Raw genomic sequence first — 144179 nt, 5'->3', positions numbered from 1 at the left:
AATGGTCCCCAGGACAATATGCAACTGAAAACTCACACCCCAGAAGTGACTCGAACCCATACTTCCAGGAGCAATGCAACTGGTATGTACAAGACGCCTTAATCCACTTGACCATCACGACCGGACATAATGAGGTGATAGCCGAGGCTATTTGAACCACCCCACCGCCGGCACTCTGATAGTAATATTGGGCATAGCATTTTACCAAATCACCTCATTCTTTGGGGCACACGTGAGGAACACAAATGCGAACAAGCCTGAATGGTCCCCAGGACAATATGCAACTGAAAACTCACACCCCAGAAGTGACTCGAACCCATACTTCCAGGAGCAACGCAACTGGTATGTACAAGACGCCCTAATCCACTTGACCATCACGACCGGACATAATGAGGTGATAGCCGAGGCTATTTGAACCACCCCACCGCCGGCACTCGGATAGTAATCTTGGGCATAGCATTTTGCCAAATCACCTCATTCTTTGGGGCACACGTGAGGAACACAAATGCGAACAAGCCTGAATGGTCCCCAGGACAATATGCAACTGAAAACTCACACCCCAGAAGTGACTCGAACCCATACTTCGAGGAGCAACGCAACTGGTATGTACAAGACGCCTTAATCCACTTGACCATCACGACCGGACATAATGAGGTGATAGCCGAGGCTATTTGAACCACCCCACCGCCGGCACTCGGATAGTAATCTTGGGCATAGCATTTTACCAAATCACCTCATTCTTTGGGGCACACGTGAGGAACACAAATGCGAACAAGCCTGAATGGTCCCCAGGACAATATGCAACTGAAAACTCACACCCCAGAAGTGACTCGAACCCATACTTCCAGGAGCAACGCAACTGGTATGTACAAGACGCCTTAATCCACTGGACCATCACGACCGGACATAATGAGGTGATAGCCGAGGCTATTTGAACCACCCCACCGCCGGCACTCGGATAGTAATCTTGGGCATAGCATTTTACCAAATCACCTCATTCTTTGGGGCACACGTGAGGAACACAAATGCGAACAAGCCTGAATGGTCCCCAGGACAATATGCAACTGAAAACTCACACCCCAGAAGTGACTCGAACCCATACTTCCAGGAGCAACGCAACTGGTATGTACAAGACGCCTTAATCCACTTGACCATCACGACCGGACATAATGAGGTGATAGCCGAGGCTATTTGAACCACCCCACCGCCGGCACTCGGATAGTAATCTTGGGCATAGCATTTTACCAAATCACCTCATTCTTTGGGGCACACGTGAGGAACACAAATGCGAACAAGCCTGAATGGTCCCCAGGACAATATGCAACTGAAAACTCACCCCAGAAGTGACTCGAACCCATACTTCCAGGAGCAACGCAACTGGTATGTACAAGACGCCTTAATCCACTTGACCATCACGACCGGACATAATGAGGTGATAGCCGAGGCTATTTGAACCACCCCACCGCCGGCACTCGGATAGTAATCTTGGGCATAGCATTTTACCAAATCACCTCATTCTTTGGGGCACATGTGAGGAACACAAATGCGAACAAGCCTGAATGGTCCCCAGGACAATATGCAACTGAAAACTCGCACCCCAGAAGTGACTCGAACCCATACTTCCAGGAGCAACGCAACTGGTATGTACAAGACGCCTTAATCCACTTGACCATCACGACCGGACATAATGAGGTGATAGCCGAGACTATTTGAACCACCCCACCGCCGGCACTCGGATAGTAATCTTGGGCATAGCATTTTACCAAATCACCTCATTCTTTGTGGCACACGTGAGGAACACAAATGCGAACAAGCCTGAATGGTCCCCAGGACAATATGCAACTGAAAACTCACACCCCAGAAGTGACTCGAACCCATACTTCCAGGAGCAACGCAACTGGTATGTACAAGACGCCTTAATCCACTTGACCATCACGACCGGACATAATGAGGTGATAGCCGAGGCTATTTGAACCACCCCACCGCCGGCACTCGTATAGTAATCTTGGGCATAGCATTTTACCAAATCACCTCATTCTTTGGGGCACACGTGAGGAACACAAATGCGAACAAGCCTGAATGGTCCCCAGGACAATATGCAACTGAAAACTCACACCCCAGAAGTGACTCGAACCCATACTTCCAGGAGCAACGCAACTGGTATGTACAAGACACCTTAATCCACTTGACCATCACGACCGGACATAATGAGGTGATAGCCGAGGCTATTTGAACCACCCCACCGCCGGCACTCGGATAGTAATCTTGGGCATAGCATTTTACCAAATCACCTCATTCTTTGGGGCACACGTGAGGAACACAAATGCGAACAAGCCTGAATGGTCCCCAGGACAATATGCAACTGAAAACTCACACCCCAGAAGTGACTCGAACCCATACTTCCAGGAGCAACGCAACTGGTATGTACAAGACGCCTTAATCCACTTGACCTTCACGACCGGACATAATGAGGTGATAGCCGAGGCTATTTGAACCACCCCACCGCCGGCACTCGGATAGTAATCTTGGGCATAGCATTTTACCAAATCACCTCATTCTTTGGGGCACACGTGAGGAACACAAATGCGAACAAGCCTGAATGGTCCCCAGGACAATATGCAACTGAAAACTCACACCCCAGAAGTGACTCGAACCCATACTTCGAGGAGCAACGCAACTGGTATGTACAAGACGCCTTAATCCACTTGACCATCACGACCGGACATAATGAGGTGATAGCCGAGGCTATTTGAACCACCCCACCGCCGGCACTCGGATAGTAATCTTGGGCATAGCATTTTGCCAAATCACCTCATTCTTTGGGGCACACGTGAGGAACACAAATGCGAACAAGCCTGAATGGTCCCCAGGACAATATGCAACTGAAAACTCACACCCCAGAAGTGACTCGAACCCATACTTCCAGGAGCAACGCAACTGGTATGTACAAGACGCCTTAATCCACTTGACCATCACGACCGGACATAATGAGGTGATAGCCGAGGCTATTTGAACCACCCCACCGCCGGCACTCTGATAGTAATCTTGGGCATAGCATTTTACCAAATCACCTCATTCTTTGGGGCACACGTGAGGAACACAAATGCGAACAAGCCTGAATGGTCCCCAGGACAATATGCAACTGAAAACTCACACCCCAGAAGTGACTCGAACCCATACTTCCAGGAGCAACGCAACTGGTATGTACAAGACGCCTTAATCCACTTGACCATCACGACCGGACATAATGAGGTGATAGCCGAGGCTATTTGAACCAGCTATATTCACAATGTAGATTCTTCTCACTCACTTTGTTACCGCAGGAACATGATTAAACTGAAGCCCTTGCTAAGGTTCCAATAGATAAAGACAGTGTTGAACGGAATCTTGAGTTATCAATTAGGTCCCTTAAAAGTGTTTAATAGTGCCAGCGGTCAAGACATTCAACATGTACTGTATAATTTACCCGGTAATGACATCATTTAAACATCTACCGCAGAAAATTACACAACACAGGAAGAACTTCAAACATTATTTACCAGGCAAGACAGGAGGAGGCCCCATCCAGACTTCTTAAATACTGAACAAATTCGAAGATCAACAGATTCAAGTTCCACAAGCCACTATGTAGGATAGAAAACAGGAAATGTTTTCACCCATAGGCTATTGATATCATAAACCCATTGATAACCCTCTTCCTTTACACTCAACAAGCAAATTAAAGTTGATTACACGCTTCGTTTGGGAAAAACATCAACGACTTTGACTATACTGATTACCTGTCCACAGGCCAACCACACTTCCCTACACCGCTCCACGGGTGAGATGGAAGTACAGTTGTCTTGACGATCATGATAACTTATATTGTGAGTAGTGAGTCCGTATAAACAACTCGACCTCTACCTGTCAACTCAAACCATTTGCCCTACTTCTTACACTAATATTTCAAAACTTGACACATTAATTGAAAGTAATTCCCTACAATTAATGTGTCATTTATAACTACGTTCTGCTCTTTAAGACAATTCTAACATGATCGTGTCTGAAGTCAAACACATATACAACAAAATTATTATCCAACATAAGCCAGCACCTCCTATACCGTCAACATTTAATTTGCTAATTATTTTTCCAAGTTAAAAAGTATAAAAAACTGTTAAGGAACACAACGCCACAATACAATAAGTTTTCCCAGTAGAGTTAGACAGAGTTAGTCCAGGTGAATCTTACCCAGTGACTCATCCAATACACAAGTCAACTGTGGCAACATTCACCTGAACCTCAGCGTCACATAAAAACGTATGAAGTGGGAGCCACCGAAGTGACCTGTTGTCCGCATCCTTTCCTTGAAGCTAATATTACATTTGTGAATATTTATTGTAAAAACAAGCATTGTTCTGCAAATGTTTTGCAAGATACTAGCGTCTTTAATTTCTATACTTATTTGACCTGCTTACTTTGGAGCAGAAGTGTATATGATAAATATCTTTTTCGACAACAATATTTTACCAAAAATAATGCATTCATTGTTAACAATGTCTCTGGAAAAAATCGCATCTGCATTGTTTTGTTATTAAAAAGTAAAAAAAAAATGCATATATAAATATTTTCTTCTAGATGATTATTCCTATGCAAACGATTCATAATATACTTCCGCATATAATTTCGATGTCTAGTTCCCTAATTACTTTGCAGGCTGCCTGCGTATCTAATGTAGGCGACTCAGCCAGTTGCTGACACTAAACGTCACTTGAAATATATTTCTTTCTATGGTTGTAAAAGTCTGCAGCGAAGATGTTCAACTATACGGTATAATTTACCCGGTGATGACGTCATGTAAACATCTACCAGAGAAAATTACACTGGACAGGTGAACACTGTATATATTTATTTTTTAAACTCAAAACTCTTTAAATAAAATATCAGCGACATTTTAAATAAGACTGCTTTTACTCCTTATCATTAATTTTATTTTCTGGAGAGACACTTTGAATTTCATGAAGTAAATTGTTCAAATGTTCAGTTCTGAGTCTAAAAATTTATTGGGAAATACCAACAATAAACAATTACCGTGGTTAAATACACTGCTTACCTGGGAAGACACTGACTGCTAGGCTGTGATATTTAAAGCAGGAAAGCTTGGAGGTGACCAACAACAGTCACTAGTCAAAATACAGACCAACCTATACCACAGTCTACCTCGGCCTACTCGGGTGAGAGCCGACCGCACTCCTTCCATACACAACTGTATCGGAACCCATACTGACTACATTCGCCGCAAACCGTTCCTTATGAAGTCCCTGAGAGGTGAGGTGCACTTCACCCACCCTCCGGTGATTAGTCACCTGGGGATATAAGAAGTGGGGAAGAATAGCGATTAAGCCACCACTTGGTCCGGGAGACATCTCCCGTCACGCAGGGTGCAGTCGCGCCTCCACAGATCTCCAGTATCATCAATTGATACTGGTGATGGCTCAAAAGGGCTACCACTTACGAGCTAATCATGCCCGTGCCACCGTTTGGGTGGCTTCATCTTCATCTTAACACATTCACAAGGGAGACATCTCCCGTCACGCAGGGTGCAGTCGCGCCTCCACAGATCTCCAGTATCATCTATTGATACTGGTAATGGCTCAAAAGGGCCACCACTTACGAGCTATTCATGCCCGTGCCACCTTTTGGGTGGCTTCATCTTCATCTTAACACATTCACAAGGGAGACATCTCCCGTCACGCAGGGTGCAGTCGCGCCTCCACAGATCTCCAGTATCATCTATTGATACTGGTAATGGCTCAAAAGGGCCACCACTTACGGGCTATTCATGCCCGTGCCACCTTTTGGGTGGCTTAATCTTTATCAATCAATCATCAGCGATTAAGCCACCATCTGGTCACCACTTGGTCCGGGAGACATCTCCCGTCACGCAGGGTGCAGTCGCGCCTCCACAGATCTCCAGTATCAGCTCTTGATACTGGTAATGGCTCAAAAGGGCCACCACTTACGAGCTATTCATGCCCGTGCCACCTTTTAGGTGGCTTCATCTTCATCAATCAATTCAATCTGTTTAAATCACGGAAGACATCTTCCGTCACGCAGGGTGCAGTCGCGCCTCCACAGATCTCCAGTATCAGCTCTTGATACTGGTAATTGCTTAAAAGGGCCACCACTTACGGGCTATTTATGCCCGTGCCACCTTTTGGGTTGCTTCATCTTCATCTTAAACACATTCATAAGGGAGACATCTCCCGTCATGCAGGGTGCATTCGCACCTCCACAGATCTCCAGTATCAGCTCATGATGCTGGTAATGGCTTAAAAGGGCCACCACTTACGGGCTATTCATGCCCGTGCCACCTTTTGGGTGGCTTAATCTTCATCAATCAATCAGCGATTAAGCACACACGGGAGACACCTCAAGTCACGCAGAGTGCAGTCGCACCTCCACAGATCTCCAGTATCATCTATTGATACTGGTGATGGCTCAAAAGGGCCACCACTTACGAGCTATTCATGCCTGTGCCACCTTTTGGGTGGCTTCATCTTCATCTTAACACATTCACAAGGGAGACATCTCCCGTCATGCAGGGTGCATTCGCACCTCCACAGATCTCCAGTATCAGCTCCTGATACTGGTAATGGCTTAAAATGGCCACCACTTACGGGCTATTTATGCCCGTGCCACCTTTTGGGTGGCATCATCTACATCTTAACACATTCACAAGGGAGACATCTCCCGTCATGCAGGGTGCATTCGCACCTCCACAGATCTCCAGTACCAGCTCTTGATACTGGTAATGGCTTAAAATGGCCACCACTTACGGGCTATTTATGCCCGTGCCACCTTTTGGGTTGCTTCATCTTCATCTTAACACATTCATAAGGGAGACATCTCCCGTCATGCAGGGTGCATTCGCACCTCCACAGATCTCCAGTATCAGCTCTTGATACTGGTAATGGCTTAAAAGGGCCACCACTTACGGGCTATTCATGCCCGTGCCATCTTTTGGGTGGCTTAATCTTCATCAATCAATCAATCAGTTCTATTCACAAACACACACGGAAGACATCTTCCGTAACGCAGGGTGCAGTCGCACCTCCACAGATCTCCAGTATCATCTATTGATACTGGTGATGGCTCAAAATGGCCACCACCTACGAGCTATTCATGCCCGTGCCATCTTTTCGGTGGCTTCATCTTCATCTTAACACATTAACAAGGGAGACATCTCCCGTCATGCAGGGTGCATTTGCACCTCCACAGATCTCCAGTATCAGCTCTTGATACTGGTAATGGCACAAAAGGGCCACCACTTACGGGCTATTCATGCCCGTGCCACCTTTTGGGTGGCTTAATCTTCATCAATCAATCAGCGATTAAGCTGTCCATCTGGTCACCATTTGGTCCGGGAGACATCTCCCGTCTCGCTGGGTGCAGCCGCACCTCCACAGGTCTCCAGTATCATCTATTGATACTGGTGATGGCTCAAAAGGGCCACCACTTACGAGCTATTCATGCCTATGCCACCTTTTGGGTGGCTTCATCTTCATCTTAACAAATTCACAAGGGAGACATCTCCCGTCATGCAGGGTGCATTCGCACCTCCACAGATCTCCAGTATCAGCTCTTGATACTGGTAATGGCTTAAAATGGCCACCACTTACGGGCTATTTATGCCCGTGCCACCTTTTGGGTTGCTTCATCTTCATCTTAACACATTCATAAGGGAAACATCTCCCGTCACGCAGGGTGCATTCGCACCTCCACAGATCTCCAGTATCAGCTCTTGATACTGGTAATGGCTTAAAAGGGCCACCACTTACGGGCTATTTATACCCGTGCCACCTTTTGGGTTGCTTCATCTTCATCTTAACACATTCATAAGGGAGACATCTCCCGTCATGCAGGTTGCATTCGCACCTCCACAGATCTCCAGTATCAGCTCTTGATACTGGTAATGGCTTAAAAGGGCCACCACTTACGGGCTATTCATGCCCGTGCCACCTTTTGGGTGGCTTAATCTTCATCAATCATCAATCAATCAGCGATTAAGTCACCATTTGGTCACCACTTGGTCCGGGAGACATCTCCCGTCACGCAGGGTGCAGTTGCGCCTCCACAGATCTCCAGTATCATCTTTTGATACTGGTAATGGCTCGAAAGGGCCACCACTTACGGGCTATTCATGCCCGTGCCACCTCTTGGGTGGCTTAATCTTCATCAATCAATTAATCAGCGATTAAGGGGAAACATTTTAGTACGAGGGAAGAGTCGGGGGCTTGACACAGCTTGCATGACCACTGTAATGCCCCAAGGATCAGTCCTGGGACACCTCTTGTTTACCTAATATACAAACTTAGGCCAATGCACGACTTGATAATGGTCCAGGGTGGATCAATCTGTCGTCGTTCCTTCTTTTTAATGATGTTGAGCATTAAGGTATTACTAAGCCGATTAGAACGAAACGCGATATGATGAATATAAATTATATTAATTTATATTTAAAAAAGACCTGGGTAAATACTGGTTTGGAAAGCTAGTTTCCAAAGACACAGTTGATTTGTGAAACTGATTAGCGGGTAACATACGAGACGTTGGATCATTAGATTGTTTCATGCGTATGTTAGACATAAGAACAGGAAGTAAATACAAGAAGAATTAAGGAAATTACAGAAGGCCTATTAGCCCACATGTGGCACAAAATTAAAGCTTCATACCATAGATGAAGCGTTGTAGATATTCCAAGAAATGCGTTCATTATTCCTTTACTGGCGAATTTGTACACCCATTAGGCAATCACAGATAGATTAATTCAACTTCATTTTTTACTTTAGTGCCAACGAGGCTTCACTTTAACAAACTACGCAGCACTGAACGACACCTCGTACATTATCTGCTATGTACGATTGCTAGGTACATGCAAGTAACTAAGCTATAAATAGTTGTAATTAATAATAATAATTGTAATTAATAACAATTGTCATTATCAGTTATCAGACCTGTCTCACTTTTCATTAGCCAAGACTTTTCCCCTGATCTTTTGAAACCGAAATTTAAATAAGTTTATTGATATTTAATTTCACGCAAAAAAATTAGGTATTTCAGGCTATTCTGACACTGTTCAGGACAACGAGTTCATTTACGCACATCATAAACAATCATTCAGGACAACGTGTTCGTTTACACACATCATAAACAATAATTCAGGACAACGTGTTCATTTACAGACATCACAAACAATCATTCAGGACAACTTGTTCGTTTCACACATCATAAACATTCATGCAGGACAACGTTTTCATGGATATATTTACACACATGAGTCCATATGAATATAACATTGTCCCTTTATGCAGGCGATGAGATTGACTTGAGAATGATCCAGGACGGACCGAAACGTCGTCGTCCCTTCACTTTCTAGTGTGTGGTCAGGTCAACATTGTCCCTTTACCTTGATTTTACTCATGTTTTTCTTTACAATCCTCAACTATGAACATGAAGATTGGTTTTCGACTGTTTAATGAATCAAGTGCTGACAAATACGCAAACATGTTTTTTGTCTTGAGCTACTACATCCAAACCAGTCAGAATGACCTGCAATTCAGCTTGTTTGGACTGAATATAAATGTTAGTACGAAACTGAATTTTTCTGTCTTCAGTTCCATACTCAGTGTATTTATTTCCTTATCAGGCCCTGGCACAGATCGGTTACAATATCATGTCAACTATTGTCTCCTGGTAAGGTAGATATCTTGTCAACTATTGTCTCCTGGTAAGGTAGATATCTTGTCAACTATTGTCTCCTGGTAAGGTAGATATCATGCTTCCATGCCCCTAGTCCTCCCGGGTCATGATGAGGCATTTTCATATGAGGCCCATGGTGGTGGTAATTATTTCTTATACAATTGAATACATTTTTGGAAACCATCATATTTTTGTACGTTTTATAAAATAAATTCTCATATCTCCTCCCTCGTTAAACCTTAGAGTACAGTTTTAATTTCTTTCCAACTTTTAAGCTGAGAGGATTAATTCGTTAGCTGCCCCGACCGTCATTACTCTTATCGCCGAAGCTACATTTATCTCTGAAATTCTACCCCCAACACTCTGTAAGTTTAATTCCATCCCAATTTCTGTTGCCGCCGAAGGCAGCTAGTTTATTGTGCACCATTCAAGTTCAGGTACGATTATTCAGACAAAAAACTACATCACAAAGGAATTGAGTAGTATAGGCTATTTCTACCCTCCTGTATTTCAAGTCCTTCAAGGGGCACGCAAATCAAGTGAGATCAAATCCACATATAACAGTACAAGAATCCCATTTAACATTGCAGGTTAATATAGTAAGCACAGCATGTAAGTGTTACACTATTGGGACAAAGTGATAGTAGCTCCTAAGTATTCGGTCTATCATACCATTATCACACATCCAAACAAATTGATGTTGTACACTACTTATATCTTTATGTCTGTTTTTTTAAACAACGCTGTTTGTCGACCTAATTGTATTTGTGCTGCTTTTTCAGCCATGTTCCCCCCCCCCTTTCTTATTTTTTTTTTTAGGGGGATATATATCAAAATATGGTAGATTCTTTCTCACAATGTAGATTCTTCTCACTCACTTTTTACCGCAGGAACATGATAAAACTGAAGCCCTTGCTAAGGTTCCAATAGATAAAGACAGTGTTGAACGGAATCTTGAGTTATCAATTAGGTGCCTTAAAAGTGTCCCTAGACAAGATCTCTTGAATGAATTTGAAGAAAGCACAACAGTGCAAATTGAACCTAGCAAGTCCATTTTTTCATCACAATGGTTATCTTATCTTGAGATAATTTCGGGGCTTTTGAGTGTCCCTGCGGCCCGGTCCTCGACCAGGCCTCCACCCCCAGGAAGCAGCCCGTGACGGCTGGCTAACACCCAGGTACCTATTTTACTGCTAGGTAACAGGGGCATAGGGTGAAAGAAACTCTGCCCATTGTTTCTCGCCGGCGCCTGGGATCGAACCCAGGACCGCAAGATCACAAGTCCAGCGTGCTGTCCGCTCGGCTCCCCAAATGGTTGCCTAATTACTCTGGCCCTAAGCTAGTAAATCATAAGAACATACGAATAAAGGTAACTGCAGAAGGCCTATTGGCCCATACGAGGGAGCTCCAATCTATAACCACTCAATCCCACTCATAAACATGTCCAACCCACGCTTGAAACAATCGAGGAACCCCACCTCTACCACGTTACGCGGAAATTGGTTTCACAAATCAACAACCCTGTTACCGAACTAGAATTTACCCAAGTCTTTCCTAAATCTAAACTTATCCAATGTCTTTCTCACAATGTTGTGTAAATCTTATGCAATAATTTGCCTATAATTTCGATGTCTTCTTATTGATTACTCAGACGGCTGTGGGATTTTCTGCAATAAGAATTTGCCTGCTTGTCCAGAAAAGGTGATTTTCTCAGCTTGTTGCTAATGCTGAAAGTTATACTTAAAATATATTTCTTACTAAGATGTTTAATAATGCCAGCGGTGAAGACATTCAACATGTGCTGTATAATTTTCCCGGTAATGACATCATATAAACATCTACCGCAGAAAATTACACAACACAGGAAGAACTTCAAACATTATTTACCAGGCATGACAAGGGGGAGGCCTCATCCAGACTTCTAAAATATTGAACAAATTCGAAGATCAACAAATGACAGATTCAAGTTCCACAAGCCACTATGTAGGATAGAAAACAGGAAATGTTTTCCCCATAGGCTATAGTTAATACTTCAATGAAATCAGCGACCCTTTGATAACCCTCTACCTTCACACACAACAAGCAAATTAAAGTTGATTCCAAGCTTAGTTTTGGGATAAGCATCAGCGCCTTAGCCTACACTGATAATCTGTCCACAGGCCATTCTCTCTCCCGCAGATCACACTTCCCTTCACCGCTCCACGGGTGAGATGGAAGTACAGTTGTCTTGACGATGATGATGACTTATATTGTGAGTAGTGAGTCCGTATAAACAACTGGGCCTGTACCCGTCAGCTCAAACTATTTGCCTACTTCTTACAATAATATTTCCAAACTTGACACATTAAGTGAAAGTAATTCCCTACAATTAATGAGTCATTTATAACTACGTTCTGCTCTTTAAGGCAATTCTAACATGATCGTGTCTGAAGTCAAACACATATACAACAAAATTATTATCCAACATAAGCCAGCACCTCCTATACCATCAACATCTAATTTGCTAATCATTTTTCCAAGTTAAAAAGTATACAAAAATTGTTAAGGAACACAACGCAACAATACAATAAGTTTTCCCAGTAGAGTTAGACAGAGTTAGTCCAGATGAATCATACCCAGTGACTCATCCAATACACAAGTCAACTGTGGCAACATTCACCTGAACCTCAGCATCACATAAAAACGTATGAAGTGGGAGCCACCGAAGTGACCTGTTGTCCGCATCCTTTCCTTGAAGCTAATATTACATATGTGAATATTTATTGTGAAAACAAGCATTGTTCTGCAAATGTTTTGCAAGATACTAACGTCTTTAATTTCTGTACCTACTTAACCTGCTTACTTGGGAGCAGAGGTGTATATCATAAATATCTTTTTGGACGACAACAATTTTTACTAAAAATATTAGCATTTTCTTTACATTCATTGTTAACAATGTTTCTAGAAAAAATCGCGTCTGCATTGCTTTATTATTAAAAAATAAAAAAAAAATTGCATATATATATATATATATATATATATATATATTTTTTTTTTTCTTCAAGATGATTATTGCTATGCAAATGATTCTTAATATATTTGCATATACAATTTCGATGACTAGTTCCCTAATTACTTGGGAGGCTGCCTGCGTATTTAATGAAGGCGACTCACTCAGCCAGTTGCTGACACTAAACGTCACTTGGAATTTCTTTCTTTTATGGCGTTTTTTATTGTCTGCAGTGAAGACGTTCAGCTATACGATGTAATTTACCCGGTGATGACGTCATGTAAACATCTACCAGAGAAAATTACACAGGACAGGTGAACACTGAATGTATTTATTTTATAAACTCAAGAAGTGTTTAAATAAAAATACCAGCGACATTTTAAATAAGACTGCTTTTACTCCTTATAATTAATTTTAAACATTAACTCATCACACTAAATGTTATTTTATTGTTATTGTTAACTATTTTTCTTGAAAAAAAGCTTCTTCATTTTTTTGTCAATAAAAAGCAACAAGTTTCTTCCACGAGAGTTAGACACAAATAGTCCAAGTGAATCTTACCCCGTGACTCATCCAGTACACAAGTCAATCGTGGCAACATTCACCTGAACCTTAGCATCACTTAAAAACTTAAAGATGAGTCACCGAAGCGGCCATACATGTTGTCCACTTCGAACAATGTTGTCTGTTGTCCATGTTGTAACACGTCATGTAAAACATCTACCAGATAAAATTACACGAGACAGGTCGAACACTAAATATATTTATTTTATCAACTCGAAAACTATATTAAAATAAAAATATATCACATTATTATCCAGTCATATTTTAAAATATGAGGCTGTGTTTCTACTATTTTTACTTGTTTAACAATTTCACTCTCTTGTTTACAGTTAGTAATTAATTTTAAATATTCTTTCAGCAAACTTAGTACACATAACTACCGCAAACTTCGAGCACAGAAGAAACTCCTAAAAGAACCAAACCTAAAGAGATAGGATGGTTATAACAACATTTACATATCCCCAAACCTCACATTACAACGGCCAGAAAAGGTTAACAATTGAGAAACAAATAAAAGGCGTTAAAAAACAGACATCAAAACAATAGTTTAAAGTTAAGGGTAAAGAGATGGCAAGTGATCAATACAGTAGAAGGAGGAGAGGTGAAGTAGAACTAACCTAGTACTTTTCTTTCGCACATCTCTAACGATAAGCAGTCACAAAACCTAAGAGGACGACAAAGCATTCTAAGCACTGGAACAGTCCAACCCTCAGTCAAGGAAGGAAATGCAGAGGTAAAAAAAAATCGGCTGAACTTTTTTCTTCCACACTTCTACAAGCCATTCCTGAAGGAGTCGACGAAGTAGAGTTCGGAGGAGACGAAAGTAAATTATTTCAGCACCCAATGGCAGTCTCCACTCTAGCAAAGAAGACACATGCCGTCGGGGGAAATCAGCATACTAGAAACCACCACAGACTCAATGGATTCAACTACCTTGCGATAGTTTCAGGGTTCAACGTCCCCACGGCCCGGTCCTCGGCCTAGCCTCAGGGTTGCTGGACTGGTCGACCAGTCTGGCAACCAGTCCAGAACTATAACAGAATAATGGCCAGTAACGACACTCTCAAGATTATGCAATGGAAAATCCTAGGATTCAAAAACAAAACATGAACACTCAGTGCCGTACTTCTCAATAAAACATTGATATTGGTTTACTTCAAGAAATCCTTACCGGAACTGAAATAAGCATCAATATTCCTTGATACCTGCCTAAAGATATCAAGGTTACCAGTGCCCAATTGTACAAGGTAGTGTGAGAGTTGAGGCATCAGAGGCATTTAAATACTAGTAAGAAATGTTATCAATTACAGACCTACGTAAATGTGGTGAGGACGTCGAAATTTTTGAAGTTGATCTCACCATGAGAAACTCAATGCTGTCCATCTTCAATGTATACAGGAGCCATAGAAAACACGTTATGGATATATCTGCAATCTTTGAAACAGCAGTCAACAAACCTACTATCATCTCGGGTGAATTACTACTTGAATCTCCAAGAACCGAAGCCAACGGAAGATATACTAAACACCTTATGGATGAAGGTTCTGAAGTCCGTCTGCTTAACTTGAAGGAACCAACCCATATTAGTAGGGAAAGCTGGACCTTACGTTTGTCTCCGCCATTATTTAGGAGTTGTGTCATTGGTCAGTTGACCATGCACTGACAAGTGACCACTTTACTACAAGAACAGTTATTAATATAGCACTGCCCCAGATGGGATTTTATCAAAGAAGACTGTACGAAGTTTCAGTAATCTCTCGAAACTTGGCACCAAAACTACACTCCTGACAACACTGAAGAAATGGAAACAAATTTAGTAAATACAATACATAGAGAAGCAAATCACGCCATCCCCAAGAAGAAAACGATTACCCGACATCATAAGAACCTTTGGAATTACTGTGATACGATAAAAGAACATCATAAAATACTAAATTGTGCACGAAATAGTTTCAGGAGACAGAATCGAACTAATCTAAGACATATTAGACCTGTCCGAGATCACGTGCATGAAGAAACAGCAAAAATCAAAGAAGGAAAAATGGCTCGAGTTATGTGCAAAGCTGAATCAGCATTCATCTTTGGGTGACATCTGGAGGCAGAATAACAGGGCCAAAGGAAAATCGCCTCCTGCTCCGCCCCATTATGTACATCCAGATCAAGAAGCAGAAAGATTATCAAATCTATTTGCTTCAAGAGCCAGCTCCACTAAACTTCCACAAGCAGCTATGAGTCACCAACAAAGATTTATAGCAGCATGATGGAAAAAAGAGACGATGCTTGAGCCTTACCTGACGAAATAGACCAACCTTTCTATATGAAAGAACTCAGAAGAACTACAAAGAAAATTAAAAACACATCTCCAGGTGAGGACAAAATCACTTACAACATGCTGGCCAAGGTAGGAGAAAAGGGCGAAGAAGCCTTGAATATCATCAACTAAGTTTGGGTGACAAGAACTCGATCATTCTCTTGGAATAGTGCAATTACAGTTCCCATTTCAGAACCCAAAGACCCATCTCATTAACAAGCAGTTTTCTGACCAAAACTGCAAAAAGAGTGGCTCTTAATCGAATTGTGTAAAAACAGTAGGAGGCCTAACCCCTATACCCAAATACGTTTGCTTACAGAAAAGATGTGGAAACCACAGAATGCCCTCCTGGATCAAATCAATGAAAAACCAGGAATCCTTATTTTCCTGGACCTTGAAAAAGCCTTCGAGCTAGCCAATGCTCCAGCTACACTGTGCTGCCTGGTGGAGAAAGAAATCATAGAAAATGCCTTTGCCAAAGGAGTTCTGGCCAACAGAGAAGCTAAAGTCAAATTTCAAGGAAAAAATCCTCCTCATAAAAGCTGGAAAATGGGACACCGCAGGGAGGAATACTTAGCCCCTTCCTCTTCAATTGTCTCATGGAACAATTCATGGAGCTCAAGTTATCAAAAGCCAAATTGATTAACTATGCGGACGACTTTGTGGTCATTATCAATGGAAAAGACGCTAGGAATCATTCACAAAAATGCCATGACATCATCAACATGGAAGCGGAATGCATAGCAGTGAAAAAAAAAACCAAAGCAATAGCCGTTAAAACGAGAACTCAAATAATCAGACTCGCAATACAAGGACACGAAATTGAGTGAGTTACCTCTTTTCAATACCTTAAAGTCATAATAGATGGTCATTTATAGTTAACTAAATAAATTGAATATCTTCGGCAATGTTGCAATGCCAGAAACTCAGCTGTGCGCTCCCTGACAAGTCTTAGAGATTGTAAAACTCTACCAGTACTCAAAATGTACTACATTCAAGCAGTTAGGTTCATTCAAACTACATTCCATCTACCAGGACACTATCCACCTTTCAGAAATGACAGAACAACAAAAGCAGATAGTGTGATACTATATTAAGGACTGCAACAACATTTATCAAATAAATATCACAGGGTCCTCAAACCTCCATCAAGCAATATACTAGCTCAAAATGATTGCAAATATAAGTAATGTTCCCGAGGATTACGTCTTAATTGGGTCCCCCAAGAAGCAAATAAAGTTCAGCCCAAGCTTAGTCTTCAGACAAAACTGAACGCCTTAAGCCAGACAGAACATTTTCTCTCACTCAAAACACACACTCTGATATTTCCCTACACCGCCCCAAGAGTGCAGCAAAGGACGCGGTTCCAGGTCTGGTTACCTGGAAGTAACCTGCCTGCTTATCCTGTCATGGTGACCCGCTTGGCCGCCTGGTGAAGATGAACGTCACTTAAAATATATTTCTTTCTATGGTGTTTTTTAACGTCAGGGGTGAAGACGTTAAACATATACGGTATATTTTACCCGGTGATGACGTCATGTAAACATCTACCACAGAAAGTATCACAGGACAGGTAAACACTGAATATATTATTTCAGATGATACTCAGAAATGCACAAAATCTAAAAGTCCTGGATGATAAGCAACATTTACATATCCCCAGACCTCACAGTACAACAGCCAGTACAAAAGGCCCGGAGGGTAAACAACATCCTACATCCCCAGACCTCACAGTACAAAAGGCCTGGATGGTAAACACTATTTACATATCTACAGACCTCACAATACAACCACCAGAAAAGGTTTATACCTGAGAGACATTATCACGCAACGCGTCTTTACCGGATCACTTGGGAGGAGGCTGTCTGGTTGACAGAAGCTATGCCTGCTAGTCCTGGAAATGTGACTTGCGCGGCCTGCTGATGAAGATATGCTTTACCCATATAATATATTTGTTCCTATTGTGTTTTATATTGTCAGCGATGAAGACATTCGACATATACGGTGTAATTTACCCAGTGATGACGTCATATAAACATCTACCAGATGAAATTACACATGACACGTCGAACTGAGAATAATTATCTTTTTATCATCTCGAAAAACATTAATAAATAAGTCATTGATACATATGATGAAGATGAACAACAGAACCTCCCATATGAAAGAAGATGACCTGGTACTTTATGGAGAGTGCTCCTGAAGAGTAGTTAACGCCCTGTGGACGCTGCTGAAGGAGACTTTCCAGGAGCATCAAGTGAGGAAATTCTTCCATACAGAACCTCCAATGCTGGCATGGAAGAAGGGAAAACCCCTGAGTGACACGCCGCTGAGGGCCACGTTTCCCGAAAATCAGCTGGACTCTTAATGTACTGATTTCAGTGTTGTGAACAAAATATTTGCCTGATACAGATTGATGAAGATTAAACCGCCCAAGAGGTGGCACGGGCATGAGTAGCCCGTAGTAGAAGTACAGGCTTCTTACAGATGAATGATTGATGAAGATTAAGCCACCCATAAGGTGGCACGGGCATGAATAGCCCGTAAGTGGTTTTAAGCCATCCCCAGTATCAAGAGCTGATACTGGAGATCTGTGGAGGTGCGAATGCACCCTGCATGATGGGAGATGTCTCCCTTGTGAATGTGTTAAGATGAAGATGAAGCCACCCAAAAGGCGGCACGGGCATGAATTGGTAAGTGGTGGCCCTTTTGAGCCATCACCAGTATCAATAGATGATACTGGAGATCTGTGGAGGTGCGACTGCACCCAGCGTGACGGGAGATGTCTCCCGTGTTTTAAACAGAAGATGAAGATGAAGCCACCCAAAAGGTGGCTCGGGCATGAATAGCCCGTAAGAGGTGGCCCTTTTGAGCCATCACCAGTATCAATAGATGATACTGGAGATCTGTGGAGGTGCGACTGCACCCAGCGTGACGGGAGATGTCTCCCGTGTGAATGTGTTAAAATGAAGATGAAGCCACCCAAAAGGTGGCACGGGCATGAATAGCCCGTAAGTGGTGGCCCTTTTGAGCCATCACCAGTATCAAGAGCTGATACTGGAGATCTGTGGAGGTGCAAGTGCACTCTGCGTGACGGGAGATGTCTCCCATGAATGTGTCCAAGATGACGATTAAGCCATCCAAAAGGTGGCACGGGCATGAATAGCCCGTAAGTGGTGGCCCTTTTGAGCCATCACCAGTATCAATAGATGATACTGGAGATCTGTGGAGGTGCGACTGCACCCAGCGTGACGGGAGATGTCTCCCGTGTTTTAAACAGAAGATGAAGATGAAGCCACCCAAAAGGTGGCTCGGGCATGAATAGCCCGTAAGAGGTGGCCCTTTTGAGCCATCACCAGTATCAATAGATGATACTACAGATCTGTGGAGATGCGACTGCACCCTGCGTGACGGGAGATGTCTCCCGTGTGAATGTGTTAAAATGAAGATGAAGCCACCCAAAAGGTGGCACGGGCATGAATAGCCCGTAAGTGGTGGCCCTTTTGAGCCATCACCAGTATCAAGAGCTGATACTGGAGATCTGTGGAGGTGCAAGTGCACTCTGCGTGACGGGAGATGTCTCCCATGAATGTGTCCAAGATGACGATTAAGCCATCCAAAAGGTGGCACGGGCATGAATAGCCCGTAAGTGGTGGCCCTTTTGAGCCATCACCAGTATCAATAGATGATACTGGAGATCTGTGGACGTGCGACTGCACCCTGCGTGACGGGAGATGTCTCCCGGACCAAATGGTGTGATGAGTAGAGAGAGAGAGAAGATTAAGCCACCCAAAAGGTGGCTCGGGCATGAATAGCCCGTAAGAGGTGGCCCTTTTGAGCCATCACCAGTATCAATAGATGATACTACAGATCTGTGGAGATGCGACTGCACCCTGCGTGACGGGAGATGTCTCCCGTGTGAATGTGTTAAAATGAAGATGAAGCCACCCAAAAGGTGGCACGGGCATGAATAGCCCGTAAGTGGTGGCCCTTTTGAGCCATCACCAGTATCAAGAGCTGATACTGGAGATCTGTGGAGGTGCAAGTGCACTCTGCGTGACGGGAGATGTCTCCCATGAATGTGTCCAAGATGACGATTAAGCCATCCAAAAGGTGGCACGGGCATGAATAGCCCGTAAGTGGTGGCCCTTTTGAGCCATCACCAGTATCAATAGATGATACTGGAGATCTGTGGACGTGCGACTGCACCCTGCGTGACGGGAGATGTCTCCCGGACCAAATGGTGTGATGAGTAGAGAGAGAGAGAAGATTAAGCCACCCAAAAGGTGGCTTGGGCATGAATAGCCCATAAGTGGTGGCCCTTTTGAGCCATTTCCAGTATCAATAGATGATACTGGAGATCTGTGGAGGTGCGACTGCACCCTGCGTGACGGGAAATGTCTCCCGTGGATGAGTAGATTGATGATTGATGAAGATTAAGCCACCCAAGAGGTGGCACGGGCATGAATAGCCTGTAAGTGGTGGCCCCTTCGAGCCATTACCAGTATCAAAAGATGATACTGGAGATCTGTTGAGGCGCAACTGCACCCTGCGTGACGGGAGATGTCTCCCGGACCAAGTGGTGACCAAATGGATGCTTCTTACATTGATTGATGATTGATTGATAAAGATTAAGCCACCCAAGAGGTGGCACGGGCATGAATAGCCCGTAAGTGGTACAATTTTCTTTTTCTCAGTATTCTGAGGTTACATTTAACCATCAATCTGTTATCGCGGGGGAGGATACTGCTTCACAGTCTTTATGAGGGTGTCCAGCTGCTGGACACCTTTGTTGACCAGGAGAGTGGCTGTGTTGATGGCTTCAGGGTGGCCACTGCATGATTCAGGAACTCTTAAAGCTCTTCTAAGGTCATTGGTTGCTTCACATTCCAGTAGATAGTGAAGTAATGGCTTTTCTGTGACAGTTTGGCAGAAGATGCACTCTCTCTGTCGGGGTTCACCAATCTCCCAGTTGCATCTGTAACCTAGAGGTAGTCTATATAACCTAACTGCTATTTCCCTGAGTCCTGATGTTGATTGATGATGAAGATTAAGCCACCCAAAAGGTGGCACGGGCATGAATAGCCCGTAAGTGGTTTCCCTGTTGAGCCATTACCAGTATCAATAGATAATACTGGAGATCTGAGGTGTGACTGCACCCTGCGTGACGGGAGATGTCTCCCGTGCCTTGTATGTCACCTTGATTGATGAAGATTGATGAAGATTAAGCCACCCAAGAGGTGGCACGGGCATGAATAGCCCGTAAGTGGTGGCCCTTTCGAGCCATTACCAGTATCAAAAGATGATACTGGAGATCTGTGGAGGCGAAACTGCACCCTGCGTGACGGGAGATGTCTCCCGGACCAAGTGTGGCAACCGTCTGTTCTTACATTGATGATGATGATGAAGATTAAGCCACCCAAAAGGTGGCACGGGCATGAATAGCCCGTAAGTGGTGGCCATTTTAAGCCATTACCAGTATCAAGAGCTGATACTGGAGATCTGTGGAGGTGCGAATGCACCCTGCATGATGGGAGATGTCTCCCATGTGAATGTGTTAAGATGAAGATGAAGCCACCCAATAGGAGGCACGGGTGTGAATTGGTAAGTGGTGGCCCTTTTGAGCCATCACCAGTATCAATAGATGATACTGGAGATCTGTGGAGGTGCGACTGCACCCAGCGTGACGGGAGATGTCTCCCGTGTTTTAAACAGATGAAGAAGATGAAGATGAAGCCACCCAAAAGATGGCACGGGCATGAATAGCTCGTAAGTGGTGGCCCTTTCGAGCCATCACCAGTATCAAGAGCTGATACTGGAGATCTGTGGAGGTGCAAGTGCACTCAGCGTGACGGGAGATGTCTCCCATGAATGTGTCCAAGATGACGATTAAACCATCGAAAAGGTGGCACGGGCATGAATAGCCCGTAAGTGGTGGCCCTTTTGAGCCATCACCAGTATCAATAGATGATACTGGAGATCTGTGGACGTGCGACTGCACCCTGCGTGACGGGAGATGTCTCCCGGACCAAATGGTGTGATGAGTAGAGAGAGAGAGAAGATTAAGCCACCCAAAAGGTGGCTCGGGCATGAATAGCCCGTAAGAGGTGGCCCTTTTGAGCCATCACCAGTATCAATAGATGATACTACAGATCTGTGGAGATGCGACTGCACCCTGCGTGACGGGAGATGTCTCCCGTGTGAATGTGTTAAAATGAAGATGAAGCCACCCAAAAGGTGGCACGGGCATGAATAGCCCGTAAGTGGTGGCCCTTTTGAGCCATCACCAGTATCAAGAGCTGATACTGGAGATCTGTGGAGGTGCAAGTGCACTCTGCGTGACGGGAGATGTCTCCCATGAATGTGTCCAAGATGACGATTAAGCCATCCAAAAGGTGGCACGGGCATGAATAGCCCGTAAGTGGTGGCCCTTTTGAGCCATCACCAGTATCAATAGATGATACTGGAGATCTGTGGACGTGCGACTGCACCCTGCGTGACGGGAGATGTCTCCCGGACCAAATGGTGTGATGAGTAGAGAGAGAGAGAAGATTAAGCCACCCAAAAGGTGGCTTGGGCATGAATAGCCCATAAGTGGTGGCCCTTTTGAGCCATTTCCAGTATCAATAGATGATACTGGAGATCTGTGGAGGTGCGACTGCACCCTGCGTGACGGGAAATGTCTCCCGTGGATGAGTAGATTGATGATTGATGAAGATTAAGCCACCCAAGAGGTGGCACGGGCATGAATAGCCTGTAAGTGGTGGCCCCTTCGAGCCATTACCAGTATCAAAAGATGATACTGGAGATCTGTTGAGGCGCAACTGCACCCTGCGTGACGGGAGATGTCTCCCGGACCAAGTGGTGACCAAATGGATGCTTCTTACATTGATTGATGATTGATTGATAAAGATTAAGCCACCCAAGAGGTGGCACGGGCATGAATAGCCCGTAAGTGGTACAATTTTCTTTTTCTCAGTATTCTGAGGTTACATTTAACCATCAATCTGTTATCGCGGGGGAGGATACTGCTTCACAGTCTTTATGAGGGTGTCCAGCTGCTGGACACCTTTGTTGACCAGGAGAGTGGCTGTGTTGATGGCTTCAGGGTGGCCACTGCATGATTCAGGAACTCTTAAAGCTCTTCTAAGGTCATTGGTTGCTTCACATTCCAGTAGATAGTGAAGTAATGGCTTTTCTGTGACAGTTTGGCAGAAGATGCACTCTCTCTGTCGGGGTTCACCAATCTCCCAGTTGCATCTGTAACCTAGAGGTAGTCTATATAACCTAACTGCTATTTCCCTGAGTCCTGATGTTGATTGATGATGAAGATTAAGCCACCCAAAAGGTGGCACGGGCATGAATAGCCCGTAAGTGGTTTCCCTGTTGAGCCATTACCAGTATCAATAGATAATACTGGAGATCTGAGGTGTGACTGCACCCTGCGTGACGGGAGATGTCTCCCGTGCCTTGTATGTCACCTTGATTGATGAAGATTGATGAAGATTAAGCCACCCAAGAGGTGGCACGGGCATGAATAGCCCGTAAGTGGTGGCCCTTTCGAGCCATTACCAGTATCAAAAGATGATACTGGAGATCTGTGGAGGCGAAACTGCACCCTGCGTGACGGGAGATGTCTCCCGGACCAAGTGTGGCAACCGTCTGTTCTTACATTGATGATGATGATGAAGATTAAGCCACCCAAAAGGTGGCACGGGCATGAATAGCCCGTAAGTGGTGGCCATTTTAAGCCATTACCAGTATCAAGAGCTGATACTGGAGATCTGTGGAGGTGCGAATGCACCCTGCATGATGGGAGATGTCTCCCATGTGAATGTGTTAAGATGAAGATGAAGCCACCCAATAGGAGGCACGGGTGTGAATTGGTAAGTGGTGGCCCTTTTGAGCCATCACCAGTATCAATAGATGATACTGGAGATCTGTGGAGGTGCGACTGCACCCAGCGTGACGGGAGATGTCTCCCGTGTTTTAAACAGATGAAGAAGATGAAGATGAAGCCACCCAAAAGATGGCACGGGCATGAATAGCTCGTAAGTGGTGGCCCTTTCGAGCCATCACCAGTATCAAGAGCTGATACTGGAGATCTGTGGAGGTGCAAGTGCACTCAGCGTGACGGGAGATGTCTCCCATGAATGTGTCCAAGATGACGATTAAACCATCGAAAAGGTGGCACGGGCATGAATAGCCCGTAAGTGGTGGCCCTTTTGAGCCATTACCAGTATCAAGAGCTGATACTGGAGATCTGTGGAGGTGCAACTGCACCCTGCGTAACGGGAGATGTCTCCCGGACCAAGTGGTGACCAAATGGAGACTCTTACATTTGGAAGCCTGTACTTATATAGGGTTCCCCAACCTGCCATAGTAGAATTACCGTCCTTCCCAGGGATGCATTCCAGAACAGTTGCAACTACATCCATCAAAGACCTCACCCATACGAACCAAAATTACCTATTTCTGCAGACTATTAATAGGCAATTAACTGAAAATAATACAATTATCAGTTACATCAGAGTTACTCTCAAAATATTCCACTCCAGCTGCACCAACGCCAGCATCCTCTGTAAACTGGGATCAGCGAAACATGGAGACGAGAAGATGTAACTGAAGTAGAATTCCATCTAGTCAGGATACCACACACCTTTCAGTAATGACAGAACAAGAGCAGGTGGTGTGATACTATGAAATACGACTTGACTGCAACCAGCATTTAGAGGTTAAATGGAGCAACATTCTAGGAGAAATTGCTTACTATAGCTTTTGCATGATAACAAATTCATCATTGTGTCATTTGATATGTAAGAACACATATGTAATGGAACTAGGGAGTCTAAATGGATTCAGTGAGCACTTACTTATTAAAATGATGAGACTGCACGATGTATGTAAAGATGAATGAGTATAGCACTTCCTTCCACCCTGGCAAATAATACCTTTTGATATAAGTTAAGGTTAAGGGTTTGCTATCCCGGAGCTGGCATTGGTGATATTATAAACAACATGAAAGATATTATGGCTGGTAATGGGAACAATCCCATTATTTGCATTAGCGTGGGAGGAAATGATGTTGGTCGAGTCAGGAGTGAGGAACTGATTCAGAGGTATAAAACAGCCATAGAGTTAGTTAGGAGCAAGGGAGGAATCCCGATCATATGTGGCATTCTTCCAAGAAAGGGAGTGGGAAATGAATGGATATCGAGGGCACTTGGTGTCAATTGCCGGCTGGAAAGATATTGCAAATCAAATGCAATATCTTTCATAGACAACTGGGAACACTTCTATGGAAGAAATGAAATGTATGCTCGTGATGGGGTGCATCTATCGAGAGCTGGGGTTGTTGCTGTTGCGAACTCGCTAGAAGAAGTGGCTAGAGGTGTTTGTTTGGGTTTAAACTGTTAGTAGATAGAGGTATGGGAATTGATTTGGAGGAAGGAGGTAATAAAAGTATGTGTTTGTGGGAGAAAGGAATTGGCAAAACGATCAGGGAAAGAGAAGGTCCGCAAAATAACAATTCACTTAGGGTATATTACACTAACAGTAGAAGTCTAAGAAATAAAATTAACGAATTAAATGCTCTTGTCTGCACAGAAAAAATAGATATTATTGCACTTACCGAAACGTGGATGAATGTAGAAAATAGAGAACTATTAGCTGAATATCAAATATATGGATTTAAACTATTTCACACAGATAGATATATTAGACGAGGAGGTGGAGTAGCCATATATGTTAGGGACAATTTGAAATGTAGTCTCAAAGAGGGAATCAAAACAGAGCCACACACAGAAACTATTTGGATTGAATTAAACGAAAAAGCTAATAATATTATAATAGGAGTAATATATAGGCCACCAAATTTAGACAGAATGGAAGCAAAGCATCTATGGGATGAAATATCTAGAGCATCTAGATCTAACAGTATTTATGTCATGGGTGACTTTAATTTTAGCGGAATAAACTGGTTGAACAAAACAGGGAATAGTGAAGCAGAAGATTTTCTAGAATTAATTGACGATTGCTTTCTTACGCAACACATTAAGGAACCAACACGGGAAAATAATATTTTAGATTTAGTGTTAACTAACAGGGAAACGCAAATTAATGACATCGAAATAGGGAGTGAGCTAGGGAGCAGTTATCACAAAGAAATCAGATTTAGCATAGAATGGAATAGACCAGTAGGAGAAAATTCTGTTAAAGTGCCAGATTTTCGAAAAGCTGATTTTAATAGCCTAAGAAATTTTTTGGGTCAAATTGATTGGAAAGGCTTGGGTATGGGGTGTGGGCCGGTCTTGGAGCGAGACATGAACCCAGCGATAGGTGACTTAAATGGGGATTTCGATGTGGATTCAATATATAACTTATTTAAGAATATTCTAAACAAAGCACAGGAACGTAGTATACCATACAAATTGAATAGATCGTATACTAATGACCCAAAGTGGATAACAAAGAATTTGAAGAACCTTATAGGTAAAAAGAGAGCTTGGTACAAAAGGATTAAAAATGGGGAGGTCACTTTAGAACAGGAATTCGTACAACTGGTTAGAAATGTTAAAAAAGAGATAAGGAAAGCAAAAAGAAACTATGAAGTTCGCATAGCAGGGCAAGCAAAGACAAATCCTAAAGGGTTTTTTCAGTTATATCGTACTAAGACTAGGGAAAGGATAGGTCCATTAAAAACTGAGAAAGGTCAAATAACAGATAGTGATGAAGAGATGAGTAGTATTTTTAATAAATATTTTGTATCTGTATTTACTAAAGAGGAACTTAACAATATGCCTTCAGCCGAACAAGTCTATGTGGGTGGGGACGAGGACAGGTTGACGAGTTTAGCAGTTACCAGGGAGGATGTTCTTAAACAAATAGTAAAACTCAAACCAAACAAATCCCCAGGGCCGGATGAAGTGTTTGCTAGGGTGCTTAAAGAATGCAAAGAGGAGCTTTGTGACCCACTGTCAACCATATTTAATAAATCAATAGAGTCAGGCAGAGTGCCAGAGTTTTGGAAAGTTGCTAATGTGATACCAGTTTTTAAGAAAGGAGATAGATCACTTGCGTCTAACTATCGACCAATTAGCCTAACGTCTATTGTGGGAAAGTTACTCGAATCTATAATAGCAAATAAAATTCGTCTTCATCTTGAAAAACATAAATTAATAATTGAGTCGCAACATGGTTTTATAAATGGCCGTTCATGTTTAACAAATTTGTTATCTTTTTATTCTAGCATTGTTGAGGCAGTTGATAGTGGTAAGGATTGCGATGTTGTATACCTTGACTTTAGCAAAGCTTTTGATACAGTGCCACATGAAAGACTGATTAAAAAAATAGAGTCTCATGGTATTGGGGGTGCTATATTAAGCTGGATTAGGGCATGGCTATACCAAAGGAAACAGAGAGTTAGTATAAATGGAATCAAGTCAGAGTGGGAAAATGTTGTAAGTGGAGTGCCTCAAGGCTCTGTCCTGGGACCTCTGTTGTTTATAATATATATAAATGATTTAGATTCAGGTTTGAGTAGCAACATTTGCAAATTTGCCGATGATACGAAAATCGGTAGGGAAATTAATTCGGAGGAGGACTCACTATCACTTCAAGTTGATCTAGATAGGGTTTTGAAATGGTCAAAGGATTGGCAGATGCAGTTTAATGCTGATAAATGTAAAGTTCTGAGGTTAGGTAATGATGATAGAGTTACAAGATACGAGCTAGATGGTGTTGTGATTGCGAAGTCGGATTGCGAAAGGGATCTGGGAGTTATGATTAGTAAGAATTTAAAACAAAAGGATCAATGCATAAATGTTCGTAATAAGGCAAATCGGACACTTGGATTTATTAATCGCAGCGTTAGTAACAAGACACCTGGTGTGGTTCTCAAGCTATATCTTGCTCTAGTTAGGCCCCATTTAGATTATGCAGTTCAGTTTTGGTCGCCATATTATAGAATGGATATAAATTCACTTGAACGTGTCCAGCGTAGGATGACTAAGTTAATTCCCCAAATTAGAAATCTTTCATATGAAGAAAGATTAACAAAGCTTAAGTTGCATTCACTGGAAAGGCGAAGAGTTAGGGGTGACATGATAGAGGTTTACAAGTGGATGAATGGACATAACCGGGGGGATATTAATAGGGTATTAAAAGTATCAACACAGGACAGAACACGAAACAATGGATATAAATTGGATAAGTTTAGATTTAGGAAAGACTTGGGTAAATACTGGTTCAGTAACAGGGTTGTTGATTTGTGGAACCAATTGCCGCGTAACATTGTGGAGGTGGGGTCCCTCGATTGTTTCAAGCACGGGTTGGACAAGTATATGAGTGGGATTGGGTGGTTATAGAATAGGAGCTGCCTCGTATGGGCCAATAGGCCTTCTGCAGTTACCTTTGTTCTTATGTTCTTATGTTCTTATATCCTGATGCCTTCAAACCCCACCAAGAAACTAATCACAAACAACCCTCGTGCTGTATACGTTGTGTATACACACCATATACACCATATACACTGACTGTATACACACCATATACACTGACGGATCACTCAATACGGCTAAAAGGAGTGCTGTTATTGTTCATCAGCCCGATAGAAGCACAATACAAAGGAATAAAGGAGCTAGTAACTGGGCATCCAAAATGCAAGCTGAATTGGTAGCAATACTGTTGGCACTCGAAATTTTTGTCAACATTGAAGTAGATAGCTTAACTGTTAATGACTCTTTCCTCACTACTAGCAATAAAAAGTTTGCATTCAAGAAATAACGTGCTTGTCTCCGAATCCAAATATATATATAAGCATACTTAATAGGGGGATATATATCAAAATATGGTAGATTGTTTCTCACAATGTAGATTCTTCTCACTCACTTTGTTACCGCAGGAACATGATTAAACTGAAGCCCTTGCTAAGGTTCCAATAGATAAAGACAGTGTTGAACGGAATCTTGAGTTATCAATTAGGTCCCTTAAAAGTGTTTAATAGTGCCAGCGGTGAAGACATTCAACATGTACTGTATAATTTACCCGGTAATGACATCATTTAAACATCTACCGCAGAAAATTACACAACACAGGAAGAACTTCAAACATTATTTACCAGGCAAGACAGGAGGAGGCCCCATCCAGACTTCTTAAATACTGAACAAATTCGAAGATCAACAGATTCAAGTTCCACAAGCCACTATGTAGGATAGAAAACAGGAAATGTTTTCACCCATAGGCTATTGATATCATAAACCCATTGATAACCCTCTTCCTTTACACTCAACAATCAAATTAAAGTTGATTACACGCTTCGTTTGGGAAAAACATCAACGACTTAGACTATACTGATAACCTGTCCACAGGCCAACCACACTTCCCTACACCGCTCCACGGGTGAGATGGAAGTACAGTTGTCTTGACGATCATGATAACTTATATTGTGAGTAGTGAGTCCGTATAAACAACTCGACCTCTACCTGTCAACTCAAACCATTTGCCCTACTTCTTACACTAATATTTCAAAACTTGACACATTAATTGAAAGTAATTCCCTACAATTAATGTGTTATTTATAACTACGTTCTGCTCTTTAAGACAATTCTAACATGATCGTGTCTGAAGTCAAACACATATACAACAAAATTATTATCCAACATAAGCCAGCACCTCCTATACCGTCAACATCTAATTTGCTAATTATTTTTCCATGTTAAAAAGTATAAAAAACTGTTAAGGAACACAACGGCACAATACAATAAGTTTTCCCAGGAGAGTTAGACAGAGTTAGTCCAGGTGAATCTTACCCAGTGACTCATCCAATACACAAGTCAACTGTGGCAACATTCACCTGAACCTCAGCGTCACATAAAAACGTATGAAGTGGGAGCCACTTCACTCCCCCTCCTCGTCTAGTATATCTATCTGTGTGAAATAGTTTAAATCCATTTATTTGATATTCAGCTAATAGTTCTCTACTTTCTACATTCAGAAGAAAATAGACAGATTGGGTTATCTTGAGATGATTTCGGGGCTTTAGTGTCCCCGCGGCCCGGTCCTCGACCAGGCCTCCATCCCCAGGAAGCAGCCCGTGACAGCTGACTAACACCCAGGTACATATTTTACTGTTAGGTAACAGGGGCATAGGGTGAAAGAAACTCTGCCCATTGTTTCTCGCCGGCGCCTGGGATCGAACCCGGGACCACAGGATCACAAGTCCAGTGTGCTGTCCGCTCGGCCGACCGGCTCCCTCTTGGTGCATATAAATTGGGTGGGTGGATATAAATTGAAGCTGCCTCGTGTGGGCCAATAGGCCTTCTGCAGTTACCTTCATTCTAATGTTCTTAAGGAAATTACAGAAGGCCTATTAGCCCATATGTGGCACAAAATTAAAGCTTCATACCATAGATGAAGCGTTGTAGATATTCCAAGAAATGCGTTCATTATTCCTTTACTGGCGAATTTGTACACCCATTAGGCAATCACAGAGAGATTAATTCAACTTCATTTTTTACTTTAGTGCCAACGAGGCTTCACTTTAACAAACTACGCAGCACTGAACGACACCTCGTACATTATCTGCTATGTACGATTGCTAGGTACATGCAAGTAACTAAGCTATAAATAGTTGTAATTAATAATAATAATTGTAATTAATAACAATTGTCATTATCAGTTATCAGACCTGTCTCACTTTTCATTAGCCAAGACTTTTCCCCTGATCTTTTGAAACCGAAATTTAAATAAGTTTATTGATATTTAATTTCACGCAAAAAAATTAGGTATTTCAGGCTATTCTGACACTGTTCAGGACAACGAGTTCATTTACGCACATCATAAACAATCATTCAGGACAACGTGTTCGTTTACACACATCATAAACAATAATTCAGGACAACGTGTTCATTTACAGACATCACAAACAATCATTCAGGACAACTTGTTCGTTTCACACATCATAAACATTCATGCAGGACAACGTGTTCATGGATATATTTACACACATGAGTCCATATGAATATAACATTGTCCCTTTATGCAGGCGATGAGATTGACTTGAGAATGATCCAGGACGGACCGAAACGTCGTCGTCCCTTCACTTTCTAGTGTGTGGTCAGGTCAACATTGTCCCTTTACCTTGATTTTACTCATGTTTTTCTTTACAATCCTCAACTATGAACATGAAGATTGGTTTTCGACTGTTTAATGAATCAAGTGCTGACAAATACGCAAACATGTTTTTTGTCTTGAGCTACTACATCCAAACCAGTTAGAATGACCTGCAATTCAGCTTGTTTGGACTGAATATAAATGTTAGTACGAAACTGAATTTTTCTGTCTTCAGTTCCATACTCAGTGTATTTATTTCCTTATCAGGCCCTGGCACAGATCGGTTACAATATCATGTCAACTGCTGTCTCCTGGTAAGGTAGATATCTTGTCAACTATTGTCTCCTGGTAAGGTAGATATCTTGTCAACTATTGTCTCCTGGTAGGGTAGATATCATGCTTCCATGCCCCTAGTCCTCCCGGGTCATGATGAGGCATTTTCATATGAGGCCCATGGTGGTGGTAATTATTTCTTAGTCAATTGAATACATTTTTGGAAACCATCATATTTTTGTACGTTTTATAAAATAAATTCTCATATCTCCTCCCTCGTTAAACCTTAGAGTACAGTTTTAATTTCTTTCCAACTTTTAAGCTGAGAGGATTAATTCGTTAGCTGCCCCGACCGTCATTACTCTTATCGCCGAAGCTACATTTATCTCTGAAATTCTACCCCCAACACTCTGTAAGTTTAATTCCATCCCAATTTCTGTTGCCGCCGAAGGCAGCTAGTTTATTGTGCACCATTCAAGTTCAAGTACGATTATTCAGACAAAAAACTACATCTCAAAGGAATAGAGTAGTATAGGCTATTTCTACTCTCCTGTATTTCAAGTCCTTCAAGGGGCACGCAAATCAAGTGAGATCAAATCCACATATAACAGTACAAGAATCCCATTTAACATTGCAGGTTAATATAGTAAGCACAGCATGTAAGTGTTACACTATTGGGACAAAGTGATAGTAGCTCCTAAGTATTCGGTGTATCATACCATTATCACACATCCAAACAAATTGATGTTGTACACTACTTATTTCTTTATGTCTGTTTTTTTAAACAACGCTGTTTGTCGACCTAATTGTATTTGTGCTGCTTTTTCAGCCATGTTCCCCCCCTTTCTTATTTTTATTTTAATTTGTTCTCAACACATTTTATACTTTAAACTCAATTAGTATTAAGTTTTAGTCTTCAATGTTTTTCCTGTCTAAAACACTTTGCGTAATAGTGGCTTTAGGCATTGTATGTACTAGCTCTATCTATAAATCCATCAACACACACAGAGATCACACTAACGAGATGCATCAAATGAACAAATCCACAAGGGCCGTGACGAGGATCCGAACCTGCGTCCGGGAGCATCCCAGACACTACCTTAATCGACTGAGCTACGACAGGGTTAAAAGGGTTGAAACCGAAGTTCTACTGAACTTACTGGATCCCGTAGCCTCTCCGAAGCACAAACCAGGGTTTTACACAACCCCCCCCCCCCCCCTGCACCCGAGCTATGTCAATAGGCCGTTCTCCCTCTTCGCCCTTACATCAACACACACAGAGATCACACTAACGTGATGCATCAAATGAACAAATCAATCAACTTTGTATCTTACCTTGTTTGTATGTACCTTACCTGAATAAAAAATTTAATTTAATTTATTTCTATAGTTATCAATAAGTTGACACTAATACATAACGATCTAAGGTGTGGGCCCTGAGGTATACTACATAATTTACACTCCTTATCTTTTTAAGAACTTAAGAACATTAGAATGAAGGTAACTGCAGAAGGCCTATTGGCCCACACGAGGCAGCTTCAATTTATATCCACCCACCCAATTTATATCCACCCAGGTGCACCACACACTTGGTCCGGGAGACATCTCCCGTCACGCAGGGTGCAGTTGCACCTCCACAGATCTCCAGTATCAGCTCTTGATACTGGTAATGGCTCAAAAGGGCCACCACTTACGGGCTATTCATGCCCGTGCCACCTTTTGGATGGTTTAATCGTCATCTTGGACACATTCATGGGAGACACCTCCCGTCACGCAGAGTGCACTTGCACCTCCACAGATCTCCAGTATCAGCTCTTGATACTGGTGATGGCTCGAAAGGGCCACCACTTACGAGCTATTCATGCCCGTGCCACCTTTTGGGTGGCTTCATCTTCATCTTCTTCATCTGTTTAAAACACGGGAGACATCTCCCGTCACAGTCCATCTGGTCACCATTTGGTCCGGGAGACATCTCCCGTCACGCAGGGTGCAGTCGCACCTCCACAGATCTCCAGTATCATCTATTGATACTGGTGATGGCTCAAAAGGGCCACCACTTACGAGCTATTCATGCCTGTGCCACCTTTTGGGTGGCTTCATCTTCATTTTAACACATTCACAAGGGAGACATCTCCCGTCATGCAGGGTGCATTCGCACCTCCATAGATCTCCAGTATCAGCTCTTGATACTGGTGATGGCTCGAAAGGGCCACCACTTACGAGCTATTCATGCCCGTGCCACCTTTTGGGTGGCTTCATCTTCATCTTCTTCATCTGTTTAAAACACGGGAGACATCTCCCGTCACAGTCCATCTGGTCACCATTTGGTCCGGGAGACATCTCCCGTCACGCAGGGTGCAGTCGCATCTCCACAGATCTCCAGTATCATCTATTGATACTGGTAATGGCTTAAAATGGCCACCACTTACGGGCTATTTATGCCCGTGCCACCTTTTGGGTGGCTTCATCTTCATTTTAACACATTCACAAGGGAGACATCTCCCGTCATGCAGGGTGCATTCGCACCTCCATAGATCTCCAGTATCAGCTCTTGATACTGGTAATGGCTTAAAAGGGCCACCACTTACGGGCTATTCATGCCCGTGCCACCTTTTGGGTGGCTTAATCTTCATCAATCAATCATCTCCCGTCACGCTGGGTGCAGTCGCACCTCCACAGATATCCAGTATCATCTATTGATACTGGTGATGGCTCAAAAGGGCCACCACTTACCAATTCATGCCCGTGCCACCTATTGGGTGGCTTCATCTTCATCTTAACACATTCACAAGGGAGACATCTCCCATCATGCAGGGTGCATTCGCACCTCCACAGATCTCCAGTATCAGCTCTTGATACTGGTAATGGCTTAAAAAGGCCACCACTTACGGGCTATTTATTGCCCGTGCCACCTTTTGGGTGGCTTAATCTTCATCAATCAATCATCTCCCGTCACGCTGGGTGCAGTCGCACCTCCACAGATCTCTAGTATCATCTATTGATACTGGTAATGGCTCAAAAGGGCCACCACTTACGAGCTATTCATGCCCGTGCCACGTTTTGGGTGGCTTTCTCTTCATCTTAACACATTCATAAGGGAGACATCTCCCGTCATGCAGGGTGCATTCGCACCTCCACAGATCTCCAGTATCAGCTTTTTGATACTGGTAATGGCTTAAAAGGGCCACCACTTACGGGCTATTCATGCCCGTGCCACCTTTTGGGTGGCTTAATCTTCATCAATCAATCATATCCACCCAGAGGGAACCGGTCGGCCTAGCGGACAGCATACTGGACTTGTGATCCTGTGGTCCCGGGTTCGATCCCGGGTGCCGGCGAGAAACAATGGGCAGAGTTTCTTTCACCCTATGCCCCTGTTACCTAACAGAAAAATAGGTACCTGGGTGTTAGTCAGCTGTCACGGGCTGCTTCCTGGGGGTGGAGGCCTGGTCGAGGACCGATCCCCGAAATCATCTCAATCTGTCTATTTTCTTCTGAATGTAGAAAATAGAGAACTATTAGCTGAATATCAAATAAATGGATTTAAACTATTTCACACAGATAGATATACTAGACGAGGAGGGGGAGTAGCTATATATGTTAGGGAATAGGGAAAATTTGAAATGTAGTTTCAAAGAGGGAATCAAAACTGAGCCACACACAGAAACTATTTGGATAGCTAGATAGATAGAATTAAACGAAAAAGCCATTAATCTTATAATAGGATTTATATACAGGCCAACAAACTTAGACAGGATGGATGCAAAGCACCTATGGGATGAAATCCTCTTATCCTCTTGTCCACTATCTATGACAATCATCACTTTAATTATCAAAATTGCAGATATTTTACAGCTCATGATGTAAACAATGTATTAACACATAATCACAATATCTCTGTACTTAACTTGAATGTAAGATCACTAAGCAAACACTTCGATGATGTTAGTGCCTTGATTGAAACTGTTGACAACAAATTCTCTTTTATCAACTTCAAGTTCAAGTATGTTTATTGAGATAAGCAATAAATACATCTCAAAGGGATAGAGTAGCTTAAGCTATTTCTACCCCCCTCTGCTTCAAGACCCTCAAGTGGCGCACAAATGCAGTGAGTACAAATAGACAAATAACATTACAAGAATCCCATTTAACATTGCAGGTTAATATAGTAAGTACAGCATATAATTATTACACTCTCGGGGCAAAATTCTTGTAGCTCCTAAGTATACTGTCTATCATACCATTATCACACATCCAAACAATTTGATGTGGTACACTATTCATTTCCTTATTTCTATAGTTTTGAATAAGTTGACACTCTAATACATAATGTTCTAAGGTGTGGGCGTGCGGCATACTACATAATTTACACTCCTTATCTTTTTCACTGACATCAACACCGTATTGCCAGATATATTTGTAACCTAATCTTAATCTCATGTAAATTGAATCCTTCCAAGTAGACTTTCCTTTACTATAAGTGAAGGACGAATTTGTATTTATTATTGAATAATTCTTAAGTGTGTTACTACTGTCCACCATTGCCATTCTCTTTATCATTTCTTCACCCTCTTGGATCATCTTGATTCTTGTTTTTATTTGTTTCAAGGTTAACTGACATACAACATCAACAAGAGTTTTTTCAGTGGCTCTCTTCGCTATGTCATCAACTACCTCATTCAACAGTATTCCCACATGTGAAGGGATCCACATGAATCTTACTTTATACCCAGTTTTTTCTAGTCTCTTAACATTCTCTCTACACTCTATCACAATATTCTGATATACTGGGCGTCTGCTATTTAAAGACTCTAACGCTCCTCTGCTGTTAATAAAGAAGCAAGCATTTTTACCACATTTGACTATTTCCTGTAATCCTGCTAATACTCCTTGGAGTTCAGCCTGCGTTGAAGAGACATTGTCAGTTAAGCGGCGTCCAATAACAGTATCTACAGTGCCGATGTCAGTGTACTCCCTGATCAAGACTCCACATCCTGCTTTCCCATCCCTAGCTACTGACCCATCACAATATACATGTAGAGTGTTTTCCGTAGGCAGTTTTCTAATTATACAATCATATGTTGCCCTCAGCTCTCCTATTTCATACATACTTTTTTTCTTATGCAAGGGAGTAATTACTACATCTACATTACAATCCTCCCATGGTGGTGTAAATTTTCTATTGAGCACAGCAATACACTCTGTAATAACATCATACTTTATAACATTATAACATAATTTATTCATATATACTCTCTTCTTCATCATACACTGTTCACTACTTCCCACCTTTTGAACCGAGAGGATTAATTCATTAGCTCCCCCACCTCTCATTAATTTAATGGCAGAGGCTACATTTATCTCTGAAATTCTATCCCCAATACTCTGCAGATTCAACTCCATCCTCATTATCTCAATCATAGCATTTCTTGGGCATCCTAAGATAATCCTCATGGCTTCATTTTGTACCTTCTCCAACTTGCCCATCCTACCTTTACCAAAACAAGAAATGACAGGTGCAGCATAATCAATAAGAGATCTTACAGTACTCATGTATATCATTCGTAGCACAGGGACTCCCACTCCACGGGAGACACCTCCCGTCACGCAGGGTGCAGTCGCACCTCCACAGATCTCCAGTATCATCTATTGATACTGGTGATGGCTCAAAAGGGCCACCACTTACGAGCTGTTCATGCCTGTGCCACCTTTTGGGTGGCTTCATCTTCATCTTAACACATTCACAAGGGAGACATCTCCCGTCATGCAGGGTGCAGTCGCACCTCCACAGATCTCCAGTATCAGCTCCTGATACTGGTAATGGCTTAAAATGGCCACCACTTACGGGCTATTTATGCCCGTGCCACCTTTTGGGTGGCTTCATCTTCATCTTAACACATTCACAAGGAAGACATCTCCCGTCATGCAGGGTGCATTCGCACCTCCACAGATCTCCAGTATCAGCTCTTGATACTGGTAATGGCTTAAAATGGCCACCACTTACGGGCTATTTATGCCCGTGCCACCTTTTGGGTTGCTTCATCTTCATCTTAACACATTCACAAGGGAGACATCTCCCGTCATGCAGGGTGCATTCGCACCTCCACAGATCTCCAGTATCAGCTCTTGATACTGGCTTAAAATGGCCACCACTTACAGGCTATTTATGCCCGTGCCACCTTTTGGGTTGCTTCATCTTCATCTTAAGACATTCATAAGGGAGACATCTCCCGTCATGCAGGGTGCCTTCGCACCTCCACAGATCTCCAGTATCTTACCACTTACGGGTTATTTATGCCCGTGCCACCTTTTGGGTTGCTTCATCATCTTAACACATTCACAAGGGAGACATCTCCCGTCATGCAGGGTGCTTCATCTTCATCTTAAGACATTCATAAGGGAGACATCTCCCGTCATGCAGGGAGCCTTCGCACCTCCACAGATCTCCAGTATCTTACCACTTACGGGCTATTTATGCCCGTGCCACCTTTTGGGTTGCTTCATCTTCATCTTAACACATTCACAAGGGAGACATCTCCCGTCATGCAGGGTGCATTCGCACCTCCACAGATCTCCAGTATCAGCTCTTGGTAATGGCTTAAAATGGCCACCACTTACGGGCTATTTATGCCCGTGCCACCTTTTGGGTTGCTTCATCTTCATCTTAAGACATTCATAAGGGAGACATCTCTCGTCATGCAGGGTGCCTTCGCACCTCCACAGATCTCCAGTATCAGCTCTTGATACTGGTAATGGCTTAAAAGGGCTACCACTTACGGGCTATTCATGCCCGTGCCACCTTTTGGGTGGCTTAATCTTCATCAATCAATCGACTCCCACTCCCTTTCCACAGCATGCCAAGGCCTTCAGAGGTTGTAATCTCTTCCGACATTGACCCAACAGTCTGTTCATCTCAGTTTCCAAACTCTCATGGGTATATCCAACATATATGCCTAAATATTTATATATATTAACTCTCTCTATATTTTTACCGTTTATTTTCAACACAATGGGGCTCCGACTTCTACATTCAAACTTAGTTTTGTTTTCATTAACCACCAATCCCATATGGTGACACAGGTTTCCGAAATTGTCCAACACTGTTTGCACCTTTGAAATATCTTTGCCCTGAAACAAAATATCATCAGCATATATGATCGGAGTTACCCCATTTGAGTATCTCTCAGATACTATCTTATTCATTAGTACATTAAACAGGGTGGGGCTCAACACTCCTCCCTGAGGTGTGCCGAGTTCAAAAGACCTCACACCTGACATACAACCTTGATACCACACCTGTGCCTTCCTTTCGTAAAGATAATCCCCTATCCAGCGCAATAATTTCCCTTTAACAACAAGACTAGCTAATTCATATAAAATAACCTCTTTGTTGGCTTTATCAAAAGCTCCTTGTAAATCAATGAAAATTCTATAATAATCATTTTCATTAGCTAGACATTTGATAATACAAGCAGAGGTCTACTGTCTAAACTTGGTGGCCTATATATAACTCCTATTATAATATTATTTGCTTTTTCGTTTAATTCTATCCAAATAGTTTCTGTGTGTGGCTCAGTTTTGATTCCCTCTTTGAGACAACTTTTTAAATTGTCCCTAACATATATGGCTACTCCCCCTCCTCGTCTAATATATCTATCTGTGTGAAATAGTTTAAATCCATTTATTTGATATTCAGCTAATAGTTCTCTATTTTCTACATTCATCCACGTTTCGGTAAGTGCAATAATATCTATTTTTTCTGTGCAGAAAAGAGCATTTAATTCGTTAATTTTATTTCTTAGACTTCTACTGTTAGTGTAATATACCCTAAGTGAATTGTTATTTTGAGGCCCTTTTCTTTCCCTGATCATTTTGCCAATTCTTTTCTCCCACGAACACATATTTATTACCTCCTTCCTCCAAATCAATTCCCATACCACTATCTACTAACAGTTTAAACCCAAAAAACCCCTCTAACCACTGGTTCCAACGAGTTCGCAACAGCAACAACCCCAGCCCTGGATAGATGCACCCCATCACGAGCATACATTTCATTTCTTCCATAGAAGTGTTCCCAGTTGTCTATGAAAGATATTGCATTTGATTTGCAATATCTTTCCAGCCGGCAATTGACACCAATGGCCCTCGACAGCCATTCATTTCCCACTCCCTTTCTTGGAAGAATGCCACATATGATCGGGATTCCTCCCTTGCTCCTAACTAATTCAATGGCTGTCCTGAATCTCTGTATTAGTTCCTCACTCTTAACTCGCCCAACATCATTACCCCCTGCACTAATACAAATAATGGGTTTGTTCCCATTTCCTGTCATAATATCATTCATGTTTCCAACAATATCACCAATTCCAGCTCCCGGATAGCAAACCCTTAATCTGTTCCCCTATCTCTGGCACAAAACGTTCTGTCTAAATACCTCACCTGGGAATCTCCCACAACCAAAATTCGCTTCGGTATCTCCTTAACTTTCTGAGCAGCTTCTCTCTCAGAGTACCTGTTGCACCTCCGCTTTTCAACGGGGGTATTCTGCACATCCTGCCATGTCTTCTGGTCTCATGTGATGTTATTTCTCTGTGCAGGCTTGGGACCAGCCCCTCTAACATTTTCCACGTGTAAATTATTATATATCTCTCCCGCCTGCGCTCAAGGGAGTACAGATTTAGGCTCTTTAGTCGGTCCCAATAGTTTAGGTGTTTTACTGAGTGAATTCTAGCAGTATAAGATCTCTGCACGCTCTCCAGGTCGGAAATTTCTCCAGCTTTGAAAGGGGCTGTCATTGTGCAGTAGTACTCCACTCTAGAGAGCACAAGCGTTTTGAAAAGTGTCATCATGGGTATAGCATCTCTAGTGTGAAAAGTTCTTGTTATCCAACCTGTCATTTTTCTTGCAGTTGTGACGGCTACTTTATTGTGTTCTTTAAAGGTAAGGTCTTCCGACATGAGTACACCCAGATCCTTTACATTGCCTTTTCGTTCTATGTTATGATTTGCCTGAGTTTTGTACGTGGTTTCCGTTTTTATATTTTCATTTTTTCCGTAGCGCATGAGCTGGAACTTATCTTCGTTAAACACCATATTATTTTCTGTAGCCCATAGAAAGACCTGATCTACATCTGACTGGAGGTTTGCCATGTCCTCTATGTTGCCAACTCTCATCAAAATCCTAGTGTCATCTGCAAAGGATGATACAGTGCTATAGGTTGTGTTCTGGTCTATGTCCGATATGAGGATGAGAAAAAGTATTGGAGCAAGCACAGTACCCTGGGGGACTGAGCTCTTCACGGTTGATGGGCTGGATTTTATTTTGTTGACTATTACACATTGGGTTCTGTTGGTCAGGAAATTGTAGATCCATCTGCCTATTTTTCCGGTAATTCCTTTTGAACGCATTTTATGTGCAATAACGCCATGGTCACATTTATCAAAAGCTTTTGCGAAATCTGTGTAAATTACATCAGCATTATGTTTGTCTTCCAAAGCATCTAATGCCATATCATAGTGGTCCAGCAACTGCGACAGGCAAGAGCGCCCTGTTCTGAAACCATGTTGTCCGGGGTTATGGAGATGCTGTGATTCCATGTATTTTGTGATCTTACTTCTTAGCACTCTCTCAAATTTTTTTATAATGTGCGATGTTAGTGCTATCGGTCTGTAATTTTTTGCCTCTGCCTTATTTCCTCCTTTATGAAGTGGTGCTATCTCTGCTGTTTTTAGTGTATCAGGAATAACGCCAGTATCTAGGCTTTGTCTCCACAGAATGTGGAGGGCCTGCGATAGTGGTTTTTTACAGTTCTTGATGAATATGGAGTTCCAAGAATCCGGGCCTGGTGCAGAGGCATACTGTTTATGGCTTCTTCAAAATCCAGTGGGGATAGGGTGACGTCTGATATATGATTTGATGTTGGTATCATATCCATGAAAAATTCATTTGGGTTATAATCCCAATTATTATTATTGTATGATTCTTGTAGCTTGAGTTCAATTGTTTCTATTTCTCTACCTAACCTTCTTCGCCGTTCTTGAGATAAGGTACGACTCTCAAGTTGTTCCGCGATTCGTTTTCTTCGCCTATATAGGGAACGACGTTCCCGTTCCAATCTGCATCTCTTTCTCTTTTTTCTTAGTGGTATGCGGTTTGAATATATTTCTAGTGCTACTGAGCTTATTTTTTCCAGGCACTGGTTCAGGTTTGCATTTTCTAGCTGTTCTTCCCAGTTTATTTCTGTGAAGTCCTGGTTTATTTGCTCCCAGTTTATCTGTTTATTATTGAAGTTGAATTTGCTGAAATCTCCTCCACCGGGAATCTGGACTGGTTTTGAAGGTCTACTCCCCATGGTTGTCATAACTTCAATTAAGTTGTGATCTGAGTAACAGGTATTTGTAATCATTATGTTCCTGATCAATTCATCATTATTAGTGAAAATGAGGTCCAGCGTGTTCTCCTTCCTAGTTGGTTCTACTATTTGCTGGTTTAAGGCAAACCTGTCTCACATCCGTAGCAGGTCATTTGCATGTGCATGTTCATTTAGGCTACTTCCTGGTATTCTTTCTGATATTACTGTATTAGCAAGGTGCTTCCATTTCAGGTGCCGTAGGTTAAAGTCCCCAAGCAGGATGATGTTCGGAGCTGGATTAGTGAGGTTTTCCAAGCAGTGTTCTATTTTCATTAGTTGGTCTTTAAACTGCTGAGAGTTTGCCTTCGGTGACTTATATACAAGGACAATAACTATATTTAGAATCTCTATTTTGATTATCAGCACTTCCACCATATCATTTACTTCCACCATACCTCAAACCAATTCTATTTGCTGACGACACAACCTTCATCTACTCCAGTCCTGACCCCCTTGCTCTAAATGCCACAGTAAATACTGAGCTAAATAAAGTCCATCTTTGGCTAACTGCCAACAAACTCACCCTTAACATTGACAAAACTTTCTATATTCTGTTTGGCAATAAATCCTCTAATCAAATAAATCTCAAAATAAACAATACCCAAATTTGTAACAAATTAGATGGCAAATTCCTTGGCATTCTCATTGACCACAAGCTGAATTTCCAGGGACACATTCTAAATATATCAAAAAAAGTTTCAAAAACTGTTGGTATTCTTTCTAAGATCAGATATTATGTACCCCACCCTGCCCTGGTGACTCTCTATTACTCCCTCATCTATCCATATCTCAACTATGGTATTTGTGCTTGGGGTTCTACTACCCAAAATCATTTACGTCCTCTAATTACTCAACACAAAGCTGCTATTAGGAAAATATCCAACTCTGGCCCCAGACATCACTCGGTACCCCTACTCAAATCTCTGAATATGTTAGATATTAAGTCACTGCACATTCTCTCATGTGTATTATACATATATAAAACGCTGAACTGTAATGCCAATCCTGACCTCCTGACCTCAAAAGCTTCATAGAAGGTTGTAACAGAACCCATTAGCACCACACCAGAAATAAATACAGTTTTGATATTTCTAGAGTACGACTTAATCAAACTAGAAATGCTCTACAAATCAAGGGACTCAGAATGTGGAATGACCTTCCCAACCATGTTAAAGACTGTACCTCTCTCAAACAGTTTAAGATAAAAACGAAGCTATACCTAATAAATTCCCTGTAACCTACCTTACCCCTCTATTGTCAACCAATGTCTGTTTGTTTTTTTAAATGACGCTGTTTGTTGATCGAATTGTATTTGTGCTGCTTTTTCAGCCATGTTCCCCCTTCTTATCTCTTTTTTTTATTTGTTCTCAACTCATTTTATTCTTTATGCTCAATTAGTATTAAGCTTTAGTCATTTAAGTTTTTCATGCCCGAAACGCTTTGCGTAATAGTGGCTTTAGGCATTGTATGTACTAGCCCTATCTATAAATCCATCACTCTTTGTAAAATCTCTTGTATGTATGTACCTTACCTAAATAAACATTTGATTTGTTGCAGGCGGTAGTGGACGCCATACACATCCTGTGTGTAATAGTGGACCATATACCCATCCAGTAGGCGGTACTGGACCCCATACCTATCCTATGGGCAGTTGTTTGGCCTGGACCCATCCTACAAGTGGTATGGACCCTTTTCCCACCTAACAGGTGGTAGTGGACCCTATACCCATCCTACAGTAGGTAAAAGACGCTATACCATCCTGTTTGCAGTAGTTTATCCCATAGATATTCCAACGTAACATCGTTTTTTGTTAACGTTCTTACAATGCATTCTTTACAGATTTTAATAGCACAAACTAGTGTATATAATGTTGATTGGTGAAGCACTATTATTTTATGTAATAATTTATAGTGCTTATTATAATTTACTAAGAACAACTAATATTTCTCAAAACAAAACTACGAGCCTTCAATAGGATGTAGCTGATCTGTAATATTCTAAGAGCACGGACAACAGTAGGTAAATTTCACAACCCATGTGTTACCTGAAAACTACAATTTTCATTATAATTGAACCAATCACGACTATTCTGCTATCTACGTTGATGGACGGGTACTGTGAGACGTAAATTGGTACGTGAGGAAGAGTTTGGGCCATAAAAAAAAATGTAACTTGGAATATACCACATATGTACTAATTCTTATTAAACATATTGACTTTAAGCATTAAGTCATATATGTGCTGTCTTGTGTGAGAGCGGGTTGTATCAAGAGGATAACATCAGCGGCATATGCCAGGCAGGCCAACATAAGAACGGTCTTTAGAAACTTGTGTAAGGAATCATTCAGAACTTTAAATACCACATATGTCAGACCAATCCTGGAGTATTTGGCTCCAGCATGGAGTCCATATCTAGTCAAGCATAACACTAAGCTGGAAAAGGTTCAAAGGTTTGACATCAGACTAGTACCCGAACTGAGGGGTACGAGCTACGAGGAAAGACTACGGGAATTAAACCTCACGTCACTGGAAGATAGAAGAGTTAGGGGGGACATGATCACCACATACAAGATTCTCAGAGGAATTGATAGGGATAGATAAAGACAGACTATTTAACACCAGGAGCACACGCACTAGGGGGACATAGGTGGAAATTGAGTGCCCAGTTGAACCATAGAGACATTAGAAAGAATTTTTTCAGTGTCAGAGTAGTAAACAAATGCAATGCATTAGGAAGTGATGTGGTGGAGGCTGACTCCATACACAGTTTCAAGCGTCGATATGATAGAGCCCAGTAGGCTCAGGACCCTGTACACCCGTTGATTGACAGTTGATAGCCGGGACCAAAGAGCCAGAGTTCAAGTTGCAAGCATAACTAGGTAAGTACTTAAGAAGAAAGACATGGAGCTTCCTGAATCTAGGTCCTGGTTGTCAGTATTTCGGCTTCCTGTTGAGAATCCTTGGGGTGTGGGGCTTTAAGTGTTTAATTTCCTTTGGTCCGGTTGATTTGCTGCCACATCTCTCCAAGAGAGGTGTGTTCATTCAGATGTGAGCACCATTCCAGCCACTTTTGTTCTTTTGTTAGCCTGGTCTCTTGATGCACATGTTCCTTGACCTCACAAAGTAAGGTCCTGTTGCGGTCAATTGGCTGCTTTTTGTATAGCTTCCTTGTGTTGTTGAATCTGTGATTGAGTTCTTTAACATATTTGCAATAGTACCAGTGATCGTTGTGGTGTCTGGTGGACTGTTTTTTTCTGTGGGATTGAGTGGTTGGCTGCACTTTGAATCGCTTCGACAAAATCTTGTTCTGCCTGATTATTGTCTTAGGGCACATTATGGTTTCTATGCCAATCTGAAATGATGTTTTGAAATCGGTCCCAGTTTGCTAAAGCAAAGTTCCAGGCTTCTGGTGGAGGTGGAGGTGGGGAAGATAGATCTAACTTAAGATCAATTTGGACCCCATAGTGGTCGCTTTTGATTGTGGGCTCAACTGACCATGTTGCTGCATCTCTTAGGGAGGCTGAAACGAAGGTAAGGTCTAATCTACCTCCTTGGTTGTCGGTGGGTTCATTCTTGTTTAGGAATTGGATTTCTGGAAGCTGGTTTAGTTGATGTGCAATGTGAGTCCCGGTTTTATTTGTTATGTTCGAGCCCAGTCCCAACCGATGATGGACATTAAAATCACCACAAATGATTGTGTTTCGTGTAGTCGCGAGTCCAAATAACGCAGAGAGATCCATTTCAACACGTGGAGACCTGTAAACATTAAACACTTCAAGTTTGTCGTGTCTTAGTCAATGGTTACTCCCATTACCTCTGTCCCTGCTCCACAATCGGGTGGGCTGGTTATGGACTTAGAGATCAGGTCACATTTTACAAAGACTGCACATCTCCTGGATTCCCCGTTGACCCATGGAAGGAAGAGGCCTCGATATCCTGAGAATTTAGGTTCTAATCCGGCTCGAAGCAAGCTCTCCTGTAGTATCAGAATGTATATGCCCTTGGTTGCTGATATGCATTGCAAGTGTTTTAATTTTGTGTGCAAACCTTGCGCAATCCATTGCAGGATCTTTAGTCCTCTAGGTCATTGGAACTTGCTGATATTACCGTGGTATCCATGGAGTCTGATGAACTCACCATGGAAGTTGAAACTGGAGTTGAGGATCTTGGTGTACTTGAAATTGACTAAACAAGGTCGTTTTCAGAAATAGTGGATTCTACCTATTTTTTAGGAGAGTGTCTTCTGCTCTGCGTTCTTGAAGGTGAGGATATTGTTTTTTAAATTTTCTTGAGCTTGTGCTCAATTGTCTTTCGAGTCTGTGGTTTGCTTGATACCGTGTATCGACAGCAAACTTTCGACCAAATCCGTTACTGTTAGGATTAAGGTATTTTGTAGGATTAGGTACTACAGACGTTAAGTGTAGCATGCTTTGAGCAGATGCTCTTTTGTTTATACCATTGTAAATAGTAAGTTATGTTACGTATACCTGTGACGTCATTGTATTGTTGTTGTTGAGGATAAACCATGAGTGGACAAAGATTGTTTCTCTTCCGGTCTAAATGTAACAATAGCGACGAGGATTATTAAACACCTAAGGCAGAGAGCCCGGGTACAAGACGAGGTGTGAGGATCAGGAGTGGACGGGTGGAGGAATTGTAAACAACAGTGAGTTGAGCAACCCACCGTGTGACCATGGCTACCCCACTCATCTCAATGGAGCCGTTTAATGCTACCAAGATCTCGTTGGACCAGTTGCTCTTAGGTGAGCTGTGCTCTTAGTTTCACTGGGTACAGAAGTATATAGTGGCTACATGGACATTTCGTCCTGAGTAGCTAAATCTTTAACAACAACCCAGCGACCTCTTGCTCGCCTCCGCCTCGCCAGTTACACTACAAAACGAAACGCTCCGCCGCCATCCGTTACACGTGGACTACGACGCCGGTACCTCAGACGACTATTCACCACCTGAGGGCCTCCTGCAGGTGGCGAACGGGACCGGGGGCCACGTGGGGTGCACGTGCAGGGCTCCCCCTATGTCCCGTCCCGGCTGCTGATGTTCCGGCGGAAGTGGTTCCCGCCGATGTTCCAGCAGCCGAAGGTTCAGCTGGCGATGTCCCAGCAGAGCATGCCCTTCCCGCCCTCAGTGCCGTGCCCAGGAGTGCGTGTCGTGCTATGCACGTGTGGGTCTCCCTGCACGAGGGCGGGCGGCGCCACACCTGGTGGTGCTGCCCACGTGGCCTGGCTCAGTTTATTTATTTCGTTATTTATTTATTTTTTTACTTAATTATACATATACAAGAAGGTACATTGGGAGTGCGAGGATACGTAGCGTAATAGTCACTTCCTTGTAAAGCCTCTGGCATGCGCAGCGTAGCTGGATCTGGTGGTGACGCCCACGTGGCCAGGCTTGCTTGCCCTAGGCGTGGTCCTTGGGGGCTCTGCTTCGCCCCTTGACCCGGTGGGCGCCCGGGCACGAGGCGCGCATGTGCGGGCTCTTAACGCCCGGGGGGCGGGCGTCGCCCATCTGGCCGCCACTCCAGTTACTAAGATTCTTTCCTTCGAGAAAAATTAAGTTTCTTGATGAATATATCCTACTTTATTAAATTCGAGATTTCCTCAGTTCCGAAGAATCGATTCAGTCGAATCCAGCCAATTATTCTTTATTAGTGTTATCCTTTATAGTTATTATTATTTATTATTATCCCTTATTATAATCGTCATTAATCTATTCTTATTTGTTGGATAGAGGACAACTGCTGTATCACATTACTAGCGGTCGTATACCTGAGCAGTGCACGAGCGATTGTTAATTACTGGCTGGTTCGTCGCCCTTACTATTGTATTCTTCATTGTTATTATTCTTTATTTATTCTTTATAATTAATTATTCACCCAGCTGCTGAAGTTCCGTCTGGCGCGGCCCAGCCGATGATCCAGCAGCTGAGACTTCAGTTACTAAGAATCTTTACTTTAAGAAAAGTTTAAGTTTTTTTTTATGCTTATATATCTTTATTAAGATCAAGATTTCCTTCGGTTCCAAGGGTGCGATTCGGAACAATGATATCATTTATTCCTTTATTATTGTCTCTAAGGTTATTATTCTTTATTATTATTACTCTCTATTATAATTATTATTAACCCAGCTGCCACCCGTTGGTCCAGCAGCTGAGGCTTCAGTTACTATGAATCATAATTAAGAAGCGAATACCTTTTCTCTATGCCTATATTATACTTTAATAAGAACATGAATTGCTTCAGTTACGAAGAGTCGGTCCAGATGTATCCTATCAATTATTCCTCGTTTGTTATTCTTTATTGTTATTTCATTATTAGTGCTGGGCCTCGCAGCTGAATGGACAGCGCTCGGGGGTCGTAGCCCTAAGGGCCCGGGTTCGACTCCCGGCGGAGGCGGAAACAATTGGGAAGTTTTTATTTATTGATTTTTTTTTATCTTTAGTATAACAATTATTAACCCAGCTGTTGAAGTTCCGGCTGGCGAGGTCCCAGCTGATGTTACAGCAGCTAATGTCCCCAGCTGCTGAAGTTCCGGCTGACGAGGTCCCAGCCGAAGATCCAGCAGCTGGCGCTCCAGTTATTAAGAATCTTTACTTTAAGAAAGATCAGCTTTCTTTATGCTTATTATCTTTAGTAAGTCAAGAATTACTTCAGGGCCCGAAGATTCGATTCAGCCGATTCCTGTCAATTATTCCTTAGTATCGTTATCCATTAGTGGTATTATTCTTTATTATTATTCTTATTATATTCGTTCTCCCCCGGTGCTTATTATTTTGGGATAAGGAACAATGAATGTACCACATTACTCGTAATTATGTACATAAATACTCGTACATAATAATTATTATGCCGTATAAACTAACTGAGCAGTGCGCCAGTGCTGCAATGGATACAACTAGGGAGATTGTGACATGGCACATTGCTGTCCCGGCTGACGAGTTTCCAGCCGATGACCCAGCAGCTGAGGCTCCGGAAGGAGGTATCCAGCCGACGATGTCCCAGCTGCTGAAGTTGACATCTAGCGGCGTCCAACCGAAGATGCCGCAGCTGCAATGGTCCAACTGCCAAGGCTACAGATGGCGTGTCCCAGCCGAGGAATTTCACGAAAGAAGAAGGGAAGAACGCATTTTCTCTCCATTCTTAATAATAATTTCGTTACAGTTCTAATTCGTATTGTTGAGCGTAAGTGGTCCCGCAGTTCAACGCCACTTAACACCCTCTTCCCTTGGCCGGTTGGCGTTCCTTAGTATCTACCCGCTGCATAGTGATATGGATTTCGCTGCACTCTACGCAGTCTTCGGGGCCACCTGCAGTCCAATGTCTGCACTGTGTTTTAACATTGACTTATAATTTATATTATTTAATATAATTTATACTTATAAAAATATATATTATAATAATTTATAATTTATTATAAATTTTATTATATTTTATTTGTATATTTATTTTATATATTATTATTAATTTTATTTTGTTAATTTATAATTTATATAAAAATATTTATATAAATATTATTATATATAATTTATTATTGATAATTGCCGTGCCGGTGCCTACTAACTACTTGACGCTGACATTAACTACTTCTATTAGTTTCCCACTGAGGAGGCGTCCGATTGTTCCAGGAGTTAGCACTTATTGTATCTGGCAGTACCATCACTAGGCTACTCGGTTACTCCCCACTCAGTTATGCTTGGGGCTTCATTCAATTCTACCCATTCCTGCCTTACGCAACAGGTGTCGCATCCAGTTATCCCCACTCTCGCAGCCTAGTTGCCAGCAGTACACTTTGATGCGGGTCCCACGCACCCGTGCCTTTGCTTTTCACGTTACCTCTGCACACCAGCTCCTGCCCACCCTTACTGCTTTAATACTTCCAGATCCACAATAGAACGAGGACGAGGAAAACCTGTGATGATGGACCACGGCTCTCATGCCCAACGTGCGAGGTATCCTGGGAGGCTACCGACACGCTTCTAAGCTGACACCTTGTTATAAATATATATGTGGGGCTTCTATGGGGTACTGGTACTATTAAGGGGCAAGGGTAGTTAGAAGACAAGATTATCAAATATGGGAGAGCTAAAAGGCCCGGCCCCCAAAATAAACTATCCACAGTAGTAATAACTTGCTACTAGACCATATATGTTAGTCTAAGGGTTGATCAATGCGCTCCCACACTGGAAGAAGGGATACTCTGTAATTCATGTACTTATTTATTAACCCCTTAACAACCCCCCATATACACTCACACCAATAACAATAATAATAACTTTACCACACTATCTTACGTTAAAAGCCTTGGTCCACCTAGGCAGGATACAAGGTTTACACTAATAACAAGCTAGGGTAAAGTACTACTGGAAAAGCACTGAAGCTGGATGCAGCTTAGGGTAGTGAGACCATGTGGTACCCTAATACAAAACACAACACTTAGGGGTACCCAAAACACTGGCAAATACTATCCCCAGGTCTCACCAATATTTACTACCAGAGTAGGCACACTTAACACCATATAATATTTAACTTAAGGGTACAGGAACTTAGGGTAAGGGAAATAAGTAAGAGGAGAAGGGAGGAGATTAGGGGTGCAGCCACAGAGTAGGTCTCGTCCGCACGAACACCAGCCAGAGAAGAGAGAGCTCCTAGCGACCAGCTGGCCTCCCTCATGTCGTGGTGCCGGAAGGAGCCTAATTGATCGTGCAGCTAAGCACATTAAAGATCTTCCCCTATGCAACGTATTGTTACTTTATGAATGATTAGAAAGTATTAGTAAGCAAAGTTGGTGCCTATGTTATTATTTAATAATCAACCCCCAGCTCAGTCTTTAAATGCTCTTTGAGAAACAATAATAGTCTTACGTCTGGCAGGGAAGATACAAACAATTGCCGTTCGAGTTGCACTCAACTGTACTACTAGAAAGTTTAATAGCTCAATTTTGACCTCTGGTTTCCACTGGAGAACCCAGGGTCGTAACACTCCTCCCCCCTTCAGAGAAAAAAAAATGTGACTACTAGAATAGTAGTCATATTTTTTTGTAAGAGTATACAGAGAATAAAAAGAAAAAACATATGACAAAAACAAAAAATCAACCAAAAACAATTTCTCTGCAAAAAAAAAATACAAAGGAGTTCTCTGAAAGAAAAAAAAAACATACACAAAAAAAATAAAAGAACAGGGAAGTAAATAAATTGGACACGGAATATTTAATGTCACAGGAGAACCTAAAAAAATTAACTAAAGCATGACAGTTGGTAAATGGCTTTCTGTGGCTCAGATGAATGTTATTCAGGCAACCGGGACAGAGCGTCGGCTATCACATTGAGTCTGCCCGGTAGGTGGGTAATGGAAAGATTGAAGTCCTGTAGGTACAACGCCCACCTGAGGATGCGTTTATTCTTACCCTTCATCTGAGTCAGGAAGACTAGTGGATTATGGTCCGTGTACACTTCCACTATATTACCTGTGAGGTAAACTTCGAACTTTTTACATGTTAACACTAGCGCCAATGCCTCTTTTTCTACCACTGAATAATTGCGTTGCGCCTTGTCGAATTTCACAGAGTAATAATATACTGGGTGTTCCACCTGATCATCCCCAGTTTGCAACAACACTGCACCAGCACCCGAGTCAGACGCGTCAACATGAATTTTAAACGGTCGGTCGAACCTTGGACTAGCAAGCACTGGGGCGGAAGCTAAGATCAATTTCAAATTTTTAAATGCCTCTGCACAGTCTGATGACCACTTAAATTTAACGGCTTTCCGCAACAAGTCTGTGAGAGGAGTGGCAACACTGGAAAAGTTCTGACAAAACGTCGATAGTACGCACACATACCGATAAATCTTTGAACATCCTTTTTAGACTTTAGTACTGGATACTCCAGAATGGCACTGATTTTATCTTGCTGAGGTAACACTTTTCCTTGGCCCACTTCATAACCGAGGTACGTCACTGTGCCTTGGCCAAAATGACACTTTTTAGCATTTAAGGTAAGATTTGCCCTTTTCAAGATGGCAAACAACTGGCGTAACCTAGCTATGTGGTCAGCCCAATTACTGTCAAACAGCACGATATCATCTAAATACGCCCGACAATTTGGCACCTTAGCGAGTAGAGAGTTCATGAGAGTCTGGAACGTGGCAGGAGCATTACGCAAGCCGAACGGTAACACTTGATACTCAAAAACACAATCGGGTGTCACGAACGCGGTTAGCTGTTTAGCACGTTCAGTGAGTGGGATTTGATAATACCCCCTCGAGAGGTCGAATTTCAAAACGTACTTGGCATTTCCCAACTCGTCGATGCAGTCCTCGAGGAGGGGCAGCGGATAGGCATCCACAATGGTCACCTTGTTGAGCTGCCGATAGTCGGTGCATAATCGCCAGGAGCCGTCTGGTTTGGGGACCAAAAGGCAGGGCGAGCACCAAGAGCCCTGGCTCGGCCGGATGAGGCCGTGCTGGAGCAAGAAGTCGACCTCCTTCCGTACGATGGCCTTCTTTTCTGGACTCATCCGATAGGGTTGAAGGCGAATGGGAGAGTAGTCCGTCAACTCGACATCATGGCAAATAGCATCAGTCTGGGTCGGGACCTCCCCGAACAGACTGGAGAATTCATCAACCAACGACTGCACCTCTTCACGTTGGGTCATCTGCAAATGGGACAGTCCTTCCTCCACAGCATTCACAGAACTAGAATTATTGAAAATGAGATTAGTTGGGTCCCCAGAACAATCATCCCCTCTCTCACTGGAAATGGAAACATTGGTTAGTGCAATGGGCCTGGGGCCCTGGAACTTCTTCATCCGATTTACATGTATGAGCATTACCTGGTTACGTTTGTCAGAGTGCCTCACTTTGTACGTGAGGTCCCCAGTCTTTTCTGTCACAATGTAGGGGCCTTCATACTTGTGGGACATAGTGTTCCCTAGTCGAGGCTTTAATACCAGGACAGGGTCGCCAGGCTGAAATACCCGTAACTTAGATTTAGCATCGTTACGTTCTTTCATCTTTTCTTGGGCCTTGCCAAGATACTTTAATGCAGCCGCCTTGCAGTCCTTGAGTCTCTGGTGGTGTTGCGCAAAGAAAGCCGAACCTTCGGTTAACGTTACGTACCCTAACAGATTCTCCTGTAACATTTGCAAGGGTCCACGAACTTTATGGCCAAAGACTAACTCAAAAGGAGAACAGCCCAGTGAACTTTGTAATCCCTCTCTAGCCGCAAACAAAACATACGGTAAATTCTCATCCCAGAAGGTGTGGGAACTCTCGCACGATGTCTTCAACATCTGCTTCAGTGTTAGATGGAAACGTTCAATTACCCCCTGACTCTGTGGATGGTATGGGCTGGAAACCTTATGAGTTATTCCATGTTCCTTACAAAATTGCTCGAAAACATCAGACTTAAAATTAGTACCATTGTCAGTTTGCACGACCCGAGGCAGTCCAAAAGTGGAAAAAAAATGCAACATACAAGCAACAACAGTTTTTTCTCGGATGTTCCTTACAGCAAAAGCCTCTGGGTAACGAGTAGTGATACACATCATTGTGATTAGGTAAATATTACCAGACTTAGTTCTAGGTAATGGTCCAACACAGTCCATTACCACATGAGAAAATGGTTCCTCTGGCACGACAATAGGCCTTAGAGGAGCTTTAGGTGGAGTCTGGTTTGGTTTCCCAACCAGTTGACAAACAATACACGCATTACAAAATTTTGCCACATCGCTTTTCAGCTTGGGCCAGAAAAAATACTTTAAAATTTTGTGATACGTAATATTAATACCTTGATGTCCCCCCATAGGATCATCATGAGCAGCTGCCAAAACTCTTTCTCTATAGCAGGTCGGCAACATAACCTGGTGGACTACCTCCCACTCATTTGACAAGGGAGCACTCTGTGGTCTCCATTTTCTCATCAAAATCCAATCATTGTAGTAGTACCCAGTTGCTGCGTCTACAATTTCCTCCATAGAGACAGCTGTCTCATGACAATCTGCAAGAGTGGGGTCAGCTTTCTGTAACTCACTCAAGGAGGCATCTAGGCCTTGGTCAGATGCCATTGGCCGAGGCTCAACAGTGTTCTCCTCCACCTCCCCACTACTCTTGGTAGACGGCGGTGGCAGGCTCTCCACAATGTCCTCGGCCACGTCATCGAGTCGGGCCATGAATGTGTCCGCGAGGTCCACTTGGTTTTCACCACTCGGAAAGCTCCTCGTGACCTCGGGATTTACCACCTTGGCAAGCACAGGGCTGCCCTTACATTTAAGTCCCATAGACCTGGTCACCGCGCACGCAGAGTACACAACATTATCCTCTGCGGCGGGTGGATCCAGGCAAACCTTAGGGGTAGGCAACATAATAGGCAGTCTGGAGTCCCCTACCTTATCCCCTGCTAAATCATTACCAACTATTACATCAACATTAGGGAAAGGTAGGTATGAAGTGACTCCGACTGTACAAACACCCTTGTGGAAATCAGATTCCAGGGTAACCTTATGGAGGGGTACTGCTCGAGTATCACTAGTGACACCCTCGACCAGTACCACCTCTCCAGTGTCGAGAGTGTTGGCACCTTGCAATGCACTCTCTAACATTAAAGTCTGGATGGCACCGGTGTCTCGGAAGATCACCACGTCCTTCCAGGAAGAACCCTCAGACAAAAGTAGTCTCCCTTTCGATAAGAATGGGGTAAGCAAGTCCAACCACTGTGGGTTGGAGGTCTTACTCCCTAACCCTTCCGAAGGCCTCAAGCCCTGTGTCACAACTAGAGCATTGGGTCTTTTTTCTGGGTACAGTTGCCAACAACGGCTAATATTGTGGTTTGAACGATTACAGTGACCACAAAAACGTCGGGGAGAAGAGACATTACTAACAGAATTACCCTTCGGTTCACCTTTAGGTGCCGTTGGGCTAGACACTTTAACAGGGTTAGTTATGTCTGAAACAGAAGGTGCATTAGGTAAAGGGTTAGAATGAGCTGGTCTGGACTGGCTATGGGTATAAGTTTTGCTACTCTGTGAGGTATAATTATTTTTATTGGGCCTTTTGCCCGCCAATTGGTAGTTTTCTGCCAACTTGGCCAAATCCCCTATTTTAGAATTTACCTCTACCCTTCCTCTAATGTAATGTGATACGTTCTCTGGCATAATATCTATAAAATGCTCCATTAAAACTAAGTTCCTGAGAGCCTCGTATGTTTCGGCTTTCGCCGAGCGAATCCATCTATCAAATAATCGAATTTGATCATTCACAAATTCAGTGAGCGGTTGGTTGTGAGTAGGCCTAAGGTTACGATAAACTTGGCGGTGAGCTTCCGGAGTAATTTCATATGCCCGCAAAATACATTCCCTGACTTTATCATATTCGAAACACTCGTCGTCAGGCATGTTTATAAAAATATCTTGTGCTTTACCCCTAAGTCTTCCCTGTAGGATTTTCACCCACTCTTCCTTTGGCCAGTTCATGGACGTGGCCAATCTCTGAAAATGGTTGAAAAACCTTTCAGGGTCAGACTCGGAAAATTCAGGCAAATTATGCTTTTTCTCATAATGCCTGGGGTTTGAATCCCCGGCAGGTGGAGGTCCAGTGGCATTCGCTCTAATTCTAGCCTCCTCGGTTTTGAGTCTTTGCTCCTCTAATTTTATTTTTGCTAACTCTAAAGCTAATTCTCTATCCCTATGAGTTGCACTTTCTGCTTGGCTAGGCTGGCATAAAGGTGTATCACTTGCCAATAGTTCTTCGTCAATACAATGTTGTAATATTTCATTCACCAAAGTCCACTTTTTATCTGCGACATTTAATTCTAGGTCAAATTCCTTGCCTAACAATACTAAATTAGACTTGGTAAGTTTCTTTATCTCTACTGCTGAAGGCTCCCTTGCCAGTCTTTGCATTTCAGAAGACATCACTAATAATTTTAGCTCCCAGCCAAAGAAAAAATTAAAAAATAAAAATTGGAAAAAAACAAAAATTTGCACGGCCCCTAACACAAGGCCACACTAACCTTAATCGTGAAGGGATCCAGCTGGGTGTCCAGTCAGTGCAAGAATGTCCTTTGCTAGATGAGCTGGACCCTAGGCTAGCACACAACCGTTCTGCGGAAAACAAAAAATTTTAATTTTGGCCCTCAAGAATCTAATTTTTTACACTTATAATGTTCCTCCCGGACTGGCCAACCACTTGTTATAAATATATATGTGGGGCTTCTATGGGGTACTGGTACTATTAAGGGGTAAGGGTAGTTAGAAGACAAGAGTATCAAATATGGGAGAGCTAAAAGGCCCGGCCCCCAAAATAAACTATCCACAGTAGTAATAACTTGCTACTAGACCATATATGTTAGTCTAAGGGTTGATTAATGCGCTCCCACACTGGAAGAAGGGATACTCTGTAATTCATGTACTTATTTATTAACCCCTTAACAACCCCCCATATACACTCACACCAATAACAATAATAATAACTTTACCACACTATCTTACGTTAAAAGCCTTGGTCCACCTAGGCAGGATACAAGGTTTACACTAATAACCAGCTAGGGTAAAGTACTACTGGATAAGCACTGAAGCTGGATGCAGCTTAGGGTAGTGAGACTATGTGGTACCCTAATACAAAACACAACACTTAGGGGTACCCAAAACACTGGCAAATACTATCCCCAGGTCTCACCAATATTTACTACCAGAGTAGGCACACTTAACACCATATAATATTAAACTTAAGGGTACAGGAACTTAGGGTAAGGGAAATAAGTAAGAGGAGAAGGGAGGAGATTAGGGGTGCAGCCACAGAGTAGGTCTCGTCCGCACGAACACCAGCCAGAGAAGAGAGAGCTCCTAGCGACCAGCTGGCCTCCCTCATGTCGTGGTGCCGGAAGGAGCCTAATTGATCGTGCAGCTAAGCACATTAAAGATCTTCCCCTATGCAACGTATTGTTACTTTATGAATGATTAGAAAGTATTAGTAAGCAAAGTTGGTGCCTATGTTATTATTTAATAATCAACCCCAGCTCAGTCTTTAAATGCTCTTTGAGAAATAATAATAGTCTTACGTCTGGCAGGGAAGATACAAACAATTGCCGTTCGAGTTGCACTCAACTGTACTACTAGAAAGTTTAATAGCTCAATTTTGACCTCTGGTTTCCACTGGAGAACCCAGGGTCGTAACACACCTCCACTCCACACCCGCGGGGCTCACCACATCGACAATGACCGACACGGGGTCGACCCTGGGGAGTCGGCCTCAGAGTGGACAGCGTTCACATTCCCACACCCGCCCTGGGGCCAGCCTTCCAGGACTGGTCTCTGTGAGGGCGGGCTACTACGACGAAGATATACACGGCATCGACCAGTCATTCGCCATGGTGGAAAGCGCTCCCTGCATGGAGTACAAACCCGGCAGTAGGTACTCCTCCCAGGGCACAGTCGGTGGGCCTTCCCGCCTCTCTGCTCCACGGCTCGTCAAGATGGCGCTCCGTCGGCCCTCCAAGCGAGCTGCGTCAGTTAGCAGCATCTGCCTAGTAGACACGGAATTGTACCTTTTTCAGTCAAGAAAACCCGATTGTTTTTTTCCATGGCCTCTCCGGGCATACGGGCACGCTTACGGCCACGGTAGCGAGATGTCATGTTCCTACTTATAGCAGTCAGCTTCCGCTCGCCCTTCGGGGGTGGGGGTTCCGCGCCGCTGTCCCTCACGGGATTGGGGGTGCTCCGACGGAACCCCCAAAGTGATAAGCCAAGAATACTAAGAATTGGAATTGCCGAAAATTCAGTCTTGCAACTTTCATTTAGAGATCTCTCTTCATTGTATTTGATTTAATCATTATAACGGCTATCCAATAATTTTATTTCTGTATAATAATTTATGGTTATTCACTAATCATTATTAGTCACCATAATTAATTCCACTTTAATCATCTATTTATTCGTTATAATGAGCTACTAGATAAAATCTCTTGTATGTACCTTACCTGAATAAACATTTTATTTTATTTTATATGCAGAGATAATATTAATAAAACAATTCAAATCGTTTAATGTACTCTATATATATAAATATATAACTTTGAAAAGAGTGTCACTAAACAAAAAATTGGGCCATTCTTATTACAAATTCGCTACTTTTAGACCGTCAGCTCGCTACTTTCAGCAATTTGGATCTGGCAACCCTGCTCCAGCGGGTGGTCTATTGACTCGCAAGGCCCCTGCGTTTGTGTACTTTTGCACATACAACTCCCAAAGAGGAGCAGGAAAGGGGGGCGAAAGCAACCCTCACCAGTCCCAGGGAGGTGTACGTGAGCCCCCTCACGCCTTACCCTTGCAGTTTAAGGGGCAGCAATAAAGAGCACACAGGGAAGAAAACTCTGTACACATGCAGCTCCAAGCACCCTATATTCCTACATAGGGTGTTTGGAGCCTATTACAAACACCCTATTTTCGAAGCACAGATGTATGTTGGAACAGCCACAAAGACAATAAAACCACCACTTAGATGAAGCAGAACAGCGGAGCAGGCACCACATACTGTTTACTCTCAGTACAGAAGTGAGGGTGGAGCAGCCGGTTGACCTCATCAACCTCCTCCTTCCCCAAATGAAAGGGGGGAGGTGGGGGGAGCGAGCTTATACAAGTTTTATGAATTCTCCAAAAGTTTGTTTACATTGTTGGGAGAGTTCTTTTGGTGATTTTGAGGCAATGGTATTTCCTTATAACCAGCAGTTGCCTCTTTTGTTTTGTACACTTTGTGAGTACATTCCCAGTGGTAACAGACATGATTAAAATTCATTGGCAATATTATCAGTGTCACTGCTCTTTATGCCTCTTTAGAGGAGGCCAGGTTCTGGTTCATGGTTCCCAGTAGGCCTAAAAAAACTGTGCAACTGATGGCACCTAGTAGTTTGACACTTTATCAGCATTGTAGCTTCAGGAAGCCACAAGGGCCTTCCCCCAGTAAAGGAGATCCAATACTGTCATAATAATATATCATCCTAAGCAGTTGTTCAATGCTTCCCAGGACAATGCGTAGTGGTATGCCTCGAGAGTTGTTACAAAACTACATCCAACACTCACTCCCTCTTAAACTGATTACATCACATCTTGTTCCCCTGCCACAGCTTACGCGTTGTTTATACTTGATGCTCTTGCACTCTCATTCTTGGTGACTATCCATGTTCATTTTGCCTTTCCTCTCCTCTTATTCAAAATTCACTAAAAACTCTCCCTTCATTATCATGCATTCATTTTCCATATACACACACCATCTCAGTACTTTCTTGAGTATAATATTACAATTTACCAATCATTTCACTCCACATCTTGATATGGCATTTTCATTCTTTATTCTAGTCATCTATTGAGCACCATTCTTCTCAAATTTTTATTTCTACAACTTTAGCACTATTTTTCAACCTGGAAATATGTGATAGTGCACATAAGGTCATAATAGATTAGAAAAGCAGCCGAGAATGTACTGGAACAAATGGCAAGAATGTCAAGGGTTCAAGCGTATGAGAATTTTGAGAATGTGGTGGTGACAAGGGCTCTCCCCCCCCCCCAAAAAAAAAAAACACGATGCCATGTAAAATTATTGCATTGCTTGAAGTGTCAGACTCGAGTACTGAATTTTGATCAAGAAGTAACTTGATCTTATGTCCTGTCCACCATATAATATACGAGGGAACGTTAATCAATATACAGTACTGTATACATCAGTATTGAAGACGGATGTAATTGAAGCTTTAAAACAAATTTGTAAGTACAGTACTGAACAATGTTATAACCTTAGCTTTATGTCCAAATATATTTCCCAGTACAGGTAAGTTTTAGGAGAGCGGTGCATATTTGATATATTAACCATAAACCTATATGACTGAGGACACATTGGAACACTGACACAATTAAACAGGGTCCCTGCAGTACAGTCGGCTTTGTTCTTAACGCACAATCGAGAATTCCAGGTTAAAATCCCGGGCAAGACAGAAATGGTTGGGTACATTTCCTTTTACCTAATGCATCTGTTCACCTAGCAGTGAGTAGTAACTCAGGAGTTAGTCAGCTTCTTGTGGGGTTGCATTCTGGGCGGGGTCAGTAATTCGACCTTGAGGAGGGGGGGAGGGGGGCTCGATAAAAGCCAAAATTTGTATGAATACACACTGCCTTCCTGCCCCTCAACAAAATGAATTATTATAATTATAACGTTGCAGCATCAACAACTCTACATTAAACTGTTTGCAAATATTTACAGATGGTTGGACTGGCACCAAGTGGTTTTCTTCTTTAGTTATGAGCTTACATTACATAAGTCTGGTATCATGAGCTAACACAAAAAGTCATGTTAGGATCTTACACTGCAAAAGTTCCATGGTGAACTTACACTGCAAAAGTTAAATGTGAGCTTACACTGTAAAAGTTCTATCTGAGCTTACACTGCCAAGGTTCCATGTGTGTTTACACTGTAAGTCATGCGATGAGAACTTACAACACAAGAGCTACAAGAATCCAGTGTTGAGATTACACAGCACGAAACCCAGCATTGTACTTACACGACACGAAACCCAGTATTGTACTTACACGACACGAAACCCAGCACTGTACTTACACGACACGAAACCCAGCATTGTACTTACACGACACGAAACCCAGCATTGTACTTACACGACACGAAACCCAGCACTGTACTTAAACATGAAACCCAGCATTGTACTTACACAACATGAAACCCAGCATTGTACGTACAATATATAGAATACAGCATTGAGAGCATAAAATACTGTACACAGGTCACAAAAACTTTAATTAGCAAGCTTAATGCAATCAAAAACAGCATTATAGGTTTATAAAAGTCAGACTTGTACAATGTGTAATATATTAGATGTAAACTTGAGTGTGTTTCAGAGTTCACCATGTAAAACATAGTGCAGCAAGCACACCACACAGTAAACCCATATACTGCACTCTTACTCGCAACATCACACTCATATTTCTCTGTACAATGATTATGATAAAACAGCTATTGAGTATAACGACATCGAGAAGAACGGAAATGTTGAACACAGTATTTTTATCATTTGAGCAAGTTCGAATGAGTATGATTACATCTTACCATTTGAACATGTTCGAGTATGATTATTTTATTGACAATACAATCAACAAGCATGATCTTACCTGTATTTATACATCAGAAATCCAAAACTCATGATAGCAATTAAACATTAAAAAAATTACAAGCATTATAAAGTAGTAGATTTTCACATAAGGGGCAAATTATCACTGCGTGATTTACGCTTGTAGTGAAATCGCCCTAAAAAATTGTGTAATTCGAGGGTGTTTCATGCACTACAAGTTGACAAATTTTTCTGCCGTAATATACACTTGAGATTATATTTTTGATTAATGACTATTCCCAAATACATTTTTCTTTTATTTTATGCACTTCTTGGATTACATTCTTACACAATAGCTAAGAAATAATGACAATTTGTCAATGCAAGACAATGAAACACACAGTAATGAACAGTGAATAAGATGGTTCTTTATTTATAGGCAAAATATTCTTTTCCACTATGACTTCAAATGCTATATTTTCTCTAAGTTCTACTCAAGGCTCTCAACTGTTCCCATATAAACATAAGAATATTCACTAGTTAACCTTTACACTTGAGATTTTTCTTAGGTGTGTTTGCACCTGCTAATCATGCATCGAGGTCCACAGATATGATAAGAGCCTAACAAGGTCAGGAATTTGTACACCAATTGATTGATAGTTGAGAGGTGGGATCGAAGAGCTAAAGCTCAACCTCCACAAGCACAATTAGGTGAGTACAGCCCATACACAATATACTAAAAACAATATAAAACAGTGTAAAATCTCTATCCATCTGAATGTTTTGACTTCTTAACAACTTCACTAAATATTATCAAGCAGCAAACCCCCAGATAATGTTATATACATGGATTGTTAACATTTTAAATAAGTAGACCAATAGCCATAAATGTACAGATATTACTCAAATATATAATTATAAAAAGAAAGCACTAAGACGGTACGTTTACATAGCAAATAGAATTAGTAAAAGCCACCAAGAAGTCACTAGTCATTGTGAACTATAAAAAAAAAAAGAGGACATGCTGACATGAAATGTATCCTTGGTAGTGAAAGTAGAGGTAATGTGTATAGAATTATATTGGATAGTGTATTAGTGAGGTACTTCTACCATTACACTGAGTAGAGTGAGAGGTGACGTAAATCTGCTATTAAATAGGGTAGAATGAGAGGCGAGATAAATCTACCATTACACTGGGGTAGATTGGGAAGTGATATGAAGCTACCATTAAACTGAGTAGTGAGAGGCGAGGTAAATCTGCCAATAAATTGGGTAGAATGAGAGGAGATAAATCTACCATTACACTGGGGTAGATTGGGAAGTGATATGAAGCTACCATTAAACTGAGTAGTGAGAGGCGAGGTAAATCTGCCAATAAATTGGGTAGAATGAGAGATGAGGCATATCTACCATTACCCACAATAAAGTTTCCTGTATTATCTACCTGGATAATATCTGGACACTGAAGAATTAAACTAATTGATTTTTTTAAATTTTAATTGGAAAAATATGCAAATGCACAATTCATTACCATCTTGCACAATACATGGTTACCATTGCTTGGATACACATAGGTACATTCTAATTCACTACATCAATGACAACCAAATCAAATTAAGCTAAACACGATAATTTCTTTACAACTTTTACTACCAAGTAACATAAAGAACTGTCTGAACTGTATAAAGAACTTCAGTTTGTATATAACTTTTTCCAGGGCAACTTCAACAAATTTCTAAGTCTTGTATCCTTGTTGACAATATGTACAGCTAACTTGGATACATGATCCTCACAGCACCACAGTACACATCTCTCCACACAATGTAAACTAGAGTGGTGCAGAGGCAGCACGCTCTCCCCGAGCCCAACCAGCAATATCCGCCGGTCTCAAGCACTGGGCAAGGATGGATGCTTTGGCAATGATCTGCAGCTCTTCACCCTTCATCATTTTATAATTGACTACCTGGTTTTAAACCAGTCTAAAGATTTTATTCCAGGGAACAGCTAGTAAGGTAAAGCTTAAGGCAAACAGTGGAATGGGAGAGCCTGAAGCCTGCTAACAATTACACAGGTCATCTGCTTCTCTACTGCCTTCTTACAAAAAAAAATAAAATAAAAATAAAAAAAGTATTCTACGTGACTCTGCCTTTGCACCTTATGACTAGTCTTTACATGTACCTATCCCCATCCATCTCCTTAACTTCTCAAATTGCTTATCTATTAATAAACTATTTCAATCTCACTAATACCTGGCGTCATGCTCTAAATATATGACAACTTACATTAACAGTTCTGTTACCAATATGCAGAAAACACAGCCTTGCAGTGTGTATGAAAACTCACAAACACACTCAAACACAAACACAACCAAAACTCTTAGTACATGCATAATCACAACCACATAACCATCATGCACACACACAATCACACATACACATAATTCACTCAATAACTCACTCACAACCTCTTACACAAGAACATATTTAATCCTTTGAGGAAAAATGCGTCTTTTTTTTTTCCTGCAAGTTTCAAAACGTTCTAAAGATAGTAATAATCAAAAGAAGGGGCTAAGTCCATTTCTAAGAATATTAATATTCTTTCCACTCAAACACTTAAGATAGACAACAAACTACCATTTATTTATTTGCAGGACAAATATCAGAAAAGTGCTAAATATGGCTATATATACTTTTTTTAATAGTAACCCAGTTTCCCACATTAGTCAGTGTTTCTGAAGCAACGTATCTTGGACCCTGCTACCTTGAGTCATCATATTAGACCTGCAGATAAAATATATAGCAAAGCTAACTAATGAATTTCTGGCAAGAGGTGCAAGACTATCTGGTGGTGATGCATCCAGCTCACAGTGCACAGACACCATTCACCTCAATATGAGTTTGGCAGTCTTGCAGGGGAACAACTGGGTGCTTTATAAGCATTACCTAATGGACACCACGTGTGTTTTTTCCTTAACCCCGGACACAGAGAGCATCCTCAACATTGTAAAGTGCCTTGTGTCAAACACTACCATTTGGTTATTCACTAGATAAATACAGTAATTAGGAATATGATAAACTGCTGTGTATCACATTGTCTATACTGCTCAATGTACAAAATCATTGGATATTTCTAATTATTTCCACAGTGCGACATGTACATGAAGGTTTCATGTTTCATGTTCATTTCAGCCAGGTTAAGCACCACTGTGTCGCAAAAAACTAAATAGGTGACCACGTGAACTTAGCCTCAGCCTCGACTACACAAACCTCAAAAAGCCAATTTAAGGATTAGTGTCCCCAATGCTAATGCTAAACTCTCATTCTGAAATGTATCTTCTTGGTTGAGTTTGACAAGAACTAAAACAGTTCCTGTTGAGGAAGGTGTGACTGAAGACTGCAGAGTGGGAGCAGGATGGAGAGAGGGTTGCTGAGAGTGGGGGGGTGGGGGGAGGACGGAGAGGCGGCATCGGAAAGTAGGGGAAAACAGAAGGACGGAGAGGGGGCTGCAGAGAGTAGGGAGGAGAATGGGCAGGGTAGAGAGTGTGAGGGGAAGAATAGGGAGGGTACAGATAGTGAGGAGAGGAGGGTAGCTAGAGGATAGGGAGGATAGAGTGGGATAATAACCGGAGTAGGAGCAGGATGGGTTAGAGAAAGTGACCAGTGGGCAAGAGGGTGAGGAGTGTGGCAGTAGACAATTAACAAGACAGCAGCAGAGAACTCTGTGTAAATAATGCCAGACTCGTTAAACTAATGCAATAGCCTTAATAATTACCACTCACACACTGCACATTCAAACATTCAGCAAAGTAAAACAAATACCAAAATAAATAATAAAATGTATACAATGCAGGTATACTATGGACCCTATCATTCATTAAAAAAAACTAAAAGGAAGCCATTTTATAGTTGCATGCCACTTCAGGTTAGCTACGCACGTATAGGCGAGTACCTCAATTCCCACAAACCTTAGGCAAGTGAGCGGAGAGAAGAACGAGCAGCAGGTTGCTGGTGAAGTCTGTGAACAGTGTTTCCTTGATACCTAGACCCAGCGTGTGACCCCAGCCCTGCCGGTGACCAGGTGTGACCCCAGCCCTGCCGGTGACCAGGTGTGACCCCAGCCCTGCCGCTGACCAGGTGTGACCCCAGCCCTGCCGCTGACCAGGTGTGACCCCAGCCCTGCCGCTGACCAGGTGTGACCCCAGCCCTGCCGCTGACCAGGTGTGACCCCAGCCCTGCCGCTGACCAGGTGTGACCCCAGCCCTGCCGCTGACCAGGTGTGACCCCAGCCCTGCCGCTGACCAGGTGTGACCCCAGCCCTGCCGCTGACCAGGTGTGACCCCAGCCCTGCCGCTGACCAAGTGTGACCCCAGCCCTGCCGCTGACCAGGTGTGACCCCAGCCCTGCCGCTGACCAGGTGTGACCCCAGCCCTGCCGCTGACCAGGTGTGACCCCAGCCCTGCCGCTGACCAGGTGTGACCCCAGCCCTGCCGCTGACCAGGTGTGACCCCAGCCCTGCCGCTGACCAGGTGTGACCCCAGCCCTGCCGCTGACCAGGTGTGACCCCAGCCCTGCCGCTGACCAGGTGTGACCCCAGCCCTGCCGCTGACCAGGTGTGACCCCAGCCCTGCCGCTGACCAGGTGTGACCCCAGCCCTGCCGCTGACCAGGTGTGACCCCAGCCCTGCCGCTGACCAGGTGTGACCCCAGCCCTGCCGCTGACCAGGTGTGACCCCAGCCCTGCCGCTGACCAGGTGTGACCCCAGCCCTGCCGCTGACCAGGTGTGACCCCAGCCCTGCCGCTGACCAGGTGTGACCCCAGCCCTGCCGCTGACCAGGTGTGACCCCAGCCCTGCCGCTGACCAGGTGTGACCCCAGCCCTGCCGCTGACCAGGTGTGACCCCAGCCCTGCCGCTGACCAGGTGTGACCCCAGCCCTGCCGCTGACCAGGTGTGACCCCAGCCCTGCCGCTGACCAGGTGTGACCCCAGCCCTGCCGCTGACCAGGTGTGACCCCAGCCCTGCCGCTGACCAGGTGTGACCCCAGCCCTGCCGCTGACCAGGTGTGACCCCAGCCCTGCCGCTGACCAGGTGTGACCCCAGCCCTGCCGCTGACCAGGTGTGACCCCAGCCCTGCCGCTGACCAGGTGTGACCCCAGCCCTGCCGCTGACCAGGTGTGACCCCAGCCCTGCCGCTGACCAGGTGTGACCCCAGCCCTGCCGCTGACCAGGTGTGACCCCAGCCCTGCCGGTGACCAGGTGTGACCCCAGCCCTGCCGGTGACCAGGTGTGACCCCAGCCCTGCCGGTGACCAGGTGTGACCCCAGCCCTGCCGGTGACCAGGTGTGACCCCAGCCCTGCCGGTGACCAGGTGTGACCCCAGCCCTGCCGGTGACCAGGTGTGACCCCAGCCCTGCCGGTGACCAGGTGTGACCCCAGCCCTGCCGGTGACCAGGTGTGACCCCAGCCCTGCCGGTGACCAGGTGTGACCCCAGCCCTGCCGGTGACCAGGTGTGACCCCAGCCCTGCCGGTGACCAGGTGTGACCCCAGCCCTGCCGGTGACCAGGTGTGACCCCAGCCCTGCCGGTGACCAGGTGTGACCCCAGCCCTGCCGGTGACCAGGTGTGACCCCAGCCCTGCCGGTGACCAGGTGTGACCCCAGCCCTGCCGGTGACCAGGTGTGACCCCAGCCCTGCCGGTGACCAGGTGTGACCCCAGCCCTGCCGGTGACCAGTTGTGACCCCAGCCCTGCCGGTGACCAGTTGTGACCCCAGCCCTGCCGGTGACCAGGTGCGACCCCAGCCCTGCCGGTGAGAAGGTGCGACCCCAGCCCTGCCGGTGAGAAGGTGCGACCCCAGCCCTGCCGGTGACCAGGTGCGACCCCAGCCCTGCCGCTGACCAGGTGCGACCCCAGCCCTGCCGCTGACCAGGTGCGACCCCAGCCCTGCCGCTGACCAGGTGCGACCCCAGCCCTGCCGCTGACCAGGTGCGACCCCAGCCCTGCCGCTGACCAGGTGCGACCCCAGCCCTGCCGCTGACCAGGTGCGACCCCAGCCCTGCCGCTGACCAGGTGCGACCCCAGCCCTGCCGCTGACCAGGTGCGACCCCAGCCCTGCCGCTGACCAGGTGCGACCCCAGCCCTGCCGCTGACCAGGTGCGACCCCAGCCCTGCCGCTGACCAGGTGCGACCCCAGCCCTGCCGCTGACCAGGTGCGACCCCAGCCCTGCCGCTGACCAGGTGTGACCCCAGCCCTGCCGCTGACCAGGTGTGACCCCAGCCCTGCCGCTGACCAGGTGTGACCCCAGCCCTGCCGCTGACCAGGTGTGACCCCAGCCCTGCCGCTGACCAGGTGTGACCCCAGCCCTGCCGCTGACCAGGTGTGACCCCAGCCCTGCCGCTGACCAGGTGTGACCCCAGCCCTGCCGCTGACCAGGTGTGACCCCAGCCCTGCCGGTGACCAGGTGTGACCCCAGCCCTGCCGGTGACCAGGTGTGACCCCAGCCCTGCCGGTGACCAGGTGTGACCCCAGCCCTGCCGGTGACCAGGTGTGACCCCAGCCCTGCCGCTGACCAGGTGTGACCCCAGCCCTGCCGCTGACCAGGTGTGACCCCAGCCCTGCCGCTGACCAGGTGTGACCCCAGCCCTGCCGCTGACCAGGTGTGACCCCAGCCCTGCCGCTGACCAGGTGTGACCCCAGCCCTGCCGCTGACCAGGTGTGACCCCAGCCCTGCCGCTGACCAGGTGTGACCCCAGCCCTGCCGCTGACCAGGTGTGACCCCAGCCCTGCCGCTGACCAGGTGTGACCCCAACCCTGCCGCTGACCAGGTGTGACCCCAGCCCTGCCGCTGACCAGGTGTGACCCCAGCCCTGCCGCTGACCAGGTGTGACCCCAGCCCTGCCGCTGACCAGGTGTGACCCCAGCCCTGCCGCTGACCAGGTGTGACCCCAGCCCTGCCGGTGACCAGGTGTGACCCCAGCCCTGCCGGTGACCAGGTGTGACCCCAGCCCTGCCGGTGACCAGGTGTGACCCCAGCCCTGCTGGTGACCAGGTGTGACCCCAGCCCTGCTGGTGACCAGGGAAACATTGTCTGGCTGCTGACAATGAACAGGAGCTCACTTCTTGTTACTAGTCACTCATCTAGTAACTAATAGAACTAGAGAAATAGCTAGACACAAGTAGTAACTAGACAAGTATCTGGTCACAACTAGTAACTAGACAAGTATCTGGTCACAACTAGTAACTAGGCAAGTATCTGGTCACAACTAGTAACTAGACAAGTATCTGGTCACAACTAGTAACTAGACAAGTATCTGGTCACAACTAGTAACTAGACAAGTATCTGGTCACAACTAGTAACTAGACAAGTATCTAGTCACAACTAGTAACTAGACAAGTATCTGGTCACAACTAGTAACTAGACAAGTATCTGGTCACAACTAGTAACTAGACAAGTATCTGGTCACAACTAGTAACAGCTGACAGTCATATGGTCACTGCTAGTAGACATTGACATTAATATGGTCACTGATGATGACAACAACCCATATCACTTGTGGAGTGTTGATAATTGTTGTGAGCCAGTGGGTACTGTTGACACCAGCAGACAGCTGGTTACTGCTGTGCACCACCAGCAGACAGCTGGTTACTGCTGTGCACCACCAGCAGACAGCTGGTTACTGCTGTGCACCACCAGCAGACAGCTGGTTACTGCTGTGCACCACCAGCAGACAGCTGGTTACTGCTGTGCACCACCAGCAGACAGCTGGTTACTGCTGTGCACCACCAGCAGACAGCTGGTTACTGCTGTGCACCACCAGCAGACAGCTGGTTACTGCTGTGCACCACCAGCAGACAGCTGGTTACTGCTGTGCACCACCAGCAGACAGCTGGTTACTGCTGTGCACCACCAGCAGACAGCTGGTTACTGCTGTGCACCACCAGCAGACAGCTGGTTACTGCTGTGCACCACCAGCAGACAGCTGGTTACTGCTGTGCACCACCAGCAGACAGCTGGTTACTGCTGTGCACCACCAGCAGACAGCTGGTTACTGCTGTGCACCACCAGCAGACAGCTGGTTACTGCTGTGCACCACCAGCAGACAGCTGGTTACTGCTGTGCACCACCAGCAGACAGCTGGTTACTGCTGTGCACCACCAGCAGACAGCTGGTTACTGCTGTGCACCACCAGCAGACAGCTGGTTACTGCTGTGCACCACCAGCAGACAGCTGGTTACTGCTGTGCACCACCAGCAGACAGCTGGTTACTGCTGTGCACCACCAGCAGACAGCTGGTTACTGCTGTGCACCACCAGCAGACAGCTGGTTACTGCTGTGCACCACCAGCAGACAGCTGGTTACTGCTGTGCACCACCAGCAGACAGCTGGTTACTGCTGTGCACCACCAGCAGACAGCTGGTTACTGCTGTGCACCACCAGCAGACAGCTGGTTACTGCTGTGCACCACCAGCAGACAGCTGGTTACTGCTGTGCACCACCAGCAGACAGCTGGTTACTGCTGTGCACCACCAGCAGACAGCTGGTTACTGCTGTGCACCACCAGCAGACAGCTGGTTACTGCTGTGCACCACCAGCAGACAGCTGGTTACTGCTGTGCACCACCAGCAGACAGCTGGTTACTGCTGTGCACCACCAGCAGACAGCTGGTTACTGCTGTGCACCACCAGCAGACAGCTGGTTACTGCTGTGCACCACCAGCAGACAGCTGGTTACTGCTGTGCACCACCAGCAGACAGCTGGTTACTGCTGTGCACCACCAGCAGACAGCTGGTTACTGCTGTGCACCACCAGCAGACAGCTGGTTACTGCTGTGCACCACCAGCAGACAGCTGGTTACTGCTGTGCACCACCAGCAGACAGCTGGTTACTGCTGTGCACCACCAGCAGACAGCTGGTTACTGCTGTGCACCACCAGCAGACAGCTGGTTACTGCTGTGCACCACCAGCAGACAGCTGGTTACTGCTGTGCACCACCAGCAGACAGCTGGTTACTGCTGTGCACCACCAGCAGACAGCTGGTTACTGCTGTGCACCACCAGCAGACAGCTGGTTACTGCTGTGCACCACCAGCAGACAGCTGGTTACTGCTGTGCACCACCAGCAGACAGCTGGTTACTGCTGTGCACCACCAGCAGACAGCTGGTTACTGCTGTGCACCACCAGCAGACAGCTGGTTACTGCTGTGCACCACCAGCAGACAGCTGGTTACTGCTGTGCACCACCAGCAGACAGCTGGTTACTGCTGTGCACCACCAGCAGACAGCTGGTTACTGCTGTGCACCACCAGCAGACAGCTGGTTACTGCTGTGCACCACCAGCAGACAGCTGGTTACTGCTGTGCACCACCAGCAGACAGCTGGTTACTGCTGTGCACCACCAGCAGACAGCTGGTTACTGCTGTGCACCACCAGCAGACAGCTGGTTACTGCTGTGCACCACCAGCAGACAGCTGGTTACTGCTGTGCACCACCAGCAGACAGCTGGTTACTGCTGTGCACCACCAGCAGACAGCTGGTTACTGCTGTGCACCACCAGCAGACAGCTGGTTACTGCTGTGCACCACCAGCAGACAGCTGGTTACTGCTGTGCACCACCAGCAGACAGCTGGTTACTGCTGTGCACCACCAGCAGACAGCTGGTTACTGCTGTGCACCACCAGCAGACAGCTGGTTACTGCTGTGCACCACCAGCAGACAGCTGGTTACTGCTGTGCACCACCAGCAGACAGCTGGTTACTGCTGTGCACCACCAGCAGACAGCTGGTTACTGCTGTGCACCACCAGCAGACAGCTGGTTACTGCTGTGCACCACCAGCAGACAGCTGGTTACTGCTGTGCACCACCAGCAGACAGCTGGTTACTGCTGTGCACCACCAGCAGACACCGGTTACTGCTGAGCACCACCAGCAAGCACCCGGTTACTGTTGTGGACCACCTGCTGTATCTATTTAATGTACAGCATTATAGTGCTGTACATTAAATAGATACAGAAGACATGTGGTTACTGCTGTGGTCCTCCAGCAAGCACCCGGTTACTGTTGTGGACCACCAGCAAGCACCCGGTTACTGTTGTGGACCACCAGCAAGCACCCGGTTACTGTTGTGGACCACCAGCAAGCACCCGGTTACTGTTGTGGACCACCAGCAAGCACCCGGTTACTGTTGTGGACCACCAGCAAGCACCCGGTTACTGCTGTGGACCACCAGAAGACATGTGGTTACTGCTGTGGACCACCAGAAGACATGTGGTTACTGTTGTGGACCACCAGCAAGCACCCGGTTACTGTTGTGAACCACAGGCAGGTACCCAGTTACTGTTCTGAATCACGGATAAACAACTGGTAACTGCCGAGCACCACCAGAGGGCACTTGGTCACTTCCGAGGTTTACTCACAAGTATCTGATCATTCCCAAGGGCCACCAGCAGGCCTCAAGCTACTAACAAGGAACACAAAGAGGCATCTGGTTATGGCAGAGGACTAGCAAAAGTCATATAATCCCTCCAGGGAAGCAATAACAATCATTTGATCTTTGCACAGCTAGCAGAACACCAGTGACCATTACATGATGACTGCAGTACTCCAGCATCCACTGTGGCTTACTCAAAGCCACCGTGGATTGCTTACTTAAAGCTCCTGGTGGCTTCCTTAGTGTTAAGCAATATACACCAAAGAAAAGGTAGTATAAATAGTACAATATACAGATATATGTAATATAATTTAATCCTCCTCATTATAGTGCTGTACATTAAATAGATACAGAGTGTGACACATTATCACATCAGAGGAGGTCTGTACAGCTGGAACACAATACTATAAAAATATACTGATAAAAGGACTGTATTCATTTAACTATTTGGCATATACACCTGCCCATCAGCTGAGCCCCATCACTGAAGGATATCCTACATCAAGTGGGATTCATCCCTGAACCTGGCAGATAGGCAACTAAGAAAACATGGTGAGACGTGGCAGAAATCTGTTAACCCAAGGGGCAACGTACACACCCAATGAGGCGGTACAGTTTGAACAATACCCCTCAACGATGTATACTAAATTAAAACAAGGTGAGTGAGTGAGCCCAAGTGATGTGAGGTAATCAGTTGAAGAGGACCGATTCTGGATCTTCACTTTCCAGGAACTTGATGTGACGCAAAACGTCCTTCTTTGTGATGATTCCCAACAACCGCCTGCAAGACAAAACAGTACTCGTTTCAGTTAATAACACGTGCTTTACCACCACCAACAACAAATAATCTCTCACAGCTGTTTGTAAATTAAAATAAATTAGCTAATATGCCTTCATCATAGATAACAAGATCATGTCATCTATAATGATGATGGCATATCAGTCAATTTATTTTACTTTACAAACAGCTGTGAGGAATAACTGCTATTCCATCATCATACAAACGCCAGAAATATCACCACCAAAAAAACAGCGTTGAATGTAATGAAACGCCATTTTCTGGGTGAGACCTGGAGGCTCCCCGGAGCCTACTAGGTTGATATGCTAATGTCAGACTTTGGTATCAGTCATGTGTATGGAGTTCTGTGGGCCTACCGGGGACCACGAGCCAGAACCTGGCCCCTCTCAGAGAGGCATGGGGAGCAATGGCCTACAGAAACCCCCATGTGGTTGGAAGCATTCTATGTCTGCCATCGACCGAGTCAGGTACCCAGAAATGTAAGCATCCCAAAACAAACTCCTATTCTGGTGAAATTATTGCTGCCAAAAGCTGAACAATTGGATAGAACTCCCCTAAAAGAAACGAGCAAACGAGAATGACATCACATGTCGCCGTGCCGCTGTCTGCGCAGCTCCAAAGGGGAAGCCCCAGACCACTCACGCAGGCTATCCACCCTTCAGTTCTGAGGCTGGATGTCAAAACACGCAAAAAAAACCCACTGACCGGAGGGAGGGATGCGGGGAACCTCCAGGTCTCACCCAGAAAATGGCGTTTCATTACATTCAACTTTGGTTTTCTGGGGGGAGCCCCTTCGGTACCCCGGAGCTAACTACCCACAGAGGAAAAACATAAGGACTTACTCGGGAGGCGGTCGCTGCTCACACCTCAACTCGAAGGCGAGACAACTAGCTACAACCGCCGACCCAAAGCGACACAGGCCCGACAAGGCCCAGGAACGGACACTATACTGTATATCAAGCAGCCAGGAGCCTGTCCGACTGCCCAAATCCCCGCGCCCGAATGTCAGACCAGGACATGCCGCTAAGACAGCAAGAGCAGCGAATGTACGAACGTCATGGGTCACAGGGATAGACCGCAGGCTGACTACCCTGAAGAACCCTGCGGACGACCTGGGAGACCCGCACCCGCGAACAGGGAAGGGAACCGGATCAACCCAAAGCGCGTCCTAGGACACATAAGCCATGGCGCGCAAAGAACGGCGGAGTGCCACAACCAGACACAAAACATGATGCACCCCCGGCCTAACCAAACAACAACAACCCAAAGACCCCTCCGGAAAGCAGCAGTCTCATTCTATGCCAGAAAAGAAGGAGATGGCTGCAAACAAAGCCAATGCCACGATCATAGGAGCAGAAACCCCTGTGCCGGAGGAGGGCATGAAGCTTCCCGACCCGACCCCCAGAGGCCAATGCCAACAGAAAAGGAGCCTTTGAGAAACAAACCTGAACCGAAGGGACCACAACAAACCGAGGAGAAAAAAAGAGAGAGTACTCTATCCAATGACCAGGACGGCTCAGGTGGCATATGAGCAGGCCGGAGGTGAACCAATGCACAAGACAGCTTGCGAAACGGTGCAGAAGGCACAGCAACACCAAAAGCAAGCGGAAGCGGCTCTGCCAGCGCCACACAATACGAGGCGACAGTATGTGGCATGATGACGGCCCCGAACCTCTACAAGAGAAGGACAAGACCAAGCCAACAAAATGCAGCTACCAAAGAAGGGACGGAAGGAAAAGGAAGGACCGCCAAAAAACCCCACACCACCGCCAAGAAGAAGCACGCAGGTGGGACACCAGTAATCGGAGACTACGGCTCCAATGTGTGACGCTAGAGAAGGGACACCGCGAAACCCTGAAAATGTCAACAGGCATGGGAAGCTAGGAAACCAGGAACCCAAACCTGGCAATAGGAGAACCAAAAGGCACAAACAAAACACACAATGTGTAAGATAAAAACACAAGAAAAAAGACCAGAAGAACAGCACCAGCGGCTAGGGACGAGTGTATAAAGAAGATGCGGAACGAAGAAGACAGGTAGCAAACGGGAACAAAAAGCATGCCAACAACAGAGTTGATGGTCATGTCCCAACACAAGACTAAACTGAAAAAGGTGCAAAGGTATGCCACCAGACTAGTACCTGAACCGAGGGGTACGAGTTATGAGTAGAGACTATGGGAAAGAAACCTCACATCACTGGGAGACAGAAGAGCGAGAGGGAACATGATCACCACATTCAAGATTCTCAGAGGAATCAATAGGGCAGAGAAAGACAAAGAAATCCAAGGGGCACACACACCAGGGGACACAGACGGAAAGGAGTGCCCAAAGCCATAGAGACATCAGAAAGAAGTATTTCAGTGTCAGTAAGAGACAAAAGGAATGCAAGAGGAAGTGATGCGGTGGAGGCCGACTCCACACACAGCATTAAGCGTATAATGGTTAGAGCCCAGTAGGCTCAGGAACCAGTAGTAGAATGACAGGTGAGAGGTAGGACCAAAAAGCCCGAGCTCAAGCCCTGCAATCACAACTAGGTAAGGACAACGAGGCCACGTCACTCACCTGACATCTTCGTGGCCTCGGTACAGAGGCCACGAAGATGTCAGGTGAGTGACAGGTGAGAGGCAGGACTAAAGAGCCAAAGCTCAACTAGGTGAGGACAGAGAATCCAACATATATGGAAGGGCTAAGCCAGGCACTGCAAGACAGGCAAGGAAGAACTGACCCAGAGAAAACCACGAAAAACAGGGCCATGACCCCCCCCCCCTTGTAACAAATAACACAGATGAACAAGGAAGGCCCCAGGAAGAAGCACGCAAGGGCCAAACAAAATGCCACAACCAATCCCCAACACACATCCACAGTATGAAAACTGCAGCAAAATGTCACCACACAACATCTTGACACAGTAACATTTACCTCATAACATCCACCCCCACCATTGCACCATTACAAAAGAAAGACACGGGACCGAAAACCGAGAAGCAGCACGGAAGAGAACCAACAAGCCCATGAAAGGACTGGAGGGAAGCCAGACCGGAAGACGACAGATGTTCCAATAATACGGGAAGAAGTAAAAACCTTTTCGGACCTTCGAAAACACACACAAGCAAGCACTAAGCACGAAGGCACAGAAAGATATAGTCGCACCCGAGACCAAAAGTCATGTAGAACCCCGAGAAGAGGGGAACAAGACAGAAAAGTCCCGTCCAAAGGTAGATGGGTGAAGAAACAGAAAAGAGAACCCTCCACCAGTACGGAACGACAGACCCAAGGAACAAGGAACCGAACCCGGGGAAGGGCCGACGCCCAACAAGTCGTACGGAGAGGGGGGGAAGAAAAACCCCACTCCTCGTAATCGCAAGCCCCGCTTAGAGGGTAGAAAACTCTGGCAGGGTCCAATGGGACCCAAGACCCCAGGACCAACAAGCCCATGAAAGGCCCGGGAACCCACACGGCAGGCCCCGGGGACGAGCCGTCCCCCCAAAGCCCCAGCCTCACAAGAAAAATCCAGGGCAGTTGGAAAAGTACTAAGGAAGGCAGTCCACTGGCAGACTCGTACAACACGGCTGGAGGACCAGGCTTGAATGCCTCCTTCGCTCCCCCAGAAGGGGGAAATCCTCGACGAGTTTCAAGACCATCAAAGCTCCTGCCCGACCCTGAACCCGCAAACGGTAAGGATCTGGATGCAGGGAGGAAGGAGGGAACCAGACTAGACCACAACAGGAAAAAGACAAGGGGGCACTGAAGGAAACAAAACTGAAGCGATCAACACCCCTAAGCTCAGTCACACCAACCAAAACAGGGCAGCCTCGGGGCTTCCGGGGAGCAAACAACCTTGCGCGTTGCCACCACTGAAACTCGACGTGCAATGCCCGTGCTACCTGCACCTGCAAAGTCAGCATAAAACTGGGTAATCAAGCCAAAAACAAGCAACAAAACTCGCAAGGCACCGGGTCGAAGGTGCCACTGACCCCACAGACAGCAGACGGGGGTAAAAACAGTAAGAGTCACCCTGAGACAAGGGGACAGAACAACCCCTGAATTCGCACAGAGCGAGGGGGGGACTCCAGGGTCACATCCATAGGACCCGCGCGTCCCTGTGGGAATTCCCAGGGTCCTGAGACAGAACTCACGCTCAGGGAAACCCAGGCAGGGTACTGCTAATCGGAGCCCAAATCTACCAAACAACCTAGACTAGGTTGGTAGACTAGGTTGAAGTCTAGGTTTGGCTAGGTTGAAGACCTAGCAGGGGAAATCACTGGAAGAAGGAAGAGTACACAGGGGCCAAGAACCAAGGCAGACCCCCCACCAGGCAGGCAAACAAAAAGAGAAAACCCCACAAGAGGACAACGTACTCAGGCGGAACAGAGCCGGCCATTATGATTGGTGAAATAAGCTGCGCAGTACCCTGCACCCCTACCAGTGCAAACTGCCCCTTACCCGAAGGCGAACAAAGGAGACAGAACACCCTAGCACAAAGGGTGGCTGAAAACCAAGCAGTAAACGGCCCAGCAGAGGCAGAACCCAAGGAACTTGTGGAAGGTGGCCCCAAGCCCCAAGGGAAGTACTTATAGGGCACCTAGGGAACGAAACCCTAGGCGCATGCAGCCCGAGTACTGGAGAATCGCTCCTGGCTTCTGAACCACCTAGAAGACAGTCACCACACACTAGGTACAGTGCTGAAATAACCACCGGAGCCAGAGCACATGACCTCAGCCTTAGAATTGAAGGGTGGATAGCCGGCACAAGAGGTCTGGGGCTCCCCCTTCCCGGGGAGGGGAGAGCTGCACAGACAGCGGTGCGGCAACGTATGATGTCATGCTCGCTTGCTCGTTTCTTTTATGGGAGTTCTATCCATTTGCTCAGCTTTTGGTAGCAATATTTTCACCAAAATAGGGGTTTGTTTTGGGATGCTTACCTTTCTGGGTGCCTGACCCGGTCGATGGCAGACATAGAATGCTTCCAACCACACGGGGGTTTCTATAGGCCATTGCTTCCCATGCCTCTCTGAGGGGGGGGGTCAGGTTCTGGTTCGTGGTCCCCGGTAGGCCCACAGAACTCCACACACATGACTGATGCCAAAGTCTGACATTAGCATATCAGCCTAGTAAGCTCCAGGGAGCCGAAGGGGTTTCCCCCAGAAATACCATTACAACCATTAATACCAACATTGGTCTGAAAACAATGACATCTAAGATTCCCAAAACCTTTCTGCTCAACGTTAATGTACATGTTTATGTGGTTAATGTTTATGTGGTTAATGTACATTAACCACATAAAAAAGAACCCCCATCAGATGATATAAATGTCATAACTTACAAACTAGCCAATGTTCAGTCCAGATATATAATCTACACACCATAACAAATCTAAGCAGTATCTGAACCATTTTCAGAACCTAAATGCACTTTAGCATTATCCAAAGCAATGGAGATAATAGGAAGCATTCTTGGTGGTAGTGTGTGGTGAAGGACTTTATGTACTGACTTGCCCCTGACACCAAGGCTTCAGGAAAGCCCATAATATAATCAAGAACAGTGTAGGTGACAGGAGGGCTCCCTCACCTCATTGTTTACATTTAACTCCATGTGTTCTGCCTTCCAACACACCTTTTCCTCTAGATATCCTGGTTCAGTTATGGAAATTTATGACAAGATTTATATGTTTAGTCTTCACGACTCTCCATAGTTGATGCTTTAATTCAATAAGGGAAATTTACTACATTTATTTTATAAAACTGTCAAAAAATACAAAGGTCAGGAATAATTTTATACGTTGTAATATTCGCTACAACCCAATGGATAAATTGTAGCAAAGCAAAATTGCATGCAAGGTAGAGTATTGGTTGCCAGAGTAGGTTTCTATTTTTTTTTTGTATTTGTCCTTTTTTTTTGTTCTGTTTCAAGTCATGTATACGGTAACTCCTCTTTGTTTAAAAAGATATAATTATTGGAGACACCTTACTGTTTTTCTTTCCGTCCACCATAATGCAATAATATTCTGCAAGGTTCTGTACATTAACCATCTGTCAAATTTCTTTGTAAACTGAAATTGATAAGCAACATTGAATACCAAATCTTCCTATCACTTAGCTGGCTTAGGCCTTAGGCCGGGCATTACACACGTAGGCATAGGTCTTTACCCTTTTATGAGAATCTTCACTAAAACCTGCACCATGACAGACTTTAGGAACTTCCAAGTTTTATGGTCCCAATTTTATACATTAAAAAAAAAAAAAAAACTTAAAAATATTGCATAATTACACTTCAACACATGTGAGAAAGCAGAAAGTAAAATGATACAAAAATGACTTACCCATTGTGAGTGACAAGAGTTTGCCTCAACCCCAGCTTTCTAAACATGTCCACCACTGTCTCCATTGGAGTTTGATCAGTGATCGTAATAGGAGCAAGATCCAAGATTTTGCGGAAGCGGAGAGGAGGAGGACCCATCCACGGCGATGGGACAGATGCTGTGAATAACACCACTGACTCTCCCACTATGCCTTCTGTGTTCTTTTTGGCTTGATCTGTAACCGTAACCAATTAAATAACATGAAAAAACCAGCGTTGAATGTAATGAAACGCCATTTTCTGGGTGAGTCCAGGAGGCTCCCAGGAGCTTACCAGGCTGATATGCTAATGTCAGACTTTGGCATCAGTCATGTGTACGGAGTTCTTATGGGCCTACCGGGGACCACGAGCCAGAACCTGGCCCTCTCTAGAAAGGTAAGGGGAGCAATGGCCTATAGAAACCCCCGTGTGGTTGGAAGCATTCTATGTCTGCCATCGACCGGGTTAGGCACCCAGAAAGATAAGCATCCCAAAAACCCCTGTTCTGGTGAAAATTGCAACCAAAAACCGAACGAGTGGATAGACCTCCCCAAACAAAAACAAGCAAACTAGTATGACATCACCCGTCATCGTGCCGCTGTCTACGCAGCTCCCCCCTTCCCGGGAGGGGAAAGGGGTAGCCCCAGACCTACCACGCCGGCGATCCACACCCCAGTTCTGAGACTGGATGTCAAAACACGCGAAAAAAACGCCAACCAAAGGGAGGGAGGGAATCCGGGGAGCCTCCAGGACTCGCCCAGAAAATGGCTTTTCATTACATTCAACGCTGGTTTTCTGGGGAGGAGGCCCCTATGGCTCCCCAGAGCTAACTACCCACAGAGGAAAAGAATAGGGACTGACCCGGGAGGCGGTCGCTGCACACTACTCAACCCGAAGTCGAGACAACAGGCCGCATCCACCGACCAAAGCGACACAAGCCCGGCTGGGCCCAGGAACGTGTACAAGTTAACGAGCAGCTAAGGACCCTGTTCGACCGCCAAATTCCCCGTGCCCAAACGTTCTCCCAGGACACAGTACCAAAGATGGCGGCAAGAGCCGCGAACTTGCGGACGTCATGGGCACGGAGATAGACCACAGGCTGGAGAGCCGTACGAACCCTGCGGACGACCTGGGAGACCCGCACCCTCGAACAGGGAAGAAGGAAACCGGAGCAACCGAAAGCGTGTCCACGAACCCAGAAGCCGTGGCATGCCAATAACGGCGGAGAGCCGCAAACGGACAAAAACAAAATGCACCCTCGGCCCAATCAATCAAGCAAACAACAACCCAGGGACCCCTCCGGAAAGCAGCAGTCTCATTCTTCGCCAGAAAAGAAGAAGGCAACAGACGACCAAACCGATCACCCCGACCGAAGGAGCAGAAAACCCCTGCGCAGGAGGAGAGCATGAAGCTCACCTACCCGACCCGCAGAGGGCAATGCCAACCGGAAAAGAGGCATAGAAAAACAAACCGAAACTGAAGGGGCCACAAAAAAACGAGGAGAAGAAAGAAAAGAGAGCACTCTGTCCAATGACCAGGACGGCTCAAGCGGCGCAAGAACAGGCCGGAGGTGAAACAACCACGAGACAGCTTACGAACGGTGCAGATGAAAGTCCAAAAGCAAGCCGAAGCGGCTCCGCCAGTGCCGCATAAAACGAGGCGACAGTATGCGGCAAGTCGACGGCCCCCAACCCCCAGCAGAAAAGCCAAGCCGACGCCAACAAACGCAGCCACTGAAGAAGGGACCAAAGGAAAAGGAAGGACCGCCAAAACACCCCATACTGCCGCCAAGAAGCACACAGGTGGGACACCAAAAACGAAGCCACCTGACCACCAACGGACGCGAGATACCTGGGGCAGAACGTAATCAGCCCTGCCAAGGGTCATCCGAGCCTAGGAAGAAGCGGAGCCGCAGGAAGATCTCGGGTGCGACCACCAAGGAAGCAGAGTCGGAAGCCCAAGCCGGCAAGGAGGAGATGGAACGTCTGCCGAACAGAAATCTCCCCAACGAAGTGGCGGAGGCCAACGCGAGCAAGCTCGCCAGGGGGATCGGAAACCACAAGTCCGACGTGAGACACCAGAGAAGGGACATCGCAAGACCCTGAAAAAACAACAGGCAGGGCAAGCCAGGAAAACAGGAATCCAAACCTGGCAACAGGAAGGCCAAAAGGCACAAACAAAACACACAACAGTGTGAAGGAGGAAATAATAAAAAGACCAGCAGAAACGCCCCAGCACCAGCGGCCAGGGACAAGAAAGAAGCAGGAAGATGAGAGGAATGCATGAGGAAGGGAAGTGGCGGAGGCCAACCCCACACCCAGTGTCCAGTGCAGGTAAGAGCCCAGTAGCCTCTAGAACTTGTACAGAAAGCGAATGATAGGCGAGGGGCGAGACGAAGAGCCAAAGCTCATCCCCAGCCAGCACAACTAGGCGAGGACAACGAGGTTAGGACAGAGAATCCAAGGAACATGGAAAAACTAAGCCCAGCACAGCAAGGAAGGAGGGCCCCAGAAAAATCAAGGGAACAAAAAACCCAAACAAGGCGCCAGAAGGAGCACGGAAGGGCTAAACAAAACACCACAACCATACTCCCACACGCAGCCGCAGTATCAAAACGGCAGCAAAACGTCACCACACTCCCAGAGGAAGTGACAGGGTAGATAAAGATAAACTGTAACACGGGTGGCACACAAACAAGGGGACACAGGTGGAAACCGAGAACCCAACCGAGCCACAGGGTCGTTAGAAGAAACGTTTGCAGTGTCACAGGTAACAGATGGAACACATTAGGCAGCGACAAGGCACATTAGGCAGCCCATACCTGGGCTGACCCCATACACAGTTCCAAGTGTAAAGACGAGAGAGCCCAGGAGACTCAGAAATCCGCACGTCAGTCGAATGACAGGTGAGAGGCGGAACCATAGCCAGAGCCCAACCCCGCAAGCACAATTAGGCGAGCACAATGAGCACCAACTCGCCTGCAGAACATAGGCGCGGAACGGCCATGACGCAAGCCTATGAAAATGGAGCCGCTGGAGGCAGCCAGGGTATCGTGCACCCATAGCTGAGAAAACCGGGAGCACTGCCTGCGGAAGGCAGGCCAGAGCTGCTCATGCCGAAGAGGAGGAGGGGAACGGCGAAGAAGGCACCCCCACCCAAAAACACGGGGAAAACCCTGTGATCTCCCCATAGCGGCACTCCAGAACACCCCCAAGAGCAACGGGGCACAGACTGGAGAATGATAAGAGCGAGAGGCGAAGCCCCCCTCGAGAGAAAATGGACGCAGAACACCAGCACATGTGCACACCACCCTGAACCAAAACAAACTCCCCCGGCGAATGCGCAGGACACGAGAGAAAAGTAGCCCAACAGGTTGGGCTACACAGGTCCATCCTACTCCGTCCAACAACAGAACAGAAAAGTAGCCCAACGGGTCGTATCCCGAGCGATCCATTGAAGAAACAGGCCAACTCATGGAAACAGAAGCCAAAAAGAAGGAAGCAACAACAACCTAGCCGGCTCATGTAAGGAAAACAACGAACCGAATCGGAACCCAAGCGGGCTACCAGTAGCCCAACATGGTGACAAAGAGCCCAACCGGCTACAAGTAGCCCAATCTGGCATCCCGGACCAGAACGGAAGGAAAACGAGCAGTGCCGAGACACAGCACGGAGAGAAGAGATATGAACAAAAAAACGAGAAGGCCAAAACACCAAGAAGATGCCCGGAATAGGATCAACAAGCCCTAGAAAGGCCCGGAGGGAAGCCTCACCGAACGACGACAGACGTACCAGTAAAACGGGAACGAGCAAAACCGTCCCGAACCTTCGAGAACACATAGAAGCAAACACAAAGGACGAAGGCACAGAAAAACCCAGTCGCACCCAAGACCAAAAGTCATGCAGAACCCCAAGAAGAGGGGGACATGATGGAGAAGTTCCGTCCCAGGAAAAAGGGGCGAAGAACGGAGAAAAGCACCCACCGACAGGACGGAAGCATTGGGCATAATGGACAAGGAACTGAGCCTGGGGAGGGGCTGACGCCCAAGTACTCGTGCAGAGAGGGGTGGGGGGGAAGGAAAAATCCAACTCCACATAACCGCAAGCCTCGTCCAGAGGGGTAGAAAAACCCCGGCGGGGTCCAACGGGGCTTAAGGCCCCCCCCACGTCAGCCCCCACCCCAGCCCCGGGAACCCACCCGGGGCCGAGCTGTCCCCCCAAAGCCCCAGCCTCAAGAAAAAACCGGGGCAGCCGTGAAAAGCACCAAGGAAGGGAGCCCACTGGCAGACTCTTACAACATGGGTGGAGGAAACAGGCTCGAATGCCCTCGTCACTACCCCGGAAGGGGAAGCCCCCGAGACCAACCGAGTCTCAAAACCAAGGAAGCCCCACCCCGACCCCGAACCCACAGACAGTAAAGACCCGGATGTAGGGAGGAAAAGGGGGGGGGGGAACCCGACAAGACCACCAACCAAAACGGGGCAGCCTCGGGGCTTCCGAGGAGCAAACAACTAGCGCATTGCCACCAAAACCCAATGTGTAATGCCCGTGCAGCGTGCAGCCACATAGTCAACATAAGACTGGGTAACCGAGTCACAAACAAGCAACAAAACTTGCAGGACCCCGGGCCGAATGTGTCACCAACCCCACAGGCTGCAGACAGAGGCAAAACAGTGAGAGTCACCCTGAGACAAGGGAGACAGAGCAACCCTCGAACTTGCACAAAGCGAGGGGGGGGGGGGGCCTCCGGGGCCACATCCATCGGGCCCACACTTCCCCTAGGGGTTTCCCAGGGTCCCGAGCGTTTACTATAAGAGGACTCGTGCTCAAGTAATCCCAGGCAGGGTACTGCTAACCGGCGCCCATGGCTACCAAACAACGTTCTAAGAGCTGAACCCCCAGGACGTGTACACTCACAGGGACCTAGCTGAGAGAACCACCAGAAGAAGGAAGAGAACCCGACACAAAGGAGGAAAGAACCAAAGGCAGAGCCCCCACCAGGAAGGCAAACAAAAAGAAAAAGAAAACCCCGCAAAAGTACAGCGTACCCAGGCGGAACAGAGCCGGCCGCTATGATTAGTGAAAACAAGCTGCGCAGCACCCTGCGCTCCGCCAGTGCAAACTGCCCCTTACCCTAAGGCGAACAAAGGAGACAGAACCCCCCTATCACACAAAGGGCGGCCAAAAACCGAGCAGAAAACGGCCTAGCAGAACCAAGACCCAAGGAACTTGTGGAAGGCAACCCCAAGCCCCAAGGGCAGTACTTACAGGTTACCTAGGGGTAACCCTAGGCGTATGCTGCCTGAGTACTGGAGACTCACTCCTGGCTCACGCACCAACTAGAAGACAGACACCACACTCCAGGTACAGTGCTGAACCAATCACTGTAGCCGGAGCACACAAACGGTGCCATTAGCATCAGCCGAAGAACTGGGGTGTGGATCGCTGGCGTGGTAGGTCTGGGGCTACCCCTTCTCCCTCCCGGGGAGGGGGAAGCTGCGCAGACAGCGGCGCGATGACGGGTGACGTCATACTAGTTTGCTCGTTTTTGTTTGGGGTGTTCTATCCACTCGTTCGATTTTTGGTTGCAATTTTCACCAGAATAGGGGTTTGTTTTGGGATGCTTACCTTTCTGGGTGCCTGACCAGGTCGATGGCAGACACAGAATGCTTCCAACCACACAGGGGTTTCTATAGGCCATTGCTCCCCTTACCTCTCTAGAGAGGGCCAGGTTCTGGCTCGTGGTCCCCGGTAGGCCCATAAGAACTCCGTACACATGATTGATGCCAAAGTCTGACATTAGCATATCAGCCTGGTAAGCTCCGGGGAGCCTCCGGGACTCCCCCAGAAAGGAATTTTTATTAAGCTTATGCCACTTCCAGCATATGCTTGTGCACATGTTCCAGCCTGAAATTTTTACCTGAAAAAACTCAATAAAACTAGAAAAAGACCAGATATACAACAGTGGTAAGACCACTTTTTTTAAATTAAAATGCCTACTTTACTTAGGCACCTTGTGAGAATTGCTTAACATGACTGCCTACAAAAATGTTGTTAAGAAGGTATGAAAGACAAAGTCAGCTTGAGAGACTATTACATCCTGTATCAACAATCTATCTTGGGCAGATAGACCCGGGCCAAAGAGATGTAATTAAAATAGACATTCACATGTCACCAGATGTGCCTCAGGCCAACCAACACACACAGATCAATATGCTTTAAGATGAAATAGGCGAGTTTATCAAAACTCTTCAAGACCAAGCAAGGACTGTGCTTAATCTTGGAGTAAATTTGCAGTATGGCAAGACAAAATTTAATTGTGCATCAATTCACAGTTCAAATAACTCACATCTATGTAATAACTGTGTAGTAGATAATGGCTGGCAAAGACACCAATGAGAGAACTGTAGCAATATTCTGATAATAAAGCAGGAACAAACTCAAGGAAGAGAGAGGCTCTGCTACAGCCAAACAATCCAAGACAACAGCATTCAGAATAAGCTGACAGTTCTCAATAAACTAAGTGAGAAAAGAAAGGATAGGAACACTGCAACCAACAAAGAAATCTGGTGAAGTGCTAAAAACTTGTAAAATGCCTTTTAAGTCACCTCATATTATCTCCTGGCCTCAAAGAAACCAGGCGATAAAAAAACTAGGCAGACAGGTCCACCTCCTGAGATAGGAATGTGTTGCATATCCACGACGGAAGGCAGGGCAAACCACATCAAGTAGTAGGCATCCATCAGTCTCAGGAGACTATGCAGTTGCACTCTGGTTGTTGGTAAGGAGAGGCCTCTACAGGGTGCAAAGCCAGGGTAGGTTGATACGAGGGAGAAGCTGTCACCCATGCAGCAGGTTTCCCCTCTCCACAGCGCCAAGTCTCCAATGGAAAGGCAAACGCTAATACGATTGGTTCCAGCGCTTTTGCAGGAACTGTCAGAATGAGGTTGAAGGCAATAACGAACTGCCCTAGGGGGCTCCAGTTTCGGAGTTTACCTCGAGGTTGGTAAAAGAAGATACAGTGACTCCAAACCCGGAGACCGACGTGGTCGGGGCCAGAGAAGAACCACCCCAGCAGGGGCAAAAACAACGCCAGCCTCCTGAAGCAGAGCTAGAGCTGAACGACTCCTAAGAGCTAGACAACTGAGTCCAGCACCTAAGGGTTCAGAAAGAGATCATCACAGCCCCCTTTTGTCGGAAAATCCGACACCATTTAATATATCATACAGATAATAGCTGTATTGTATAAACAAGTTACCCATAGAAAACGTAACTTGTAGTGGAATTACCGTCTATAGAAAACGGGATATCATCACCACATACTATTATAATTCACCAGCTATTTTGCTGGGAATTATTCTTAAATACATTAGTCTTTGGACTTTACCATCATAAAACATCTTATATAAATTAACTTAATTATCAATATTAAAGTAGAGTAAATGTGACCCCTTCTATCACTTTCTGACATGTGGACAAAGTAGGCCAGGCGTCAGGGAGGAAGGAGGGAGCCATTGTTGTGTCACCTCAGAGACGTGTGGAGCAAATTTAGCTCCTATCATATCTGGACAATGTCGGCCAGTAACGTCAATAGTATGGAGTGTTAAACAGCCATTGTTTATATTGAGACCAGAGGCTCACACGGGAGCAAATTCGGCTCCTGTTAATTTTACTTGGACGTAGTGTTATGGAAACCAAAGGTACCATCTCCAACACGATGTCTACAATTCAAGTTAAGTGTTCTTTCCGAAACCCATGTATCTTTCATTTATGGCCATTAATGTCATTATATAGGGTGACCCGTTTAGAGCACGTGGAAGCCTCAAACTAAAGGTAATTAAGCCAGGTCTTCAAGTTCCATGTACAGTTTTCTCTGAAATACTTGTCATATATAGGATTCTGGCTTCACAGCTAGCGCACTTTTGACAGGTCATGACGAGGAAGGAAGATTTTGTGCACCAGTTACTGGGTGATATGGAAGCTACCTCAAAGAGGATAATTTGGTGTCTACACCCTAGTTATACCTGGTGGACTAACCTGCTGTACTATAAGATAAGGAACCTCTTCAATGTATGTAATTAATTCTGTAGTATGATTGGCTGCATATATATTAATTTAATAAACCCCCCTAATGTGTAGAGGATCGATTTGTGAGATTATGAGATTATTGCATAAATACAGTCCACTCATTATCATACAAATTGCTATCGAAGTATATAAATTAACGTAAATATAAATTCTATATAAATTCATATAAATTAAATAAATATAAATCTCACAGGTCGGTTCCCACACCTTTCACCCCGAGGCCGGCTTTCTTCATGACCCAGCAGAAGGAAGAATAATAATTATCAATTAACACAATTATTATTATAATTATTATTATGACGATAATACAATTAATAATTATTACTCGAAGCCGGCCTCGGGTTCCAGCCAGAGATCGTCACAGGGAGCTGTGACGATCTCTGGCTGGAACCCACATCTACTTCTGTCAAAATTAGACAGAAGCACTGAAGAGCCTGGAATACCTCCAGTTGAAACTTTTCCAGGTTGACAAGGAAGTCAAACCGAGTCAATATCTAAAGAACCAACCTCCTGGCAAGGGATAAACTGGTGAAGAAATTGAGTGCCAGGCTGAATCCTTGCTTGCCTGTTAATGGCAAGCAAGGAGTCCCACTCAGAACTTCAGTCAGTCCCTGAACTATGGCTGGATGGGAACATGCTAATAGGCATCATGCAGATCCATGAAAATAAGCCATGACTGGCTGCCAACTACGGACATGGTGGTCATACAGAATGTTGGACAATGTAAACTTGTAAAGTCAAGAGAGGATGTAGCATGGCAGAAAGGAGTCCTATTTGGGAATAGTTATGAAACAGGACACAATTCAAAGCGAGTCACGTGATCACCCCCCCTTGCCCAACAAATCACTGATTGCATGGCAAAGGTGGGTAGAGGGCTGGCCAGGAGCCAGTGACACCTGGAAAAGATGAAGCGACCGAAACCAAGTGAGACTTGTAGAGGCCACGTGCAGGGCTCAGGTATCTCGGGTCCAAGTTTGCCAGAAGGCACCAAAACTTCCTGACCTCACAAACAACCACTTTAATAATTAAACCATCTGGAAAAATATATAATATATAATATATATATATATATATATATATATATATATATATATATATATATATATATATATATATATATATATATATATATATATATAATATATTAATGTAATGAAACGCCAGTTTCTGGGTGAGCCCCCGGAGGCTCCCCGAAGCAATCATCACTGATTAGGTGCCATACTAACCTAGCGTCATCAGTTGCCGAGTTCTTTTTGCCGACCAGGGGAACACGAGCCAGAACCTGGTCCCCTCAGAGAGGAACAGGGAGCAATGGACTATGAGCACTTTATAGTTAAGAAATGTCATAATTGCCATCGACTGGGAAAGGACCCAGTAAGGTAGGCGAATCAAAATAGACCACTGTCTGGTTAACCTGTGCAATCTACATCGTAAAAAACCAGCGTTGAAATAACAAACCGCCATTTTCTGGGTGAGCCCCGGAGGCTCCCTGGAGCTTATCGGGCTAATGTATGTTATATTAGACCGGGACATTAGCTAAGGAGTTGAGACCTACCAGGGACCAGCTCCAGAACCTGGCCCCATCAGAGAGGTTTCAGGGAGAATTGGCCCTGGAAAACCCCCTAATGGTTGGGGTTTTCCTTCTCTGCCATCGACCAGGGTTAGGCACCCAGAAAGCTAGGCATAACAAAACAAACCCCATATGGTAAAAAACTACAACAAAATCAAACAAAGAGGTAGAAACTCCCTACAATCCCAAGGAAACAAGCAAACAAGCAAACATCACACTTTACTGCCACGTCGATCATCCGCGCAGCCCTCCCCACCCCAAGAGAGGGAGGGGGAGCCCCAGACCTCACCACGCACAACCCTTATCTTAAGAAGTACTGTACATCAACTGGAAAAGGTGCAAAGACATGCCACTAAGTGGCTCCCAGAACTGAAGGACAAGAGCTACGAGGAGAGGTTAGAGGCATTAATATGCAAGAATTAGATGATAGAAGAAACAGAGGTGATATGATCACTACGTTCAAAATAATAACAGGAATCGATAAAATTGATAGGGAAGAATTCCTGAGACCTGGAACTTCAAGAACAAGATGTCAGATTTAAACTAACGAAACAAAGCTGCCGGAGAAATATAAGAAAATTCACTTTTGTAAACAGAGTGGTAGACGGTTGGAACAAGTTAGGTGAGAAGGTGGAGGCCAAAACCATCAGTAATTTCAAAGCATTATATGACTAAGAGTGCTGGGGAGACGGGACACCACGAGCGTAGCTCTCATCCTGTAACTACACTTAGGTAATTACACACATGGGCGTATGCACATGCATATACATACATGTGCGCGCACACAAACACACACACACACGTGTACACATACCAGCGATACAAAGATGTGAGAAATAACTACGACAGTAAGGAGAGAGGCAGAAAGAAATTTTGAAAAAGGGATAGTGGATAAATGTAAAACAGAACCGGGCCTATTCTACAAATTCATAAACAACAAATTGCAGGTAAAGGATAATATCCAGAGGTTGAAAATGGGAAACAAATTCACGGAAAATGAAAAGGAAATGTGTGAAACATTAAATGAAAAGTTCCAAAGTGTGTTTGTACAAAATGAAATCTTCAGAGAACCAGACACAATAAGAATTCCAGAGAACAACATAGAGCGGATAGAGGTGTCTAGAGATGAAGTGGAAAATATGATGCTAAAGGAGCTCAGTAAGAACAAAGCAGCTGGCCCAGATGGAGTTTCACCATGGGTTCTGAGAGAATGTGCATCTAAGCTCAGCATTCCACTTCACCTGATCTTTCAGGCATCCCTGTGTACAGGAATCGTAGCAGACGTGTGGAAACAGGCTAACATAGTTCCAATCTACAAAAGTGGCAGCAGGGAAGACCCCCTCAATTATAGACCTGTATCATTGACAAGTGTAATAGTGAAAGTATTGGAAAAACTAATCAAAACTAAATGGGTAGAACACCTGGAGAGAAATGATATAATATCAGACAGACAGTATGGTTTTCGATCTGGAAGACCCTGTGTATCGAATTTACTCAGTTTCTATGATCGAGCTGTGGGAAAAACCTGCTGGGATTGATATAAGAGGAAACTACCAGGGACTTTTACTGAACTAAATTAAAAAATTACTGTCTGCAAATTAATTCAATTAAAATCTCTAGCTAGGGTTGTAAATCCTAATTCCTCTTTTCCTAATGACAGACTGTGGGCTGTAAGGGACAGGTGGGGTGAATGACTTAGTTGATAGAAGTTCCAATCCACCTGTAGACAGGGATCTCACATCAGCTTGTATTTTATACAAGGATAAGATTTGATAAATTCAGTTGTATGACTGAACACTGGCTCTGTTTAAATCAGGGATTTAAACATACATAGTCTAACCTAGCACCATAACTTACAGCCAATAGATTCTTATACTATAAACAACAAATTAAATTGTAAAAGTATAATAAATTACCTTAAACGTAGTCTAAATACTGTTAAGTAACTACTAGATTATATTCAATTAAATGAACTTTTATGATAACTTAAAAATAACTAAGCAAGCAATTGATAACTTAATTTATATATTCAAATATATATGCAGACATATTCAATTTATATAGTTAGCTTGACTGAATCTCTTCCAAGACTATGGACACTTGTGAGGTTTTTACTTATTGAGGCTGAATTCTTTTCTGACAGAATGGACACTCATGAGGTTCAGTGCTTGGATAAGATTCACAGCTACACTACAATTTTAATAAACGTACCGATGAATGAGGCTTTGCCTCGCTTTTTAACCAACAGACAGATTTATAGGATATTAAAGTTACACAAGCATACAATTGGCCAATCATACACCAAATAACCTCCAATATACTTCTCTGCCAGTCGGGGTGCCTGTCTGACAAGTTTGCCAGACTGATTAACTCTCTTGTCGAGTTTAGGCACGATATTTTGCTACAGCGTTGCTGTATGATGATCTGGTAGCGTTGCTACTTGGATTTTTCTTTAACTGCGTTGCAGAAGAATGATATTTGATAAAGAATAGGAATGAAGGTGGTGGAAACCTCGTCACTGTGATCTCCACTAAACACTCTTATTTTATAAATGTTCTAGGATTTTCCTTGTAGATATTGTCCAGGTACTCCCCCAGTTCTAGAGAGTATTCACTGGCGATAAAAAATATTAGATAAGGTGTCCTTGAGCTGGTAATGTTCGCTAAGGATCAGTCACTTGTTCACTCATTTGTAAACAAACGCGGAGTGCCTCGGGCTTTGTTGGTGGGCGCTTCACTCCCCCCATCGCCCTGCCATGCTCTCTGAGCACGGTAGCCTTCAATGAATATTGATTGATTATTTTTACAGTCTAGACTTATGATTAAGATAAGATGTGATTATAATATAATTAGATATAAGATTTAAAGATTATAAGTAGTATTTGAAAGTACCACTGAATCTTATTAAGGATTCAATTTTTAATCCTACCGGATGTTGAATCAATGTTCCAATAGTTTTTTAATTAAGAAGTCCTTCTAGAAGCTTCTGGATCCTTGAGAGATCATGTACAAAGTCACGTAGGCATCAAAAGGGCCCCTGTTGCGTACGTGTTCATGGTGCCATTGTCATCCAGGATCAAGCTATATAATGAATCTTTCATGATTCTAATATGATTTTGATACGATTTAGATATGATTTTGATATGATTTAGATATGATATAGAAATTATACATTTCTTAGATGATTATTAGATATGGTGGGTAAAAATTTCCCACATCTTCCAGAGGGAGAGAACTGGCACAGAGTCCAATACTTAGGACAATAGTAACCATATGTATTTATTTACTCTCCATTGGATTGATAATACAAGTGCAAATTTTGCTTGCACTTTTCTGCTGCTGTCCGTTGTGGACGATTGTGTCTGTTAGGAGTCTGTGGGTCTTGTGGAGTTAGAGTTTCTTGAGGTCTCAGGATCTAACTGCAGCTGGCTCACTGATTCCATGTGGATGAGTTTGTCCAATGTCTTCAGGGAAGTTGTTCCTTTAGACAGGATTTTGACTATTCTCAAAATCCCCTGACTATCTGGATGGACTGAGACAACTTTACCTAATGGCCAGTCAGCCCTAGGGCCATCACTGTCTACCAAGACAATATCGCCAGGTTGGAGATTAGCTATATTATGTGGGACATTGGCCCCATAGTGATGTTCTCGTAGAGATGTAAGATATTCTTTTGTCCAAACATCATTCCATTTTTGGATTATGCTGGACAGATGCTTATACCCCTGAACCAACTCGCTCTGACCCACATATGAGGGATCTCTGATCTCATCATCCACTAGAGATGGTACTGGAGTCAGAAGTCTTCCATACATTAGGTGGGCAGGACTTAATGGCTCATGTTGAGTAGGATCCTCAGACAAGTAAGTCAACGGCCGGTTATTCACCCTTGATTCTATTTCCGTGATTACTGTCTGGAGTTCTTGAAGATTGATTTTCTGACGGTGTAGAGATTTTCTCAAGGATCTTTTTACAGTTCCTATTAACCGTTCATAAAATCCTCCGTGCCATGGGGCTCTCGGAGGGATAAATTTCCATCTGCAATGACGCTGTTCCAGTGTGGAAGTAACTGCAGGATGGGAACAGATTTCCCGTAGACATGCTTCTCCAGCTACCAAGTTTGCTCCGTTATCTGAAATCATCAGCTTAGGGCATGATCGGCGTGCTGCGAATCTGCGGAAAGCTTGAATAAATGATTGAGCAGTCATATCGGGTGTTACCTCTAGATGTACTGCCCTGGTTGTAGCACAGGTGAACAGACAGATGTATGCCTTGATAGGTTGCTTATCTGCAGTCCCTGTTAGATATATTGCTCCTGTATAATCTACTCCTGTCGTTTCGAAAGGTTGTAGATGGACCACTCGTTCCTTTGGTAGGGGTGGTGGCCCTGGATAAGAGCAAGTTCTTGCATCGTACCTTCGGCATATCATGCAATTCTTCAAGATTGATTTGACTGACTGTCTTCCCTGAGGAATCCAGTACTGCTGTCTGATTTGTGTGAGTGTGTCTAACACTCCTCCATGTTTGATGATTTGTTGATGTGTATGCAACACAATCAACCTTGTGATCCAATGATTTTTTGGTAAAAGCCATGGATGCACGGTATCTAGATTGATATCTGCGTGTTTAAGTCTCCCTCCACAACGCAGAATGTTGTGATTTTCTTGGTCTATCCACAGACCGAGATTGTGTTTTAACTTATGTGGAAGATTTTCATAGTTATTCCCATAAGTTTCTCTCTGGGCTTGTCTTACCCAATAGATAAGTGCATCAGAAAAAGTGTATTTTATACCTTTTTTCTTGAGATAATGAAACACGTTCTGTGTTACATTGATTAATTTGATGAGCGAGGAGTAACGAGTACAATCCAAGACTGATATTTGAGCTTGCTGCCTGGTGGTAGTTATGGTTTGTGTCGTAATGACGTGTGGCTTTTGTTCAGGCCAACTACCATTCACTAACCATCGAGGCCCATGAAACCAAATATCTGCCTTTGCAAACTGTTTAAATGTCATACCTCTTGATAAGAGATCAGCTGGATTATCCTTTGTTGGTACATGCAACAATTGAAAGCCTGCGGAAATTTCTTTAATTTCCGAGACGCGATTTTTTACATATGGAGTTGGACAGTTGTCGTTTCGTACCCATTGTAAGACAGCTTCATTGTCAGACCATATGATGACATCTTTGATGTTCATGGTAGACAAGACTTGTTTGATATGTACTGCTAAGCGTGTGCCAGTTAGCAGTGCTGTTAGTTCCATCTGAGGCAAAGTCCTCTTTTTTAATGGAGCGACTCTGGCCTTAGAGGTGATAAGATATGATTGATTAGAAGTCACTAAGTAAGCACAAGCTCCAAAAGCTTTGGCTGACGAGTCTGCGAATACATGTAGTGATACTTCTTCATTTTCCTCGACTATGTGTCTCGGAAAGATTATCTTTTCAACTAAAGTTTGTTCTTGAGCCACTTCCATCCAAGCTTTTTGTAACTGGATTGGTAGTGGATCATCCCAACCAACCTTAGCCTTCCATGCTTCTTGCACTAATAAACGCCACTTGATAGTCAAAGGATTTAGTAGACCAAGTGGGTCGAATACTTTGCTAACTTGTGAAAGCAAATCCCTTTTTGTAGTGATGTTGTAATTTACTGGCACAGATTTGATCGTGATTGTGTCCGAGATTAAATCCCAATCCATACCTAACACCTTTTGTGATTCTGGTACGTGATATTCAGGGTAATCTCTTGCTATTTGATTATTCAATGTTGCATTATTAGAGGCCCAAGATTGTAGTGGCATGTTGGCACCTTGTAGCTCCTTGTTGGCCTCTTGATATAATTGTAACAGTTCAGTAGTACTGTTAACTGTCCCTTGAAAATTATCTACATATAGATTTTGACTGATTTCAGTCTTACAGGGACTTGATGATTTCTTCAGATGAGTATCTAGAGTTGCTTGCAACAGAAATAGACTACTTGTCGCCCCAAAAAGAACTGATGAGAATCTGAAAGTCACTAGAGGACTATTGATATCTTCTGGGTTCTCTACCCATAGAAACTTAGTGAAGTCTCTATCTTCTTCCTGCAAGCCAACTCTGAGAAAGGCCTTACTTATATCTGCTGAATACGCATATTTGTTAAGTCTAAACTTCAACAGTATGTCATACAATTTCTGAGTTAGACTTGGACCTGTTTGCAAACAATCATTTAGACTGGTTCCTTGGGGTCCAGATTTAGAGCTACAATTAAAAACTATCCGTAAAGGAGTTGTTTTTGATTCTCTCTTTACAGCCATGTGTGGTAAAAAATGGCCTATTTGCTTATTGTCATGTTTCACGACTTCGATGAATTTATTCTTTAATTGTTGAGCAATAATCTCATGATAGAGTTTTAAATGCTCAGGCCTTTTTCTTAGCTTTGCTAGTTGAGATTTAAATTGACTATAAGCCATGTGATAATTGGTAGGTAAGGTTTTATGGTTGATTTTCCATGGTAGCCTTACCCAGTACTGTCCATCATGGTACTGTACAGTTTCTAAGTATTGATTATATGCACAGACATCATCAGGACTTGGTTGTTCAGGAATTATTCCTATGGCATCAAGTTCCCACAATTGATGTACAGATTCTAATCCATCATCAATCATGTGGGGGATTTTAAGTGGTGACTGTTCTTTGCCTAGTCATGCCACTATTACAGTTTCTGTATGATGTGATTTTTCAGGAGTTGAAGGTTCAAGATCTAGTATAGGTCCTGTCATCAATATGCCTCCTGCTGATTTGAGTATATTCATACCCATAGATTCTTCTGATCCCAGAATGAATCGATGATAGTAGTCAGCTCCAATCAGGATTCCGATATCTCCTATGTAGTCAGAATCAAGCAGAGGATCTGCTAATTGTATTCCTTTTTCTTTTAGGAATTTAATAGTTGCTGTCAGACCAGTCACTTCCATTTCAGTAGGAATTTTATCAACTACTATGGCTTCTACTGTCCTTTGGGATGTACCTAGACAGACATTGAGTTTTACTACTGGAAAGGTTCTACGACCAGAATTAGTAAAAAACCCTGATATGGATGTAGATACTTGCTTTGAAGATTTAAGTTGTAAATCTTCTGCCATCTTTTTACTGATAAAGGTTTTCTGTGACCCTTGATCAAAAAAGCCTCTAGTTGGAATACAAATTCCTTGATTGCATAGTTCTAGCTGTGCAGTAGGCAATATGGCTGTTGTAACAATTTCTGTATCCAAGTCGTTGACATTGCTCATTACTGTACAGAATTGTACGGCTGTTGTGGTATTATCATCTTTGGGCTTTGCCTGAGATGCAGGTTGATTATTGGAAGTCTGTGATCTGGATTGAGTGTTAATATCACCACAGAGTGCTGTGTGATGTACACTTTTATGACAATATTGGCAGTTCTGCAATTGAGTGATACACTCACTTGTATCGTGCTTCCGTAGACAACGGATGCACCTGTTCAGAGATTTCAGTCGATCGATTCGACTGGCACGGCCTACATAAACTGTGCATTGATAAATGGTATGTGCTTCTTGACAGAATAAACATTTTGGGGCACTTGTAGTTCCTTTTGTCTTATCTGTCTTAGGAGCTTGGTTTCCTACAGTTCTGTTAACTGTGGGGGATATAGCATAAGAGCCAACATTATTCTGTTTCCACTTTGCAGAAGAGGAGTTTTGTTGTCTTGATTTTTGACTGCCATTCTGGACATTTTTGTTTTTGTCCGTGGATTCACCTTTGGGGATTTTTTCTTGAGATCTAAGTTTTCCTCGGCTTCGTAATCTTTGTACGTAAGCTCGAAGTCCATCAATGATTTGGCTTTGTGATAAGATGTTGTTACAAGTATGTAAAACTTGTAGGTAAGTAATTACATGCAAGTAGGTGATACAAGCATGTAACACTTGTACTCCTCCAAGGATTTCCTTAAAGGATGAATTGTATCTGTAATAATGTGTATCTACATTAATCATGATGTGATGAAGCATTTTGCTTTTTCTTTTTTTTTCTCGGCTTTGCCTTTTCTATTAAGTAAGTCTCTTTGAGATGCTTGATTAACTTCAGATTTTCTGAGGCTGCTTTCACTCCAGTGAAAGCATGAGATTAGGTGATCAAGACTTTATTCTTGGATTAAGATAGTTATCTTAGATGGATGATAATATTTGTATTGACATTGTCAATGTGTTGTTAGCCTTTCAGATTGTGATGTGAGATTAAGATTGGTCTTAATCCCCTATTGTAGACTATTGTAGTCAAGTGATGATGACATTTGTCTATCACCTGATTTAAATGGTCTGTAGGCTGTAGATTCAAGTGATTTTTTTTAGACACTGTGTCCTTTTCTTTTCTGTTTCAGCTGCTGGTGGAATACTGTTAGTCATTTTGACCTTTTCCAAGTTTTGGAGATTCCGAGATTTTTCTCTTTTTTCTGATAAATATGTATGATGTTAATGTATTTTGATAAATGAGCTTTCCTGTCTACTTAGGTAATGATTCCAAAGATCGTCCTTCATTTCCTCCCTGGAATCTGGTTGTAGCAGGTGTTCAATTATCAAAAGTACTGTATTAATTTGATTTGTGACCCGAATGCACGAATGCACCAAGTTGGTAAATCCTGTAATAATTTTTTAAAAATAGTAAATGGCACTATTTTTGCAAAGTTATTACAAAATCTGTTACCATAATAATTGTTAGATAAAATACAGTAGAATGTCTACTGGTTTTACCTTGAATAGGGTATGATATAGTTAATTATAGTTAGATTGTAAAGAATGCTCTTACAGTGATGATAACACTTTTTTAAAGAATATTATGTAATGAGCAGCTCTGAAAATCAGTAGATTAGAGATAATGCTAGATAATATACTTAAATATATATGTAATGTTACCACAATGAGGTAGGTAATTGGTATTTATGATTAAGATGCAGTTGTGTCTGACACTGATATACTTAAGTACTGTGGTTTCTTAACACAAAACAATATTAGTATGCTATGAATGTTTACTAGTTAATGGATATGGTGGCTTAAGCCACTGCAAACAATATGTTTACTTAGATATATAGCTATGATAAATATTGGCTGATAGCTAGGTTAGGCTAGAATATGTAAGAATTATTCCAATGCAAAATCAAGAAGTTTCTTATGTATTTGGCATTGAAATATTCGGTAAACGAATGATCATAAATATCTAGGTATAAAGGACCATTATTATCTAGGTTCGAAGGACCATTAATGTGGGAAAAACCTGCTGGGATTGATATAAGAGTAAACTACCACGGACTTTTACTGAACTAAATTAAAAAATTACTGTCTGCAAATTAATTCAATCAAAATCTCTAGCTAGGGTTGTAAATCCTAATTCCTCTTTTCCTAATGACAGACTGTGGGCTGTAAGGGACAGGTGGGGTGAATGACTTAGTTGATAGAAGTTCCAATCCACCTGTAGACAGGGATCTCACATCAGCTTGTATTTTATACAAGGATAAGATTTGATAAATTCAGTTGTATGACTGAACACTGGCTCTGTTTAAATCAGGGATTTAAACATACATAGTCTAACCTAGCACCATAACTTACAGCCAATAGATTCTTATACTATAAACAACAAATTAAATTGTAAAAGTATAATAAATTACCTTAAACGTAGTCTAAATACTGTTAAGTAACTACTAGATTATATTCAATTAAATGAACTTTTATGATAACTTAAAAATAACTAAGCAAGCAATTGATAACTTAATTTATATATTCAAATATATATGCAGACATATTCAATTTATATAGTTAGCTTGACTGAATCTCTTCCAAGACTATGGACACTTGTGAGGTTTTTACTTATTGAGGCTGAATTCTTTTCTGACAGAATGGACACTCATGAGGTTCAGTGCTTGGATAAGATTCACAGCTACACTACAATTTTAATAAACGTACCGATGAATGAGGCTTTGCCTCGCTTTTTAACCAACAGACAGATTTATAGGATATTAAAGTTACACAAGCATACAATTGGCCAATCATACACCAAATAACCTCCAATATACTTCTCTGCCAGTCGGGGTGCCTGTCTGACAAGTTTGCCAGACTGATTAACTCTCTTGTCGAGTTTAGGCACGATATTTTGCTACAGCGTTGCTGTATGATGATCTGGTAGCGTTGCTACTTGGATTTTTCTTTAACTGCGTTGCAGAAGAATGATATTTGATAAAGAATAGGAATGAAGGTGGTGGAAACCTCGTCACTGTGATCTCCACTAAACACTCTTATTTTATAAATGTTCTAGGATTTTCCTTGTAGATATTGTCCAGGTACTCCCCCAGTTCTAGAGAGTATTCACTGGCGATAAAAAATATTAGATAAGGTGTCCTTGAGCTGGTAATGTTCGCTAAGGATCAGTCACTTGTTCACTCATTTGTAAACAAACGCGGAGTGCCTCGGGCTTTGTTGGTGGGCGCTTCACTCCCCCCATCGCCCTGCCATGCTCTCTGAGCACGGTAGCCTTCAATGAATATTGATTGATTATTTTTACAGTCTAGACTTATGATTAAGATAAGATGTGATTATAATATAATTAGATATAAGATTTAAAGATTATAAGTAGTATTTGAAAGTACCACTGAATCTTATTAAGGATTCGATTTTTAATCCTACCGGATGTTGAATCAATGTTCCAATAGTTTTTTAATTAAGAAGTCCTTCTAGAAGCTTCTGGATCCTTGAGAGATCATGTACAAAGTCACGTAGGCATCAAAAGGGCCCCTGTTGCGTACGTGTTCATGGTGCCATTGTCATCCAGGATCAAGCTATATAATGAATCTTTCATGATTCTAATATGATTTTGATACGATTTAGATATGATTTTGATATGATTTAGATATGATATAGAAATTATACATTTCTTAGATGATTATTAGATATGGTGGGTAAAAATTTCCCACACGAGCCACATATTACAGGAAAGAGATGGTTGGGTTGACTGCATTTATCTGGACCTAAAAAAGGCTTTCGACAGAGTTCCACATAAGAGGTTGTTCTGGAAACTGGAAAATATTGGAGGGGTGACAGGTAAGCTTTTAACATGGATGAAAAATTTTCTGACATAGAAAAATGAGGGCAGTAATCAGAGGCAATGTATTGGACTGGAGAAATGTCACAAGTGGAGTACCACAGGTTATCTTCTTGAGTTATCTTGAGATGATTTCGGGGCTTTAGTGTCCCCGCGGCCCGGTCCTCGACCAGGCCTCCACCCCCAGGAAGCAGCCCGTGACAGCTGACTAACTCCCAGGTACCTATTTACTGCTAGGTAACAGGGGCATTCAGGGTGAAAGAAACTTTGCCCATTTATTTCTGCCTCGTGCGGGAATCGAACCCGCGCCACAGAATTAAGAGTCCTGCGCGCTATCCACCAGGCTACGAGGCCCCTTGGAGGCCCCTGGGGCCCCGAGGCCCCAGGGCTCAGTTCTTGCACCAGTGATGTTTATTGTCTACATAAATGATCTACCAGTTGGTATACAGAATTATATGAACATGTTTGCTGATGATGCTAAGATAATAGGAAGGATAAGAAACTTAGATGATTGTCATGCCCTTCAAGATGACCTGGACAAAATAAGTATATGGAGCACCACTTGGCAAATGGACTTTAATGTTAATAAATGCCATGTTATGGAATGTGGAATAGGAGAACATAGACCCCACACAACCTATATATTATGTGAGAAATCTTTAAAGAATTCGGATAAAGAAAGAGATCTAGGGGTAGTTCTAGATAGAAAACTATCACCTCAGGACCACAAAGAATATTGTGCGAGGAGCCTATGCCATGCTTTTTAACTTCAGAATTGCTTTTAAATACATGGATGGCGATATACTAAAGAAATTTTTCACGACATTTGTTAGGCCAAAGCTAGAATATGCAGCGGTTGTGTGGTGCCCATATCTTAAGAAGCACATCAACAAACTGGAAAAGGTGCAAAGACATGCTACTAAGTGGCTCCCAGAACTGAAGGGCAAGAGCTACGAGGAGAGGTTAGAGGCATTAAATATGCCAAAACTAGAAGACAAGAAAAAGAGGTGATATGATCACTACATACAAAATAGTAACAGGAATTGATAAAATCGATAGGGAAGATTTCCTGTGACCTGGAACTTTAAGAACAAGAGGTCATAGATATAAACTAGCTAAACACAGATGCTGAAGAAATATAAGAAAATTCACTTTCGCAAACAGAGTGGTAGACGGTTGGAACAAGTTAGGTGAGAAGGTGGTGGAGGCCAAGACCGTCAGTAGTTTCAAAGTGTTATATGACAGAGTGCTGGGAAGACGGGACACCACGAGCGTAATTCTCATCCTGTAACTACACTTAGGTAATTACATGTACGTGCGTACACACACACACACACACACACACACACACACACACACACACACACACACACACACACACACACACACACACACACACACACACACACGTGAAAAGAAAAATACTAGCAGCCGACCAGCGGGCAGAGAGTACCACGCCGGTCAGGCAAAGAAGGCACAAAGAAGCACAAAACTGCATCAAAAGGCCCACCTCGACCACAAAACCCAAAGCCCCAGCACGAGATCACAACACATGCCAAGACCCAAAAAGATCAGGCTGCAAGCCAAGAAGACCCCGGAACCCCATAAGGCAGAACAGGGTTACACATGAGGAAACAATACCCCTTGAACCCACAAAGGATCCCAAGAGGATGAAACCTTCGGAACGAAACCAAAGAACCCAAAGGAACCCGGAATTGAACGCGGGAAGCCCAAACCATCACATTTGCCGGCGGAAATACACCACAGAAAGGCAAGGCACAGCCCCCAGAGAGAACCCCCCAAGGAAACGGCCAAAACAGACCGAAAACCGAGGGACAAGGTGTGGGAGCAAGCATAAACGGACAGGGACACTGAGCCCAAACCCTAGGGCCCAGACCCAAAACAGACAGAAAACGGAAAATCCGGTGTAAAAACCAACATCCAAACGTTCCCAGAGGAACAGAAGAAGGGCAGAAAACACCAGAAAAGCAAAGAAATTACAACAGGAGAATAAAACCCCTGAAAGAGGAGAAAAAACTCACCCAAGACGCTTGCACACCCAGGCGCATGTAAACAAACAGCTGCGTTGCCCTGGTGGCCACGCCGGGAAACCGGCAGAAAGAAAATGGCCACCAGAACAGGGGGCTGTGACCGACGCGAAAGATACGAAAACACACCAGCAAAAGTGGGAAGCAAGCATACTAGATCGGCGAAAAACTCCGCCCTGAAGCAGAAAACCCCAGGCAGGGGCAAACAGCACCAGGACTGCTAGCAGGCATCTCCCACAGCCCCGGGAACCTGCAACAGAGGCCCCAGGGCAGAGCCATCCTCCACACCTTCCGCCCTTACACAAAAGGAAGAGTCCATGGGAAAGGCAGCAAGAAAGGGCCGCTGGTAAGACCCGGAAGCCTTGGCACGAGGAACAGGCTCAAAAACCTCCATCCCCAACCCGAACAAGGTAGCCCCCGAAACCGCCAGAGTCTCAGCCCCAACTAAACCCCGCCCCGACCCCGAAACCCGCAGACGGTCCGGAGCCGGGAACAGGGAGGGAAAGGGGCGAACAGCACGTAACCAAAACTGGGCGGCCCCGGGGCATCCGAGTGGGAAACCAACCTAGCGTGTTGCAGCAACCTAACCTAGCTTGCAACACGGATGCTGCCTATACTCTCAACAGTAATAACATCAGGAGAGTACTGGAGAACAAGCAGAAAATCTCTCTCGCAAGACTCCGGGTCAAAGAGTCCGGGACCCAACATCCAACATGACGGAGGTAAAAGTGGCGACTGTCACCCGGAGAGAAGGGCACAGCAACCAACGAACCTGCACAAGACGGGTTGGAACCCGGAAGACACATTCAACAGTCCACCGAGCCCTGATGGTTTTCCAGGGCCCGTAGAGTAACAACTACGGGAAGCCCGGGCAAGGTGTTGCTCACCGGTTAAAACCCAAAACTAACAAGGGGGTAGAGGACAACACTGAAAACCCCTGCGACGTGTACAATCACGGGGGCCTAGCAGAGGGCCACCAAACACTACCAGTGGAACAATAGCCACACTAGGCAGAACCCCTACCAAGCAAATGAAAATAAAAAAAGAAAACCCCAGCAAAAGTACACTGTCTCCAGAGGCAACAGGAACCAGTCGCCGCTTAGGTTGCAAGTCGCGCAACACCTTTACGCCCTAACCAGCACAATACCAGTCCCTACCCAGGGCCAAACAAGGGCCCCAAGCCCCAGCTGGCCCCAAGGGTGAGGCAAATGCCGAACAGCAAGAACCTCTACGGGAATGGTTCCCGAACGCCCCAGAGAAGATAACCCTGTCACACAGGGGCAGTACTCACAGGGCACTTAGGGAAGGAAGCCCCTAAGAGCATGCAGCCCCGGTACTGATGAGGAACACCTGGCCACCGCACAACCCAACACACGGCAGTGAACACCACGAAAGGCAAACACCGCCTAGGAAACCGAGGCCAGAGAAGCGTCTATCCCGGTTGACATTAGCGTACGAAGTGATGCTAGGCAGCCAGCATGGTGAGGTCCGGGGCTCCCCCCTTCCCCTCTCTGGGTGGGGAGGGCTGCGCAGATGATCAGCGTGGCAGTAAAGTGTGATGTTTGCTTGTTTCCTTGGGATTGTAGGGAGTTTCTACCTCTCTGTTTGGTTTTCTGTTTTAGTTTTTTACCATGTGGGGTTTGTTTTGTTATGCCTACCTTTCTGGGTGCCTAACCCCGGTCGATGGCAGAGAAGGAAAACCCCAACCACAAGGGGGCTTTTCCAGGGCCATTGCTCCCTGAAACCTCTTTGAAGGGGCCAGGTTCTGGCACTGGTCCCTGGTAGGTCTAAACTCCTTAGCTAATGTCCCAGTCTAATAACATACTGAGCCTGATAAGCCCAAGGAGCTGTAAGGGCTCCCCACAGAAAATCAAAATATCTTCCCTAGAAACAAAACAAGGCACCCTTCTGCCAGGACATTGGACACTCTCAGGACATGAACTGCACAGAAAGCCAAACCCTGAGAATCAAGCAGATGAGCCACTCGAAGGAACCAACCCCAAGAGGCAAGGACCGAAGAGAACCCCTGTGGTTCAGGCAATGAACCACCAGAGAACAGTCCGGAGCCGGATGGTAAAGCCCCAAGTGACCCGAACCCTCCAGTACTCGCCCAGAAAATGGCATTTCATTACATTCAACGCTTGTTTTTTCCCCCAGATAAAACATCCAAGTAAAAGATGGATGCACCTGACGTGAGGGTGGGTAAATCACACCAGCAAATATGCTAAAACTAATTCAGAAAGGGAAGAGGGGGACAAAAACTCCCTTTCCTGCAGCAACAACCCCAGCCCAGAACGCACAAGGACCCAAGCAGGGGCAGCTCTGGGGGCTGCCCCTGTGCTTCAAGTGCTCCAAGAGGACTCCCACCAAGCTCCGAGAATCCCAAACACAGGCCCCAGGGCAGAGGCTTCCACGCCCACCACCCCTGAAGAAAAGGTGGCATCCAGAGGAAAAGCTTCCAAGAAGGAAGTCCACTGGGTTGACCCAGAAGCCTCAGCGGGAAAATCTGACTCGACCACCTTCGCAGACAAATTGGAAGGGGCAACCCCCAAAGCCACTCGAGCAAAACCCCGCCTTGACTCCGAAACTCTCAGACATTCAAGAGTCAGAAGCAGGGAGAGGAAGGAACAGAGCGAATCATGCCCACCTGGGAAGGAAGCAGTGGCGAGGAAGGAACCAAGGTCAAAGCGACCAACACCCCCAAATCCTGGGCCCTAAAACCCAAGTGGAGCAGCTTCTGGGGCCACCAACCGGGCTCGTTGCAGTAAGGAGAATCAAGCATGCAATGCAGCCGCTGCCTGATCTTTGAGATCACCAGGCAAGGAATGGGTAAAGTGAAGTACAAGTGGGGGAACAAGGCCTGCAAAACTCTGGGTCAGTGGTGTCCCCGACCCAACAGGCAGTGTGAAGGAGGCAGTACGGATGATGGTTTCCCTGAGGCAAGAGCAACAAACAACCCTCGACTTCGCACAAGACAAGAGCGGCCTCAGAAGTAGCCATTATACGACCAAGCCCATGGGGTTTTCCAGGGCCCATAGGGTGAATGAGCACCCTACTGGAAGCCCAGGCACAGGAGCTAGCAAAGCTGGTAGAACCCTGTCAGGTAGCAGGCAAACTAACTACCAACAGCTGGTATGAAACCTCGGGAGAAATAGAGGATGACTACCAACACAACCTAGGCTTGCCTAATAAGGAGCTAAGCAGACCTCCTCTGTCTAAACAAGGTGAGAATGCCAGTGAATAAAAAACCAGCGTTGAATGTAATAAAACGCCATTTTCTGGGTGAGTCCCGGAGGCTCCCCGGAGCTATCCAGGCTGATATGGATACCCTAACTATTTTGCATCAATCGATGTGGGTGGAGTTCAAGGCCTACCGGGGACCACGAGCCAGAACCTGGCCCCCTCAGAGAGGCACGGGGAACAATGGCCGATAGAATTGCACATGTGATTTGGAGCATTCTATATCTGCCATCGACCGGGACAGGCACCCAGAAAGGTAAGCGCCACAAAACAAACTCCTATTCTGGTTAACAACAAAAATCGACAAACGGGTGGACAGAACTCCCGAAAAAAAAACGAACTAACAAGCATGACGTCACACGAGCCGCGCCGCATGTCTGCGCAGCTCCCCCCTCCTCGGGAGGGGGGAAGGGGGAGCCACAGACCCCCGCCTCAGTTCTGAGGCTGGATATCAAAACCGCGAAAAAATGCCGACCGGAGGGCGGGAGGGTGCTGGGGAGCCTCCGGGACTCACCGAGAAAATGACGTTTCATTACATTCAACGCTGGTTTTCTGGGGGAGCCCCTACGGCTCCCCGGAGCTACTTCACCAAAGACCACCTAAAAAAATAAGAGGACATACCCGGGAAGCGGTAGGTGCACCACTCGCCAACACGAAGTTGAGACAGCTAAAGCTGAACCCACGGGATGTGTCCATTCGCGAGGGCGAAGCAGGGGGTGCCACCACACAAACAACCCTAATATAAGGGGGGGGGGGGAACACAAGGCAGACCCCCCTACCAGGCAAAAACAAATATAAAAGAAAAACCACACAAGTGGACAACGTACCCAGAGGGAACAGAGCCGACCGCTGTTATAGGTGAAAATTAGCTATGCAGTACCCTGCGCCCCACCAGTGCTGTAACTACCACTTACCCCAAGGTAAACAAGGGAGGAAAACCCCAAACACTCGGGGCAGCCAAACGCCAAGCAGCGAAAAGCCAACAGAGGTAGACCCAAGGTGACTTGTGGAAGGCAACCCCAAGCCCCAAAGGTGGTAATTACAGGGCACTCAGGGAAAATGACCCTAAGCACATGCAGCCCGAGTACCTGAGAATACTACTCCCAGCTCATACGACCACCGTAAGAGCAGCACTGCAAACAAGTCACAGCACTGAGACAAGACCGGAGCTGGAGCCACACGACCATGCACTATCCCATCAGCCAAGGAACTGGGGCGGGGATCGCCGGCGCGGGGGTCTGGGGCTCCGTCTTCTCCCTCCCGGGGAGGGGGGGGGGAGCTGCGCAGACATGTGGCGTGGCTCGTGTGACGTCATACTTGTTAGTTCGTTTTTCTTGGGGAGTTCTGTCCACTCGTTTGTCGATTTTTGTTGTTAACCAGAATAGGGGTTTGTTTTGTGGCGCTTACCTTTCTGGGTGCCTGTCCCGGTCGATGGCAGATATAGAATGCTCCAAATCACATGTGCAATTCTATCGGCCATTGTTCCCCGTGCCTCTCTGAGGGGGCCAGGTTCTGGCTCGTGGTCCCCGGTAGGCCTAAAACTCCACCCACATCGACTGATGCAAAATAGTTAGGGTATCCATATCAGCCGTGGATAGCTCCGGGGAGCTGTAGGGGCTCCCCCCCAGAAAGAAAATGAAAAGAAAACCCACTGACGACACACAACAAACAAACTGGCAATCAGAGAGAAACATGGCCGCTGTGTTGAAGTAAAGCTAGCTGTGCCAGCCACAGTGCACCCCACCCAGCCAATAACACTCCTCTACCCAGGGCAAGACGGAAAGCCCAAGACCTCCGATTTACCCCAAGGGCAAAGACAACATCACGTGATGAAGGTCTCAAATGGGGAAAGATTCCCAAACGGTCCAGGGAAAATAACTCTCGACACTCACTGAGCAATGTCTTTTGCTGACATCAGAGCACAAGGGTTTTGGAAATGCACCTGGATGTGTGCCTTGGGCAGACTCATCTTATTGACTCTCTTCTCTTAAGGGCCAGATATCAAGGCTTCAGCTGCTGTTCTTCCTACAGCTTCTTCTTATACATCTCCTAAACACCAATCTGCAGCCCAAGTAAGCCTCATCCTTCTTGTAGTATGTGGCACTTCAACTAAGATTTGTCTTAAGCAGCAACCAAGTGGGATAACTCCAAAGGAACTTTCTTGAGTAGCATATTCGGTCACTCATGCCCTAGTACTTCTTTCATTAGCTTCTCTGTATTTGAAGGTTTCCTCTAGCTCTGCCATCTACAGCAACTGGGGAATATGTGAGAGGATATGGCAGTGGTGTTGACACTGACCTGTTGTTGGTCAGTGGTAGGACCTGCTGTAGAAAGGTAGTTTGCCAGGGCACAGCTCATGAACTCTGTGTTGCAAGCAGAGCCTGGACAAACTTTCTTTTTAATGAAAGCACTTTTCTGTGTACCAGAAGGGAGTATAGGATCATGCTGAGGGACCGACCAAATATAATGACCAGAAAGGTGTCATGTACATTTGACACTACTTTCTTTAGATAAAAATTTATTAGTGCATCAAGAATATGTTTACCCATAATGTGCAAAGTATACAACATTCCTGAGAGGGAAAACTAAACAAGACGGAAAATGTACCTTTCAAAACAGGATATTCAACATGCATACGTAACCATCCAGAAAAATTTAATACCCTCAAATTTTTTAATTTCCTTTGCTAATTTTCTCTGAACTTAATGAAATTGAAAAATATTGTTAAATATTCAAGGTTGGTGAGAAGCCTGTATTGACACAAACATACTTCTTTAAATAACATATCATACGAGGAGAACTGGCCAATGCCCATTTACTTACTGATGGCAATATTTAAGTCTCGTCTGGCAACAAAGCCAACCAAGTATTGAGACTGCCTGCTCACGACCACAGGGAACCCATTGTGATCTGTCTCCCGAAGAAGTTGCTCTACATCATCCAATGTCATGCTGTCCTGTGTAATTACGTAGAAAGATTCGTTCTTCCTGTAGAGTACATTCAGGACATTACCAATTGTAAATGATCAGGTTTCATAGAACCTCATGACAATTTTTTAGAACCTCATTATTACTTTTATTAATAAATAACTTACAGCATAAACCATATACAAAACTAGTAACACATGCTTCATTACTGTGAAAGAGTTCCACAAAAAATGTAAAGAGCTGCTGCTATATTTCAGCCCTCCACAGTATGATACCATCAATCCTTAATCTGCAAGGGATCCCACACTGGAAGAACAGTAAGGCAACATAATTATCAGGAGAAAGTGTTAACCCATGATGACTGTATAGCACTCGGAAGGAATGAGGATAAGGATTTGGGATAGGAAGGAGGGAAGAAATGATGCCCTACTACTTGGATGTCGGACAGGGTAGAAGAAAAAACCAGCGTTGAATGTAATGAAACGCCATTATCAGGGCGAGCCCCGGAGGCTCCATGAAGCTATCCAACTGATATAGTGCTTTATTAATTTGGGGTCATCAGTCATAGGAGTCCTTATGTCTACTGGGACCATGAACCAGAACCTGCTCCCCTCAGAGAGGTGCAGGGAGCAATGGCCTATGAGCACTTTACATTTCAAGTATGTCATATTTTGCCATCGACCAGGGAAGGCACCCAGAAAGACAGGCGAAACAAAAACGACAGTTTTGTGAAAATTGCGAAGTACGTCCAGAAAGAGCAAAGGAACTCCCCCAGAAAAAAAGCAAACCAGCAACCCTTCACTCAACTAGCACTCTTGCTCATTAGAGTCCCCCCCTCCCCCCCCCCCTGCCCACTCAGTTCTTTAATGATGCAAAATCGCAGGCCGGAGGGATGGAGGGTGTCAGGGAGCTTCGGGGGCTTGCCCAGAAAATGGTACTTCATTAAATTCAACGCTGGTTTTCTATGAAGAGCCACAGGTTGTCTGCCAGGATGTTGGACACGCACTGAATGTGAACAGCACAGAGAGCTAAACTTACAACCCCAAAGAGCCATGGACTGCATAGACACCCCTTCCCCCCCATTTGAGACAATGAACCATAGGGAAGCACTCTGTATAGAGCCGGATCACAGAGCCCCAAGGAAGCCGAATCCGCTGCAGCACCTGCCACACAGCCACAAACTCCCGCATTGTGCTGTGAACCCGAAGGAAGGACAAATCCCAACGCCCCTGGCCGGCCTGGTGAGAGCTGGTCACAGAACCCCAACCGATGGGTGAGGCATCCGTGAACACATTGAGTGAGAGGAAAGGAAGATGCCATGGCACCGAACCTTGAAAATCCTAAAGAGGAAGCCAGAGACAAAGCAACGGACGCAAGGACACCAAAGAACATGCCCAGCGATTGCGAGAGTGGTGAAAGAGACTGCCCTAATGATACCAGAACAGCCTCTGAAGCCAAACCCTGCCCAGCAGATAAACCAGCATGGCAAAATTCAGGTTCCTGCACAGCTGCTCGATGAACCGCCTAGTGACCCAGGTACCCCTCAAAAACAGCTGAAGGTAGGACCACAATCGGAGCAAAGCCACAAAAGGGACGCAGTTTGAGAGTCTCACACTAGACCCAGACAAGTCCGAACTTGGGACGGAACCAACTGGGACTTCCACCAATTCACAAGGGACCCGCACCTGGCACGCTGGAAATGAACCTGGCAAGCAGACCAGCTGGGAGCCCACACCAACCAGTCGTTGAAGTAGGCCAAAACCTGAAGACCTAGCAGACGCAGATGGGCCACAATGACCCTGGTTAAACACATGAAAATGCGAGGTGTCAGATTCAAGCCAAAGGGAAGACAACAAAAGTGTCTTTGCCCCACCACAAAACCCAACCAATTCCTGAACCCCTGATGAATAGCAACATGCCAATAAGCGTCCCTGAGGTCCATGGAAATCATCCAAGTGCCCGGCTCGAGAAGAAGCTGGACCTCGGACAATATGGTCATCCGAAAGGAGGTGCAAGGAATCAACCGGTTCAGACGAGACAAGTCCAGAATGTACCAGAGATCCGCACGGTCCCGTTTTGGAACTGGAAACATGCAGGAAACCAACTTGAGAGACAAGGTCGTTTCGATCACGCCCAAGCAAAGCCTCTCCGAGATGACCCAACAGAGGGACGGGGAAGCGGCCGGCCCCCCTAGACCTGACCCTTCGATAGGAGGAAGGGCCGCCCAACGCCACCAAAGACTGGAAGAAACAACCTGAAAACCCCACGAATCGCGGGCAAAAAGAGCCAGCTGCCCCCCCATCGGAAAGGGCAGATCCGAACCTCAAGAAACCAAACGTCGTGCCAACCTCATGGTTGGTGCGGCATTTGGCTTCTTGGGGTTCTTCAGGTTGACACAAGGTTGATGCAGCCAACTCCTGTGTTACACAGGAGTATAACACAAATGTTTGTGTTATACTGCACATTTATTTTTTTGCCTCTTTGAAGGGACCGGGTTCAGGTTTGTGGTGCCCGGAAGTAAAGAACACCTCCACGACTGATGGCACCTAATAGTCTGGCACTATATCAGTATGGTAGCTTAAGGAAGCCACAAGGGGCTCGCCCCCCCAGACAACAGAGTTGAGTGTAATGAAATGCTATGTTAAAAGTAGCTCCCTGGAGCTCATGCACTAGTACAACAGAGCCTCTATAACAAACCACGTCTCTGGACCTACGCGACCTGTAAGGCAACCAGGCAACCATCTGGTTTGAGGGAAGCATCTAAACTCCTCATACAAGGAGTTTAGATGCTTCTGAAGGAGTGGTACTTTGAACCACTCACGGTACCAGGAATAAGGAAACAAAGTAAAGATTTTAATGAAAAAACAAATGAAGACAACTAGTCAAACAATACAGGAGGAGTTGTTAAGAGGAAAACAGCTCCAACTCCAAGTTATCCAGCCACCAATACCTGGCAGCTGAGGTTGTGCACGGGTTCCTGCCAGTCACTCTCATCACAGGAGCTCAAGAATAATTATGTAACCTTAAGTAAATTCCAAAGGAAATTATAGCAATTCAGTATTGTAGATCCTTAGATACTGACTATAGGACCAACTACAATTTATTTAAATTTCCATGTGAGAAAATTGCAACATTATACTATTGGATAATTGTTGCAATTATCCCCACCCTTCTCTTTCTTGCCTGATTTTTGTTGCCTGATCGTAGAATTCAAGTAACCATGTGAGGCAGGACCTGCCATCCCTGAACCCATGTTGATGCTGTGTTACAAAGTTCTTTCGCTCCAGATGTTCCACTAGCTTTCTTTGCACAATCTTCTCCATCAGCATGCATGGTATACAGGTTAGGGACACTGGCCTGTAGTTCAGTGCCTCCTGTCTATCTCCTTTCTTGTATATCGGGACTACGTTAGCTGCTTTCCAAATATCTGGCAGTTCTCCTGTTGCCAGTGATTTGTTGTACACTATGGAGAGTGGTAGGCACAGTTCTCTTGCTCCTTCCTTTAGTATCCAAGGAGAGATTCCATCTGGGCCTATAGCCTTTGTCACATCCAACTCCAGTAAACACTTCCTTACTTCCCCGCTGGTAATCTCAAACTCTTCCAGTGGATCCTGGTTAGCTATTCCCTCTCTTATCTCTGGGATTTCTCCTTGCTCTAAGGTGAAGACCTCCTGGAATTTCTTATTCAGTTCCTCACAAACTTCCTTGTCATTTGTAGTGAATCCTTCTTCCCCCTATTCTTAATTTCATAACCTGTTCCTTTACTGTTGTTTTTCTCCTGATGTGGCTATGCAGCAATTTAGGCTGAGTCTTTGCCTTGCTTGCGATGTCATTTTCGTATTGTCTTTCTGCCTCTCTTCTCATCCTGACATATTCATTCCTGGCATTCTGATATCTTTCTCTGCTCTCAAGTGTCCTATTATTCCTATAGTTTCTCCATGCCCTTTTACTTTGCTGCTTAGCTAGCCTACATTTCTGATTAAACCATGGGTTTCTCATCTTCATTTCACTGTTTTCCTTTTGGACTGGGACAAACTTGTTTGCTGCGTCCTTGCACTTCTGCGTGATGTAGTCCATCATGTCTTGGGCCGTCTTTCCCCTGAGCTCTGTTTCCCATGCTATATCTGTTAGGAATTTTCTCATCTCCTCATAATTTCCCTTTCGGTATGCTAACCTTTTGTTTTCGGTATCCCTCCTCGAGTTCAATAACCCTTCTTCAATCAAGTACTCAAACACCAGTACACTGTGGTCGCTCATTCCTACTGGGGCATCAAAACCGATTTCTCTTATGTCGGAGTCGTTCAGAGTGAAGACTAGGTCGAGTCTTGCTGGTTCATCATTTCCTCTCATCCTTGTGGGTTCTCTGACATGCTGGGTTAAAAAGTTTCTAGTCACCGCCTCCAATAGTTTGGCTCTCCACGTATCCTCGCCTCCATGCGGTTCCTTGTTCTCCCAGTCAATCCTTCCGTGATTGAAATCCCCCATGATGAGCAGGTGGGATCTATTTCTACAGGTAGCAGAGGCTGCCCTCTCAATTATAGTGTTAACTGCCATGTTGTTGGTTTCATACTCTTGACTGGGTCTTCTGTCATTTGGTGGAGGGTTATATATTACTGCTACTACTATTCTTGGTCCTCCTATTGTCATGGTGCCTGCTATGTAGTCTCTGAAACCCTCACAGCCCGGTATAGCCATCTCCTTAAAACTCCATTCCTTTGTCATGAGTAGGGCCACTCCACCTCCTCCCCTACCTTCCCTCTCTTTCCTTATTACTGTGTACTCCTGGGGAAATACGGCATTCGTTATGATTCTTGAGAGGTTTGTTTCAGTGAGTCCGATTACATTCGGGTTCACTTCTTGTGCCCTTTCCCTTAGTTCACTTGCCTTGCTTGTGATCCCATCTATGCTCGAATACATTACCCTGAAACTGACTCTCTTCTGCTTCTCCTCTGGGGGGGGGGGGTGACCTGTGGGATCTGGGGGTGAGTGGGAGCTGGGAGGATCTGGTACGGGGAGACTGGTGGAAGAGGAAGGGCTTGGGGGGTTGGGGGGAGGGGGAGGGTAACAGGGGTGGGTGAGAGGGGGGGGAGGGTAACAGGGGTGGGTGAGAGGGGGGGTGGGTGAGAGGGGGGTTGGGTGAGAGGGGGGGTGGGTGAGAGGGGGGGGGAGGGTAACGGGGGTGGGTGAGAGGGGGGAGGGTAATGGGGGTGGGTGAGAGGGGGAAGGGTAGGGGGGGTGAGAGGAGGGAGGGTAGAGGGGGTGGGTGAGAGGGGGGAGGGTAGGGGCGAAGAGTGAGAGGGGGAGGGTTGGGTGGGTGGGTGAGAGGGGGAGGGTAGGGGGGGTGGGTGAGAGGGGGAGGGTAGGGGGGGTGGGTGAGAGGGGGAGGGTAGGGGGGGTGGGTGAGAGGTGGAGGGTAGGGGGGGTGGGTGAGAGGGGGAGGGTAGGGGGGGTGGGTGAGAGGGGGAGGGTAGGGGGTGGGTGAGAGGGGGAGGGTAGGGGGGAAGAGTGAGAGGGGGAGGGTTGGGGGAGCGTGGGGGAAGGAGAGGCTTCGGAGGATGGGGGAGAAGGGGGTGGGGGTTGGGGGGCAGAAAAGGGGGGAGGGCTTGGGGGGAAAGGGAAGGCTGAGGTGGGTGAGGAAGAGGGAAGGGTTTAGAGGAGTGGTGGAGAGGGGAAGGCTTAGGTGGGGTGGGGGAGAGTGAGGGGGCCTAGTGGGGCAGGGGAGAACGGAGGGCTTGGGGGTGGGAGAGACAGGAGGGCATGTCGGAGAAGGGAGGGCTTGGGGGATGGGGAAGAAGGGGGGTCCTGGGGGGGAGGCGGGAGTGGGAGGAGGGGGGTGTGTGGGTGGAGGGGGTTGGGTGGGGGCAGGGTGCCTTAGGTGGGTACTTGGTGGGGGGCTGACAGGGAATGGGGCAGGTAGGGTGTCTGTTGGGTAGAATGTGGGGGGTGGTGCCGCACTCCCTGTGGCTATTGCACTGTTTGAGGAGGGTTCCCCACTCCCCTCCGGGGTTGTAGGGATCGGGGTTGTGGCTCTCTGATTCCTTTCCTTTGTGTGTTATATTGCTGGGGTAAGAGTACTTGTTCTCTGTAATGCTGCTGCACATTGTGTGGATGATACACCAATGAATTGTCTGTTTTTGTATCTTTCGTTTTCTATTTGCTCCTCTATTTCTTCTGTGGAATTGGGAAACAGAATAGTAGTGATGATCAAATCATTAGGTTCATGTTTAAAATACAGTGGTACCTCAGTTTACGAATTTTATCCGTTCCCAGGGACGGTTTGTAAGCCGAATATTTGTAAAGTAAAGGGAATTTCCCCATAAGAATAATGTAAATCGAATTAATCTGTTCCAGACTCACGAAAATATTAATTTCAAAGTAAATTTTATACCTAATTCACCCAAATCTTCAGTACTAAAGTACGTACAAGTTATTACTTACCTTTACTGATGACTCTCGTTGGCGTATGGAAGATGGTGAGGAGGGGGGAAGGAGGAGAGGTGTTAGTGTTTGGAAGGGGAGTCCCCTTCCATTATAACATCAGGGAGTGATGACTTTCTGGGATACACTCTCTGGCAGAGTGTATCCTGCATACCATTAGGACCTGCTTGTGGCTCACCGCTTGGTTTTCTCACTAAAAACCTGTCTAGCGACACTTCTTTTTTCCTACATTGTAACACTTGTTTGAAGTAAGACATCACATTGTCATTATAAAGGTTAACACAATGGCCTGCTGCAGCTTGATTTGTGTGACACTTTTCAGCCAAATTTTGCGATTCTTCTCATACTGCAATCATTTTCTTAATAAATGAAGAAGGGACTCTACAACAACAATCCTTATACCATTTTCATGTTTACGAATCATCTCTTGTTTTTCCTCTGTGGTCATTCTCACATGTGTTTTCTTGGCTTGAACCTTACCACTGGCTCTCTTGGGACCTATGGCGAGATATATAATAACTTTTATGTTCAAATACCCCAAAAATCCGAAAAAAAGATGAAATTCTTTCAGGTATGAATTCAGGTATGATTGTCACTAGGCGGAAAGCACTGGTAAACTGAGGCACGATCGTCATGCACCACACGCTAGGTCGGCCATAAGCATATCAACAAACTTTGTTTCAGAAAGGTAAAGCTCGTAACCCGATTCGCATTTTACGAAGAAATTGGGCTCGTAACCCGAAAGTTCGTAAATAGGGGCATTCGTAAGCCGAGGTGTCACTGTACTAGAAACAGGAATTTATATTCAAATTTGGTGAGAAATCCCAGCAGGACAAAAATGTTGCACCTTCACTTCATCAAGTTGAGAAGATGAAGAGTATCTCTCTGAACTTGACTCTCCTACCAAATTAAGACAAGCCAGGAATATCATTGTATACTTATTTAACATTGGATTTTGCAAAACTGTTTGCATACTCTACCACTGGACCACCGTCGCTTGTACAAGTACTACAACTGGATTTCTACTGAAATCACAGGAAGTCTGGAGTCTAGGCCAGGAAGTATTGAAGCCAGTCCATGTTTTTAAGTATGACCCAAAAGCACTCGGTGATTAGGTTTACGTATGACCCACAAGCATACTCCAGTGGTAGAGTATGTGACTGGCAATGCTGGGGTCGTAGGTTCGTGCCACCTCATAGCCCTGGTGGATTTTCTCATTGGTACAGTATATATCACATTAGTGTGATTTGTGTGTTGTTGATTATCATCATTATTCAGAGTGAAATCACACTAAAGTGATGTATCAATAGAAAATATGTAGGAGCCGTGATGAAGATTTGAACCCATGCACTGGGTATTCCCAGACCACACTCCAGACAACTAGGCCACGACATATTGGTCAAAAGGATTGCAACCTGGGGGTTCTTATGATCCCACGAAGGTTCCCGAGGCTTCTACTGAAGCCGAACTCGGGTTTCACACAATCCCCCAATGCACTTTGGGTCTGTCGTGTGAGCTTCAGAGGAAGGAATGTTTTACCTCTGATGCTCCTCTTTCAATGTACACTAACATGATGTATCAGTGAGAAAATCCGTAGGAGCCGTGATTATTGGTTGTGAGGAGCTCTTTTATTATTATTATTATTATTGTTTGTCAAACGTCTAATGCTGCCAGGTTACATACAGTTGCATGCAGAGTGAAGTAACATTACTCAGAAAGTGTGAGAACATAAGCATATAACAATTACTGACCCTGGTTTCTTGACATCATGTGCCAAGGTGGTGTGACTAAACTCTTCTTTGGAATCCAAGAACGGATATCCATTAAGAATGATGTGAGCGTCATAAATACCCTCACGGCCAAATGCATCTCCAATCCATTTGCTTGCCATGACTGCAGCCATGAGGGGCACGATGTAGCGCACACCTCCCGTCAGCTCGAACATGATCACCACCAGTGATACTTGGGAGGAAATAAAACTAATTGTGTGATATTTCTAAATATCATACTTAATAATGTAGTGTTATTATGTTCTACTTTGTAAGAATCATTCTGGCAACTGTAATTCAATTTTGAGATATTGTTACAACATCTGCTTTGTATTATTTAAATAACATGTACTGAATTGAATTAGTTAAAGCTGGATTGTAGCATTTGAGTGCATAACTGAATACTGATTAGCAAATTATGTCTGAATATGTGTTTCATATTATAATACAAATCTGACAAGGTTTGTCAATGACAACACGAGCATTACTATGAAACTAAAGGATAAAGTTAAAATTATTTAGGAGACTATAATTTAGAATTATCTATGAGTTATCAGTAAACACACAAACACTGACTAACATAGTAAATGATTATTTTTTGTTTAAGAATATAAATGTTAAGATATCTAAGATACATGTGTCAACAATTTATAACAGTGTAAATAAAGTTTACCCGTCATGCGAGTGACTCCACCGAGAACAGCGGCTGCCCCAACCATTGCGTACAGTCCCGGTGTGATGCAGTTCTCTCCTGTGCTACATTCCCCAGCAAACACGGCCCAGTCTTGATTATGACTGGAAAAATTAAAACTCCACTTTCATTCATTCTAGTAATGTCAGCCAGTATTAGAGTACCTATAAAGACCACCAGTAATCCAGTTATGACAATCAATACTCCAGTTATGACAATTAGCATTCTAATAATAATTATCAGTACTGTAGCAGTAATAACAATCATACAAGTAATGGTGATGTCTTCTCACAGATATAACAACATAGGATAAAAACCCACACTTATATGTTTGTATATTTTATGTAAAGGTTTACACCAAGTCTTGCACACACACACACACACACATACACTTCACATTTCACTTTCACATTTTCACTTCGCTTTCATACTTCATACTTCACTTTCACATTTCACACACACAAAGATGCCAAAAAACATCAGAATGTTTTTTTTAAACAGAGTGGTAGAAAGTTGAAACAAGTTAGGTGAGAAGGTGGTGGAGGCCAAAACCGTCAGTAGTTTCAAGGCATTATACAACAAAATACCAGCGTTGAATGTAATGAAAGGCCATTTTCTGAGTGAATCCCAGAGGCTCCCCAGAGTTATCCAGGTTGATACGTACATCGTTAGACTTTGACATCAGTCAGTGTGAATGGATTTCTAGGCCTACCAGGGCCCACGGCCAGAACCTGGCCCCCTCAGAGAGGCACGAGGAGCAATGGCCTATAGAAATGCACATGGGATTTGGAGCCTTCTGTATCTGTCATCGACCGGAACAGGCACCCTGTAAGGTAAGAGCCCCTAAACAAACCCAGGGAAGGAAGGGGGAGCCCCAAACCCACTGCGCTGGCAATCCACCCTGCAGTTCTGAGGCTGGATGTCAAAAACACTTGAAAAAAACGCCGACCGGAGGGAGGGAGGGAGGGATGGTTGCCGGGAGCCTCCAGTACTCACCTAGAAAATGGTGTTTCATTACATTCAACACTGGTTTTCTTAAGGAAGCCCCTTCTGTTCCCTGGAGTTACATCACCAAAGACAAAAACCAGAGGGACTTACCCTGGAGGCGGTTGGTGCTCGCATCTCAACTCAAAGTCAAGACAACAGGCTGCATCCGCCGATATAAAGTGACACAGTCCTGACTAGGTCCAGGAACATTCACGAGGTAGCGTGCAGCCAGGACCCTGTTCGACTGCCAAAATCCCCGCGCCCGAATATCAGCCCAGGACATGTTACCGAAGACGGTAGCAAGCACAGCAAACTTACAAATGTCATGGGAGAGAACCAGGAGAACCAAACACAGAGAACTCAGCAGACGAGTCACCCAAAGCGACCAACCCAAAAAGCCAAGAACCGCACCCCCTCGGTTCAGGCAATGAACCACCGGGGAGCAGTCAGAATGGAGTCGAATCGTCAACTTGCAGGTGATCCGAACTCTCCGAAATGAAAACCACACCGCCACAAACTCCTGCACCGTGCTGTGGTCCAATAGAAGGACGGACCCCATCGCACTTGACCGGCCTGGTGAGCACTAGTCATGAAGCCCCAGCCGAGAGACGACGCATTCGTGAACACAATGAGCGAGGGCTCGGGTAGGACCCATGACACTGAATCCTGAAAAACCTGAAGAGGAAGCTGGCGATGCAGCAGCCGACGCAAAGCCCTTGGAGGAACCCAATGACCGCGAGAGAGGCGGAAGGAATGTCCCCGAAGGAATCAGAACAGCTGATGAAACCAAACCCGACCCAGTGGGTAGACCATCATCACAAAGTTCAGACACCTGTACAAACCCTCTAGCAACTGCCGGGTGACCTGGGAGCCCCCAGAAACAAGCACATGCAGGACCGCAGCCAAAGGAGAGACTCCGGAGGGGGAGACAAGGAAGTGGTCCGAGAGTCCCACACAAGACCCAGCCAGGTCTGAACCTGGGAGACCAGATGGGACTTCCACCAGTTCTCCAGGAACCCGAACCCGGCTAGCTGGAAAAGCATCAAACCTCTGGCGAGGGGTTTGGAGAAAGCACCAAACTCAGACACGCGGACTAACTAGGAGCCCTGATCAGCCAGTCGTCGAGGTAAGCCAACACCTGAACATCTAAAAGATGCAGATGGGCAATCACGACCCTGGTAAGGCGTGTGAACATGTGAGGTGCCAGGTTCAACCCGAAAAGAGAGACAACAAAAGCAGTAACTCTGATGCCCCACAACAAAACCGAGCCAGTCCTTGAACCCCGGATGAATCAGGACATGCCAGTCAGCGTCCTTGAGGTCCAGGGACACCAACCAAGCACCTGACTAACAGGAGCCGGACCTCAGACAGAGTAGTAATCCGAAAGGAGGGGGGGGGCAAGAAACTCAGGGGGTTCAGACAAGACAAATCCAGAATGAACCGCAGGTCTGCATAGTCCCGTTACGGAACTGAAAAACTGCAACAGCGCATCCCGCAGGATCGGCGCAAACAGCTTCAAAGGCGCAGACGATGCACCAGCAGCCGAGACCAAGGCACCAGACCCAGGGACGGCTCCAAGCGCCTTTACATCCTCAGCAAGCCAATCCGAAGACAGCTCCAGGAGGGAAAAGAAATGAAAGACCGAAGCCAGCAAGCCACAAGCGGCAAGTCCTCAGCCACAAGTGCCGCTGACAGGGAAGGAACCTTCACGTTAAGCTGAATTGCTCCCACATCCATCCGCAGAAGGGCTGGAGCGAAAAGACACTCATTAAAGTGCTCAAAATCGCCCACAGGTAAACCTGGACCAGTCAATGCCTCGCGCCATTCAAGTGGGTATGACAGAAAGCGCCCCAAGCATCCAATGACAACAACGGGCAGTCCGCAAGCCAGGACGACTCTGGAACCTCATAACGAAACCAGTATGGAGATGAAGATCCTAACCTGAAGTAAGATGGATCCATCATAGAGGCACATTCTGGGCCTCGCAGGAGATAAGCCGCAATGGCCGCCTACACCTCAGTAGGTGAGACGTGGAAAGCCGAAAACCTCAGAAAATATGGAACCGAAGGAACCGCAGGGATACGGTATCGAACCCGGGGAGGACCCGAACCCAAATCCAACTCATACACAGAGAGGGAAAAGGAAAACTCCACTCCTTGTAACAGTAAGCCCTGGGTTCAGAAAACCCAGGCAGGGTCCAACGGGGCCCAAGGGCCCCCAAGTCAGCTCCTCCCTAACCCCGAGAACCTCCACATCAGGCCCCTCTGGAGCGAGTCATCCTCTAAAGCCCCGGCCTCACAAGAAAAAGCCGGGGCGACCGGAAAAGCATGAAGAGCAGAGGTCCGCTTGTCAGACCCCAGTGCTACGGCTGGAAGAGCCGATTCGAATGCCTCCGTCGCCACTCCGGAAGGGGCAACCCTCGAAACCGCTTGAGTCTTAGAAACCTCTAAACCCTGCCCCGGACCCAGAGGCCCTTAGACGCTTAGGAGCCGGAGGCAGAGGGGGGGGAGGGGGGGGGGGCAGAATGAACCACAGCATGGGAAGAGCGAGGGGGCGCGGACGGAACCAAAGCCATTGCGACCAGCACCCCCAAAGTCCGGGTCCCTATAAGCAAAAACGGGGCAGCCTCGGGGCATCCAGAAAAGCATACCTGGTTGATACCTAGTTGATGGGGTTCTGGGAGTTCTTCTACTCCCCAAGCCCGGCCTGAGGCCAGGCTTGACTTGTGAGAGTTTGGTCCACCAGGCTGTTGCTTGAAGCGGCCCGCAGGGCCACGTACCCACCACAGCCCGGCTGATCCGGAACTTCTCTTAGAAAACCGTCCAGTTTTCTCTTGAAGATGTCCACGGTTGTTCCGGCAATATTTCTTATAGTCGCTGGGAGGACGTTGAACAACCGCGGACCCCTGATGTTTATACAGTGCTCTCTGATTGTGCCTATGGCACCTCTGCTCTTCACTGGTTCAATCTTGCATTTTCTTCCATATCGTTCACTCCAGTACGTTGTTATTTTACTGTGTAGATTTGGGACCTGACCCTCCAGTATTTTCCATGTGTATATTATTTGGTATCTCGCTCTTCTCCTTTCTAGAGAATACATTTGGAGAGCTTTGAGACGATCCCAATAATTTAGGTGTTTTATCTCGTCTATGCGTGCCATATATGTTCTCTGTATTCCCTCTATTTCAGCAATCTCTCCTGCTCTAAAGGGGGAAGTGAGTACTGAGCAGTACTCGAGACGGGACAACACAAGTGACTTGAAGAGTACAACTATTGTGATGGGATCCCTGGATTTGAAAGTTCTCGTAATCCATCCGATCATTTTTCTGGCTGACGCGATATTTGCTTGGTTATGCTCCCTAAATGTTAGATCGTCGGACATCATTATTCCCAAATCCTTGACATGATGTTTTTTCTACTATGGGAAGATTCGATTGTGTTTTGTACCCTGTATTATGTTTCAGATCCTCATTTTTGCCGTACCTGAGTACCTGAAATTTATCACTGTTAAGACTGTTAAGGCACTGCTAAGGCAGTGCATCCAACCTAGCACGTGCAATAACCTTAACCTATCCTGCAATGCAGTAGCCGCATGCAACCACACAATATCAATAGTAGATTGGGTGAATTGAGTCACAAACAAGCAACAAAGCTCGCAGGACTCAGGGTCGAATGTGTCACCGACCCAACAGGCAGCATTACGGAGGCAAAAATAATGAGCGTCACCCTGAGACAAGGGGACAGAGCAACTCTCAAAATCCCACAAAGCAAGAGGGGACCCAGGGGTCACATCCATTGGACCCCGCGTGCCCCTCCCCCACCCAGGGTTTCCAAGGGCCCCTAGACTGGCATCGCTAAGGGTAAGCCCAGGCAGGGTACTGCTAACCGGCGCCCAATGCTGCCAACAAACTGCTAAAGCTGAATCCCCGGGACGTGTCCACTCACGGGGGCGAAGCGAGGTGTACCACCGAAAACCGAAGGTCAACCCTAATATAACTGGGGGAAAAACAAAGGCAGACCCCCACCAAGCAAAAACAAAAAGAAATTAAAAACCTGGTAAGAGGACAACATACCCAGGAGGAACAGAGCCAGCCTCTGTTATAGGTGAAAATTACCTGCGCAGCACTCCGCACCTTTATCAGTGAAAAAACTACCACTTACCACAAGGTAAACAAGGGAGGAAACCCCCCCCCCCCCCCCAACACACTCGGGGCAGTCAATCACCGGGCAGCAAAAGACCAACAGAGGCAGACCCCAAGGTGACTTGTGGAAGATAACCCCAAGCCCCAAGGGCAGTACAGTACTTACAGGGCACTCAAGGAAGGAAGCCCTAAGCACATGCAGCTCGAGGACCTGTGAATATTACTCCCAGCTTGCACGCCACCGTAAGAGCAGTACTGGACTCAAGGTACAGCACAACAAGCGTGTGTCTGAAGCTGGAGCCACACGACCATGCTATAATCACAGCCGAATAACTGAAGGGTGGATCGCCGGCGCTGTGGGGCTGTGCTCATTTTCATTTGGGGATTTCTGTCCACTCGTTTTTCTATTTCCGTCGTTTTAATCAAAATAGGGGTGTGTTTTGAGGCACTTATTTTTCTGAGTACCTGTCCCGGTCGATGTCAGATACAGAATGCTCCAAAATCACATGTGCTTTTCTATAGGCCATTGCTCCTCATGTCTCTCCGAGAGGGCCAGGTTCTGGCCGTGGTCCTCGGTAGGCCTAACATTCACACTAACTGGTGCCAAAGTCTAATGATATACTGTCTACACTCGATCATCCGGACTATATGGGAAGGACCCCCAGCCGGATTAGCACGTTTTTCGGATAATGGTACTTTTTCACCTACGAGTCCAAAACTAACCATTTCCAACTATTTTTATACTACAAATAACATAATTTGAATAGACATGCCACATATAATTATTAAATATTCAACTAGAAACCTCAACTTAACTTTTTGTTGTTCGTCTTCTTGATTGATGACTCATCTTGAAGTTAAAAATTCTTGACAATTTACATAACTTATAGTAACAAAACACTAAAATTAACACTTAAAATTACTGTACAGTTCATTAGGCAAAGTTAGTTCTCACTGTCTGCTGAGGATGCCTCACTGGTTGAAGGCACTTGGGTTGCGTGTGCCGCCTCACTTGTTGAAGGCTCTTGGGTTGCGCGTGCAGCCTCACTTGTTGAAGGCGCTTGGGTTGCGCGTGCCGCCTCACTTGTTGAAGGCGCTTGGTTTGATTTTCGTACCATATATGAATCAAGTGTTGCTTGCCTTCTGTGTTCACTGGCCAGTTGTATGATCAGCTCTTTTGTTCGCCTAAGGTACGGATACATGTTTCCAACCTCTGGATGAGCACAATTTGATGAAAAATTTATTAATCCGTCAACATACGTCATGAGTGTACTGTATTTCGTGGTCATTGGTGTTGGTTCTTCACTGCCTTCTTCATCCTCTTCGTCCACCTAACCAGTAACAGACTGGAGAATCTCGTCTTCACTCATCACACCATATCCTGGATCATTGGCATCTTGTTCAAGCCAATCAACCACATCCTGTCTTTCTAAGTTTTCGCCGGCATTTCTAAACATTCCATGGATTTCATCTGTAAATCCTTTAAAATCCATTTCTTCATCATTTCTGACCGTAGACGTGAGGAGTTTTTTCCAGGAATTTTTCAAAGTCGATTCCTTTACTTCACTCCATACCTTGGCCCAGTTATAGATGGCTTCCTTGATTGTATAGTTCTTCAAATTCTGAAGGTTTTTTTTAGCCCTGTTATCCACACCGAGTTCAATATCTTCCGGAAGAGGCAAAACCACCAAAACTTCGTTTAGCATTTTTTTGGTGTACAACCTCTTCGTAGCACAGATAACTCCCTGATCCATAGGCTGAATGAGAGAGGTTGTGTTAGGAGGAAGTGCCATACACGTTATCTTGCCATCAGAGTGCTAAGAAGTAAAATCACAAAATTCATGGAATCACAGCATCTCCATAACCCCGGACAACATGGTTTCAGAACAGGGCGCTCTTGCCTGTCGCAGTTGCTGGACCACTATGATATGGCATTAGATGCTATGGAAGACAAACAAAACGCTGATGTAATTTACACAGATTTCGCAAAAGCTTTTGATAAATGTGACCATGGTGTTATTGCACATAAAATGCGTTCAAAAGGAGTTACCGGGAAAATAGGCAGATGGATCTACAATTTCCTGACTGACAGAACCCAATGTGTAATAGTCAACAAAATAAAATCCAGCCCATCAACCGTGAAGAGCTCAGTCCCCCAGGGTACTGTGCTTGCCCCAGTACTTTTTCTCATCCCCATATCGGACATAGACCAGAACACAACCTATAGCACTGTATCATCCTTTGCAGATGACACTAGGATTTTCATGAGAGTTGGCAACATAGAGGACACGGCAAACCTCCAATCAGATGTAGATCAGGTCTTTCTATGGGCTACAGAAAATAATATGGTGTTCAACGAGGATAAGTTTCAGCTCATGCGCTACGGAAAAATTGAAAATATAAAAACAGAAACCACGTACAAAACTCAGGCAAATCATAACATAGAACGAAAAGGCAATGTAAAGGACCTGGGTGTACTCATGTCGGAAGACCTTACCTTTAAAGAACACAATAAAGTAGCCGTCACAACTGCAAGAAAAATGACAGGTTGGATAACAAGAACTTTTCACACTAGAGATGCTATACCGATGATGATACTTTTCAAAACGCTTGTGCTCTCTAGAGAGGAGTACTGCTACACAATGACAGCCCCTTTCAAAGCTGGAGAAATTGCTGACCTAGAGAGCGTGCAGAGATCCTTTACTGCTAGAATCCACTCAGTAAAACATCTAAATTACTGGGACCGACTAAAGAGCCTAAATCTGTACTCCCTTGAGCGCAGGCGGGAGAGATACATAATAATTTACACGTGGAAAATAATTGAGGGGCTGGTCCCAAACCTGCACACAGAAATAACACCACATGAGACCAGAAGACATGGCAGGATGTGCAGAATACCCCCGTTGAAAAGCAGAGGTGCAACAGGTACTCTGAGAGAGAACTCTATCAACATCAGAGGCCCGAGACTGTTCAACACGCTTCCACTACACATAAGGGGCATAACTGGCAAACCCCTCACAGTGTTCAAGAGAGAACTGGATAAGCACCTCCAAAGGATACCTGATCAACCAGGCTGTGACTCATACGTCAGGCTGCGAGCAGCCGCGTCTAACAGCCTGGTTGATCAGTCCAGCAACCAGGAGGCCTGGTCGACGACCGGGCCGCGGGGACACTAAGCCCCGGAAGCACCTCAAGGTAGCCTCAAGGTAGTTACGTTGTGAAGCAGCTTAAAACAATGCTGTAGTTACGTTGTGAAGAAACTTAAAACAATGTTGTAGTTACGTTGTGAAGAAACTTAAAACTATGTTGTAGTTACGTTGTGAAGCAACTTCAAACAATGTTGTAGTTACGTTGTGAAGCAACTTAAAACAATGTTGTAGTTACATTGTGAAGCAACAATGTTGTAGTTACGTTGTGAAGCAACAATGTTGTAGTTATGTTGTGAAGAAACAATGTTGTAGTTACGTTGTGAAGCAACAATGTTGTAGTTATGTTGTAAAGCAACAATGTTGTAGTTACATTGTAAAGCAACAATGATGTTGTTACGTTGTGAAGCAACTTAAAACAATGTTGTAGTTACGTTGTGAAGCAACTTAAAACAATGTTGTAGTTACGTTGTGAAGCAACTTAAAAGAATGTAGTTACGTTGTGAAGCAACTTAAAACAATGTTGTAGTTACATTGTGAAGCAACTTAAAACAATGTTGTAGTGACATTGTGAAGTAACAATGTTGTAGTTACGTTGTGAAGTAACAATGTTGTAGTTATGTTGTGAAGGAACAATGTTGTAGTTACGTTGTGAAGTAACAATGTTGTAGTTACGTTGTGAAGTAACAATGTTGTAGTTACGTTGTGAAGTAACAATGTTGTAGTTAGGTTGTGAAGTAACAATGTTGTAGTTAGGTTGTGAAGTAACAATGTTGTAGTTAGGTTGTGAAGTAACAATGTTGTAGTTAGGTTGTGAAGTAACAATGTTGTAGTTATGTTGTGAAGTAACAATGTTGTAGTTACGTTATGAAGTAACAATGTTGTAGTTACGTTGTGAAGAAACAATGTTGTAGTTACGTTGTGAAGAAACAATGTTGTAGTTACGTTGTAAAGAAACAATGTTGTAGTTACTTTGTGAAGTAACAATGTTGTAGTTACTTTGTGAAGTAACATTGCAGTGACGTTGTATAGTAACATTGTAGTGACATTGTGAAGTAACAATGTTGTAGTTACGTTGTGAAGTAACAATGTTGTAGTTACGTTGTGAAGTAACAATGTTGTAGTTACGTTGTGAAGTAACAATGTTGTAGTTACGTTGTGAAGTAACAATGTTGTAGTTACGTTGTGAAGTAACAATGTTGTAGTTATGTTGTGAAGCAACTTAAAACAATGTTGTAGTTACATTAAGTAACAATGTTGTAGTTACGGTGTGAAGTAACAATGTTGTAGTTACGTTGTGAAGTAACAATATTGTAGTTACGTTGTGAAGTAACAATGTTGTAGTTACGTTGTGAAGTAACAATGTTGTCGTTACGTTGTGTAGCAACTTAAAACAATGTTGTAGTTACGTTATGTAGCAACTTAAAACAATGTTGTAGTTACATTAAGTAACAATGTTGTAGTTACGGTGTGAAGTAACAATGTTGTAGTTACATTGTGAAGTAACAATGTTGTACTTACGTTGTGAAGCAACAATGTTGTAGTTACGTTTTGAAGCAACAATGTTGTAGTTACGTTGTGAAGCAACAATGTTGTAGTTACGTTGTGAAGTAACAATGTTGTAGTTACGTTGTGAAGCAACAATGTTGTAGTTACGTTGTGAAGCAACAATGTTGTAGTTACATTGTGAAGTAACAATGTTGTAGTTACGTTGTGAAGCAACAATGTTGTAGTTACGTTGTGAAGCAACTTAAAACAATGTTGTAGTTACGTTGTGAAGCAACTTAAAACAATGTTGTAGTTACGTTGTGAAGCAACTTAAAACAATGTTGTAGTTACGTTGTGAAGCAACTTAAAACAATGTTGTAGTTACGTTGTGAAGCAACTTAAAAAAATGTTGTAGTTACATTGTGAAGCAACTTAAAACAATGTTGTAGTTACATTGTGAAGTAACAATGTTGTAGTTACGTTGTGAAGGAACAATGTTGTAGTTACGTTGTGAAGTAACAATGTTGTAGTTACGTTGTGAAGTAACAATGTTGTAGTTACGTTGTGAAGTAACTATGTTGTAGTTACGTTTTGAAGTAACAATGTTGTAGTTACGTTGTGAAGTAACAATGTTGTAGTTACATTATGAAGTAACAATATTGTAGTTACGTTGTGAAGTAACAATGTTGTAGTTACGTTGTGAAGAAACAATGTTGTAGTTACGTTGTGAAGAAACAATGTTGTAGTTACGTTGTGAAGAAACAATGTTGTAGTTACGTTGTGAAGAAAATGTTGTAGTTACGTTGTGAAGAAACAATGTTGTAGTTACGTTGTAAAGTAACAATGTTGTAGTTCCGTTGTGAAGTAACAATGTTGTAGTTACGTTGTGAAGCAACTTAAAACAATGTTGTAGTTACGTTGTGAAGCAACTTAAAACAATGTTGTAGTAACGTTGTGAAGCAACTTAAAACAATGTTGTAGTTACGTTGTGAAGCAAGTTAAAACCATGTTGTAGTTACGTTGTGAAGCAACTTAAAACAATGTTGTATTTACGTTGTGAAGCAACTTAAAACAATGTTGTATTTACGTTGTGAAGCAACTTAAAACAATGTTGTAGTTACGTTGTGAAGCAACTTAAAACAATGTTGTAGTTACGTTGTGAAGTAACAATGTTGTCGTTACGTTGTGTAGCAACTTAAAACAATGTTATAGTTACGTTGTGAAGAAACAATGTTGTAGTTATGTTGTAAAGTAACAATGTTGTAGTTACGTTGTGAAGTAACATTGTAGTGACGTTCTGAAGTAACAATGTTGTAGTTACTTTGTGAAGAAACAATGTTGTAGTTACATTGTGAAGTAACAATATTGTAGTTACGTTGTGAAGTAACAATGTTGTAGATACGTAGTGAAGTATCAATGTTGTAGTTACGTTGTGTAGCAACTTAAAACACTGTTGTAGTTACGTTGTGAAGCAACAATGTTGTAGTTACGTTGTGAAGCAACAATGTTGTAGTTACGTTGTGAAGCAACAATGTTGTAGTTACGTTGTGAAGCAACAATGTTGTAGTTACGTTGTGAAGCAACAATGTTGTAGTTACGTTGTGAAGCAACAATGTTGTAGTTACGTTGTGAAGCAACAATGTTGTAGTTAAGTTGTGAAGCAACAATGTTGTAGTTACGTTGTGAAGCAACAATGTTGTAGTTACGTTGTGAAGCAACAATGTTGTAGTTACGTTGTGAAGCAACAATGTTGTAGTTACGTTGTGAAGCAACAATGTTGTAGTTACGTTGTGAAGCAACAATGTTGTAGTTACGTTGTGAAGCAACAATGTTGTAGTTACGTTGTGAAGCAACAATGTTGTAGTTACGTTGTGAAGCAACAATGTTGTAGTTACGTTGTGAAGCAACAATGTTGTAGTTACGTTGTGAAGCAACAATGTTGTAGTTACGTTGTGAAGTAACAATGTTGTAGTTACGTTGTGTTAGTAACAATGTTGTAGTTACGTTGTAAATTAACAATGTTGTAGTTACGTTGTGAAGTAACAATGTTGTCGTTACATTGTGTAGCAACTTAAAACAATGCTGTAGTTACGTTGTGTAGCAACTTAAAACAATAATGTAGTTACGTTGTGTAGCAACTTAAAACAATGCTGTAGTTACGTTGTGAAGTAACAATGTTGTAGTTACGTTGTGAAGCAACACTGTTGTAGTTACGTTGTGAAGCAACAATGTTGTAGTTACGTTGTGAAGCAACAATGTTGTAGTTACGTTGTGAAGTAACAATGTTGTAGTTACGTTGTGAAGTAACAATGTTGAAGTTACGTTGTGAAGTAACAATGTTGTAGTTACGTTGTGAAGTAACAATGTTGTAGTTACATTGTGAAGTAACAATATTGTAGTTACGTTGTGACGTAACAATGTTGTAGATACGTAGTGAAGTATCAATGTTGTTGTTACGTTGTGTAGCAACTTAAAACAATGTTGTAGTTACATTGTGAAGCAACAATGTTGTAGTTACGTTGTGAAGCAACAATGTTGTAGTTACGTTGTGAAGCAACAATGTTGTAGTTACGTTGTGAAGCAACAATGTTGTAGTTACGTTGTGAAGCAACAATGTTGTAGTTACGTTGTGAAGCAACTTAAAACAATGTTTTAGTTACGTTGTGAAGCAACTTAAAACAATGTTTTAGTTACGTTGTGAAGCAACTTAAAACAATGTTGTAGTTATGTTGTGAAGCAACTTAAAACAATGTTGTAGTTACGTTGTGAAGCAACTTAAAACAATGTTGTAGTTACGTTGTGAAGTAACAATTTTGTAGTTACGTTGTGAAGTAACAATGTTGCAGTTACGTTGTGAAGTAACAATGTTGTAGTTACGTTGTAAATTAACAATGTTGTAGTTACGTTGTGAAGTAACAATGTTGTCGTTACATTGTATAGCAACTTTAAACAATGCTGTAGTTACGTTGTTTAGCAACTTAAAACAATGCTGTAGTTACGTTGTGTAGCAAATTAAAACAATGCTGTAGTTACGTTGTGAAGTAACAATGTTGTAGTTACGTTGTGAAGCAACAATGTTGTAGTTACGTTGTGAAGCAACAATGTTGTAGTTACGTTGTGAAGCAACAATGTTGTAGTTACGTTGTGAAGTAACAATGTTGTAGTTACGTTGTGAAGCAACAATGTTGTAGTTACGTTGTAAAGCAACAATGTTGTAGTTATGGTATGAAGCAACAATGTTGTAGTTACGTTGTGAAGCAACTTAAAACAATGTTGTATTTACGTTGTGAAGCAACTTAAAACAATATTGTAGTTACGTTGTGAAGCAACTTAAAACAATGTTGTAGTTATGTTGTGAAGCAACTTTAAACAATGTTGTAGTTACGTTGTGAAGCAACGTAAAACAATGTTGTAGTTACGTTGTGAAGCAAGTTAAAACAATGTTGTAGGTACGTTGTGAAGCAAGTTAAAACAATGTTGTAGTTACGTTGTGTAGCAGCTTAAAACAATGTTGTAGTTACGTTGTGAAGCAGCTTAAAACAATGTTGTAGTTACGTTGTGAAGCAACTTGAAACAATGTTGTAGTTACGTTGTGAAGCAAACTTAAAACAATGTTGTAGTTACATTGTGAAGCAACTTAAAACAATGATGTAGTTACGTTGTGAAGTAACAATGTTGTAGTTACGTTGTGAAGTAACAATGTTGTAGTTACGTTGTAAATTAACAATGTTGTAGTTACGTTGTGAAGTAACAATGTTGTAGTTACGTTGTGAAGTAACAATGTTGTAGTTACGTTGTAAAGAAACAATGTTGTAGTTACGTTGTGACGTAACAATGTTGTAGATACGTAGTGAAGTATCAATGTTGTTGTTACGTTGTGTAGCAACTTAAAACAATGTTGTAGTTACATTGTGAAGCAACAATGTTGTAGTTACGTTGTGAAGCAACAATGTTGTAGTTACGTTGTGAAACAACAATGTTGTAGTTACGTTGTGAAGCAACAATGTTGTAGTTAAGTTGTGAAGCAACTTAAAACAATGTTGTAGTTACGTTGTGAAGCAACTTAAAACAATGTTGTAGTTACGTTGTGAAGCAACTTAAAACAATGTTGTAGTTATGTTGTGAAGCAACTTAAAACAATGTTGTAGTTACGTTGTGAAGCAAACTTAAAACAATGTTGTAGTTACATTGTGAAGCAACTTAAAACAATGATGTAGTTACGTTGTGTAGCAACTTAAAACAATGCTGTAGGTACGTTGTGAAGTAACAATGTTGTAGTTACGTTGTGAAGCAACACTGTTGTAGTTACGTTGTGAAGCAACAATGTTGTAGTTAGGTTGTGAAGTAACAATGTTGTAATTACGTTGTGAAGCAACAATGTTGTAGTTACGTTGTAAAGCAACAATGTTGTAGTTATGTTAAGTAACAATGATGTAGTTACGTTGTGAAGCAACTTAAAACAATGTTGTAGTTACGTTGTGAAGCAACTTAAAACAATGTTGTAGTTACGTTGTGAAGCAACTTAAAACAATGTTGTAGTTACGTTGTGAAGCAACTTAAAACAATGTTGTAGTTACGTTGTGAAGCAACTTAAAACAATGTTGTAGTTACATTGTGAAGCAGCAATGTTGTAGTTACGTTGTGAAGCAACAATATTGTAGTTACGTTGTGAAGCAACAATATTGTAGTTAAGTTGTGAAGCTACAATGTTGTAGTTACGTTGTGAAGTAACAATGTTGTAGTTACGTTGTGAAGTAACAATGTTGTCGTTACATTGTGAAGTAACAATGTTGTAGTTACGTTGTGAAGTAACAATGTTGTAGTTACGTTGTGAAGTAACAATGTTGTAGTTACGTTGTAAATTAACAATGTTGTAGTTACGTTGTGAAGTAACAATGTTGTAGTTACGTTGTGAAGTAACAATGTTGTAGTTACGTTGTAAAGAAACAATGTTGTAGTTACGTTGTGATGTAACAATGTTGTAGATACGTAGTGAAGTATCAATGTTGTCGTTACATTGTATAGCAACTTTAAACAATGCTGTAGTTACGTTGTTTAGCAACTTAAAACAATGCTGTAGTTACGTTGTGTAGCAAATTAAAACAATGCTGTAGTTACGTTGTGAAGTAACAATGTTGTAGTTACGTTGTGAAGCAACAATGTTGTAGTTACGTTGTGAAGCAACAATGTTGTAGTTACGTTGTGAAGCAACAATGTTGTAGTTACGTTGTGAAGTAACAATGTTGTAGTTACGTTGTGAAGCAACAGTGTTGTAGTTACGTTGTAAAGCAACAATGTTGTAGTTATGGTATGAAGCAACAATGTTGTAGTTACGTTGTGAAGCAACTTAAAACAATGTTGTATTTACGTTGTGAAGCAACTTAAAACAATGTTGTAGTTACGTTGTGAAGCAACTTAAAACAATGTTGTAGTTACGTTGTGAAGCAACTTTAAACAATGTTGTAGTTACGTTGTGAAGCAACGTAAAACAATGTTGTAGTTACGTTGTGAAGCAACTTTAAACAATGTTGTAGTTACGTTGTGAAGCAACTTAAAACAATGTTGTAGTTATGTTGTGAAGCAACTTAAAACAATGTTGTAGTTACGTTGTGAAGCAAACTTAAAACAATGTTGTAGTTACATTGTGAAGCAACTTAAAACAATGATGTAGTTACGTTGTGTAGCAACTTAAAACAATGCTGTAGGTACGTTGTGAAGTAACAATGTTGTAGTTACGTTGTGAAGCAACACTGTTGTAGTTACGTTGTGAAGCAACAATGTTGTAGTTAGGTTGTGAAGTAACAATGTTGTAATTACGTTGTGAAGCAACAATGTTGTAGTTACGTTGTAAAGCAACAATGTTGTAGTTATGTTAAGTAACAATGATGTAGTTACGTTGTGAAGCAACTTAAAACAATGTTGTAGTTACGTTGTGAAGCAACTTAAAACAATGTTGTAGTTACGTTGTGAAGCAACTTAAAACAATGTTGTAGTTACGTTGTGAAGCAACTTAAAACAATGTTGTAGTTACGTTGTGAAGCAACTTAAAACAATGTTGTAGTTACATTGTGAAGCAGCAATGTTGTAGTTACGTTGTGAAGCAACAATATTGTAGTTACGTTGTGAAGCAACAATATTGTAGTTAAGTTGTGAAGCTACAATGTTGTAGTTACGTTGTGAAGTAACAATGTTGTAGTTACGTTGTGAAGTAACAATGTTGTCGTTACATTGTGAAGTAACAATGTTGTAGTTACGTTGTGAAGTAACAATGTTGTAGTTACGTTGTGAAGTAACAATGTTGTAGTTACGTTGTAAATTAACAATGTTGTAGTTACGTTGTGAAGTAACAATGTTGTAGTTACGTTGTGAAGTAACAATGTTGTAGTTACGTTGTAAAGAAACAATGTTGTAGTTACGTTGTGATGTAACAATGTTGTAGATACGTAGTGAAGTATCAATGTTGTCGTTACATTGTATAGCAACTTTAAACAATGCTGTAGTTACGTTGTTTAGCAACTTAAAACAATGCTGTAGTTACGTTGTGTAGCAAATTAAAACAATGCTGTAGTTACGTTGTGAAGTAACAATGTTGTAGTTACGTTGTGAAGCAACAATGTTGTAGTTACGTTGTGAAGCAACAATGTTGTAGTTACGTTGTGAAGCAACAATGTTGTAGTTACGTTGTGAAGTAACAATGTTGTAGTTACGTTGTGAAGCAACAGTGTTGTAGTTACGTTGTAAAGCAACAATGTTGTAGTTATGGTATGAAGCAACAATGTTGTAGTTACGTTGTGAAGCAACTTAAAACAATGTTGTATTTACGTTGTGAAGCAACTTAAAACAATGTTGTAGTTACGTTGTGAAGCAACTTAAAACAATGTTGTAGTTACGTTGTGAAGCAACTTTAAACAATGTTGTAGTTACGTTGTGAAGCAACGTAAAACAATGTTGTAGTTACGTTGTGAAGCAAGTTAAAACAATGTTGTAGGTACGTTGTGAAGCAAGTTAAAACAATGTTGTAGTTACGTTGTGTAGCAGCTTAAAACAATGTTGTAGTTACGTTGTGAAGCAGCTTAAAACAATGTTGTAGTTACGTTGTGAAGCAACTTGAAACAATGTTGTAGTTACGTTGTGAAGCAAACTTAAAACAATGTTGTAGTTACATTGTGAAGCAACTTAAAACAATGATGTAGTTACGTTGTGAAGTAACAATGTTGTAGTTACGTTGTGAAGTAACAATGTTGTAGTTACGTTGTAAATTAACAATGTTGTAGTTACGTTGTGAAGTAACAATGTTGTAGTTACGTTGTGAAGTAACAATGTTGTAGTTACGTTGTAAAGAAACAATGTTGTAGTTACGTTGTGACGTAACAATGTTGTAGATACGTAGTGAAGTATCAATGTTGTTGTTACGTTGTGTAGCAACTTAAAACAATGTTGTAGTTACATTGTGAAGCAACAATGTTGTAGTTACGTTGTGAAGCAACAATGTTGTAGTTACGTTGTGAAACAACAAAGTTGTAGTTACGTTGTGAAGCAACAATGTTGTAGTTAAGTTGTGAAGCAACTTAAAACAATGTTGTAGTTACGTTGTGAAGCAACTTAAAACAATGTTGTAGTTACGTTGTGAAGCAACTTAAAACAATGTTGTAGTTATGTTGTGAAGCAACTTAAAACAATGTTGTAGTTACGTTGTGAAGCAAACTTAAAACAATGTTGTAGTTACATTGTGAAGCAACTTAAAACAATGATGTAGTTACGTTGTGTAGCAACTTAAAACAATGCTGTAGGTACGTTGTGAAGTAACAATGTTGTAGTTACGTTGTGAAGCAACACTGTTGTAGTTACGTTGTGAAGCAACAATGTTGTAGTTAGGTTGTGAAGTAACAATGTTGTAATTACGTTGTGAAGCAACAATGTTGTAGTTACGTTGTAAAGCAACAATGTTGTAGTTATGTTAAGTAACAATGATGTAGTTACGTTGTGAAGCAACGTAAAACAATGTTGTAGTTACGTTGTGAAGCAACTTAAAACAATGTTGTAGTTACGTTGTGAAGCAACTTAAAACAATGTTGTAGTTACGTTGTGAAGCAACTTAAAACAATGTTGTAGTTACGTTGTGAAGCAACTTAAAACAATGTTGTAGTTACATTGTGAAGCAGCAATGTTGTAGTTACGTTGTGAAGCAACAATATTGTAGTTACGTTGTGAAGCAACAATATTGTAGTTACGTTGTGAAGCAACAATATTGTAGTTACGTTGTGAAGCTACAATGTTGTAGTTACGTTGTGAAGTAACAATGTTGTAGTTACGTTGTGAAGTAACAATGTTGTCGTTATATTGTGAAGTAACAATGTTGTAGTTACGTTGTGAAGTAACAATGTTGTAGTTACGTTGTGAAGTAACAATGTTGTCGTTATATTGTGAAGTAACAATGTTGTAGTTACGTTGTGAAGTAACAATGTTGTAGTTACGTTGTGAAGTAACAATGTTGTAGTTACGTTGTAAAGAAACAATGTTGTAGTTACGTTGTGAAACAACAATGTTGTAGTTACGTTGTGAAGCAACAATGTTGTTGTTAAGTTGTGAAGCAACTTTAAACAATGTTGTAGTTACGTTGTGAAGCAACTTAAAACAATGTTGTAGTTACGTTGTGAAGCAACTTAAAACAATGTTGTAGTTACGTTGTGAAGCAACTTAAAACAATGTTGTAGTTACATTGTGAAGCAGCAATGTTGTAGTTACGTTGTGAAGCAACAATATTGTAGTTACGTTGTGAAGCAACAATATTGTAGTTACGTTGTGAAGCAACAATATTGTAGTTACGTTGTGAAGCTACAATGTTGTAGTTACGTTGTGAAGTAACAATGTTGTAGTTACGTTGTGAAGTAACAATGTTGTCGTTATATTGTGAAGTAACAATGTTGTAGTTACGTTGTGAAGTAACAATGTTGTAGTTACGTTGTGAAGTAACAATGTTGTCGTTATATTGTGAAGTAACAATGTTGTAGTTACGTTGTGAAGTAACAATGTTGTAGTTACGTTGTGAAGTAACAATGTTGTAGTTACGTTGTAAAGAAACAATGTTGTAGTTACGTTGTGAAACAACAATGTTGTAGTTACGTTGTGAAGCAACAATGTTGTTGTTAAGTTGTGAAGCAACTTTAAACAATGTTGTAGTTACGTTGTGAAGCAACTTAAAACAATGTTGTAGTTACGTTGTGAAGCAACTTAAAACAATGTTGTAGTTATGTTGTGAAGCAACTTAAAACAATGTTGTAGTTACGTTGTGAAGAAACTTAAAACAATGTTGTAGTTACGTTGTGAAGAAACTTAAAACAATGTTGTTGTTACGTTGTGAAGAAACTTAAAACAATGTTGTAGTTACGTTGTGAAGCAACTTAAAACAATGTTGTAGTTACGTTGTGAAGCAACAATGTTGTAGTTACGTTGTGAAGCAAAATGTTGTAGTTACGTTGTGAAGCAACAATGTTGTAGTTACGTTGTGAAGCAACAATGTTGTAGTTACGTTGTGAAGCAATTATGTTGTAGTTACGTTGTGAAGCAACAATGTTGTAGTTACGTTGTGAAGCAACAATGTTGTAGTTGTGTTGTGAAGCAACTTAAAACAATGTTGTAGTTATGTTAGGTAACAATGATGTAGTTACGTTGTGAAGCAACTTAAAGCAATGTTGAAGTTACGTTGTGAAGCAACTTAAAACAATGTAGTTACGTTGTGAAGTAACAATGTTGTAGTTATGTTGTGAAGCAATTTAAAACAATGTTGTAGTTACGTTGTGAAGTAACAATGTTGTAGTTATGTTGTGAAGCAACTTAAAACAATGTTATAGTTACATTAAGTAACAATGTTGCAGTTACGTTGTGAAGTAACAATGTTGTAGTTACGTTGTGAAGTAACAATGTTGTAGTTACGTTGTGAAGTAACAATGTTGTCGTTACGTTGTGTAACAATGCTGTAGTTACGTTGTGTAGCAACTTAAAACAATGTTGTAGTTACGTTGTGTAGCAACTTAAAACTATGCTGTAGTTACAATGTGAAGTAACAATGTTGTAGTTACATTGTGAAGTAACAATGTTGTAGTTACGTTGTGTAGCAACTTAAAACAATGCTGTAGTTACGTTGTGAAGTAACAATGTTGTAGTTACGTTGTGAAGCAACACTGTTGTAGTTACGTTGTGAAGCAACAATGTTGTAGTTACGTTGTGAAGCAACAATGTTGTAGTTACGTTGTGAAGTAACAATGTTGTAGTTACGTTGTGAAGTAACAATGTTGAAGTTACGTTGTGAAGTAACAATGTTGTAGTTACGTTGTGAAGTAACAATGTTGTAGTTACATTGTGAAGTAACAATTTTGTAGTTACGTTGTGACGTAACAATGTTGTAGATACGTAGTGAAGTATCAATGTTGTTGTTACGTTGTGTAGCAACTTAAAACAATATTGTAGTTACATTGTGAAGCAACAATGTTGTAGTTACGTTGTGAAGCAACAATGTTGTAGTTACGTTGTGAAGCAACAATGTTGTAGTTACGTTGTGAAGCAACAATGTTGTAGTTACGTTGTGAAGCAACAATGTTGTAGTTACGTTGTGAAGCAACTTAAAACAATGTTTTAGTTACGTTGTGAAGCAACTTAAAACAATGTTTTAGTTACGTTGTGAAGCAACTTAAAACAATGTTGTAGTTATGTTGTGAAGCAACTTAAAACAATGTTGTAGTTACGTTGTGAAGCAACTTAAAACAATGTTGTAGTTACGTTGTGAAGTAACAATTTTGTAGTTACGTTGTGAAGTAACAATGTTGCAGTTACGTTGTGAAGTAACAATGTTGTAGTTACGTTGTAAATTAACAATGTTGTAGTTACGTTGTGAAGTAACAATGTTGTCGTTACATTGTATAGCAACTTTAAACAATGCTGTAGTTACGTTGTTTAGCAACTTAAAACAATGCTGTAGTTACGTTGTGTAGCAAATTAAAACAATGCTGTAGTTACGTTGTGAAGTAACAATGTTGTAGTTACGTTGTGAAGCAACAATGTTGTAGTTACGTTGTGAAGCAACAATGTTGTAGTTACGTTGTGAAGCAACAATGTTGTAGTTACGTTGTGAAGTAACAATGTTGTAGTTACGTTGTGAAGCAACAATGTTGTAGTTACGTTGTAAAGCAACAATGTTGTAGTTATGGTATGAAGCAACAATGTTGTAGTTACGTTGTGAAGCAACTTAAAACAATGTTGTATTTACGTTGTGAAGCAACTTAAAACAATATTGTAGTTACGTTGTGAAGCAACTTAAAACAATGTTGTAGTTATGTTGTGAAGCAACTTTAAACAATGTTGTAGTTACGTTGTGAAGCAACGTAAAACAATGTTGTAGTTACGTTGTGAAGCAAGTTAAAACAATGTTGTAGGTACGTTGTGAAGCAAGTTAAAACAATGTTGTAGTTACGTTGTGTAGCAGCTTAAAACAATGTTGTAGTTACGTTGTGAAGCAGCTTAAAACAATGTTGTAGTTACGTTGTGAAGCAACTTGAAACAATGTTGTAGTTACGTTGTGAAGCAAACTTAAAACAATGTTGTAGTTACATTGTGAAGCAACTTAAAACAATGATGTAGTTACGTTGTGAAGTAACAATGTTGTAGTTACGTTGTGAAGTAACAATGTTGTAGTTACGTTGTAAATTAACAATGTTGTAGTTACGTTGTGAAGTAACAATGTTGTAGTTACGTTGTGAAGTAACAATGTTGTAGTTACGTTGTAAAGAAACAATGTTGTAGTTACGTTGTGACGTAACAATGTTGTAGATACGTAGTGAAGTATCAATGTTGTTGTTACGTTGTGTAGCAACTTAAAACAATGTTGTAGTTACATTGTGAAGCAACAATGTTGTAGTTACGTTGTGAAGCAACAATGTTGTAGTTACGTTGTGAAACAACAATGTTGTAGTTACGTTGTGAAGCAACAATGTTGTAGTTAAGTTGTGAAGCAACTTAAAACAATGTTGTAGTTACGTTGTGAAGCAACTTAAAACAATGTTGTAGTTACGTTGTGAAGCAACTTAAAACAATGTTGTAGTTATGTTGTGAAGCAACTTAAAACAATGTTGTAGTTACGTTGTGAAGCAAACTTAAAACAATGTTGTAGTTACATTGTGAAGCAACTTAAAACAATGATGTAGTTACGTTGTGTAGCAACTTAAAACAATGCTGTAGGTACGTTGTGAAGTAACAATGTTGTAGTTACGTTGTGAAGCAACACTGTTGTAGTTACGTTGTGAAGCAACAATGTTGTAGTTAGGTTGTGAAGTAACAATGTTGTAATTACGTTGTGAAGCAACAATGTTGTAGTTACGTTGTAAAGCAACAATGTTGTAGTTATGTTAAGTAACAATGATGTAGTTACGTTGTGAAGCAACTTAAAACAATGTTGTAGTTACGTTGTGAAGCAACTTAAAACAATGTTGTAGTTACGTTGTGAAGCAACTTAAAACAATGTTGTAGTTACGTTGTGAAGCAACTTAAAACAATGTTGTAGTTACGTTGTGAAGCAACTTAAAACAATGTTGTAGTTACATTGTGAAGCAGCAATGTTGTAGTTACGTTGTGAAGCAACAATATTGTAGTTACGTTGTGAAGCAACAATATTGTAGTTACGTTGTGAAGCAACAATATTGTAGTTAAGTTGTGAAGCTACAATGTTGTAGTTACGTTGTGAAGTAACAATGTTGTAGTTACGTTGTGAAGTAACAATGTTGTCGTTACATTGTGAAGTAACAATGTTGTAGTTACGTTGTGAAGTAACAATGTTGTAGTTACGTTGTGAAGTAACAATGTTGTAGTTACGTTGTAAATTAACAATGTTGTAGTTACGTTGTGAAGTAACAATGTTGTAGTTACGTTGTGAAGTAACAATGTTGTAGTTACGTTGTAAAGAAACAATGTTGTAGTTACGTTGTGATGTAACAATGTTGTAGATACGTAGTGAAGTATCAATGTTGTCGTTACATTGTATAGCAACTTTAAACAATGCTGTAGTTACGTTGTTTAGCAACTTAAAACAATGCTGTAGTTACGTTGTGTAGCAAATTAAAACAATGCTGTAGTTACGTTGTGAAGTAACAATGTTGTAGTTACGTTGTGAAGCAACAATGTTGTAGTTACGTTGTGAAGCAACAATGTTGTAGTTACGTTGTGAAGCAACAATGTTGTAGTTACGTTGTGAAGTAACAATGTTGTAGTTACGTTGTGAAGCAACAATGTTGTAGTTACGTTGTAAAGCAACAATGTTGTAGTTATGGTATGAAGCAACAATGTTGTAGTTACGTTGTGAAGCAACTTAAAACAATGTTGTATTTACGTTGTGAAGCAACTTAAAACAATGTTGTAGTTACGTTGTGAAGCAACTTAAAACAATGTTGTAGTTACGTTGTGAAGCAACTTTAAACAATGTTGTAGTTACGTTGTGAAGCAACGTAAAACAATGTTGTAGTTACGTTGTGAAGCAAGTTAAAACAATGTTGTAGGTACGTTGTGAAGCAAGTTAAAACATTGTTGTAGTTACGTTGTGTAGCAGCTTAAAACAATGTTGTAGTTACGTTGTGAAGCAGCTTAAAACAATGTTGTAGTTACGTTGTGAAGCAACTTGAAACAATGTTGTAGTTACGTTGTGAAGCAAACTTAAAACAATGTTGTAGTTACATTGTGAAGCAACTTAAAACAATGATGTAGTTACGTTGTGAAGTAACAATGTTGTAGTTACGTTGTGAAGTAACAATGTTGTAGTTACGTTGTAAATTAACAATGTTGTAGTTACGTTGTGAAGTAACAATGTTGTAGTTACGTTGTGAAGTAACAATGTTGTAGTTACGTTGTAAAGAAACAATGTTGTAGTTACGTTGTGACGTAACAATGTTGTAGATACGTAGTGAAGTATCAATGTTGTTGTTACGTTGTGTAGCAACTTAAAACAATGTTGTAGTTACATTGTGAAGCAACAATGTTGTAGTTACGTTGTGAAGCAACAATGTTGTAGTTACGTTGTGAAACAACAAAGTTGTAGTTACGTTGTGAAGCAACAATGTTGTAGTTAAGTTGTGAAGCAACTTAAAACAATGTTGTAGTTACGTTGTGAAGCAACTTAAAACAATGTTGTAGTTACGTTGTGAAGCAACTTAAAACAATGTTGTAGTTATGTTGTGAAGCAACTTAAAACAATGTTGTAGTTACGTTGTGAAGCAAACTTAAAACAATGTTGTAGTTACATTGTGAAGCAACTTAAAACAATGATGTAGTTACGTTGTGTAGCAACTTAAAACAATGCTGTAGGTACGTTGTGAAGTAACAATGTTGTAGTTACGTTGTGAAGCAACACTGTTGTAGTTACGTTGTGAAGCAACAATGTTGTAGTTAGGTTGTGAAGTAACAATGTTGTAATTACGTTGTGAAGCAACAATGTTGTAGTTACGTTGTAAAGCAACAATGTTGTAGTTATGTTAAGTAACAATGATGTAGTTACGTTGTGAAGCAACTTAAAACAATGTTGTAGTTACGTTGTGAAGCAACTTAAAACAATGTTGTAGTTACGTTGTGAAGCAACTTAAAACAATGTTGTAGTTACGTTGTGAAGCAACTTAAAACAATGTTGTAGTTACGTTGTGAAGCAACTTAAAACAATGTTGTAGTTACATTGTGAAGCAGCAATGTTGTAGTTACGTTGTGAAGCAACAATATTGTAGTTACGTTGTGAAGCAACAATATTGTTGTTACGTTGTGAAGCAACAATATTGTAGTTACGTTGTGAAGCTACAATGTTGTAGTTACGTTGTGAAGTAACAATGTTGTAGTTACGTTGTGAAGTAACAATGTTGTCGTTATATTGTGAAGTAACAATGTTGTAGTTACGTTGTGAAGTAACAATGTTGTAGTTACGTTGTGAAGTAACAATGTTGTAGTTACGTTGTGAAGTAACAATGTTGTCGTTATATTGTGAAGTAACAATGTTGTAGTTACGTTGTGAAGTAACAATGTTGTAGTTACGTTGTGAAGTAACAATGTTGTAGTTACGTTGTAAAGAAACAATGTTGTAGTTACGTTGTGAAACAACAATGTTGTAGTTACGTTGTGAAGCAACAATGTTGTTGTTAAGTTGTGAAGCAACTTTAAACAATGTTGTAGTTACGTTGTGAAGCAACTTAAAACAATGTTGTAGTTACGTTGTGAAGCAACTTAAAACAATGTTGTAGTTATGTTGTGAAGCAACTTAAAACAATGTTGTAGTTACGTTGTGAAGAAACTTAAAACAATGTTGTAGTTACGTTGTGAAGAAACTTAAAACAATGTTGTTGTTACGTTGTGAAGAAACTTAAAACAATGTTGTAGTTACGTTGTGAAGCAACTTAAAACAATGTTGTAGTTACGTTGTGAAGCAACAATGTTGTAGTTACGTTGTGAAGCAAAATGTTGTAGTTACGTTGTGAAGCAACAATGTTGTAGTTACGTTGTGAAGCAACAATGTTGTAGTTACGTTGTGAAGCAATTATGTTGTAGTTACGTTGTGAAGCAACAATGCTGTAGTTACGTTGTGAAGCAACAAAGTTGTAGTTACGTTATGAAGCAACAATGTTGTAGTTACGTTGTGAAGCAACAATGTTGTAGTTACGTTGTGAAGCAACAATGTTGTAGTTGTGTTGTGAAGCAACTTAAAACAATGTTGTAGTTATGTTAGGTAACAATGATGTAGTTACGTTGTGAAGCAACTTAAAGCAATGTTGAAGTTACGTTGTGAAGCAACTTAAAACAATGTAGTTACGTTGTGAAGTAACAATGTTGTAGTTATGTTGTGAAGCAATTTAAAACAATGTTGTAGTTACGTTGTGAAGTAACAATGTTGTAGTTATGTTGTGAAGCAACTTAAAACAATGTTATAGTTACATTAAGTAACAATGTTGCAGTTACGTTGTGAAGTAACAATGTTGTAGTTACGTTGTGAAGTAACAATGTTGTAGTTACGTTGTGAAGTAACAATGTTGTCGTTACGTTGTGTAACAATGCTGTAGTTACGTTGTGTAGCAACTTAAAACAATGTTGTAGTTACGTTGTGTAGCAACTTAAAACTATGCTGTAGTTACAATGTGAAGTAACAATGTTGTAGTTACGTTGTGAAGTAACAATGTTGTAGTTGTGTTGTGAAGCAACTTAAAACAATGTTGTAGTTATGTTAAGTAACAATGATGTAGTTACGTTGTGAAGCAACTTAAAGCAATGTTGTAGTTACGTTGTGAAGCAACAATGTTGTAGTTACGTTGTGAAGTAACAATGTTGTAGTTATGTTGTGAAGCAATTTAAAACAATGTTGTAGTTACGTTGTGAAGTAACAATGTTGTAGTTGTGTTGTGAAGCAACTTAAAACAATGTTGTAGTTATGTTAAGTAACAATGATGTAGTTACGTTGTGAAGCAACTTAAAGCAATGTTGTAGTTACGTTGTGAAGCAACTTAAAACAATGTTGTAGTTACGTTGTGAAGTAACAATGTTGTAGTTATGTTGTGAAGCAATTTAAAACAATGTTGTAGTTACGTTGTGAAGTAACAATGTTGTAGTTATGTTGTGAAGCAACTTAAAACAATGTTATAGTTACATTAAGTAGCAATGTTGCAGTTACGTTGTGAAGTAGCAATGTTGTAGTTACGTTGTGAAGTAACAATGTTGTCATTACGTTGTTGTAACAATGCTGTAGTTACGTTGTGTAGCAACTTAAAACAATGCTGTAGTTACATTGTGAAGTAACAATGTTGTAGTTACGTTGTGAAGCAACTTAAAACAATGTTGTAGTTACGTTGTGAAGCAACTTAAAACAATGGTGTAGTTACATTGTGAAGCAGCAATGTTGTAGTTACGTTGTGAAGCAACAATATTGTAGTTACGTTGTGAAGCAACAATGTTGTAGTTACGTTGTGAAGCAACAATGTTGTAGTTACGTTGTGAAGTAACAATGTTGTAGTTACGTTGTGAAGTAACAATGTTGTCGTTACATTGTGAAGTAACAATGTTGTAGTTACGTTGTGAAGTAACAATGTAGTAGTTACGTTGTGAAGTAACAATGTTGTAGTTACGTTGTAAATTAACAATGTTGTAGTTACGTTGTGAAGTAACAATGTTGTAGTTACGTTGTGAAGTAACAATGTTGTAGTTACGTTGTAAAGAAACAATGTTGTAGTTACATTGTGAAGTAACAATATTGTAGTTACTTTGTGACGTAACAATGTTGTAGATACGTAGTGAAGTATCAATGTTGTTGTTACGTTGTGTAGCAACTTAAAACAATGTTGTAGTTACATTGTGAAGCAACAATGTTGTAGTTACGTTGTGAAGCAACAATGTTGTAGTTACGTTGTGAAACAACAATGTTGTAGTTACGTTGTGAAGCAACAATGTTGTAGTTACGTTGTGAAGCAACTTAAAACAATGTTGTAGTTACGTTGTGAAGCAACTTAAAACAATGTTGTAGTTATGTTGTGAAGCAACTTAAAACAATGTTGTAGTTACGTTGTGAAGAAACTTAAAACAATGTTGTTGTTACGTTGTGAAGAAACTTAAAACAATGTTGTAGTTACGTTGTGAAGCAACTTAAAACAATGTTGTAGTTACGTTGTGAAGCAACAATGTTGTAGTTACGTTGTGAAGCAAAATATTGTAGTTACGTTGTGAAGCAACAATGTTGTAGTTACGTTGTGAAGCAACAATGTTGTAGTTACGTTGTGAAGCAATTATGTTGTAGTTACGTTGTGAAGCAACAATGCTGTAGTTACGTTGTGAAGCAACTATGTTGTAGTTACGTTATGAAGCAACAATGTTGTAGTTACGTTGTGAAGCAACAATGTTGTAGTTACGCTGTGAAGCAACAATGTTGTAGTTGTGTTGTGAAGCAACTTAAAACAATGTTGTAGTTATGTTAGGTAACAATGATGTAGTTACGTTGTGAAGCAACTTAAAGCAATGTTGAAGTTACATTGTGATGCAACTTAAAACAATGTAGTTACGTTGTGAAGTAACAATGTTGTAGTTATGTTGTGAAGCAATTTAAAACAATGTTGTAGTTACGTTGTGAAGTAACAATGTTGTAGTTATGTTGTGAAGCAACTTAAAACAATGTTATAGTTACATTAAGTAACAATGTTGCAGTTACGTTGTGAAGTAACAATGTTGTAGTTACGTTGTGAAGTAACAATGTTGTAGTTACATTGTGAAGTAACAATGTTGTCGTTACGTTGTGTAACAATGCTGTAGTTACGTTGTGTAGCAACTTAAAACAATGTTGTAGTTACGTTGTGTAGCAACTTAAAACAATGCTGTAGTTACATTGTGAAGTAACAATGTTGTAGTTACGTTGTGAAGCAACATTGTTGTCGTTGTGTTGTTAAGCAACTTAAAACAATGTTGTAGTTATGTTAAGTAACAATGATGTAGTTACGTTGTG

General features: G+C 43.4%; 1 protein-coding gene across 1 annotated transcript; it reads right to left on the bottom strand.

Moving 5' to 3' along the window:
- Nucleotides 1-71229: 71229 nt before the first annotated feature.
- Nucleotides 71230-116058, bottom strand: LOC138360248 (H(+)/Cl(-) exchange transporter 3-like). Its single transcript, XM_069320178.1, has 5 exons — nt 115907-116058; nt 115216-115426; nt 106923-107086; nt 78057-78270; nt 71230-71720 (listed from the first exon to the last, which is right to left on the bottom strand). The coding sequence occupies exons 1-5, from the start codon at nt 115950-115952 to the stop codon at nt 71630-71632; spliced, it is 726 nt and encodes a 241-aa protein (XP_069176279.1). The 5' UTR covers nt 115953-116058; the 3' UTR covers nt 71230-71629.
- Nucleotides 116059-144179: the final 28121 nt, after the last annotated feature.

The sequence above is a fragment of the Procambarus clarkii genome, unplaced genomic scaffold (genome assembly GCF_040958095.1).
Source record: "Procambarus clarkii isolate CNS0578487 unplaced genomic scaffold, FALCON_Pclarkii_2.0 HiC_scaffold_103, whole genome shotgun sequence".
In the NCBI taxonomy this organism is placed as follows: Eukaryota; Metazoa; Arthropoda; class Malacostraca; order Decapoda; family Cambaridae; genus Procambarus; species Procambarus clarkii.
This window is presented reverse-complemented; position numbering and strand designations above follow the sequence as displayed.

What these genes read in the sequence shown, in the direction of transcription:
- LOC138360248 (XM_069320178.1), bottom strand. Translation starts at nt 115,952, where the DNA reads ATGGTTGGGGCAGCCGCTGTTCTCGGTGGAGTCACTCGCATGACGG. An exon ending in AGACTTAAATATTGCCATCA is followed by an intron (nt 78,271 to 106,922) that starts GTAAGTAAATGG and finishes TTACGGTTACAG; the next exon opens with ATCAAGCCAAAAAGAACACA. An exon ending in ACTCTTGTCACTCACAATGG is followed by an intron (nt 71,721 to 78,056) that starts GTAAGTCATTTT and finishes TTTGTCTTGCAG; the next exon opens with GCGGTTGTTGGGAATCATCA.